At 46.7% G+C, this 113,665-nt stretch overlaps 2 protein-coding genes across 7 annotated transcripts; one reads left to right on the top strand and one right to left on the bottom strand.

Moving 5' to 3' along the window:
- The first annotated feature begins 17,610 nt into the window (after positions 1 to 17,610).
- Positions 17,611 to 38,097, top strand: DAO (D-amino acid oxidase). Of its 6 annotated transcripts, none has more exons than XM_070627038.1 (12): positions 17,611 to 18,034; positions 22,058 to 22,118; positions 22,454 to 22,655; positions 23,744 to 23,858; positions 25,125 to 25,201; positions 25,864 to 25,929; positions 27,624 to 27,678; positions 28,900 to 29,004; positions 29,893 to 29,975; positions 31,237 to 31,354; positions 32,469 to 32,567; positions 33,781 to 38,097. In XM_070627038.1, the coding sequence occupies exons 2-12, from the start codon at positions 22,076 to 22,078 to the stop codon at positions 33,910 to 33,912; spliced, it is 1,095 nt and encodes a 364-aa protein (XP_070483139.1). In that variant the 5' UTR covers positions 17,611 to 18,034; positions 22,058 to 22,075; the 3' UTR covers positions 33,913 to 38,097. The 6 variants fall into 6 exon arrangements, with proteins under 6 accessions (XP_070483139.1, XP_008519160.1, XP_070483140.1 ...); XM_008520937.2 differs by having other exon boundaries at positions 17,897 to 18,034; positions 32,472 to 32,567; XM_008520938.2 differs by lacking the exon at positions 22,058 to 22,118.
- A 1,717-nt stretch (positions 38,098 to 39,814) lies between these two features.
- Positions 39,815 to 105,314, bottom strand: SVOP (SV2 related protein). The gene is made up of 16 exons (XM_008520935.2): positions 104,887 to 105,314; positions 86,108 to 86,268; positions 83,516 to 83,601; positions 82,336 to 82,434; positions 78,614 to 78,685; positions 71,678 to 71,802; positions 63,742 to 63,805; positions 61,775 to 61,900; positions 59,546 to 59,674; positions 57,265 to 57,338; positions 55,152 to 55,228; positions 51,447 to 51,554; positions 48,771 to 48,882; positions 47,779 to 47,860; positions 42,848 to 42,937; positions 39,815 to 41,447 (listed from the first exon to the last, which is right to left on the bottom strand). The coding sequence occupies exons 1-16, from the start codon at positions 104,919 to 104,921 to the stop codon at positions 41,241 to 41,243; spliced, it is 1,647 nt and encodes a 548-aa protein (XP_008519157.1). The 5' UTR covers positions 104,922 to 105,314; the 3' UTR covers positions 39,815 to 41,240.
- Between the last annotated feature and the right edge of the window lie 8,351 nt (positions 105,315 to 113,665).

Here is a 113,665-nt window from a genome sequence, read left to right as displayed (position 1 = left end):
CTTCTCTGAGAAAGGGACATTTGCTCTGAGGCCTGACCTACGAGCAGGATAGCTGGTGAAGGGAGAAGACACAGCTCTGGGGTGGGTTGGAGGTGGGGGCTGCACAAAGGCACAGAAGCTGGAAGGAGGTTGTCCGCTGGCACCCAGGGAGGTGAGGAGGGAGAGAGTGGCCTGAGTCAGGATGCGCTCTAGAGAGCTCTGGATGCTGCGTGGATAATGGACTGTGGGGCAGAGGGGAGAAGGGAGACCAGGGACAGGGTTGCCTGGGGAGAGGGGATCAGTATGGGATGGAGAGACGGATGTGGAGTAAGATACCAAGAAGGTGGTACTGTCTTGCCTCGGTAATAGGAAACTTTTCTTTCATCCAGAATCCTCAGTCTCTCCACGTGCACATTGCACAAGCACCCCCAAATGCGCTGGTCCAGTCCTGCTCCCATCTTAGTGAAGGGCTCCACCATTCATCTAGCTGCCCAACCAGCAACCCTGGCAGCCTCCTGGACCCTTCTGCCTGCTTTCCCCAGATCCAGGAACTGGGGCCCCCTGCATATCCCTGGGGTCTGGCCCTCAGCACCGTTCATCTCAAAGGTGGCTCTTAATGGGGGCCCTATAGCCCCTCTGGAGTATTTCTTGGGAAATTCGTGAGAATATTTTTGATTATCTCACAGATGGGGAACGGACAGCTATTGGCGCTACTGGCGTTTAAAGGGTAGGGGTGCTAAACGTCCTGCAAGGCACTGGACAGTCCCCCCCAAAGAATTGCTCCCTTCCCACCAGCCACCCGTGTGGGTGAAAACCCCATTCATAATTATCTGAAGCCAGATCCTAACACCGTTTTATATAGCAACACAAAGTGTTTTTCACTGACTTTTCCGCAACGCAACTATGTTTCAATAGAGGAAAGAATGTGCTTTGTTTTCTTTGAGCGCTTTGTCAGGAGTTGTTCACCGCTTGGGAAAAGGAGTTTTAGGTGGCATCACCGTTCCTAGTGTTAGAGGGTTCCACCCAACACACCTGCGTTTGCAGCTGCGATTTTGGACAGATGGCGACACTTATTTAGCACTTATTTTCAAATGTCAAATATCAGACAAAATTATGGGCAATATTCAGTTGAATAGTGGATATCTTACTTCTCAAATCCAAACGCATTCATTAAAAGCAGACACACTTCTGAGATTTCCCTGCATCCTCCAGGGGAGTTGTGCCCAAGCATTTCCATGTTGACATGCATGTTGTTTTGTTAGGACTTATTTGTCTTCTATGTTAGGGCCTTTAGATTTGGGGATTTTAGATTACCCGTGTAGGTGCGCTTTATTGTCTATTAATTTTGCTTCCAGTTAGCAGTCATTACAAACTATTTGTAAAAGGGGTGTGGGTTTTTAGGGTTGGGAACCTTGGGCCAATGGTTCTCAAATTGAAGTGTTCGAGAATAATCCTGGAGAAAACACAAGACTTCTAGGTCCCACCCTGCAGAATTTCCGCTTCACTGAGTTTTGGAGGAGGCTGGAAATTTTGCATTTGTGACAAGTTTCCTGGTGATGCTGATGCTGCTGGTCTGGGAACCACTGCCTGCACAATTGCCGAGGCCTCTCGCTGGTCTTCCCTCCATTCTCTTTCTCGCCAATCCGTCAAGAAATCCATACCGAGATCTGATCCTGCCACCCTCATGGCATAAACCTAGTCCCCAGCTTTTCCAAAGGCCATCTCCACCCCTTCTCCCTTCCTCCTAGAGCTGAGAGCTCTGTTTCCTCCCACGACGAACTTGCTGGCCACCACCTCCAAAAAGCCTCAGGGCTGGATTCAGTGTCCCTTCCAGGATTCCATAGTCCCTGTTCTACCCCCAAACACACGGCAAGTGTCTGTCACTCCTCATTGTCACAAATCTCTGTCTTGTCACAGGGTTCCTAAGGAAAACCTGAGGAGCAGGGCTGGGACCAGGGTGAGGGTGAAAAATTTAAGGGGCCACACACACACAAAACAAAACTCAGTAACCAAGAGAAATAATATTTTAACGCAACATTTTAGACCAAAATTAGTGCAAAAAAGTCCACAATGAATGACGTATCAACATTTTCAATAAGGACAGGATCGGTACTGTGTTATTGATTTTTCCTTTTGCCTCAGGCTTCCACAGGGCACATGAGGTACTTTTCTTGATCCTGCCTTGATTTGACTCTGTCCTCATTTAAAATTTTGGTCATTCTAAACCCTTCTGTGACAACAACCTGTGGGCTTGACTCTGGCCTGTAAGGGGCGGTGGGGAGGAGGGTGGTGATGAAAGGAGAAGTGAAAGTTCCCTGGCCTCAGTCTGGAGGCCTCCAGGAACCCTGGGAGTGGAGGTGGGGAATCAGCTGGAAGAGGCAGGTGCAAAGTTCTCTTGCATTCAGAAGAGCTCTTTCCTTTCGATATCAATGTAATTTTTTTCATCATAATTTATTTAATCATCTTTGAACTCTGTAGTCTCAGCTCAGTTTTGCAACTATTAAAAACAGCAAGTTATTGAGTTATTTGCTTTCTGCTAGGCATTATGCAAAATGATTTGCAGGTGTGTTGAGGACACGGTTTATTAACGTGTGAATGTCCCCCACTCATGCTCCAGGGTCACCTCCTCCAGGAAGCCTCCTCTGACCAGAGGCTGAATTAAGTGTCCATTATCTGTGCTCCCACAGCCTCTGTGCCTGTTCCTGGGTCGGGCCTCCTTGTTTATTTCTTGTCACACTGTTGTGATTCTCATTTCACGGATGAGGGAATTGATGCACAGAGTGGTTATGTCATACACTCAAGGTCACACAGTTACAGAGTGGTGAAGCTGGTATTTGAACCCATGTTTTTCTACTTTAGAATTCAGGCAAAAGACTGAGGTTCTTCCAGGACAGCCTAGGAGGGAGCAAGGGAAGAGAATACGGATAGTTCCCTTTCAGAGCAAATAATTTGCAATTCTTCCTTAACTATTTGAAATGAAGTTCAGAGGCACTAACGCTCTGGTAGGCTGAATAACGGCCCGCAAAGATGTCTGGATCCCAATCCCTGGGGCCTGTGAGTATGTTACTTGACAGGGTAAAAGAGATTTTGCAGATGTGATTAAGTTAACGATGTTGTAATTATCCTGGATGATCCAAGTGGACCCGAGATAATCCCAAGGGTCCTTATAAGGGGGAGGCAGAAGGATCAGAGGGAGGAGTAGGAGATGTGACAACAGAAGAGGTTGGAGTGATGTGAGGACGGCCACAAGCCAAGGAATGCAGGCGGCCTCTAGAAGCAGAAAACAACAAGGGAGTGAATTCTCTCTCAGATCCTGCAAAAAGAATGCAGCCCTGCCGTCACCTTGATCTCAGACTCCTGACCTCTAGAACTACAAGACAATTAATCCCTGTTGTTTTAAGCCACTACATTTCTGGTAATTGGTTACAGCAGCCATAGAAAATGGATGTAAAAACCAACATACACATTTACCGTAAAAAAAAATCATTATAATGTCATAAGCCAATATGTTCTAGACACTTCTTGGACATTGTATCATTTTCTCATTCACTCAACAAACATTTATGGAGTGCCTATGCTCTGCTGGGCGCTAATCTAGGAATTTGGGGTCCATCAGTGAGCAAAATAGCGTTACTGTCTTTGGAGGACGTCCAATCAAATGGAGGATATAGCCAAACAACATATAAGCGAACAGATTTAGTATAATACATGCATAGAATATATGCATATTTAAATATCGTATTTAAATGAATTAATATCAGTAAAGCTCTTAGAACACGACAAGCACAGATAAGCATCAAATAGATGAGAGGGCCAGCTTCGTGGCCGAGTGGTGAAGTTCGCACATTCTGCTTCAGCAGCCTGGGGTTTTGCTGGTTCGGATCCTGGATGTGGACCTAGCACCAGTGGTCAGGCCGTGCTGAGGCAGTGTCCACATAGCACAACCAGAAGCACCTACAACTAGAATATACAACTATGTACTGGGGGGCTTTGGGGAGAAGAAGGAAAGCGAAGATTGGCAACAGATGTTAGTTCAGGTGTCAATCTTTAAAGAAACAAACAAATGAAACAGAATGTCAAGCAGTGAAAAGAGCTTGAGAGAAAAACAAAGCAGGCTAAGGGGAGAGGGAAATGGAGGGAGCTGTTTAGGCAGGTGGTCAGGGGACCCTCTGGACAAGGTGACACTGAGCAGAGGAATCACTATGACAACCACACCAGGGAGGTATAGAGACCCTGGGGTGCCCCTGATTCACGTTGGCTTCCTGATTTAGGAGCTATGAGGCGCCGGGTCAGGGACTTCCTTTTTTGGAGGCTCACTTTCTTCCTCTGTGAAATGAGAATACGAACAAGAGCGCTTATCTTGTGGGTTGGTTTTGAGGGTTGGACACAATAATGTGCATGAAAGTCATAGTGCCGTCTTACTCATCAATGTTACTTAATGTGATGGGTCAAATTGTGTCCACCCAAAAAATGTGGAAGTCCTAACTCCCAGGACGTGTGAATGTGACCTTTGGAAATAGGATCTGTCCCAATGATCAGGTTAAGATGAGGTTATTAGGGTGGGCCCTAGTCCAATATGAGTGTGTCCTTACGTAAAGGGGAAATTTGGACACAGAGACAGAGGCCCAGGGAAATCAGCTTGTGAAGATTGGAGTTATGTTGCCACAAGCCAAGAACACCCAAGATTGCCGTCAAACCACCAGCAGCTAGGAGAGAAGCATGGGACAGATGCTCATAGCCCTCAGAAGAAACCAACCTTGCCGACAGCTTGATTTCAGACTTCTGGCCTCCAGAATGGCGAGGCAACAAAGTTCTCCTTTTTAAACCACCCAGTTTGTGGTATTTTGTTACAGCAGCTCTAGGGAATGAATATACCTAATGTTATCATTTCCCTGGATGCAGAAACTGAGGCTCAGAGCAGAGCTAGTATTTGAACCGGACCCCGGGACCCATGTGCAGGTTGTCAGCCTTTCTAGCCTGAGAGGTGACTGTTTGGATGTGCTCCCACATGCAGGGAATGGTGTTCCGAGAATTCAAAGGCTTGGCCACTGGGCATGGTGCCCAGGGATGGATCTGGCAGATGCTGGTACCCAGGGCTCCTGCCAAGGCTTCTCTCTGAGCAGGTTGATGGCCACCAGCAGCCAGGCAGGCTGGAGCTCTGCATTCCTATGTGGAGTTGGCTAGGGTCTCCCTTCTCCTGCTCACCCCCTGATTTAACCTGGTTTTGTTGGTTTTCTCTGCTAGGTAGAGAGGCTCTGTCTCCCTCCAGGCCTCCCCTGACCTCTCCAGTGGGTGTCCTCACAGCACTTGGGCTAACCTGACTCTGCCTCTAACTTGCTGTGTGACCACAGGCAACACACCGACCCTTGCTGGGCCTTGGAATCTCAACTTATAAGATGGAGTGATTAAATGTCCCATGACAGGGGCTTGGTTAGATAAATTTGGATACATGCATATAATGGCCCCCAGTGATCCCAATCTGCTGGCATTCATGCCCTTGTGGAGCCCTCTCCACAAGGATTAGGGCTGACCCGTGTAATCACTAGGATACTGCAGATATGACAGTGTGTGGCTTCTGAGGCTAGGTCATACAAGATACGGAGGCTTCCATCTTGCTCTCTCTTGGATCACTCGCTCTGGGGGAAGCCAGCTGCCAAGTCATGAGGACACTCAACAGCCCTCTGGAGAGAGATCCTCCTGCCAACAGCCAGCACTGACCTACTAGCCATGTGAGCGAACCACCTTGAAAGTGGATCCTCCAGCCCTGATCAAGCCTTCAGATGAGACTGCAGCCACAGCCAACATCTTAACTGCAGTCTTATGAGAGACACTGAGCCAGAACCACCTAGCCAAGCTGCTCCCAGACTCCATACCCACAGAAAATGTAGGAGATAATAAGTGTTTATTGTTTTAAGCTGCTGGATTTTGAGGCAATTTATTGTGCAGTAATAGAAAACTAATACAGCAGCCATATAGAAGTATGTTATAAAACAGTGCACTACTACAAAGAGATTTTCATGAAATGTTAAGTGGGGGGGAAAATAAAGTAAGCCACCAAACAGTATATGATAATAGGATCCAGTTTTGGAAGTCAAATGTGAAGAGTTCTAAAACTCTATCAAGGAACAAAAAAGAAGACATAAATGGAAAGATGGAGAACCTTTGTTTTTGGATGGAAAATTTCAGTATAGAAGATTTATCAATCTCTCTGAATTAAATTAAATGCAATTCTAATGAAAATCTCAACCTGATTTTTTGAGGTGTAAGGGATCATGATTAGAGATAACTGAGCTAGCTGACAATTGTTAAAAACAAGACAACAGGCCCCAAATGGAGCTGTATGCTAAGCCCCATGTCACCGAATGGAGACTTAATTATAGTTTCAACTCTCCCAGAAATGGAATTTTAAACCAGTCAATCAGGAATCACCCTAATCAGCACTAGTTAAGTAATCTGCCTGATAGACCCCTTCCATTGCGCATCTGCTTTACTCATTACCCTAAAGCAAGGAATGTACACTTTGAGGAGAAGAATGAACGCCTCCTTTCTTGTGACTCTAGAAAAGGCTCCCTCCCCATGATGCCAGGGTCATTGTTGACCTGCTGTGTAGGTGCTAATCTGTAACAAACTTCTCCTTGAACCTTTGAAAGAATGTATCCTTGTGGTGCCCGATGTGTATCTCTTTTTTTAGAAATGGTTTATAACCGTGCTGAAAATCACTCTTCCCTAGAGCACTTTCTTCCTTTCTGAGGGCTGTGGCTCTTGGCCTATAGTCCTCAGTTTTGGCTCAAATAAAAGTCTCTTTTCCTTTTGCAATAGAAAGGTTATTGATTATTGGCATCAACATTTCTTGGCATAGTCGGCAGGCTTTCAGAGACACTCACCTGAGACCACAAGGAGCCTACGCTGAACTGGCACTTGGTACCAGCTCGAGTCCATGACATCCTTGCCTCACTGCCCTTTTCAGATGTTTCAGTGAGTTCTCCTGAAATCCCTACCCCCTTATTTAAGTTGACAGTTCCCTCACTTTTTTTTTGAGCTGTTTTAGGTCTTAAGACTTAAATATCTTAAGGATGTCCCAGTACTTTGCCTGAGTAAGGAGAACCCAGGGGGAAATTTGGACTAAACTGGGTTGGCTGACCTTTTAATTTGCCTTCAAAGTTGGAAAAGATTTACATTTATAAAGTGTGAACAAATTGTATGACAGCAAAGTGAGAGACTGAACTCATCCAGCTCCAAAGACAAGGGACGTGTGCTCCTTCTAGCCACGAGGGGTTCTCAGGCCACTGAGAACCTAGTGGAAGTGTCCCGGGTCGATCCTTGTGATGTGCAGTGGGCCCATAGGGAACTCCATCATGATCATTCACGTTAAATAATTAACGGCTCATCCAGGGATCCACACGTAAGGATTGGTCGCCCAGTACTCTGAGCCCTGACGGTAGTTTTAGATTGCTGGGGGGAGAAACCAAGACATATAAGAGAGTGTTCACAGCCTTTTAGGAAGTAACACCACAAGTGGCACACTTTTTTTTTTTTTTTAAGATTTTATTATTTCCTTTTTCTCCCCAAAGCCCCCCGGTACATAGTTGTATATTCTTCGTTGTGGGTTCTTCTAGTTGTGGCATGTGGGATGCTGCCTCAGCGTGGTCTGATGAGCAGTGCCATGTCTGTGCCCAGGATTCAAACCAACGAAACACTGGGCTGCCTGCAGCGGAGCGTGCAAACTTAACCACTCGGCCACGGGGCCAGCCCCACAAGCGGCACACTTTTGACCCACTACACTGCCCTTGGGAATTGCTTGGCCTTCATATTTAACACAAACTAAACGAAAATGGGAAACCACACTTCTAAAGCCGACAAGCTCCTGGAGAGGCAGTCACCCACTGGAACTCCAGCTGGCTTTATGTACAATACTTACAGAGCCTCTGCTTGGAAGTACTTAACAAAACAGGAAAGTTTAATGAAAGATAATTAAAGTCTTAGATGGCCAAAATGGGGAACCCCTACTCTAAGTCCTCTTTGGCAGCAATGCCTCATTCGGTGCTCCAGGTGGATACGGATATAAGAAATAGAGAGAGGACAGCTGTAATGGTTGGATGTTTAGATCAAAAGAACCTGAGATAATTTAAAATTCCAGTGGCCACTTTGGGGCTCCTTTGAGCTTCCAAAACTTGTCTTTTTGTGCACTAGAGGTGATAGCTGTGGAACAGACAGATTAAATGCCACCTTTAATCTCTTAAGAGTCAAGTGCACCACCTTCCAGCACCCTGCTCAAAAACTAATGGTTCTAGAAGTTGTAAATATTTACAAAGAACAGCAAAATCTTACAAAGATTGTTTTGTGTCTGGAGAGTTTGGCTTGGTAACCGTCAGGTTTGGGGCCCCAAAATACAGTCAGACAGAAATGTGGGTTGCACCCCATTTGCAGTCAGATATGGTTGGACAGAAATGTGGGTTGAATGTCATTTGCAGCCAGGGTCCTACCAAACTGCTGCCAGCCTCAGGGGAATTACATTGGCCATTAGAAGGAACTCTTAATTATATAAGATCACTTAAGAAGTGCACTTCAGCAGGCCAGCCTGGTTGCATAGTGGTTAAGTTCGTGTGCTCTGCCTCAGTGGCCCAGAGTTCGCAGGCTCGGGTCCAGGGCACAGACCCTACACACTGCTCATCAAGCCATGCTGTGGTGACATCCCACAGTCAAAGCAGAGGAAGATTGTTAGCTCAGGGCCAATCTTCCTCTCACACACACACACACACACTAATGGAGTTGTTTATACTGCCAGAAATATTGCTGTTTGTCCTGGTGAAAGCTGACAAGATATTTAAAAGCATTTGGCAACTTATGATCAGAAATTTGGCCAGATTGGAAGCTGGTAGGAATTTTTTGTGTAGGCTTTTCCCCCTAAAGCTATGTCCCCAGAGGGAAAGAAGCAAATTAAGGATGATGCAGCTGGACGGGTAGATCAGCCTATGATGTCGTTTAAGTCACAACCCAATTTCTGAGGAATTGAAGGCACCTGTCCTTATCTTACAAATCTTTGCAAAACTGGAAATGCAGCTCGAGCGGCAGTTCAGACTCCACTCATTCCCGTTCTCCAATCCCAAAGACCTCCCATATTTGTCTCCAAAAGCTTGTACCTCTCAGGGAACTGTTATCTAGACCACCACCAATTCTTAAGCAGATATCCTTAATTTAGTCTATCTATCAGAAATAATTTAGATCCAAATATTCTTTTGTAAATTAGTGAGTTTTGTTTTGTACCTGATTCATAGCAAAAATTTAACAAAAACTATTTGAAGTCTCTGCTTGCATCTGTCTATGTATCTATGTTTGTCTATATATATGTTTTATATATATACATTTTTTTCTACCTCTGGATGGTTTAATTTCTAAAAGAGCTCTATTCAAGTGGCTTAAAGTAAGCACTTATATAAATTATTTCTAAATGTTAATAGAAACTAACCCAAATGTTTTTCAAATCAATGGAAAATAAAATAAGCTTTCATAAATGAAAGCTTATTTATGTTTGTTGGTTTGATTGAAATAAGCATGTTTTCAGAGTTATGAACATCAGATATGTTGCAGACGTTATCTCTGTTACAAAATTTGTCAGTAAAAATAATAACTTAGAATGATAGCTGATTTTATCTAATGTCTTATGAAGTTTTTGTAAGCAATCAACGTAATTATTGGGAACAAGTAAACTAAATAGATGTAAAAAAGATAAAAGGTTTTGGGTAAACTTTTTAACAACAATTGCTTTAAAATAACTTCAAAACCTTTTGATAACTTAAAAACTGAGAATTTTTCTAGATTAAGTTAAATGGTAGGAATTTATTGAGTATCGAGGTCATTTTCACATAAGATAAAATATTAGAATTAATTACTAAACATAGATTTATCTACCTTTGGTTTGCTATTTCAGAAAAACTAGAAAAATATTTGGGTTTACTAATAAATATGTTTTGTGCCATGCTGAAAAATTTTCTTTGAAAAGGCACGTTTCTAGAAAGTGTATAAATACTTCCAATTCTTCCAATTCACAGAATGCTAATGTAAAAGAAAATTCATAGTTGCTTACTTGTTAGTTTTCACTAAAAATTAAGGCTTCTAAGGGTAAAGAATTCTAATTAATATATGTGATTAAAGCTACTAAAAATTAATAGGGGGAACATATCGTTATGCAAGGAAAGTAGGATATATGTTTTCAGTAAAGAAGGTATAAGAAATGGAGATATTTTTGTGTGTTTGTTAAGAAAGTAAATTGTCTTAAAGTACTAGGAAGGAGGGAAGGCATGAGACAATTTCTGAATGTAAAAATAAAGCTATAGAAGGTGTGTGGAAGAGGAACCCTGAGGAAAGAGTTTTGAGCATGGTCAAGTTGGCTAAGATTAAAATGAATTTAATTAAATGAATGAGTTTTAATATCAAAAGGAAGCTGGTGTGAAATTAAAATTTTGTTCTTTTCTATCTTGAAAGGATAATTTTCTTTTTTTTAATTGAGTTATTGATAGGTTACAATCTTGTGAAATTTCAATTGTACATTAATGTTTGTCAGTCATGTTGTAGGTGCACCACTTCACCCTTTGTGCCCACCCCCCACCCCACCTTTCCCCTGGTATCCACTAAACTGTTCTTGGTCCATAATTTTAAATTCCTCATATGAGTGGAGTCATACACAGATTATCTTTCTCTCGCTGGCTTATTTCACTTAACATAATTCTCTCAAGGTCCATCCACGTTATTGCAAATGGAATGATTTTGTTCTGTTTTGCAGCTGAGTAGTATTCCATTGTATATATGTACCACATCTTCTTTATCCATTCGTCTGTTGCTGGACACTTAGGTTGCTTCCACGTCTTGGCTATTGTAAACAGTGCTGCAATAAACATTGGGGTGCACAGGACTTTTGGGATTGCTGACTTCAAGCTCTTTGGATAAATACCCAGTAGTGGGATGGCTGGATCATATGGTAGTTCTATTTTTAGTTTTTTGGGGAATCTCCATACTGTTTTCCATAGTGGCTGCACCAGTTTGCATTCCCACCAGCAGTGTATGAGGGTTCCTTTTTCTCCGCAACCTCTCCAACATTTGTTGCTATTAGTTTTATATATTTTTGTCATTCTAACGGGTGTAAGGTGATATCTTAGTGTAGTTTTGATTTGCATTTCCCTGATGATCAGCGATGATGAGCATCTTTTCATGTGCCTATTGGCCATCAGTATATCTTCTTTGGAGAAATGTCTGTTCACATCTCCAGCCCATTTTTTGATTGGGTTGTTTGATGTTTTGTGGTTGAATTGCGAGAGTTCTTTATATATTATGGATATTAAGCCTTTGTCAGATATATGACTTGCAAATATTTTTTCCCAGTTAGTGGGTTGTTTTTTTGTTTCAATCCTATTTTCATTTGCCTTGAAGAAGCTCTTTAATCTGATGAAGTCCCATTTGTTTATTCTTTCTATTGTTTCCCTTCTCTGAGAAGGCATGGTGTCCGAAAAGATCCTTTTAATACTGATGTCAAAGAGTGTACTGCCTAGGTTTTCTTCCAGAAACCTTATGGTTTCAGGTCTCACCTTTAGGTCTTTAATCCATTTTGAGTTTATTTTGGTGAATGGTGAAAAAGAATGTTCAATTTTCATTCTTTTACATGTGGCTTTCCAGTTTTCCCAGCACCATTTGTTGAAAAGACTTTCTTTTCTCCATTGCATGCCCTCAGCTCCTTTGTCAAAGATAAGCTGTCCATAGATGTGTGGTTTTATTTCTGGGCTTTCAATTCTGTTCCATTGATCTGTGCACCTGTTTTTGTACCAGAACCATGCTGTTTTGATTACTGTAGCTTTGTAGTATGTTTTGAAGTCAGGGATTGTGATGTCTCCCGTTTTGTTCTTTTTTCTCAGGATTGCTTTAGAAATTTGGGGTCTTTTGTTGCCCCATATGAATTTTAGAATTCTTTGTTCTAATTCTGTAAAGAATGTCATTGGGATTCTGATTGGGATGGCGTTGAATCTGTAGATTGCTTTAGGTAGAACGGACATTTTAACTATGTTTATTCTTCCAATCCATGTACATGGAATGTCTTTCCATCTCCTTATGTCGTCATCCAATTCTCTCAGAAAGGCCTTGTAATTTTCATTATATAGGTCCTTCACTTCCTTAGTTAAATTTACCCCAAGGTATTTTATTCTTTTTGTTGTGATTGTGAATGGTATTGTATTCTTGAGTTCTTTTTCTGTTGGTTCATTACTGGAGTATAGAAATGCTACGGATTTATGCAAATTGATTTTATACCCTGCAACTTTGCTGTAGTTGTTGATTACTTCTAACAGTTTTCCAATGGATTCTTTGGGGTTTTCTATATATAAGATCATGTCGTCTGCAAACAGCAAGAGTTTCACTTCTTTCCTTCCTATTTGGATTCCTTTTATTCCTTTTTCTTGCCTGATTGCTCTGGCCAGGACCTCTAGTACTATGTTAAATAAGAGTGGTGATAGAGGGCATCCTTGTCTCGTTCCTGTTCTCAGGGGGATGGGGTTCAGTTTTTGCCCATTGAGTATGATGTTGGCTATGGGTTTGTCATATATGGCCTTTATTATGTTGAGGTAGTTTCCTTCCATGCCCATTTTGTTCAGAGTTTTTATCATAAATGGCTGTTAGATCTTGTCAAATGCCTTCTCTGCATCTATTGAGATGATCATGTGGTTTTTATTCCTCAGTTTGTTGATGTGGTGTATCACGTTGATTGATTTGCAGATGTTGAACCATTTGAAAGGATAATTTTCTTGAACTTTTAGTCTGCTCTTGGTAAAGACATTATAAAAGAATTTTCTTACTTTTGAATGTCTACCTCAAAGTCAGGAATTCTATGTTTTTCAAAATAATCTCCTATGTTCAAAGAGCTGACACCTCTCTATTAGGAGAACTAAGGGTTGCTGGGTTTTTTTTAACTCTTTAACTTTCTCTGTTTGCCTTTAATATCTTCTGTCATCACTTTGGCTAAATGGATAACTAAACACTGCCTCAAAGTGACCTTTGATCCTATTTGACCAAGGTTTCTAAACGTTTTGATATTTTTGACAAACTTCCCCAAATTCAAACCACAAATTAACTCTTTCTTTTGACCTAAAAGTAACTTTGGGAATTTCCAGTGGGACATGGGACCTCTCAAAGAATTTATTCTCTCCTCATCTAAAGAGGGAGATATTAAACTAATTAGGCTTATTTGGCATGTTAAATTATATGGGAAGCATTGTCAAATAAGTGATGATACATCTTCTTAGGTTATGTTGTGTGGATAAATGTTATTAATGCAAGTGTTTAAAAAATTATATAACATTCCTAAAATTCTGATCTGTCCTGGTTATCAATCATAATCCTAGTTATTATCTTAAAATGTTGTCACAGAAATAACCAAATTTTCTTGTGAATTGCCTTATAATGTTAAATCTTTTGTCATCTATAGAGAGTGATTGTTTTACTCTGATGTTTTTGCAGATGTGTTTCATCTTCAGAGAAATTCATGGCAAGACCTCTGACACTCTAGAAATCAGGTTTCTGATAAACTTTCAGATCATAAAACTGAACTGGGTAAGAAATTACAGAAGTCTAACGGAGAAATCAATGGCTTCATAAAACAGCTAACACAAGATCAAGATCAAGTATTAATTACATAGGACTCCATAACCAAGGAGGATGCTCTACTGTTTTGTTTTTCCAGATTTTAAGAAATCTTTTAAGTTATCAACAATTTGGTAAGATATACCTTTGTGAACAAAGATGGAACATTTACTTTTTCTCCCTACCTGATCCCTTGGGAATTCAGAAGCTCTCGGTGAGTCTTCTTATTTTCACTTGTATAAATAATCAGGCCAAGTTTTTAATATCAATAAATTCGTTTTACTGTGATTATCTTTGGCAAAAATCAAGGTAATTGTAGAGAGAAAAATTATGTCGCCCCTTTGTAGATGTTGGAGTCTAGGCCTGTTAATTGTCTTTGAGGTTTTTATATACCTGTAGACTGGACTCCCCTGGCCTAAGTTATTGCCTTTGGTCTCACCAACTGCTCGCAGTGCCCTCCTTGGAAAAGATGAACTGACCCCATGTGGGATGGTCACCAACAGATCGTTGTTGGTACACAACCTTCTGCTGATCCCTTGTTGTCTTATGCTAACATGACCAACTACTATAAGTCTCTAATCTCTAATACTCAACCCCATCAACGGGATAAAGAAGCTTTCCCAGATTCCAATTTAAAGGATCCTGTTGGTCACAGTCTAGAGCTTGGTAATTGGGTATTCTGGAAATGACATGAGAAGAAGACAGCCCTTGAGCTCCATTGGACAGGACCCTACCAAGTGCTCTTAACCAGTGACCCTGCCGCAGAACTAGAAGGCCTTGAACCTTGGAGATACGTCTCACAGCTGAAGAGATCTCCACCTGACATCTGGTCCTGTACAAAGGCTGGAGACCTCCCCATCAAATTGACTAAGAAGAGAAGCCGCTGACATCTGGGGCAGAGAGCTCCTCCCGATGCTCAGGACCAGGCCTCTATTCTTACTATTTCTCTATTTTATTGTACCTGCTACTTTGGACAATATTGGACACACTTGTCTATCCCCCTCCTCCTAAATTTAATCTTACTGTAAGACCAGGGAGACTATGGGAAGCTTTATGGCTCAGCCAAAGTTATATTCAGGTGTTACTACTACCCATTTAATACTAGTCTGAGGAACTCAATGCTTTTGGGTAATCTTTATCCTAATTGAAACAAAGCCATTAGCCTGCAATGGCAACAACATATTTGGTGGGTTGATTGGCACTGGCCCAGAGGGAAAGTGAGCCTTAGGAGCTATAGGATCAGGACTAGGTATTCTTGGACGGGATGAGCCTGCCTTTTAATGAAGAAAGACATTCAAGAGAAAAAAAAAATCCAATACGAAAAGGTAAACTAGAAAGACTATTATTCCAAGAAGAAGGTAAAAGATGGAAATCTGCTTGGGCTGATAATTTAGCATTAATAAAATGATTAGAACAAACTGAATGTATTATGACAGAAAAGGCCCATACCTAACAAGGGGAAAAAGCATATATTTTAACTCAACAGGGCTTTTAGATATGCTAATTTAGATGGAATCTAACTGGCCTGAAAAATCATTGCAAGTGGAAACTGAAGATCTTATTAGTCTATTAAATTAGTCCGCCCAAACTTATCATAAAGTACACAACGGTGGATAAAGGAGGCAAATACTTAAATTAGTGGAAAATTACCAAAATACCTGTGACAGATTCTTTGGCTTCTTCTCGTCTCTTTAACTCCACGCCTACTCCACATTGGTTACTTTAAATATTATTGATTGGTTTCTTCTTCTTATTTTTTTGGTGAGGGAGATTGGCCCTGAGCTAACATCTGTTGCCAGTCTTCCTCTTTTTGTTTGAGGAAGATTGTCGCTGAGCTAACATCTGTGCCAATCTTCCTCTGTTTTATGTGGGACGATGCCACAGTGTGGCTTGATGAGCGGGGCTAGGTCCGTGCCCGGGGTTCAAACCCATGAACCCTGGGCTGCCAAAGTGGAGCATGTGAACTTAACTGCTATGCCACCAAGCCGGCCCCAGGTTGGTTTCTTATTATTGTTACTATATCTGTTCTATAAATGTTATAAACAATGTAATCACAAAGGGTTGTACAAAAGCTCACATAATTCGACTTAATTGAAAAAATATATATAACCTGTAAAAATACTTCCCCTCTTAGTGCATATCTCTATGATTGGCAATTATATTTGGCTGTTTCCTCCCAAGGTGGATAACTGGGGAGGTCAATTAAAATAAAGCCCAGCTCCAAGGGACATGATAGACCCAGGGCAGGAAGCAACCTCCCTGCCATCAAGGGACAGCATTTTGATCATCAGTACTTTCTATCGAGAGATTATTGACCGAAAGGGAGAAATGATATAAGAAATTTTTATATTTTCAAGTATATGGGAAAGCCGTTCTGGTTTAAACTCAATTTGGCCTGAATTTTATCTGAATCAAAGAAGCCTGACTTATGGCCTATGGAACAGACATTATACTTCTGCTTTAATCATTACCCTAAAGTAAGGAATGTACTCTTGGAAGATAAGAATTAACGCCTCTCTTCTTGTGACTCTTGATAAGGCTCCCTGCCCTTTATGCCAGGGTCATATTCACTCTCTGTGTACGTGCTAATCTGTAACTAACTTCTTGAACCTTTGAAAGAATGTATCGCTGTCGTGCCTGATGTGTATCTCTTTGTTTAGAAATGGTTTATAATAGTACTGAAAATCACTCTTCTCTGGAGCACTTTCTCCCCTTCCAAAGGCTGCAGCTTCTGGGCTACAGTCCCCAGTTTTGGCTCAAATAAAACTCTCTTTCCTCTTACAATAGAACGATTATTGAGTGTTTGCATCGATGTATGAAAAACAGCCAACACACTTCAAGAGAAAAATGCCCCCCCCCTCCCCGAAGTAGGCACTTTATAAAGAAATAAACGGACAGATCCCTCAACGGATGAAAAGATTTGCAGTCTCTCTAGCAGGGCTGGAACTAGGGTGAGGCAAGTGGGGGGAGGGGTGCCAAATTTAAGGAGGCTCTTACTCTCAGAATGGTGCAAGTACAGGGTGGGCACCTGAGGGGTGGAAGCCTCCTTAAATCTGCAAATCGATAGAGCCCTTCTGGGGGGCCGTTTGGCAAAACAGATCAAGATTTAAAATGTGTAAACTCTTTGGCCCGATGATTCCATTTCTAGGAATTGGCCCTAAGGAGATAATTAGATAAGTGTGCCAAGAAACACATCCAGGATATTTGTAATCTCAAAAAATTACAGGGACAATCATCACTAATCATCAGGGAACTGCAAATCAAAACTACACACTTCAGTATTTAAAACTGGCACATTGAAATTCACAAAACAGAAATCGTTGCTAGGATGGGAGTGGGGGGACCACGAAGACACCCAGCTAGCTTTTAACTTTTAACCGTTCTCTTGATGAACTCGAGGCTCAAGGATTTTACAAAGGTTGTGTGATGTAAAAATAATGCACGACTATTGTAAAAAAAATTCAAATGTAATGGAAGTATATAGCATAAAGGGTGGAGTTCACACCATCGTTTTTTTTATTATTAAAGAAAGATACTGTGTACCAAGTATTTTGCATGCATTTTCTTATTTCTTCTGCTCCTTTTTATTTGATGATGCTGAAGGTAGAGGAGTGGAGGCTGGACCTTCAAAACTGACCCAAAGGATGCCTCAGCCAGGGCTGGTTGGTCCCTCTCTCTGGGCCTCAGTTCCCCATCAGTGAGGCTCCTGATGATCTTTGGGCTCGAAAAATCCCTGCTCCAGGTCTAGCCCTGGCAGAAGAGGGACCTGGAGTCCTGCCGCTTGTGTCTCTGGGATACGGGAGCAAAGACCCACGCATCCTTATGACCTAAACAGGCGTTGCCTTGAGTCTCTCCTTGGCCTCATCCACCCAGCATCCCAGAATGGCATTAGGCAGGTCAGCTGGCCCCACGAGCCCCTGTCCTTTATCTCTGGCCTCCGCTCGGGGGCTGCCAGGCTGACCACTCCCACTGTGCAGGCCCACAGTGGTTCAGGGAATGACCCTCCCCTCTCCCAGGGTGGCAGCAGGAAGAGGAAGAAAGGAACGTCTCCAGCTGGCCCGGGAGACGGACCTCCTTGTGCCCATCAGCCCTCCAAGAACTCCCGCCCTCCCTCCCCGCCTCCCTCCCTCTCCTGAGGCCTGTCCGCAGGGGCTTGAGTTCAGCCAGAAAAGTCAGGCAACTTTTCAGGAGCCTGAGCGAGGGGAAGTGAGGTCTCCCGGCCTGGCCAGGGTTCAGCCCCCGGGAGCAGCACAGCCCTCAGCCCCACCCCTCGCTGTACCCTGTCTGTAACTCCAGACTTTGACCCTGAGCTCCAGTGCGGCTGGTGGGCAGAGGGCTGAGGACAGGACGCGCCAGAATCAGGAGGCTCCCCTCCGGAGATAGGACCCTGCGTCCTTTGTAGCTGCCTCTTTTCTGCAGCAGTTTGGCACGCCAGGTGAGTGTGTGTGGGGTCGGGGGAGAAGTGCGCAGCGGGACTCAGCGTCTTCCCAGTGTCAACAGAGAAGGCTCCACAGGTGGCAGGTGGCAGCCTCGGAGTGGGACAGGGACCACAGGTAAGAACCTTCACCTTCCCAAGCCTCAGTTTCCTCCTCTGGAAGATAGGGGTCATAGCTCACCTCCTACGGGGTTAACCTGAGTATTAAAAGAGGTGATGAATGTAAAGAGCTTGGCACAGAACTGGGCAGGCAGCAAGTGCTCCATAAATGGTACTTATTATTTTGGGGATGGGGAGCTGGGAGCCTTGTTGTCAAGTGTTTATAGAATCTGTTCCATTTTAAAGGCGAACAGTGAAAATATCAACTTCATAACAAGCAGCCATATGGTGCAAGCCAGGAGAGCTGATTCTGTTCATTCAAATACCTCGCCGGTGACTTGATTCTTGTAGCACAGGGCTTTCCTCTTCTTTGAGAGGCTCCCGTGGCAATCAAAGGCATACGCTGCCTCAAATTCCTTTTCTGGGGACAAAGGAGGTTAGATGCAAACCAAAACAAGACTAAAAGGCCAGCAGAATATGTGTCAGGTGCCAGCTCATCGCCGGCTGCCTGAATCATTTTATGGCACAGGGAAGAAAGCTCAGATAGAACTGGATCCAGATCTGAATGCTGCCCCACACCGGCTGGGTGACTTTCAGAGGGTGACATCCTCTCCCTGAACCTCAGCCCCATGTCTGTAGAACCTCCTAGAACAGCTGAGAGGGGTAAGTAAGAAGAGGTCTGTACTGCGTCGACATGTGTAACCTGGCAAGTGGCAGGTAGTGAAGAGCGTTGGTTCCCTTCCTGCTCTGTGTTTATGTAGATGTTTTCATCACACACACACACACACACACACACACACACACACGCAGATCAGTGTCATGGATTGTGTTTGCACCTTCCTGGATGCACACGACTACCTGTTTGCTTAAAGTAATGGCATAAAACTGCAACAGAAATAAAAACATTAGCAACAGGGAGAAAACAGCTGACGATATCTGAGCTGCGTGCGGACGAGTCCAGAAGTTCTTTCCCCCCCAGGCGCGAATGATTTCACCTGAGGCTGCGTCTGCCCGGTCCTGGCTCCCACTGCTGATAAGAGCCGCATGCATTTATATTGCACTTTAATACACATGCGCACAGTGCCTTTAATCAGTATCAAGTTTGATTCCAAGAGTTTATTAAGATAATTGACTTAGGACACACATTTTCTCCTTTTCAGTTCTATTCCGATCACCAACACACTAAAAATTCCTGCAATTGTCTATTTTATGTTTCTTCCAATGCACGGACCCTGAAACATTGGCTGCTTCCCTTCACCTGCTTGACTCTCAGATTTTTCCAGTCGTGTGACTCGCCAGCATGGCGTGGTGTTGAAGCACACGGTCTGGCGAGTCAAGCTGGCCTGGGCTCTGCTTCTCACCAGCTGGGTGTCCAAGCCTCAGCTGCCTCCTCTGTAAAATGGACATAATGATTAGCCCAAGGGTTATTAGGAGATTAAACTAAATAATGCTTGTATAGTTCTCAGCACAACGACTGACACACAGTAGGAGCTGAGAAACTAGCCACTGTTACTGTTACCTCCACATTGCCAGTTGTTTTCGTGACTCAATCTATTTCTATCTTTCACAGAGGCTTTGTAACCCCGAGACCCACAAACCCTTTTATCACAAACGTGTGACTTTGGCTGAGCCGTTCCTCTTCTCTGGGCCTCAGTTTCCCCATCTGCATGATGATACCTAGCTTATCTCTAAAATTGTATACATTGGAGAAACTGAGCCCCACACTGTTACTTGTCCCTCTTTTTCTCGGCCAGCTGGTCCCAGAAGCTGCTCTGGGTCCTCCTTCATGCTGTGCTGTTGGGCAGGTGCCACTGCTCCCAACCAGAGGCTTTGCCACACCTGACCAGCCCTGTTCTCGGAGACCGTGTGCCGGCTCTGCTTCAGTCCAAAGCCTCTTTCTCCCTGCCCAGAGACCTCCTAAGGGTTTTCAAACACTCTCCCTCTCTCACCTCACACATCTCTATCATGCAAGCAGCTCCATTTCTCCTGCACGCTTTGCTGGTTTTCTAGGTGGTGTGAGAATGGAGAAAGCAGGGGCCCTGGAGAAGGCAGAGCTGGAGTCACACCCTCGCCCTCCCTCGCGCTCTTGCTATGACTCAAATAATGGACCTTGCTTTCTTCCAGTGTTAGATCCCTCATCTGTAAAGGGGGGATGATGACAATCACTGCTGTCATTTATGAGCTCCCTAGCACTTTATGAGTGTTTTCTCTTTTGAGCCTCATAAGAGCTCCATTCATTCATTCATTCATTTCATCATGAGTCCCTGCTGTGGGCCAGGCACTATGCTAGGGCCTGGGGATAGAGCAGTAGACAGAAGTCTCTGCCCTGCTGGAGCTGATATTCCGGTGGGGAGATAATAGGCAGGAAGCTTTCTTTACCCTTAAAAGTTTCCAGAAGAGGAAACCGAGGCTCAGTTAGGATGACCAAGTCATCCCGGTTTGCCCAGGACTCTCCTGGTCTTAGCACTCAAAATCCACATGCTGGAACCCCGCCCAGTGCTGGCAAATCAGGGAGGTTGGTCACCCTCGCTCGGTCACACAGCTGGCGTGTGCCAGAGCCAGGCTGTGAGCCTGGGCATATCTGAGCCCCAGCATGGGCTGTCGCTACCATCTCCCCATGCTGGGCCACCTCCCGGATTTGTTACGGGGAATTTGGAAAATATAGGAAAACTCTCTGTTTCTGCTTTCTTATTGTTAATGGATGAAAGTGGTCAACTCCCCAGAGGTTATACAGACAATCCAAAGGCCCAGAGAGGGCAAGTAACTTGGCCAATGTCACACAGCAAGCCGGAAGTGAAGCCAGATCTGACCCTCCCTTTTTCCTTTCTCCTCCTCTAATCCAATGTTCTTTCCGTTGTTATTTCAAGGTGCTGGGGGACAGAAGGAGGCCACTATAGACTGAGGGCTTACTCTGTGCCAGGCACCATATCAAGAACTGTCACCAAGCTGGTCATTTAACCTCCGGGATGACCCTCTGGCATCGGGGTTACTCCTATTTCACAGATGAGGAGATTGTGTCTCCTGAGGCAAATATGGGGGAGGAGGGGTGGGAGGAGCCCAGGGGTCCCTGAGGGGGTCTGCCCATGCAACCAGGCCCGGACTCACGGCCGGAGGCAGAATCATCCAGAAATGCCTTGCCATTTTTCAGTTTCATCTCCAACTTGGCTGCTGAAACCCCAACGGAGTCCAGTTCTTGTGGGCTGGAGCCATTTTCCCCCTTCGCAAAACTAGGCCATATTGAGAATGTCCTGCCATGCAGGGCCACGGGCCCCAGTTGCCAGGAGCCGAGGGCTGCGGCAGGAGAGTCATGAGGAAAGAGGAGGGAAAGTTGAATTTGGCCCTTCCGGGCACAAAAAGTCCCCTTGTTCTGCCTCAGCAGGAGCCGGCAGAATGTTTCCCTGCTGTGCGGGCCCAAGCAGCTTCAAAGTCAAAAGCTGCTGGGCCTTCTAAACTTCTGAGGACCAGCCAGCCCAGCACCCCAAGGCAGGCCCTGAGGGGGTACGCTGGAAGACCAGAGTTCTGAGGCCAGACGTTGCATCTAATGTGCTCACAGCTGCATCTGCTAGCTGCCAGCTTGGCACACAGTAGGTGTGCAATAAGTGAGTGTCGAGTGTACTTGAATTGAAATTAAGTCCAAGCAGTACCACTTACTGGCTGTGTGACCATGGGTAAGTTACTTCAGCTCTCTGAGCCCCATCTGTAAAATGGGGCCAATAACACCAGTCCCTACCTCATAGCAACGGTGGGAGACTTAGATGAAATGATGCATCTTAGCACTGTGGGGCTGGCACGTAGGAGGGGCTCCAGAAATGTCAGTAAATCACTTTTTTTACACTAGACACTGTGTTAAGCTCTTTACATTTGCCATCTTATTCAATCTCCCATCTACTCTCCGAGGCATGAGTTATTTTTCCCATTTTCCAGAAGAAGAAGTTGAGGCTCATGAAGCATCTTGACCAAGGTCAACGGCCAGTAGGAGGCAGAGGTGCGATTTGAGATTTGAAGCCAGAGCCCATTGTCCTAACCGCTAGACTCTCCAGCCCACAGCTGACCAGGGCCTCTGCTAGGCCCTTTTTCTATTCCCAGTCTGGAGACAGGATACTGGGGTGGGGAGCCCTTACCCGCTGTGTGACCGTGAGCGTGTTGCTCTGCCTCTCCATGTGTCAGTCTTTCGCTTTGTGAGGGCCCTCGAGAGGATCAAGGATAAAAGGGCTGGGAGGGGTATGACACTTTCTAAGCCTTCAGTGGGTGGTGGAGACGGTGGAGATAGTGATGGAGACGATGGTGAGGATGGCACGCCTCGACCCGTCCTTCCTGCAGGTGGCACGATGCGCGTAGTGGTGATCGGAGCGGGGGTCATTGGGCTGTCCACAGCCCTCTGCATCCACGACCGCTACCAGCCAGTGCTGCAGTCGCTGGATGTGAGGGTCTACGCAGACCGCTTCACCCCGCTCACCAACACCGACGTGGCTGCCGGCCTCTGGCAGCCCTACCTCTCCAACCCCAGCAACCCGCAGGAGACGTGAGTGCCGGTCCCAGAGGGTGGCTGGGGCGCTGGGGGCGCTGAGTCTGCAGAGAGGACGCCCCCTCTCAGGGTTCCTGTCACCAAGAACAAGCCTTTTGTGGAGGCTCTGGCCTGGCCTGATGTGGAGAAAATACTCATAAATATTAAGCCCCTACTTGTGCCAGACAGATGCTACACTTGATCTTACAAAAAAGCTGAGAGGTGATGTGAGCCCAACAGAGGGAGCCTTCGTCTTCATTCCTCCCCTAGACAGGGGGCTGTCTGTGCCACGTGCATCTGTGAATCAGGAACCCTTCTAAGCGGGTGAACCAATGCTCTGGCTTAGCTAAGGACCTACAAAGGTCGTTATGTTAGTTTAGAAACTGCCAGCTCCTTCAACAAAGACACCTTCAAATGGATAACAGCTCAAGCGAAAGTTTCATTCTCATTCCCGTCATTCTCAAACCAATGTTCCTCATTGGTGGGTAGCGATTCAGAGGCCCAGGCTCCTTCCATCTCACGGCTCTGCCGTCCTCCTCGTGGCTTCTGACATTGCCATTCTCACGGGCCAGCACCTGTGGACTGAGAACAGCATGGGGACCTCGTGTGCCAGGTCTCCAGGGTCTGTGGGCCTGAATGCAGTCACACGGCCGCAACTAGCTGCAAGGGAGTCTAGGAAATGTAGCTGAGCTGTGTGTCCAGGGAGAAGAGGAAAGCATTTGGGCCAGCAAGCTGATGCCTGCCGCTAGCATTTATAGTGGGGGAGGGGAGGTGCCCGGCGTGAGCCTGAACCGTGTGGCTCACAGTTCCAAGAGGAGATCAGAGCCTTCATTTAAACCCAGCAGCCAGGTGATCCCAAGCTGGAGGCGGGCTCCAAATGGTTCTGATGGGACATCCTCCCCCCCCATCCTATTAATGGGGAAACACTGGAAAGTTCAGGGTAGGGGAGGACCTGGAGGCATTAGGAGCTGCAGGAGTGAATGTGGTGGGTTTCTGGATCTGGACACATCACCTCCAGCCTGACCACACCCTGTGCAAGCCAACCCTCGGAGCTCTCTTGTCCAGCTCGGGGTCTCAGGTGACGAGACTGTGGGGGATCCTTCCAGGCATTGGAACCAGCAGACCTTTGACTATCTCCTGAGCCACCTCCATTCTCCCAACGCTGCAGACATGGGCCTGGCCCTGATCTCAGGCTACAACCTCTTCCATGAAGCTGTTCCGGTGAGTGACGAGTCCTTGATGTGGGGCCGAGCCTTGATCACAGACCAGGGCTGGGGCCCCGAGTCTGGGGGAGTACTTGCAGCCTCTTAGGCCACAGACTCCTGTGTTCAAAACAGGTTTACTTTAAACTCTATTTTTGCTTTTAAAATTATTTTTGTTTCCAATTTTGCTGTTAAATTGGTAGAGACCAATGAATCTTCTGAGCCATGGGGACTACTAGCCTTTGACTGGTATGAGAATTAAAACTCGGACACGTCCCGTAGTGGTGGCACATGGCACTGAAGCCAAAAGTTTTCATGAACCCCTGGAGGGCCCAGGGCTTTTCAGCAAGAGGGATTCCTGCGCTCATTGTGGCACCAACTTCTAAAGCACTTACTATGTGCCAGGCGTTGTCCTAACTACTTTATGAACAGTGACTCATTTAATTCTCATAATAACCTGGAAGTAAATGCTATCATTATTTTTCCTTGCAGATGAGAAAATAGAGGCTCAGGGAAATGAGTAGCTTACCTGAGCTCACAAAGCTTTAAGTGGCAGAGCTGGGGTTTGAACCCAGGCAGGCTGTGACCACAAGGCTCCCAATGTGTTGAGAAGGGCACAGGCTTGGGGGATGGTCTCAGGTTGCTTGGAGAGGGTGGTCTGGCTGGGTGCCCAGAACCCCAAGCCAGCTCTCCGAGGTTTATTTAATGTTTCGCACGTGCTAAGGGCATTAACTACATGATCTGTTACCTTCCGTGGGACCCACAGTGGTTATTAAGTCCATTATACAGACGAGAAAACTGAGTCTCAGAGAATCCAACATGGTCAGTGGTGAGGTTCTCCACCCAGGTTATCTGACCCTATACTCTGCTGCCTCCGACTCTCACCCCTTGGTGACTCTCACTATCACCCCTTTTTTCTCCCCTGTCTATGACCCTTATCCTGTCACTCACCTTCAGTCTTGCTGTCCTCCTTGGTATAGCATAATGGTCAAGAACATGGGCTGTGAAGCCCAATTGTGTGAGTTCAAATCTCAGCTCCACCATTTATGACCTGTGTGACCTTAGATAAGTTACTTAACTTCTCTGAGCCTCAACTGGTCCATCTGGAAAATGAGGATAAGAATTTTATATACCTTACTGGATTGTTGTGAAGATTAAATGGACTGGTATACATAAAATGCTTGGAACGGCTCCTTACACACAGTGAACCTTACGTAAGTTTTGTTATTACCATTATTATTGACTTTCACCCATCCCTTTGCCTGCTTCTCTCCTTCCTCTGCAGGACCCTTCCTGGAAGGACATAGTTCTGGGATTTCGGAAGCTGACCCCCAGAGAGCTGGACATGTTCCCTGATTATAGGTAAGGTTACTATCATGCGAAAAGAGGTTGAGGCCCCACAATTCAGACAGACCTGTCCAGAGGCAACAGGAGGTGTAGGCATCAGATTTCCTGTCCCACCCCAGGTCTAGAGCCACTGGTACCCTGGTCTCCTGGTGTCTGTCCAGCTCCTTCAGAAGGGCTGCCCACCCAAACTGGCCCTTGAGCTAGGGAGGTGGGGGATGTTAATCACAGATCTCAAGCCCAGAAGCCCCAGATCACTATCCTCTTTTGTAGATGAGGAAACCGAGCTTCAGAGACGCTAAGTCACTTACTCAGATCACACAGCCTGGTGATGAAAATGAGATTCCAACCCAGTCTGTGTGGTTCCAAACCCCTCTGTTCCTTTCTCTTCAGCCTGATGCCCCTCTGGTCCTCTCCTCACCCAACCCCTGTCTGAATCCCCTCTACAAATGCCCGATCTCCACTTGCACATCCAGGTATCAGGGATGGTTTTGTCTGATAGAAAATTTTTCCTTGCATTGAGCTGAAAACCTCTCCCTCCTTGAACTTCACCCGGTGGTCCTGGCTCTACCTTTGGGGGCCCAAAGAACGAGACAGCTCCCACCTCCATTTGACAGCCTTCAAATACAGCTCTGATTCTGATCCTTTATTCCTACCTTTTGCCTGCCGTGACACTCTAGCTATGGCTGGTTCAACACGAGCCTGATCCTGGAGGGCAAGCGGTATCTGCAGTGGCTGACTGAGAGGTGAGATTTTCGGCTTCAGTTTGAGACAAGCACTGCCCAGGGGCCAGAGCTGTAGCAGGCGATCGTTCCTGGGATTCATCTTTGTGTTGACCAACCCCAAATGCTGACAAAAACCTTTTGGCTCAGTGGGAGCTATCCTTGGGTCTGATCACTTCTCTGCACCAAGACAATGGTTCCCACACCTGGTTGGGCATCAGAACCACCTGGGTAACTTTTTACATGTAATATTTACTATTGACCTCACTGAAATCTGTAATGTTTGTGTAATAGTTTAAAATGGATTCTCTTAAGTTTTCCAGATATATTTACATCATCTACAAAACATAAGTTGCCTTTTATTTTTATACCTCAGTTTTTTTCTTGTCTAACTGCTGTGGCCAGTATCTCCAGAACAATGTTAATTAACACAGGTGATATTGGACGTCCTTGTCTTGTTATTGACATTAATAGGAATCTTATAGTGTTCTAAATTAGCAAAATTAGCTTGAGAGATACAATTGTATTTATATTCAGATACATTCATATTAAGGAAGATTCTATACATTTTCTGTATGCTACTAATTTATTAAGATTTTTTAAAAATCTGGAATGGATGGTGGCTTTTACTGAATGACCTGGGGAGGTTTTTAAAAACATAGATTTCAAGACACCACTTTATATCTACTGAATCAGATCCTCTGGGGTGGGGCTCAGAAATTTGTATTTTAAGAAGTATGCGGGTGATTCTAATTATTAGCCAGGTTTGGAAACCGTTGTACTAAAACGTGATTATTTCTCCTAACTTTGGGACACTTATGACTCCTGTCCAGGCTCTTCCAGAAAAGAATGCTCCCGTTTTTTTCTTTATTGAGGAAACTATGTAGATAAAATACTCCTGAGGCTGTGCTTCAGCCTTCATATGGTTTATTCCTGTTCTTTTGATATTTCTACTATATTTCTTTTTTTTCCCTTAAGGTTGGCGCCTGAGCTAACATCTGTTGCCAATCTTCTTTTCTTCTTCCTCTCCCCAAAGCCCCCCAGTACCTAGTTGTATATTTTAGTTGTGGGCCCCTGTGGCTCTGCTATGTGGGATGCCGCCTCAGCATGGTTGATGAGCGGTGCCATATCTGTGCCCAGGATCCGAACCAGCAAAATCCTGGGCCGCTGAAGCAGAGTGCACGAACTTAACCACTCAGCTACAGGGCTGGCCCCCTTTACTATATTTCTAGTAGTAACAGATATTTTTCCTCCGGAACATTTAGAGGGAGGGGAGGGTACCCCCAGCCCACCTCCATTCTCATGCTCTGCTTCTGACAAAGGGCCACTTATCATTTGTCCAACTCTGCCCCTCTTTTACCCCACATCTCATCCCTTTTGATGATACAAAGCAATGTGGTGGTAGTAGGAAGCGTTTTGAACTAAGAGACCTGGGTTTGAGTCCCAGTCCCATCCTTGACTCACCGTATGACCTTCAGCATCCCCATTTGCCTGACGAGGGGCTTGGACCATCTCAGGTTTACCAAGGGACAATTCACAGACCACTAGTCCAGCAGGGTGCTCATGAACTGATATGACTACACGGCCATTTCTCAAGGAGCATCCTGTGGGACTAAGGTCCACAGAAGTTTCTTTGGGAAACGTCCCTCCTGCCATCCTCTTTGGAGGAGTGGGATAGAGAACTGAATACTGCTCTTTGATGTGTCTGATCATCCTAGGTTAACTGAGCGGGGAGTGAAATTCTCCCAGAGGAAGGTGGAGTCTTTGGAGGAGGTGAGCTTTCAGGGCTGGAAGGGGCTGGATGTGGGAGCAAGAAGTAGGGCTCTGCTTCCTGTTTCTGGGTTGGGGTCCCCTTCTCAACCTTCTGGAATCCCACTGAAGCCTATCCCAGACTTGAGGCTTTTTCTCAGTCCCAGAAGGACTCGTTCTGCCTTCATGTTGGTGGCAGGAGCAAAGGGACAGTGGCATCATAGTGGCTGTTAGGGGCTAATCTATATCTGAGCCTCAGTGAGTTTCAGGGCCAGAGAGTGACTGCCCCTTCCCAGTATCGGCTGCATCCCAACCCAAGTTCCAGACACTTGGCTGCTTCCTACTGACATCTGGGTTGGTGCTTCTACAAAGTCTCGGCCCTCGGCCGACTCACCTCCAGGGTGACACCACCATCAACAACAGTGACAGTAGCAGCTCCCATCACCGCGCACCGGCTATGTACCAGGAGCTTTGCTGTGTGACTTCACTCAGCTGCAGCACCTGGAATGGCGTTTGGCACGTGGAAGGCTCTCGGTACATGCAGCTACTAACATACATAAGGAGCATCTGCTCTGGGTCAAGCCCTGATGGGCACTTGGGTGACATGGTTGACTCAGGCACAGCCCTCATTCCCAAGGAGCTCATGGTCCAGTGTAGCAAACCCTGTCTCGTGAACAATAGTGATGCCTTGTGAGGGGTGTGGCCCATGACTGACCTGTGAGGGGAGTCACTGAAGCTGGGCTGGGAGCTCGGGTGCCCATCCCGCTACATCCTTGAGCTGTCGAGTGTCCTACGTGCACGGAGCTAGGGGCTCCAACGTGCCTTCTGCAGGTGTCTTGGCAGAGCAGAAAGCAAGAGAATGGAATAAAAAGGAGTCAGAAGGTGGAAGAGAACTATCTCTGTGGCCTTTCTGACTTCTTCTGGAAGGTTCCAAGAAGATTCCCCCCTCCCATGGTACTCCTTTCCAAGTACTTTTATATCCGGAGTACTTTGGAGCCTCACGGCAGTCTATGAACAGATGTTACCAGCCTCACCTTACAGCTAAGGCAGCTGAGCCTTGAGGAGGTGACAGGACATTTCTGAGGTCACACAGAGGTTTGGAACCAGGCTCATGGATTCCACATTGAGTCCTCTCCCTGCTGTTCCACTGGGAGCAGAGAGCTGCAGGATGGGCAGAGGGGTAGGGAGGGGCATACCAGGGTCCTCACCCCCTCCCGCCCCACCTGCTCTGCTGGTTGCTGCCAGGTGGCAAGAGGAGGCGCAGACGTGATTATCAACTGCACCGGGGTGCGGGCCGGGGAGCTGCAACCAGACCCCATGCTGCAGCCCGGCCGGGGGCAGATCATTAAGGTGAGTGTGAAGGTGACGGGGGGAGACCTCTTGCTTTTGTTGATAGGAAGAGTGTAGCTGCCTGCTTATTTCATCTCTAAAGACATAGGACATGCTGGGGACATCCCTTAGAAAAACCCCCCAGACTTCAGGGAATTGACATGTTAGAGGAACGAGGACCAGCACGACCCTCCCAAACATTCTCTTTTGGGGTTTTTCTTCATAGCCAAGCAAGTGTGTATCTGTGTGAGCATACGTGGGAGCTGCATACGCCAGGTTGTAATGAAAAGGACAAACCTTCATGGAGTGTTTACCAAATGCCAGGACAGGCCTGAGCACTTTATTATGTTGATTAGTTTAATCCTTACCACAACCCTTTGAGATGAGGTCTGTCATATCACCATTGCCCTTTACAGATGGGGAAACTGAGGCATGGAGGAATTAGGTAAAATGCACAAGTTGACACAGTAGTAAGTGGGGGAATTGGGATTAGAACCCGGGAAACCTGGTTTACGAGCCTAGGTGTGTAAGCCTTGTTCCGTGCCACCTCCCACTGTGCACGTGTGCATGTGAGTGAAGCATGCCTATTCGTGGGCACGTGTGTGTGTGTGTGCATATGTGTGTGTACGTATGTGCATTCATAAGCACGTATGGGTGGTCATGTGTGTTCCTGATGTGGGCTGATGTGTATGAGTGTTTACACGTGTGCTGGACACGTGGGTGAGAATGTGCAATGCTTTAGGGAGCAGGGGTGGCTCCCCATCAGACCAAGCAGTCAGGTGCAGATTGGACCGAGGGGTCATGGGAGGGCTAAGGAATCAGCCTGGCCCCTCTTGTCAGAACATCTGAGGGTAGAGGAGCCCGCTGGTCCAACTCCCCTGACGAGACGTCTCCGTCCTCCATCAACAGGTGGATGCCCCCTGGATGAAGCACTTCATTGTCACCCACGACCCAGAGAGAGGCATCTACAGGTCCCCATACATCATCCCAGGGTAAAAACCCGACATCCCAGGGCAGAAGAGGGGGTCTTTCCTATCCTCTTCATGCCTATGCTGCCTACCCCAGACCTCTGGCTTAGTCCCTGCAGGTTTTTTCTTTGTTTTTCAAGTGAGATTGAGCCATTAAATGGGAAGACAGGACTCAGCCTGGATTGGGCTCTATCTTGAGCATGTTTTTGATGACAGTTGTGGTGATAACTGGAGACAAAGGTAGTGGATGTGATGGCAGTGACAGTACAAGTGATGTGAATGGCAATAATGGGAGTAGTGATTTGGTTGGTGGTGATGATGCTATTAATGGTAGAGGTGATGATATTAGTGAAGATTGTGGCCGTGTTGATGAGATGACAATATTGTTGACAGTAGAATGGTGGTAGTAGAGATAGTATTGTCATTGATGGGGAAGTCACCGTTGATAGGGGTGGTGATTGGGACAAAGATGGTATAGTGGTGACATTAATGGGAGTGGTGTGGTGTTGATGAGGAGATCAATGTTGATGATGGTGGTGATTGGGAGTGAGGCGGTAGTTGATGCTGATGAAGATGACACTATCAATGACAATGTTAATAGTGTGGCAGAGAGGACAGTCTCAAAGGCAATGTTAATAGTGTGCCTGTGCTGACTACCTTGATGGCGATGCTAGTGGCATGGTGGAGATGACAATATCAATGGTGATGTTAATGGTGGTTATGGAAATAGTGAATAAGGTTGATGGTGATGACATATTAATGGTAGCAAGGGAGGCAGTAGTGAAGATGATATTGTTGATGGAGATGACAATGTATTTCCAGCTTTATTGAGATATGATTGATGTATAACATTGTGTACATTTAAGATGTACAACATGAAGATTTGATATATGCATATATTCCGAAACAATTACCAAAATAAGATTAGTTAACATATCCGTTAACTCACATAATTATAACTTTTGTGTGTGTGGTGAGAACGTTTAAGGTCTACTCTCTTAGCAACTTTCAAGTATATAATACAGTATTGTTAACTATGGTCACCATGCTGTACATTACAAGAGATGACAATGTTAGCAGTGATGTTAATGATGGCGGTAGAGATGGTGGTTGATGTTGACAGGGCAATTGTAGTGGTGTTGATGGAATTGTTAGCAGGGATGACAACGTTAATGGTAGTAGTGATTTAGGTAGACATGGTGGTAAGGGTGAGCATGGAGATGACCCGTATTCATCTCAAAGCCTTCGTTTGCCTTCATCCTTGACCCTCCGCACTTTTATCTAGGATCCGGGAAGTGACTCTTGGAGGCATCTTCCAGCTGGGGAACTGGAGTGAAGTAAACAATATCCAGGACCACAAGAGCATTTGGGAAGGCTGCTGCAGACTGGAGCCCACACTGAAGGTAAGATGGGGAGGGGTATCCATGCCTTAGACCGGGGTCCTGGCAGCTTGATCATGAAGGCCTTTGAGGATGGGAAGATACCACTACTGGGACAATTAGGCAAATTCATTCCAGCAAGGGTCTGTAGAATACACCAGAATTTGATACCACACAGGGAAGTCCTGCTGTGGGCTAATGAAACTTACATGGCCATGCCTAAGAGTTGCTCTCTCTTGAGGTGACATCCCCCAAACGACTTAGTCTGTCTTCACAAGGAGCAGATGTATTTGTTGCAGAAATCTCAGTTCTCACCCTTGCCTGCTAGTGGCAACGAGCATAGTGATGGTGATGAAGGTGGGGGTGTTTGTTTACAACCTCCATAGGAACTTCCTGGGTGTGATCTGAAACTGGCCCCCTGCACGTGAGGGGCATGGAGAGAACAAGATAGAGCAGACCACTCCAGATTGGTGGGGAGCAGTTGTAATAAGCAAGGGAACTTAGCAAGGCTTGTCTGGGGTGACTGCAAGATGAGTAGATCTCTGCACCTGCCCACCAGAATCTTAAAAGTTTGTATGGAGCCTTAACTGGGTTCAGTCACATACACGGTCCAGACGGTCTCGTCACCACATTACCATCTCAAGGCTGTATCCTTGGGGCAGCTTCGGCAGGCAGGGAAGGCAAGCAGAATGCACATTCCAAGGACAGGGGAGGGAACGAGGAGCCTCCAATTGCCCCGGTCCAGCTCATGGGTCAAACTGGGGATTGCATCTTCTTGATGACCTCCTCCATCAGAGAGTAGAAGTAATGATTGGTGTAGATGGAGATGAAAACACTGAGGGTGGTGAAAATGATGGTGATGAGGTGGTGACTGTTGATAGTATCATGGTGGTAGCTGATGGTTGATGAAGATGGGGCGGTTGATAGAACTGGTGGTGAGGTGGTGGCGGTGATGGTGATGATGTTGGTGACTGATAAAGGTGGGGATGATGGTCATGGTGATTAATAAGAGTGACAGGGATGGTGTTAGTGGCGGTGGTCATGGAATGAGCTTCCTGAAGCCGACTCTATATCACCTAAAAATGGCAGCAGCAAAAAAAAAAATGCCGAGATGAATTACTAACACTTTTCTTTCCAGAAGGCAGAAATTGTTAGTGAATGCACTGGCTTCCGACCAGTACGCCCCCAGGTTCGGCTAGAGAGAGAACGGCTTCGCTTTGGACCGTCCAACACAGAGGTATGCTCTCCTGGCAAGGAAAGCGATGCCCTCCCCCGTTCCTAAGAGGGCGCCCGCATTTCCTGGGGAGAGTCTTACCTGACCTCCAGCTCCACACAGCCTCCTGGCAGGCGGGAGCAGTGGTGGCTAATAACCCCTCCTCTAAGCGGGGAAACTGAGGCTCAGTGATGGTGAAGGACCTGCTCAAGGTTACACAGAGGGCGGTTACAGAGAGGTTTGCTAAAGCCTGTGGTCGAGTAGAAGGAAATGGGTACTTATTGAACATAGACTTTGTGCCCATGACTCGAACGGCCTTGTTGAATCTCCCCTATGGCTCTCCGGGATAAGAACTCTTCTCCCCATGCTTCGGATGAGCAAACTGGGGCTCCAAGAGGTGACGTCACTTGCCTAAATCAGACCACTGGTGAGGGGCAAGGCAGGGATGCGGTTTGATTTGGACTCCAGAGTCACTTCCAGAGGTTCGTTTTGTGGCTGCCCATCCTCTCTCTGGGGTCCCCTCTCCTGGGGTGGGAACTGAAACAGCAGGGGTTGTCCTGGGCTGAAGGAACTGACCTGAGTAGGTGGTGGCTGGGCTCGCGCCAGGAGAGCCATCTCCCTAACTAGGTCTCCCTTCCTCCCTTATCCCAGGCATGGAGTGTGTGTGGGCGCGCACGCGTGTGCACGCACATCTGTGTGTATGTAGAGGGTTGTGTGTAGAGAGGTCATGTGTGTGTGTGTGTAAGTGTAGAAGGGAGAGTCATATATGGAGTGTAACTCCTGCTGATGACTTTAGCTTTGAAAAGGGCCTGGGGGTCTCGCCTCTGTCCCCGGGATGAATTAACACGTTATCCAGAGTCCACCCAGACCATGCCCTGCTTTTCTTCCATCCCGAGGTGGGTAGAAGACTCTTTTAATGCAGAGGTTCATCAGTCCGGAGCCGGGTGGGAAAGAGGAAGATGATTTAGAGAACTTCCAACAATTTGATGCCGGGGGAGTCTCTGACCTCAAGTTCTAGATGGTTCTACTTTTCCTGTGCTCAGTGCATACAGCAGGGCCCTCTCCTAAGCAGAAGAGGAGTCTAGGATGGCATCCTTTGGCTCCTCAAACAGTCCCCCTTCGTGCTGTTCCCGGGGTCCTGCCGTCCCACCGGGTTGCTGGGAGGAGCTGGGTGCCGCCTGGCTTTGCCCCTCAGTCCTCCAGGGCAGACCTGTACCTTCTCTCCCGCCTCTCCCAGCTCATCCACAACTATGGCCATGGAGGCTATGGGCTCACCATCCACTGGGGCTGTGCCCTGGAGGCAGCCAAGCTCTTTGGGGAAGTCCTGGAAGAAAGGAAGTTGCTCAGGATGCCACCATCCCACCTCTGAAGACATCAGTGGCCACAGCCTCCCGGACAAGGACTCCTCCCGCTGCCCTGGGCCAGCTGATCAGTGTGCTCCTCTCTCAGCCATCACTCACTGCCCCACCTCCCGCAGCCACTCATTTCCATTAAAAGCACGAGATGGGGGGCCAGCCCCGTGGCTGAGTGGTTAAGTTCGCACGCTCTACTTCGGTGGCCCAGGGTTTCACTGGTTTGGATCCTGGGCGCCGACATGGCACCGCTCATCAGGCCATGATGAGGCGGCATCCCACATGTCACAACTAGAGGGACCCACTACTAAAAGTATACAACTGCCTGCGGGAGGGGATTTGGGGAGAAAAACAAAAAAAAAGAAGCACAAGATGGGAGGAAACCACCAGGTCAATTCCTGGAGGTGAATCCAGCATCATTTGGGGCCCCCACTGATGGCTGAGGTCTCTCCACCCTTTCGGGGCCCGATGTTATGAAGAACAGCAGGGGGCTGTTATTCCATGAGTCCTCAGCAGAAAAGGAAGCTTAGGGGGCTGGCCTGGTGGTGCAGCGGTTAAGTTCGCACGTTCCGCTTCTCGGTGGCCCCGGGTTCGTTGGTTCGGATCCCGGGTGCAGACATGGCACCGCTTGGCACGCCATGCTGCGGTAGGCATCCCACATATAAAGTAGAGGAAGATGGGCATGGATGTTAGCTCAGGGCCAGCCTTCCTCAGCAAAAAGAGGAGGACTGGCGAAGCTCAGAAAATCAGAGGCAAGCAGAAAATTGAGGACAGCTGAGGTTAAGTAACTTGATGACAACTTACTCTAACATGTTGAAGGTTCTGCAAAGTCCTGCAGCAAAGACCCGTAACCGATGTTTCATCCAGGCTTCCTAACCCTGTCTGGCTATGGAATCCTTTTGCCCAGAGCACCAATGCCACGGAACACACTTGAGGGAAGGCTGGAATGGATTTTGTTGCAGGAAGTTATGTGTAGAACTGGAGTGTGGAGGAGGAAGAAGAGGCGAGGCATTGAACTAGCAACATATGATGCTCATTCCATGTCCAGGATCCCAAATGGCATCAGCTGCCCACTGAGTGGCCCCATGGCCACTGGAGGGATCATCCCACAGGGAACCCCTTCACAGAGAATTACGCTCACCAAGCATACTCCTTGTTTACAGGACAGATTTAATGTGTCTTATCTTTTGGCCGGCACCCTCTGAGATGGCAAACAGGCTTCCAGATATTTTGGAAAGCCTTGAATGAGCCGAGAAGGCACTTTAGCATCTTCATCCCAAATTGTCTGCCTCAGCCTCTGAGGCTGAATTTTCATCTGTCTGGGTTTATGTGAAAGACCAGAGCCTAGAAGTCTTCATGTATCTGGGACCAGTGGCGCCCTACGTGGTGTCAGGAGGCCTCGACTGGCCCCTGCCATGGCCGCGCCCATGCCTTTACTGTCTGTTCCCTCCCGTGCCGTCTCACCTGATGGCTTCTTCAACGAAGCATCTGCCATGATTGTGGCTGGCCGTAAGCTAAGTGAGAGAGCCAAGCTCTAATAGCTAAAATTTGTTGCATTCTAACCAGGCTCTGTGCTAAAGTCTTGCACGTATTACTCATTTAATCCTCACCCCACCCCACCCCGCAGTGCAATTGCTATTATTCCCATTTCATAGATGAGAAGACCGAGGCGCAGAGAGAGAGTACGAGGTCAACAGCTGGGAAGGAGTAGAATGGAGATTCAGGGCCAGAAATGATGTGATTTCAGGGCCTCATTTTCAACCACTGCACACGACTGAATCCTGGGTGGCAGGGAAAATACACAGTTGTGAGGGACTCGGTTGGGCCTCTTCCCCAACTCACTCTGCAAACACATTGAAAAGAGACTACTTCTCTCCTCCTCCTTGCCGCCTTTGGACTAAGACTGGGGGACTCTCACAAGATTGGGGGGGCCACTTCTTGGTGCTCGGGATGGAACACAGCATTTAGTTTTTGACCAAAGTGGTTACTTTATCTAATCTAAGACTTCCCAGGGAGAGCAGCTCCCACCGGTCAAGGTTAGTTGTCTGCAGGAACCCTATAGGACTCAGAACACAGTGGACTCGCAAAATTCTACGGGGTCGGGAAAGTCCACATTCAGACCCAAAGTGGCCCTCCTGCTCTTTCTGTAAACGGTAGGAAATTTTCCAACGGGGCTTCTTCTTAACTCTGTCCTGAAATTCAGAATAGAAGCAGCATGGGGGAAATTCTGCGACCCACACGGCCCTGTAGACATGGTGAGGCTAGAATTCGTCACTCTCCCTTCGCCTAACCTTCCTGTCGCTTCCCTGAAGATGACCTCCAACCGTATTTTCAATGACTTCTTGGCAGTTTGCTGAATTTAGAAGAGGTTATTTTTCCCCATTGAATTGTCTTGGCACGTTTGTCAAAAATCAATGGACCATAAATGTATGAATTTTTGGACTCTCAATTCTATCCTGTTGACCTGGATGTCTATCCTTACGCTAGTACCACTCTGTCTTGATGGCTGTAGCTTGGTGATAAGTTTAAAATCAGAAAGTGTGGGTCTTCCAACTTTAGTCTTCTGCTTCAAGATTTTTTAAATTTTTTTGGCTATTCTGGGTCCTTCGCATTTACCTACGAATTTTACAATGAACTTGTCAATTTCTGCACAAAAAGCCAGCTGGGGTTTTAATAGGGATTCTGTTGAATTAATACATCAATGTGGGGACTATTGAGTGACACCTTAACAACAGTAAGTTTCCTGATCCATGCTCATGGGCTATTTCTCCATTTATTTCAATCTTCCATTTCTCCAGGCAATGTCTTGTAGTTTGTAAAAGTCTTACGCTCGTTTTGTTCCATTTATTCCTAAGTGTGTTATTCTTTGCGATGCTATTGTGAGTGGAATTGTTTTCTTCTTGATGAAGTTAGAAAGCACTGTGTCCTCGGGCGTGGTGGGGGTAGGGGTATTGAAGTGGTTCATTATCAAATATTCTCGATTAATCGAGAATGATTCTAGTGATCTACCTGGCTGTTCCAATGGCAAAGAATCAGCATACGGTCAGGTACCACCTGTGACTAAATGCTGACGGAAATCACTGGATCTTCAAGGAGCTGAAAGGGCTTCAGGATGTCCTAGAACTTCGGCTCTGGCACCCTGTGTGCCTCCCACAACCCTCTGCGTCCGCTGTTAGTGCCCAGATCACTCTGCATCGCAAGGATCTGTTTACGCCTGTTCCCCAGACAACACCGTGAATGTGTGAACATAGGGGCCGTGTCTTATTCTTTTTTTGCATCCTCCGTGTTGAATATCATGCCTGATACCCAGTAGCTACCCCACGCTTACTGACCACATGGCGTGGCATGATCCATGATAGAGAGTCATGATGAACAGACTTGAGAGTTTACATATATGTTGCTGTGGGTTACAGACAAGGCAGTAATTGTCTGTGCCACCCTGTTGAACAGGGCAGCCCAAACCACCATGTTTGTACCTCTTGACCCCACCCCTCCATGACCTAACTTAATTGGACCAGGACTGGAACCAACTTGGCCAATCAGTTTCTTCTCATCCTGAGAATTTGGAAGTGTGACACTGAACAGCTGAGTCAGATATGTTTGCAGAGCTGAGTTATGAGGCCACGGAGCCGGGTGAGCAGAAGCCGTATGCACGGTTAGGCACATCCAGCAGCCAGGAGGAGGCAGAAGGAATCCAGTCTGCAGAGAGGGGTGGAAACGAGAGCTACAGATACAGAGAGGGGCTGCCTCGGACCCTGGAGGCTCTCCAGTTCCCCATTCCAATGTGTGAGGCCAGGCTGGACTTGACTTACATGAGATCTTTCTAACCTTTCAGAGGCTTCCCACTGGCAGCCCATCAACCCAAACTGGCCTGCACGTGAGTTTTATTTGGCTCACACATCGCTGAAACATTTTTGATCTAACATACCAAAATTTGGAGATTTTGTATAAAAGTCCAGATTCCTGTCTTGAAAATCAGGGGACCCCCCCCACCCCCCCGGTGCAACAAAATCAGCTGGAGCTCAGTAGCAGCCCCCCTTCCACCGGCCAGGGCCGAGGCTTTTTACTCTACCACAGTTCTTCCCTCTTCCTGCGGTTCCTTCGCCTCGTTTCACTCATTTGTGAAATGATTCCTGGCTGTCCCCTCTGGGAAATAACTACCTACCCCGGTCTTATAATAAAGCAGTACTTCCTCATTTGAACTAGTCAGAGTACGATTTCTGTTCCTTGCAGCTAAAAAAGCATTGATGGGAACTCTGTGGCAAGGCTCTTCTCATCCATCCCCCGTCCAACAACCATCACTTCCCTCTTCGTGTGAACAGAACCCCAATTTTGCATTCCAGAGGCTGTGGGTATCCCTTGAACCTGTGGGAGGTAGGCCCTTCTTTCTCCAGCCCTAGGGAGGACTCTGCTGGGATGGGCATGTGACCCAGGTCTGACCAAGGTGAAGCAGGGGTAGATCTGCTGGAAGACTTCCCTTCCCAACCGAAAACAGACCCCTTAGAAAGAAAACTTTCTGTGACTGCTCCTTCTCCATTCTACCTCCTTTGAAAAAAAATGTGATGCCCAGCACTTCAGCAGCCATCTTGCAACCATGAGGTTTCACGCATAGGGTCAAATGGCCAACATAACAGAGGATGGTGGAGAGGAAAGGCAAAAAGAAGCTGGGTTCTGGATGACATTGTCGAGCTTCTGAATCTTCCCTGGAACTGCCTGACTCTGGGCTTGTTGTTAAATGAACAATTAATATTCTAATGGTTTAAGCTACCATTGATTGTTTTTGCTGCTGCTTGCAGCACCAGGTATCCCTGGTTTGTTAGTAGTAACCAAAGGAGACTCTTGATCTCATCCTTCAAGACTCTCTGTTGCTTAACGTCATTTAAAAATAATGAATGTCAATACTCATTTCAAAGCGCATGGCTAAGGTGCACTTTCATCTCATTTCCAACACAGCCGTTTACATCTTCCTGAGAATACTTGAAGTAAGGGAAAGAAAGAAACCAGATAACCCTGGCTACAGTGAACATCCTTGGGCATTTTCTGAAATCTTTCCTAACACTGGCAGAAATGGATGACATTTCCATTAATGGAAACAGGAGATTTTGGGTAGTTCAAAATTAGCTACAAGCGTTTTCAGCTAAAGGCCCCGTGTATTTCAGAGGCTCGGGCAACGTTTGTGGCAGCTCTTGTATCGTTCAATAACATTGATTTTTTAGAAAGGCAGGCAATTGAGAAGGCACAGTTTTAAACTTTCATTATCTTGAGAAGAGAAAGGCTTAACTGCAAACCCCTTTACCCCAGCCCCTGGAGAACATTTCTGCCCGGCAAGCGCTCCTCTCTCACCGCGGCCCCCAGCTCCTCCAGGTTATTTGAGGGTAAAAGGAGTGGATTCGCTCATCCAGCAGTAGCCGGCCAGCTGGAAGGCAAAAAGGACAGCAAAGCTTCTGTGTTCCCCAGGAGAGCTCAGCAGACCAGAAGTAATTAGAGCTCTAGTCACTCAGGCTTCAGGGAGATGTGGGTGTCAGGGACAGGCAGGTCTGCCAAGCCACCTCCCCTGGGACAGCCTGGGCCCAGGGCGCTGCAGCCCATAGTTCAGGGATGTGGAATTGTTTGCAGTCGACCCAGGACCTGAGACCGAAGAAGTTGCCCGCTCCACACCATTAGAAGAAAGTGTTGTCTCCCACAGACTCAAAGTCACAACGTTGGCAGCCAACTGTGCAACTTTTTCCCCTTATTGGAAAGATTATCATATTTGGAAATAATATTTGGATTATCATATTTATCATATTTGGATCATCATTGTGGGAAAGATCATCGTATTAAAGCATTGAGACTACCCTGGCTGGACAGTGGGCAAGACCATTCTGTTGAACTGTCACTAGGACATTATGACAAACGAACAAACTTGGACCCTTGCAATGTCCATCACCAACATGTTTTAATAAGAGATGAACGGAGACATTCGTTTTCCTCATCATGTTTCCCTCAAGCAGAGGGTCAGTCTTCTCCAGCTTTTGCTGGCATCCAGCACCTTCTTCCCTCCTTCTCTAGATTCCCTGCCTTCATGATGGGGAAGAGGCTCATGGAAAGCAGATCCCGGAGGTGGACGTTGTCTGCTGAGACATGGCGCCAGCCCTTCTTCCCAAGGCCAACCCCACACCCAACCGCCCTCCCTGCTCTTCCTTTGAAAATGTACACGTTTCACACATCCAGGCCCTCCTGTGCCTCCCCAGCCCACAGCGTCCCTGCCATGGGTTCCAATGCTGAACCCCAGGAGCTGCCTCTATGTGAGGACCAAGCCAGCTCTTGACAGCAAGAGGCTGCCGAGAAACCAGGGAGGAAGGAGTCCTGGTCCCCTGACGCCCACGGGAGCAGGTGGTTGGTGTAGCATCCTTTCGGTTTCTCTACCCATTGAGCCACCTGCCCACGCTCAGAATCCAAAGCGCTGAAACCTGAGTTAACTGTTTTCTTTCCCAAGAGCCATCAATCAGCCTGGCCGAGGAGGGGGCCAGAGAAGAAGCCCCTACGTGCCCTCCGCTGCTTCTGAAGGGGAGGCCCCTGCTCGGGCTTTGGGCTTGATGCTCACCTCCCTTCGGCCTCCGTCCCCAACACCCCGGGCGAACCACTTTCTGAGGTTGTCATCTGGCGCCAGCCCAGCTGTGCCCACGGACACATTTGGATGCCTTGGAGTCAAGGACAGCAACTCCAGAGGGGGCCAGGTGGGGGGGCATGTGGCTCAAGTTCAAATGTATGTCCGTCTGCCAGAGTCTCCACTGCCCAGGCCCTGGGGAGGGGATCGGAGGGGCCCCTTGTGAGGGAGCGTTTCTCAGACCCAAGAAAAATCTGCTCAGGCCACACCTGGGTCACCCGCAATTTCAAAGAAGAAAGCTTGGGGTCGTGGGTGGAGGAGAAACCTCCTGAACAGGTCCAGATGGTGGGCGGCAGGTGTCGACTCCCCGGGCGGCTGGTCTCCCAGGGGTCTGGGCCTGGACTGTATCTACAGAGATCTTTGGGCTGTTGTTCACTGAGGCTGTGACCAGCTGACTGTGGTAGCCAACCCGTGCCACCTGGCACTCTTAATGTGGCAGTTTTCCCATGCAGATCCACAGGTTATTAACAAACCTCCCCCCACACATACAGAGAACCCTGGAGCAAACACCTCCCCGTCCTGGGGTGGATCTCTATGAATATGAGCAAACGAAGTCAAGACACAAAACCCTGTTGGCCCAGGTCGTCCTCCAGGGTGAGTTCTTGATGTCGGCAGTGACAGTCGGTGCCCCAGCTGGGCTCCGCCAGCTCCCCGCACTCCACAGCCTCCAAGACCAGCACAGTCCCCCATCGGTCGCTACTCCTGAGAGCCAGAGTTCGACCTGGTGACGCCTGTGCCGAGCGTCCCTCGGCCGACCATCTCCTGGCCCCACTCCCGGTGGCTGGACTCCTGTAGTCCGCGGCCTTTGGTCTCGATGGGCAGAAAGCAGGAGGCCAGGGCAGCCAGGAGGCAGCAGCCACTGTACACAGCCAGCGTCAGGTACACGGAGGATTCCAGCATCACCTGGGGGAGGGAGACGCCCGCTGGTGAGAGCATCCTTTCTGAAGCACGGGCTCCACCGACCACCCAGATAAGACTGATACCGCCAGGCCCCCCTGTGAGCACTCTGTGTGAGTGAACCGCTTAGTCCTCACAGCAGCTCTGTGAGGTAGGTACTTGTCCCCATTTTACAGAGGGAACAACTGAGGCTCAAGGACGGTTAAGTAGCATCCCCAAGTTCATAGACACTCAGGATGGGGCTGGGGCTTGAACCTATTTGAACCCACACTCAAAGACCAGCTCAGCGCCCCCATTGGTCGATACTCCTGAGAGCCAGAGGTTGACCTGGTGACTCCTGTGCTGTGTGTCCCTTAGCTGACCATCTCCTGGCCCCATTCCTGGTGGCTGGACGCCTGTAGTCCTGGGCCTTTGGTCTTGATGGGCAAGTCCATCAGGCTCGTGAGTCTGTATCCCTTATAACTACACTCTCCCCTGGGACAGCGCCTCTGCCGACTTGCTAGCTTTACGGCGTGCCGCAAAACTCACTTCCTCATCAGCCGAACGGGCATGAGGTCAGTGTCCACCCCTAATGATGGCCTCACCCTGGAGCACTTTGGACCACGTGGGCACACGGCAAGCTCTCAGCCAATAGGAGTCAGTAGTGCATACAATGGCCAAACACCACAGCCCAGAACAGAAATACTTGGTGAAAACATGTGCTGGGGTTCTGTTTATATGAAATATTCAGGATAGGTAAATTCATGCAGACGGAAGGCAGATTCGTGGTTAAACGATACAGAGTTTTATTTTGGGGGGGATGAAAATGTTTCGGAACCGGATAGAAGTGGCAGTTGTACGACATTGTGAATGTGCTAAGTGCCACTGAATTGTTCACCTTAAAATGGTTAATTTATGTTATGTGACTTTTATCTTGATAAAAAAAGTGATAAAAACAGAAAAAAATGAATTGGATATTTAAAAAAGACTTCAAAATAAGATCCCTCAAAATGGATAGAAGTGCTTCAAGACACAAAAATGGCTGCAAAATCCTGCAACTGCATCTAATTATCCAACTCAGAAACCAGGAACTGGACATTTGTTTCCCACTAAATCATGTTGGCCTCCTTGTTTCCATCCAAATTGTTTTGCGCCAAATCATATGACACTCCCCAGGGTCTTCTGCATGGGAAAGATCTGGGTTTGATTCCAGCTTCCAGCCTTCCCAGCTGTGTGACCTTGGGCAGGTGTCTTTAACCCTTCTGAGCCTCAGTTTTCTCATCTGCAAGCAACACTTCTCCATAGGAAGATAATGCACACAAGATAATGCACACAGAGGGTTCTGCAGAGGCTCGGCGTATAGTGACCACTTGCCACGCACTGGCTCTTGTCATGCCCACCCCTCTGTGTTTGGGGGCGACCCCTACCTGAGCAATGAACGGAGTGATGAGAGCGCCCACTCTCGCCATGCCACTGCAGCTTCCTAGGCCCAGCGCTCGCGTCGCCGTGGGGTAGACCTGAAACACAGCCACCAACATGCGCTTGAGAAGATGCGCGTGGCTCCCTCCTCTCCAGCTCAGGGATGATGGGACTGACCCCCACAGGCGGGCCTGAAGTTAGGGTGATCCCTCAGGTGTTGGGGACCCTATTAAGGAGTGGGAAACCAGGGTGGGGATTCTCACGCCATACGGGATAGGAAGTTCAACTGAGAAAGAGGGCAAGAGGCCAAGCCACGGGTGGGAACCCAGTAAGGAGGTCCTGCCTGCCCGGGGTGGTCCCGAAGACTCCACCAGGAACTGCTGTGCACTCAGGATCCAGACACTGTTCTACCTGCCACTTGTCTTTGGTTTACCTTGAAGCACTGGTCATGGACTTTCATAATGACAGAGATGGAAATATTTACATAGCTTCTCAGTTGGTACCCAGGAGTGGCCCCGTGCTTAGTGCTCCCTTAGGCAAAGTGAGAAGGGGCTGTGCATCTTCCAGGCCAGGGTCCTTAAGAAGGGGGCACGTCTCCTCCACACCCTTGCCCAGTCCGCTGGCTGAAAGGAGGGCATGGAGGCCTGGGGGCAGAGCTTCTCAATCTGGGTACTGTGGGTGTTCTGGAACAGGTCATTGTTTGTAATGAGGGGCCATCCTGTGCACTGTAGGATGTTTAGCAGCATCCCTAGCTTCCACCCACTAGATGCCAGTGGCACTTCTGTACCTGCCATTCCAGTTGTGACAACCCTAAATACCTCCAGACCTTGCCAAATGTCCTCTGGGGTGAACATCATCCTTAGTTAATAATTATCGGGTGAGGAAGTCGCAAGATGCAAGGATCTTGGGTCCTTGAATCACTGTGGGGATGAAAGCTTTGCCAACCCGGAGCACCCGTACTGGATGGTTTCATAAGTGAGAAACCCCTGTTGTGTCAATACATTCCATTTGGGGAGCTATTTGTTACAGCAGCGAGCACGCCCCTAACAAATACAGTGCTCAGTGCAGAAAGCCGGGAAAGAAGGAAAAACGTAAAGGGGAAAAACAGAACTCACCAGGACCCCAACACTCGGACATAACCACTGCCACATTCTCATGTATATTCCTCCAGCTTTTCCTATGATTATATTCAGATATATGTTTGTCTATTTGTTCATTCAATGAATAGTTTTTGAGTGCATACCGTATGGATTTATATATGATATTTAATTCACTCAACGACACAAGCCATATATAAATACATTCTCCTTGTAAAAAATCACAACACCTAAATTCCCTTTTGATCCACTCCCCCTTCCAGGAAAATTCTCCCCACAGGACCCCACTATTATGAAGTTAGGAACATATCCTCCCAGAGGTGTTCAAAAACATGTGTGTAGAAAATATATAGCATTGTTTCTGAAATAGAAATGGTATCATACCATACATATCAGCCTGCAACTCGCTTTTTCCACTCAGCAATATGTCTTAAAATCCTATCCACATCAGTATATAGACACGTACCTCATTCTTTTTAACCGCTGCATTGTGTTCCATAATGGATATTCCACAGTTTACAGTTCAATAGAGATGGATGGACATTGTATTAAGAGTGTGTGTATTATATATAATATAATTATATATTCTATTATATAATAGAACGTAGCTGTATATTTTATATAGTTATATATGCTAATATATCAATAAATAAACATATTGATATTAACATATAATTAATACAGTACATACTAATATATTAATCTTATATTGAAATATAACTATAAATATCATATATAGCTCAGCATTTACACATCTTGAAATTTATTTTAAAGAAAGCACACATGTGCCCGAGAATTTAGAAAGCTGATCACCTCGGCATTGAAAAATTGGAAAACAATCAAAATATCTCTTAGTACGAGTTATATTTAGTGCCAACCACATCTTAGGCAATAACATATATATTAGATACGTATATATTTAATTGCATATACATTATACATGTAACTATATACACTATGTAATATATGCAATTGCATACATGCCATATATACATGCATATACATGTATACTACATGTAGCTGTGTATGTATTATAGATAATATGTATGTAACTATATACACTATGTTACATACCTATATGTAATTGCCTGGCCTATGGTTGGCACTCATTCTAACTTTTTAAATTGGATCAGTGAGTGAGTAGTGGGATCCTATTTTGTTCTTGCTGTCACGGAGCACGGCGAGCAGAGACTGGAGTGGGACGGTATCGTGAATTCTCTGGTGCCAAGCTCAACGCCCTTTGTTTGTCTCGGTCACACCCTCTCACTTCCTTCCCCTCCTGAATTATACTGAAGCAAATCCCAGAGCTGATATAATTTCATCCACTAGATGTTTCCATACATGCTGCTTTGAAGGCTTTTTTCCTCTTAGAAAAAGATTGTGGACCTTTCCCATGTCCATTTGGGTCATCTACAATAGCATGCTTTTTAAGGGCTGCACAGAATTCTGTTATTTGCATCAGCCATCAGTTGTTTAAGCAGTTCTCCATCGTTACACGTAGCTAGTTCACTTAGTTTAAATCAGGAGTCAGCAAACTTTTCTTAAAGGGCCAGGGAGTAAATAATTTGAGCTTTGTGAGCCATAGGGTCTCTGGCAGCTACTCAGCTCTGCCACTGTGACACAAAAGCTGTCGCGGGCAATAGCAGGAAAGGAGTGGTTGTGGTGTGTACCAATAAAGCTTTATTAGTGAACACTGAAACTGGGTATCATATAATCTTTACATGTCAAGAAATCATATTCTTTCAATTTTGCTTTCAGCCTTTTTAGCTCTTGGGCTGTCTAGAAGTGGTGGCAGGTTGGACACGGCTGAGGGCCACTGTTCGCTGAGCTCTGGCAGGTGCCGTTGTAGACCTGGGCCCCCAGTCCTGGCAGGGCAGGCAGTCTTCTAGCGTCTCCTGATGCGCTTCGGAGAGGCTCCAGCAAGTGGCTCACAAGCCTTTGGAGGAGGCCAGATGCCGTAGGCACCAAACAGCAGGAGACCCAGGCCCTGCCCACAGGGAGCCTTAGGAGGAGCCTCCTCGGGAGGAGCTATCTGGGGTGACTAAAATACAGAGGGGAACAGATACCGAGGGCAAAGGAAGCAGGAGAGGGGGATCTGGGAGGGCTTCCCGGAGGAGGCAGGCTTGGAGCTGGGCCTAGAAAGTTTGGTGGAGGAAGCGGGGTTCAGGATGACCACTCAGAGTGAGGGCTCTGGAGTGCCGTGCAGACCCATGGGCATGAGGGGCAATTTAGAACCCCCTCCCCGGGCACAGCCTCTGGGACACAATATTTCTTCCTCCCTGTTCTCCTATCTAAACTAAGATGAAAGAAAATACAATACACACAAAACAAATAACTCACAATCCCCGAGCGTGGGAAATGGACATGCTCAGATGCTCCTGTGTGGACTGGAAGTTGGTGCAACATTTTAGAGGGCGATTTTTCAGTTTCTCTCAATGTTTGTAACGTTTATAGGCTTTAACTCAGCAATTCCACATTTTGACATTTATTCTAAAGGAAGCACATGTGTGCACAAGAATATATATAAAGCTGTTCACCTTGGCGCTGTTTACAATGGTGAAAAGTCAGAAAGAACCCAAATATCCATTAGTAGGAGAATTGTTATAAAATTATGATTTGTCCATACTATATTATATAGAATAGTATAGTATAAAACATATATAGTACATACACTATAGTGTGTATATATATAGTATAATAAAGTATAATATATATTATATAGTCAAGTACAGTATATTATGTATAATATAGTATTACATATGATACATAATATAGTAAAGTATAGTATATAATATATAGTACATATACTATATATAGTGTGTATATATAGTGTAATAAAATATAACATATTATATAGTATAGTATATTATGTATAGTATAGTATACTATGTAAGTACATACACTATATATACTATAACATATATAGTATACTATATTCTATACATGTATAAATATACTATATATAGCATTGTAAAATATAGTATATCATACATACAGCATATAGCACATATAGTGTATATATACGCTATATAGTACAGTATGGTACAGCAGCTGTTGAAAAGAACAAAGTAGGTCCACATGTCCTGTGCGCCTTGTCCTCCATCTTCCCATCCAGAACCTCCCTCCACCTTCCCTCTCCTCGTGCTCTGCCCTGGGGGCTGGCCTATGTGGACCACAAAGGGCTCCTTGGCCCTCTGGCTCCTCGCGGGTTCGGCCAATGGGAAGCCCCAGTGGGAGATGGGCGGGGGGAGAGGGGCGGGGGTATTTATTCCTCAGCTCCTTCCCTTCCAGGTTGCCTCAGGCCACCTGTCCCTCAGCTAAAGGTCACAGCTTATCTCTACACGGCTCTCTCCTGGGACCCCGTAACACCTCCCTCTCCTCACCCCACTGGCCTTGGGTGGCAGCAGGGTCCCCAGCCACTGCCACCCATTGCAAGCTGTGGGGCTGTATCACTTTTTGGTTTCTCTAAGGCCTGCCCCACACTGCTGTCATTAGTCCCTTTATTAAAGTCTTCCCAGCTGCTCATTACCCAATTTGATACCTGCGCCAACATATATTAGTGTATATTTTTAAAAATCTGGAAAAACACACACTTGAACTATCGAAGGTCACCCCTAGGAAGGAGGAATCCAGGGTCCTTAAATTTTGGGTTCTATCCTCTATGACATTTGGAACTTTTACATGAACATAAGCTTTTATAAGCAGAAAAAAATGATTGAAAAAGAAAAGAAGCGCTTCACAGACCCAAAGGCAAGCTTCCTTCTGAGGAGCCCAGCTGGGCATTTCTGGAGGCGGAGCCCCCTCCCTCCCCACCCTGGCTGCTCCCAGACACCCCCTCTTACCTCAGGTGTGTAAACATAGGCTGCCTGGAAGCCTCCAGAAATAAACGCTCTTGCAATGAAGAGTAAGAGAGTGAGCATATTTCTGGGGAGAGAAAGAAAAAGTAGATGAGCAGGGGTATTTTTGTCACCTTGTTTCGGCAAAGTCCTATGTGCCCAGGCAGAGTTTATACCCTAGAAATTGGCCATGCCCGCCCTACCCGGACACGCGTTCATGTGCGCACATCGCAGTGCCTCTCTAAAGGTCTGCTTTTATAAGTCGATCATTCTCCAAAGCTCCTGGCTGAGATGGAGACATCTGCGGTACCCAGGTTGGGGGCAAGGTTGGGGAGAAGTGATAGAAATCATCCACAAGCCAGACAGGACCTTGTGGGGGCAGGAACTGAGCCAGGAACCAGCTGAGTCAGGGGAAGTAAATTTCTACTCAGTATTTTTAAGATAATCCTGATCCCTTGTTCCCATAAACATGTGAGAACACCAACATTTCAAGGTCTAGGCCACGTCTCCAGACCTTCCACAGATTCCTCATCAGGTTTGGTCCGGGCCCTCTCAGAGGTCAAGAGAGGCACAGGCCACGGCCACATTTTGAGGCTCTTGATAGATGGAAAAATGGAGAAATGCCAAAAGGAGATTATAAAACAGGACCTTGAAATATTTCCATTGAACAAATGACGACTTCTAACCAATTCACAAATTAAACAGCTAAACGCACGATCTCCCCGGGAGACGATGTCCAAGTGTCAATGTGACGTGTCGGAGCAGAGCCTGGACTAAGCAGCCCTCCCACCTCCACCCCCACCAGAGGCCCCAACTCTGAGCCCCATCTCTTGGTCAGTTATGAGGCAGCCAAGTGCCTCCGTCCTAGTGAGAGGCTGGGGGGATCCCTCAGATGACCCCCAAGGGGGTATAATCCCTGGCCTGCAGGCCCAAAGAGCCACGGACCACGACCTGAGAAATAAGCCTGCTGGCCAGAGAGAGCCGGCATCATGACCCACCTTCCAACACAGATAAACAGCAGGAGGCTGCAGAGGGAGAAGATGGCAAAGCACAGGGCCATGGTCTTCTTGCGGCCCAGGCGGTCGATAATCCACAGAGTCACAAGGACACCTGGAAGGGATCGGGGGCAGCATGGTTGGCAGCTTCTGACATGGCTCCCAATGCCCCCCACCTCCTGGTCTACACACGCTACATAATCCCCGCCCCTTGAGAGCAGAGGGACCTAGAGACTCCCTTCTCATGAAAAAGCAAAAGTGAGGGGCTGTCACTTCTGAGATGAGCTTAGAGAAGACCGTGACTTCTGTCTTGCTGGCATTCTCCCTCTCCCCGCCTCTTCTCATGCATTTGCCTTCAGGGAGAAGGCCACCTGGCAAGGAACTAGAGGTGGCCTTTGGGCAACAGCCAATGAGGAACTGAGGCCTTTGGTCCAATGACCCTCGTGGAATGGAATCCTGCCAACAACCACGTGAGTGACTGTGGAAGCAGACCCTGCCCCAGTTAAGCTTTTGGATGAGACTGCAGACCCTGGACCAACACCTCCATTGCAGCCTTGCAACATCCGCTGAAGCAGAGGAGCCCGGTCATCCACTCCCAGGCTCCTGAGCCACAGATACTGTGAGTCATAAATACGTGCTGTCTTAAGCCACCAAAATTGGGATAATTAATACAGGCACCAAGGGATTAATACAGTCACTGAATCCAGGCAGTGGGCGCCTGGGATGGAAATCAGAAACACCTGGGTTCTAAGGCTTCATCTTTCCTCTAACTTGCTGTGTGGTCCTGGGTTAGTCTCTTGCCTTCTCTGAGCCTCAGTTACTTCATCTGTAAAACTGGACTAAATAGAAACAATGCTCCCTACCTCAGTAGAGGCAGGAGAGCACAGTGCTTATTATTATTAATAATAATTAAATCTGGGGCCAGCACTTTATCTATTATCTCGTTTAATCATCACAACGACCCTGTAAAAGAAATGCTATTAATAACCCCGTTTTCCACATTTATTCAATCAACACATTAAGTGGCTAGTGTGCGTCAGGAATGGTTCCGGGAGCTTGGGATGTGTCAGTGAACAAAAACAACAAAACGATAAATGTAATTCATCAGGAAGAAGAATCTGGGTTTCAGAAAGGTCACATCATGAAAATGACAAGGGCTTGAAGTCACAGAAATGGCACCGGCAACACTGAGTTTACTTCCAGAGCCTTTCATCTTACCTACCAGGCTATGTGGGGAAAGGGTTTTAGATAAAAGATAGTGTAGTGCAGGAGTGAAGACTCTGGGTCCTTGGGTGGGACCACAGCTCTTAGCTCTGCCAGCTGTAGGACGCTCAGGGTCTTAGTTGGATTTTCCCAGAAACAGACTCTGGTACAAGGATCCAAGGGCAAGGTGTTTACCTGGGCAGACATCCAAGGAAGCATCAGCAGGCAAGTGAGGAAGTGAAATGAGGAAGGGAAGCAGCTAAGAATGGGGCACATCAGGTAGGTTGCCCCTGTGGGCCATGCTGCCGAATTCCACTGGGGGACTCTGGGAGCCAGCGTGGAACGTGCACCTTAGAATCTGCCTGATGGGCAAGGAAGCTGGGGTATTTATACCCCAACTCCCACAGTTACTGTTTGAAGGCTGTTCCCGGTTGTTAGCTCCCTGGCACTTCCAGCCACCATGCTTGCTTTTAGACACTGAGCTTTCCATGCCTCCTGAGACAGCCCCTGGGCACAGAGATGCAGATGCTGGCCGCCACAAGTGCGGGGAACAGTTTCGGCTGCACCTCTCTGAGCCTCAATCTCTTCAGTTAGAAAATGGGACTAATTATATTACTTCACAAGATTAAATGAAGCCGTATCTGTAAAACATTTAGCACAGTGCCCGGGACACAGTAAGCACTCAGTAACTACTAGATATTATTACTGTCATAATAACCATTATTCACGTTAAAGGAAAAAGATAATCAGCTTTGCTTTATGTGCAAGTTTGGATTTTTGACACCCCACTGATCCTTTCCAGTGCGACCGGTGTTGGTGCGCAGTTCTCCGTGGGTGTCTCATATTTCTGCAGATCTTGTGGGTAGAGGCACTAGCTGACATTTTGCTCCAGACTATCACTGCCAGGTTGGTTGTATAGCAAACAGCCTTGGAAGACAGAGATACAGTCTCCGAGAGCAAAGGGCAGGTCTGTCTACTGTTATCCAATATAATAAGGATGATGTCTCCCTCTGGGGCAAAGGCTGGACAGGTTCCTGGCAGCCCAATGTAAAAGATTTGGGTTCCTAAAGCTTGAGATTCCTCAGCTGGGTTGCAAATCCACCGCATGCGTAGCATCCACCTGGGTCCTTTCTCATCACCCCCGTGGAACTTGGGGGTCAGGGGAGCTGATGCTAATATACTGCTCATGCTGCTTCCTGCGCCGTGAGCAGTAATCTTTTGTCTCTGATCCAGGAGTCTCATGTCTTCTGCCAGCATGCACGAAACTGGGCAGCTTAACATGTTAGCCTTCAAGTCGATCAAATATCAGTCCCTTCACAGTTCTTGACAATTTGTAGCTAAGGATTGAAAAGATAACCCCCAGCTCCTCTAGAAATGGGATTTGCTTCCAGGCAGCATCAGGTGGAGCCACCCGCTGAACAGCTGCCACGTTCTCAGGCTTCCACGCTCCAGCCCCGCCTCGCAGTGGCCCCTCACCTGGGAACTCCGACAGGGTGGTCCACAGCAGGTCCATGTAGTCCTCCTCGCTCAGGTACTCACAGGCCAGGCTGCATTTGGCCTCTACCGCCTTCTTCCGGCTGGAGACTGGGAGGCGGGAGTCAGAGAAAGAGAGGCAGAACAGCGCCCAGAGGCTTGAATCACAGCCTCCTGCTCCCCACCCCGCCTCCCCTGGGTACCATTCAGCTGGGGTGCCAGGAAAAGACCCTAGACTCAGGACTCAGGCAGACTCAGCTTTGAATCCCAACCAGCCGTGCTACAGCTTCATCTCTTGGAGCCCCAGTTTCCACATACAACTGGGGCTAATGAAACCACTGGGCAAGCTGGTTGAGAGATACAAATGTGCTCAGTTCAGAACTGGCACATACTAGGTGCTTTTGTGGCAGACAGATTCTAGGGTGGCTCCAATGATCCCCACCTATATTATCTGGCTCCCATTACCTCCTTGATCCCACCTTCTATTTCTCTCTCCCTCACCTGTTCACTCTACTCCAACCACACTGGTCTCCTTGCTGTTCCTTCAACAAGTAAGTTCCTGCCTCAGGACATTTGCACTGGCTTCTCCCTCTTCCTGGATTGCACTTCATTGCACTCCCCTCCTTCAAGTCTTTGTTTAAATCTCACCTTCTCATTGGGGCCACCCGGACCACTCCATTTAAAACTTCGACCCACCCACAGCCCCTTGCTCTGCCCCACACTCCTGACCCTTACCCTGCTCTGCTATCTTTTTTCACTCCCATATCCTTTCTAAGGAAATAGCATGAAAGACTGAAATGGACAAAAATATCTTACCTAGAGCACTCTCATTGGTTATCTTGCCTTGCATGATCTTTGAGCTATTTCACAACTCTGCACATCATAGAATACTGATACTAATGCAAACGATTCTTGTCTGTCAAAAAGCAAATTGCGACTGGTGGCAATGTAGTCGATTATCCCCTATGCATACTGACAAGTTGTGCCTCTAATTGTAAATCCATTTCAGCGTTTCTGATTGTCTATATATGTGCGTGTTTTGAATCCTCCTTTGAACCAGTCGTAACCTCCTACTGGGCTTCATAGACAATTCTCCACAGGGTCTCACGCTGCTGCCTGTTTTACAAGCAGAGGCACCGACTGCCTTTCTTCCCGATTATCCTTTCAAGACTTTTGTTTAGCAAACAGCCTTGAAAAGATAGAAAGTATTTCCCTTTGGAGCGAAGGGCAGGTTTGCTCAAGGCCTTCAAAGATACAATGTCTCCTTGCAATGCAAAGGACAGGTGGGCTTACCAGCCAGTGGAAAGATCTGGGTGCCCTAGCCTCAGGGTCCTCTCTTGTCACAGAAGCCACTGCTTTTGCAGGTATCACCAGCTCTCTTCACATTGCCCAGTGGGAAGTGGGGCTGGAGAAACTGGTGTGAGAAAAAGCTGACACCCTGGCTACTGCTGTCCCTGTGAGAAAGAAAATCCTTTCTCTCTGACCCAGGAATGTCATGGCTTCAGAGACCATCTCTAGAAACTGTGAAAGGCTAACTCATTAGCTTGCCAAAGGGTAAACTTTCAGATTTTTCACAGTTCTTAGCAACTGGTCCATTCCTTAATTGATGAGTTAAGTAAAATATAAATCTTTGACATATGTTCATTTTATATGTGTATGAGAGGCATGATTTTACCTTTTTGTTAAAATTTTTCCTTGAATACACCTATCACCTTTGACAAGAGATTTTCACTTATTGAGGCATATGGGGTAACTAGTCTGGTTTAAAACTCATTCGGCTTAAACTAGAGAAGCCTGATGTATGGCCTTTCAAACATACATTTTACATCTGCTTTAGCCATTAACGTGAAGAGTGCGTCAAACGTTATCTCAAAGTAAAAGAACACACTGCTTGAAGATAAGAACACAGACTTCCCCTCCTACACGCCAGTATCGGTAGCCCAAATCAGTGCTCCTGAAGAATGTTCGCTTTCCTGGATATCAGGGTCATGTTGACCTACTAATTTGCAAGTGAATATCTCTTTGAAACTTTGATGAATATGTCTGCTGGGTGTGTCTAATGTACATTCTTTGTTCTAAAAATGTATAAAACTGTACTGAAAACCATGCTTCTCCAGAATGATTTCCTCCTTTGTGGAGACTGCCTTCCCAGATTATAGTCCTCAGCCTGGCTCAAGGAAAGGTCACCTTATTTCTCTCTCATCTATAGAGTGGGTATTGATTACTTGCGTCCACATCTTTTAACACATCTTATAAGTTCCTTACTTATTATGCTATTTTCTCTCTCTCTTTCTCTCTCTCCCCCAGAATGTAAGCTTACAAGGCAGGGATGTTTGTCTTCTGTATTCTCTGATATATCCTAACACCTGAACCAGTACCTGGCATGTAGGAAATACTGAATGAACGAATGACTCGCCCAAGGTCGCACAGCTAGTCGGTGCTAGAACTCAGGCTCCCTGGTTTCCAGCCATGGGCTTGTCCACAGCATCGCACCGCTTTCCCACCCGGGTATGAGAGAGCTTTTAACAGGGTTTGGTAAACTATCGCCTACAGGCCAAATCTGGTCTCCTGCCTGTTTCTGTCTGGCCTCCAGGCTAAGACTCTTTTTTACATTTTTTAAATCAAAAGGAGAATAAGATTTCATGACATAAAAATGATATGAAATTCAAATTTATGTTCACAGATAAGGTTTTACTGGAACATAAGAAATGCTTGTCCCTTTAGTATTGTCCATAGCTGCTTTTCTGCTACAATGGCAGAGCTGTGTGGCCCCAAAGCCTAAAATATTTACTATCTGGACCTTTATAGAAAAAGTTTGCCGACGCCTGCTTTATAACTTTCCACCGGAGCTCCTGTTTTGCGTAAGCAGGCCCACTGTCCGGGGCATGCAATTCATGCTCAGTCAACGCCAAACCCCGAATTTACAACTGAGCTGCTTGCTCAGAGCGTCAATTCAGACTCTCTCAGACCACCCCCCCCAGTGAGATACGACTCCACTATCTCGTTAAATCCTTATTCCAATAAACAAAACTATTAACTAAGATTATAGAGGATTAATATGAAAAAGATAACTGGGCAAGTCCTGCAGACAAGCAAGAACTTCATCGATTTCTCTCCATCCTGGGTTCAATGCTAGGAATCTAGTGTTCTCTAAAAGACAGAAGGCTTTGAAAGCCCAGACATCTACACACGGACTTTGCTTTTTATTTATTCCTTTTGTCCAGCGGTTCCCACCACCAGCTGCACCACAGGATCACCTGGAGAGCTTTTAAAACCCACTAATGCCTGGACCCCACACCCAGAGATGCTGGCATTGTTTCAAAGCTCCCCCAGGTGATTCTGCTGTGTGGCCGGGGTTGAGATCCGTCCCGGTTCTCAGACTTAATGCACACCTGAGAGCTGCTGCGCGGGGTGATAGCCATCACACGCAGGGCTGCACCTCATGGACCTCTGGGGGGGGACATAAGAGGTGACTCTGCTGGAACGTCAGTTCCATCAGGACAAGATTGCTCAGAATCTTAGAAACCACAGCCCAGACCCTCTATGCTCAGATTTTGCAGAAACTTTCTCTCTGGAGTTTGTGGGGTGGAGTCACTGGAATTGGTGCAAGGCCAGGCCGTGTCCGGGCAGAAACTGGGGCGGGAGTGTGTGTGTGACTGTGGTATTGGGAGAGGGGTGGTTGACTGGTCCAGAGGTCTGGATACTTACTACTGCATACGTCTCCTGCCTGGAAGAGCTCAGTGGTGAGCAGAACTAATCCATAGTAAGAAAACGCATTGGAAAACCTGCCAGGGAGGAAGCAAGAAAGGTTAGGAATGATGAGAGAGGTGCAAGGCCCCTTTCCCCATCCCCTCGGGGACCAGTCTTAGGGCACTGGCCACCTTGGGCCTCTGGGGGCTCTCCTGGGGCCCTCGAGCAGAAGATGGCATAGCGCTGAGATAAAGGAAACTGATTCTGTGTCCTTTGAAAGACAAAGAACTGTACTATGTGACAGAGACATGCCACCCCAAAGCCTCTTTACCCAGCTGGCAATTGAAGGGGAAAAGAGTTTGGGGGACCAAACTTTGGAACAAAACAATCATTGTTGATGTCTGTCAGGGCTTCTGGGTCAAGTTGGTCAACGTAGATAGAGAAGAGGAGAGAAAAGCTTTGATAATATACGGAACCGGGCTCCAGCTCTGCCCCGGCATTCCTGAGAGCTAAATCAACTCACCAAGCATTTATTAAACACCTGCTGTGTGCCCAGTACAAGTGTGGAGTCTGGAGACTTCACTAGAATTTCAGATCAGAATGACACAGTTAATTAATTCCCCACTGTCCCAGGAACCAGAAGACTGGAGTCTGTAGGACCAGAACATTCTTGTGCTGTAGTACAGTTACGTGGGAACTCAGTCATAATCAGACGCTGATGATCAATTTCCTTGGATTACAACACATGCCAGCAAATTTAGTGATTTCTGCAGTGCACTAAAATCAGTCTCTAATTCACACTGTTCAAGTAGTGTCAGCTCAACAAAATCGCACGCTCTCAAAGATACAGACCCTCCACTCTGTCCTCACCCCACCCCCTCCGCTCTCCTTTCAAAAATGCTGCAGTCTCCACGCTTGTGCTGGGCACACAGCCGGTGTTTAATAAGTGCTTGGTGAGTTGATTCAGCTCTCAAGAATGCAGGGGCAGAGCTGGAGGCCAGTTTTGCACGTTATCAAAGCTTTTCCCTCCTCTTCCCTGCCACCGACCACTTTTAGGACGCTCCTCTGCTCATCAGCATCTCTGCTGAAAGGGGGCTAGGAAAGCGAGAATTGGTTAGAACAGAACACAAAGCCTTAGCCACGCCAGCTTTGTGAAATGTCCATGCTGTGTACACGGTTTGGTAGAGAGATCAAAGAATAGCTGAAATTTGACTAGTTGTGGAGTTTAAGGTAACTACTGTCTGCAAATGCCCTCCTCTCGGGGCACCGCCAATGGCTATTATTTAAGAAATGGCGCAGCCGTTAAGTTCGCACGTTCTGCTTCTCGGCAGCCTGGGGTTTGCCGGTTCAGATCCCGGGTGCGGACATGGCACTGCTTGGCAAGCCATGCTGTGGTAGGCTTCCCACATATAAAGTAGAGGAAGATGGGCAGGGATGTTAGCTCAGGGCCAGTCTTCCTCAGCAAAAAGAGGAGGATTGGCAGAGCTAGCTCAGGGCAAATCTTCCTCAAAAAAAAAAAAAAAAGTTGAGGATCAGAACTGAAAGTTATAAGAATGCCGTGTTCACCAAATCAGTGGGTCCCAAAATATGGGCTCTGTGCCACTGGTGGTACCGAAGGCCATATGGGCGGAGAGGAGGACTGAATATAGAAAAATTATTAAATCTCATTGTGAAAAAAAATTCCCTTGTAAGTTTCCTTTCAATGATTTTGCTTACATCCCAGTCTCGCTTGTGTGCTCGTGAATCCTTAACACCTCCGCTCTCTCTCTTACAGACAGTGGCTCAGTGCCTCAAAAACCATCAACCCGGCTACTTTTTACTGAATTTATCTTTAAGAGTGCTTTCTATCGATGGCCTGAAATTAAGACTTTTTTCTTTTAAAGCAGACATATAAAGTTTCCTTTTAAAAGACATTTATCTGAGTAAAATGTGAGTCAAACTAAAGAAAAAAACGAAGGAAATAATAGCACAGGTGATACGTGGAAAAGATGGAAGTTAGGACAAGGATGCCCAAACCTCTGAATTTTGCAAATGCTGCCTGAGATCAAAGAGTTCTCTGTGCTTCGAGTTGAAACAAAACCCTAAACAGGGCAGGTGGAAGGGGATCAAAGCATCAGCAGATAGTTCTTACCATATAAACCACAGCAACAAGGTTGTCCATCTAAAATGGGGCGTGAACAGGTCCCTCATTTTGCCTCGGTCTTCCTGTTTCAAGACAAAGGTGCACTGTTTACTCTCCTCCACTCCAGATGTGTGGGCACTGGCCGTGGCCTGAGACCTGTGGACAGCCACGGCTCGGGGGAGGTTTCTGGTGGGCTCAGGCTACGAGAATCCAGGATTCAAATGCATAGCACTCAGGCCCCAAGCCCAGAAGGCCGATCTGGGCCTCCAGCCAGGACCCAGCAACGTCCAGAGGCTCGATTCCCAAAGGATGGAGAGCTTCTGCAGCCCCAAGCCCCTGCCTGGAATCCTAGAGCAGGAAGCAGACCCCTCAGGCTTGGCCCCTCGGAGGCCTCCCGGGTGGTCCCATGGACGCAGAGACCAGAAAACCAGTCCAAGGGGTGTCCAGCTATTTCACGGCCCCCTCACTCAAAGCCTGCTCTAGGTCAAGGTGACAAAAATCAATGTGCTGAAAATCAATTCGCCAAAAGCCAATTTATCAAAAGATTGATTAGCTAAATGACCCATTTGCCAATTTCATATAATTTACTAATTTATCAAATCTTTGCTTTACAATGTTCTTTTAAAAATAGATATTCTATTACTGTGATTATATTCTTCTGTAGATGTACTTAATGAATGTATTTTTCTTAGCAGTTCGAGAAATTTTTGGTTATTTAAACAGGCTAAAGTTTAAAAAAACAAGATTATGGGTTATAGGTGATTGTCTTCCGACGAGTATCGTCTTCAAGAATAAAAACGTTTTTGTAATACATTCTTGAATAAAAAGACAATATTCATTAATCATATTTATTGAATATATGAGAATGTTTGTATTTATTGAATATATTTTGGAATAAATTCATTAATATATAGAAATATATAAGAATGGGGCCGGCCCTGTGGCCGAGTGGTTAAGTTTGCGCGCTCTGCTTCAGTGGCCCAGGGTTTCACTGGTTCGGATCCTGGGCGCCGACATGGCACAGCTCATCAGGCCACGCTGAGGGGGTGTCCCACATGCCACAACTGGAAGGACCCACAACTGGAATATGCAACTATGTACTGGGGGGATTTGGGGAGAAAAAAAAAAGCAGAAAAAAAAATATAATAGTAGAAAGACTATATTAATGAATAGATTATTAATATATACATAGGAAAAATATATTCCTATTTAATAATTCTTAAAATACATTTTTTTGGTAAATTGATACATTGCCGAACTTAATTCAGGAAAATTGGCTTTTGGGGAATTGGACTTCTGGAAAGTCCTTCTCTCCTCTTTTTGCTTGTCTGAGGATTCCCCGCCTCCTTGGAGCCTTCCTGGACCATCCTAGGGGAAGCGAGCTCTCTCTCCATGGGCCTCCATCTGCTGTGCACCTGCCCCAGCGACGGCCATCCAAAAAACAGACCCTGCTGCCAGGTCAGACAGAGATGTCCCAAGGGCAGCAGCTCCTTTCCAAAGCGGAGCCCCCAACCGGAGCATCCACTCCCCGGCTCTTTCGCTTTGGGACACATTTGAAAACACTGTGTACTTTCTCCATCCAGAGCATCTTCACACGGGAGGAGGGGGCAGGGTGGGCCGGGGAAACAGGGGTCTCCCCACAGGCAACTAACCGAGCCTCCCGCACCCCAGGCTCTTTGGGACGGCTCCTGCCCCGCCTCTGCGGTTCCCAAAGTGGATTCGGGGTACGTCTCCTGGCCTCTAGGTTGTCAGACCCTGCCAACACCCCTTCTCACTCTTGGGAAAGTCCATGCAGTTCTTTTTGCATAATACAGACACAATCAGAAACATAATTTTATTTTAAAAGATAATTGCCTTGTAGGGTCTGTTGTTTGCTTAGGGATAATCTGTCAGGTTTTCTACATGCCGCTTGGTGTCACCAGGGGCGGTGATGCACCGTCCGTTAAGGACGTCTACACAGGCGCGCTTTGGCCCCGGATCTAAGCCTCCCGCGGCACTTTCTAATGCGGTTCTGTCCGGCTGTTGCGGATCCATCACTTTTGCTGATCCGACTTCCTCGCCGCTGAAAGGTGAAACTGGCACAGGAGTAGCTACGGGACCCCTCAGCGACATTACATTTCTCCAATCACTGGCTAAATTCTCCAGGTGGCACTTTTAGGACTCGGCAGTGAAAATACACGGCTTGGAGTCGTCACACCCCCTCGCAGGTCCCGCCCACTGCGCCCCCACCCGCTCCACGTGCACCCGGGAGCGCACAGACGCGCGCGCCGCAGGCCGGCCGGGCACTGACCTGTCTGGAGACGATGAGTTTCCCCAGCGGCATGGGGGCTCCGTTTTCTGTCGCTATCCTCTTTAAGGTGGCGATGGCCTTCTCCTGGTTCCCAGACAGCACATCGTACCTGGCGCTCTCCGGCAGCCACTGTGGGGACAGGAGACCCAGGCGTGGCTGGTTAGGGCGGAAGGGAAGGCCGGGTTCCAGCCACACACTCTCACCTGTGTGTGGAGTCTTTAAGGGTGGGGGCGCTGGAGCCACAGGTCTGGCTTCAGATCCTGGCTCTGCCGTTGATTATATTGGCTGTGTGCCCTTGAGCAATTACATGACCTCTCTGTGCCTCCATTTCCTCATCCATCAAATGGGGACAATAATATGTCCTACCTCTTAGGGTTGTTGAGAGGATTGAAGGGGATAATCCAGAGTGCTTAGCACAGTGCCTAGAATGGGTTAATGTGCTCATTGTTGTTGCCTTGCTATTACTATTATTTTGTGCTGCTGTCAGAGTTCTGGGTGAAGGTCGAATTAAATTAACCCTGCCACTCTCGCCGTCATCGGAAATCTTACCCCCATCTCTCAAGACATTATACCCCACCTGTGCTCAGCATCACCTTGCAGACTCAGTCTGAGCCAGAAAGAAATCAGATGGACCTTTCGGCCCAAAAGAGTCCCATCCCCAAGTGACTCGATAAATCTATTTCTGTAAAACAAAGCAACAACAATCTGTTAAATAGCAGGTATGTTAGAAAGAGCATGAGACTTGGAGTCAGAAGATGTGGTTCAAGTTCTGTTGTTTATTTGCTGTGTGGGCTCTGATAAGTCAATCAACCTCTCTGGGCCTCAGTTTCCTCATCAGTAAAATGAGAATGTAGCAGAGATTGCTAACGTCCATTAACATTCGTGCTTCCCTTTCCGTAGTATAGAGTTGTCCTTGAACATGGCTGCCCAGGCGGGAACTACATTTCCCAGCTCCTCTTGCAGCTAGGTGAGGTCATGTGACATGCTTTCACCAATGGCATAGGAGCAGAATATTCCGGGCCAAGGTATTTAACAAGTGAGTGTGTGTCTCCGTCTGCCCTCCCCCAGTCTGCATGAAGAAGACTTCAAAGTCTTAGAGGATGGCAGAGCTGCAAGCTGGAAGGAACCTGGGTCTCCCACACAGGAGCACTCCCTCTGGCCTGTTATGTGAGTGAGAACTAAATTCCTGTTGTGTTTAGTTACTGAATGTGTGGACTTTATTTGCAGGAGCTGGTGTCATCCTAATTAATACAGGGTTCACCATAGTCCTACCTGATACAGTCATTGGGAGGAATAAATATGATAATGCATAGACAGAGACTAGCACAGAGCCTGCTACTCAGTTATGCTCAGTAGTTATCAATACCTATGGTCACTGCCCAGAACGATTATGTTATTTACCATAGACGAGGCCTACCCACTTACTGGTTTACTTTGGGGCCCGCTGGCTATAAAGGGTTTCAGTTGTGTGGTCTACACATGAAACGATGTGTGTGGTGTGATCTTGCTGGGGGATGTAGTTTACATAGAACTAAGATGGAGAGATTGTTTGAGCTCCTGGATCCAGCCATGCCTGAAGCTGGATATTTAATCCTCTGTCATGTGTCTATCTCTCTTTTACTCAAGCCAGTTTGAACTGGATGTTTGTCACTTGCAACTTAAGGGTCCCAGCTATTCCACATACAATCACCTTCCCTGTAGATTTTGCAGTGGTGGGGCCAAGGTATACCCTTATCCTCTGCTATATCCCTAAAGAACATCCCAGGAGTGTCTGTCTGGAGGAAACCCAACACCCCATTCCTGGGTCTACCCCAGGCCCTGTTCCTTTGTCTCGTTTCCTGATTAAAAAAATAATCTTAGGGGGCCTGCCCAGTGGCGCAGCGGTTAAGTGTGCACGTTCCACTTTGGTGGCCCGGGCTGCGCCGGTTCGGATCCTGGGTGCGGACATGGCACCGCTTGGCATGCCATGCTGTAGTAGGCATCCCACATATAAAGTAGAGGCAGATGGGCACGGATGTTAGCTCAGGGCCAATCTTCCTCAGCAAAAAGAGGAGGACTGGCAGCAGTTAGCTCAGGGCTAATCTTCCGCAAAAAAAATAATTAATTAATTAATTAAAAATAATCTTAAAAAATGTGACTTTGGTGCCCTCCTCCACCCGCTCCCCACCAAAATATAGAGAACAGCAGGAGGCCAAGTGCAAAGCCCGAGCTCTCTTAAAAGATACCTACGAAACACAGGACAGCAAAGAGGAGGAGCGGGACAGCCGAGAGGATGAGCAGCCAGCGCCAGCCCAGGCTGGGCATCACAAACACAGCCAGGACGACCTCAAACACCGTCCCGATGGCCCAGAAGACCTGGCATGGGAGAACGGGCGTCAGTGATGGGGGCAGCGTGGTCAACACAGAGAGCAATTTCAGGGTGATTGGGGACAAGGCTGTCGATGGGGATCAGGGTCCTTGGGGTCAGCAAGGTCGGAATGGGCATGACTTTTCCCGTGGTCCACGTGGTTGGACCAGAGTCTTCACATGGTCCATCTCCCGAGGGTACCATCACACTGTGTAATATTTGTGTGGCGCCCACCAGACTGTGCGGTAAGGGAGCTCTGGTTAAGGAGATGAATAGGATCCATATCATGTGAGGTCAATATGCTAGTGGACACATCGGTTTTTGTCTCCTGACATCCATCTCCCTTGCCGAACCCTGCCCCTGTGTCCTTTGCCAGAATTGCCTCTTCCCTGCGGGGCTGAATCGCATCTGTTTCCTCTCCGAGTCCCTCTCCCTCCTTTCCCACCTTGCTCTTTGTGTGGACTGTGTCCACAGCCTGTCCTCTGGCTTCCCGCTGGGGGCAGCCACTGGGGAGCCCCAGAGGAGAAGAGAGAGAGGGAGGCAGGGAGGAAAAGCGGTTCTGCAGCTTATTCCTCTGGCTCCCTCTCTGCAGGGCGGTCCTGGGCTGGCCGCATCCCCCCCGTTGAAGGTCACAGCTCCCAGCCACCAGCCAGGCCACATCGCTCTCTCTCCCTCCCCTTGCCCCTGCAGGCCTGGGATGGTAACTCTCCTGCAGGAACTTTGTAAATAGCCCCTTTTAATGAAACCCTCTTCAGATCGTCCTGGTTTGAGTATGCAGTTTCCCGCTGCAGCGTGAACCTACAACTATCGTCCATTTCAAAACGTGGTCCTTCAGCTACCCTAGCAGTTCTGGGGTCCTGGGGTCTGGGGTCCCCAAGAACCCTCCTTAAATCCCCTTTTGCGTAAATTAACCACAGTCCATTTCTGTTGCTGACAATCAGGGTGACAGTCAGAATGTCTAACTCATGCCACATTGACCAGTCAGAATGGACGCTGGACCCCGGTCGTACACTCCCTCCAATGTGCCCGGAGTTAACTCTTTACTTGATGGATCATGGGGAGCTCTAGGGGTCCTAAGAGAGGACACGGTGTCAGGTGACCAGTGGAAGTCAGGGTTCAGGATCAGCTGGCACAGACGGATATATCTCAATATTTAGATAGCTGGTTCATCAATACCCGTGGGGACCAGCTGACTCCATCCTGATCGGTCAGAGGTGGACGCTGTCAGGAAGGCTGTGGGGTCAACGTGATCAATATTGTCATGGTGACTAAGGAGTTCAGGGGCATCCACTGTGGACCTCGGTGTCCGGCAGGGACAAATGAACGTTACTGCCGCTGCATGGAGGAGGGGCCACTGGGCAGCTGCGTATCTGCCCTGAGATCTGCCAGACTGTGGTTGGAGATGGGTCTCAGGACCCTGGCAGAAGGAGTCTTGAGAGGGACTGGCTGGACAGAGAGAGTGTTAAGGCAGCGTCACATAAGACACGAGTGGTCCTGGGTACAAATGGGGGAGGGTGATGATAGGGGCAGGGAGCAGGAGTTCGGGCCACTCAAGCTGCACCATGCAGCACCCTCTCTCAGATGAAAGCCAGGTCAAGAAGAACGTACCGCCCACCTGCCACCATTTTTTTTAAAGGGATGGCAGATTGAATTTTCTTTTCAGTTGAAGGACTTGCCCATAATGCGAAACAACTATGTCGGAATCAATGTAACTGATCTGTTGAAGTCTTTGCATACTGAGTCTGTTACATTTTTCTTAAACCTTTCCCTTATTCTGAGGCTCAGGACACCTGAGAGCTGCCTGCCCGGAGAATGAGCGCTCTCCAGAAGCCCCGACCTCCTTCCTTACCTCAATCAGCAAGATGCACTTAGCTCTGGCTTTCATGGGAAGGAACTCGGCGTACAGCGTGACCCTGCGAAAGTGAAAGACAGAAAGGGGGTTACGGTCAGCACTGAGCGGGAACATTGCTAAAGCTTTCTGCAGTTCTGGGCCAACGCTCCTCCAAGGGTGGTCTGTGGACCACTGACATCAGGATTTCCGGGGATAACGGCTCAATATGCAGATGCCCAGGCCCCACTCCAGGCCTTCAGAAAGAGGTCTCAGGGGTGGGTCCGTGGCATCTGCATTTTTAACTGACTCCCCATGTGATTCTCGAATTTAGTAACGGCTGCTGTTACTTCCCCACAACCCAGTGAGTCCAGGGGAAAATAGGGTGGCGGTTTGATGGGCAACTTCAAGCTAGAACAGTTCCTCAGGTTTTCTCTCTTGCTCAAGTCTCCAATAGTCTCAGAGGAAGGGCTTTCCCTTCTGTCGCACGCCCCTCATCCTGGGTCCATCTGATGTCTCCCTGTGACCAGACGCAGGCCATGTTTTCCTGGCCGGAACCCCACAGAAACGATGCTGAACTCTTCCCAGTGCCTCACGTCGGGGACGTGGTGTCAATCCCTCCTGTCACTGGTGATGCCAGCTTCCATCACTGATCCAGCTGTCTGACAGACATCTCCACTCTGGCATGATCGTTTTTCCATTTGTGATTAATGAGTACTTCCGGGGGGAGCATTCAGAGATTATGCCAATATCCTGTTCCCCACAGAACCTCTCGTCACCAGCTTGAGCATCCCATGCGTTGACTATTTCTGCCTGAATCAACCACCACTATGATGGTGACAAACGGTATTTTCTATTTCCATAATTCTTTCTACGTTTATTAGTTGATATTCTAGTGTAAGGAAGAGACTTCCTTTCTTCTCCCCTTTATCTATCTGTCCATTCCTCTAATCAGTACACACTTGTGGATTCCTATTTTATTTCATGGGTTGTAATCCATCACTGCCATTATTCTTTCGATGCTCCGACTGTCCCATGTCTGGACAGTTTGGAAATCTTTCCATATTAATAACATAGATCCACCACATCATTTCTGAACAGCTGCAGCCCTGTTGACGAATAGATTGTTTCTATTTCCTGTTTTTGCAACCTGTGCCACAAGAAACATGTTTTCCTGTAACTGTGGTGCCCCGCATTTGACCGTTATTTGTAGCCAGTGCATTATGAAGACGAGCTGCTTGTCCTTCGCCCAGAGTGTGGTGATCATTACAATCACACTGAAGAATAAAAGAATGAGCGGTGAAGAATTAGCGATGATGAGAAGCAGCTGATACTGGCGTAAATAAACTCCCACGGCAACTAATTGCCTTTACAGCACTTGGCAATTAGAGATTTGCCATGTGCATCACATGCTTGGAAAGAAATGACCTGTGAGCTCCATCTGGCATTTCTGCTTGATCTCCGGGGAAGGAGCAGTGCCAACAACAGGTTTGTGAGCTAGGTCATTGGAGACCGATCTGAAGAACCTTCTGAGGCAGGTTTCAAGGTAGGACAGGCGGGCAGCTGGCTGGGTATTAATCTTCAAGAGCGGCTAAGACACAGCTCGGGTGCCAGTTAAGGCAGCTTTCCATCTCAGCATCTTGGGGAGGTGGCGTTTCTGCTGAAGTCCACAGCGCCCTCTACTGGAACCAATAAGCCATCTACCTGGGTGCCAGCCGGGACATTGTTTATTTTTGTGAGGCGATGCGCACAATTAGAGGTGATTATCATTTTTTTTGGTGCTTATTTGCATTTTCTAAATTTCCTAAAGCAAAAAATGTATTGTTTGTAATGATAAAAATAAAGTTAAATTTAACTGCCTTGCTTGAATTAAAGTCTCTCTCTTCCTTCTTGATGCTCCACCGCAGACAGAAAATGTAATTATTTGGCATCCTAAATGTGATTCCTCTTTCCTGCCTTAATTAAAGGGTCGGGAACCTGCTCACACCCACCAGTCCTGCATTCCCAGAATCATCTCCAAATCAGAACCACGGACCCAGCGGATTAACGATTTACCAGGACCTTCCGACTCGACAAGCTCAGAAGGCTTTCACAATATTTGTTCAAACGTAAGAGCGTCAGCATCAGCCAGACTGGACGTGAACGCAGTTTCTCCATGTGGTAGACGGTTTGCAGAAGCTGCCCCCTTGTTTTCTCTCCCTGTGTCGACGCTCCCTTGCCCGGTGACTTAGGATCTCACTCCACCCAGAGTCTCGTTCCCTGTCCCTTGACTCTGGGCCTTGCAACTTGCTTTGATCAATAGAATGTTGTAGAAGTGATGTTGTGCCCGCTCCAAGCCTGCACCTCAAGAGGCTTTGTGGCTTCTGCTTGCTCTCTTGGAGCCCTGCCCAGGTGCCCTGGGACCAGGTGGCCGGGTCTAGCCCACTGGAGGAAGAGCGGCGTGTGGAGCATGGGTGAGACCGTGTGGCCGTGCTAGACCAGCCAGTTGACTAAAGATGCATGAGTAAGTCCCACTAAGACCAGAACAGCCAAACTGTCCAACCGTAGAATCGTGGGTTAAATAAATCATTGTTTGAAGCCATAAGGGTTGGGGTGGGTTTGTTACAAAGCAAAAGGTCACTCTGCACTCCACTTAATGACCATCTGACCTTAAGCAAGTCATTTATGACCTCTGAGCCCGTTTTCTCATCTGTAAAATGGGGATAGTAAGGTGGTTCAATGGACTAGGTGAGGTAGTGTGAAGACAGCACTCAGCACGGCACCTAGTGCTCAGTAAGCACTAAGTGGACACTATGATCATCATCACTATTAATACTACTTTTGTTGTTGTCACCGGAACCAATGTGAACCCCTACTTTGGGGGAAGGAAGAAAGAAAAGAAGGAAGGGAGGAAGAGAAGGAGGGACACAGAAAGGCAATAGCTGGACCCCTGATTTACATAATTTGTATTTATACTAAAACTTCAGAATACGTTATGAGGACTTCTGATTGTTGAGCTTTTAAAAATTATACAGTAGAAGCTGATTCGTGGTGAGGTCGTTCAATGGGGCAAAGCTATTCTATATGAATGGAAACTCTTAGTTACAGAAAAATACCTTCGACTAAATGTTTCAAATAATGAACTTAAGAGCTATTTTTATAACTAGATAGGAACATTGCATAACCAAGACATGAGTATTTTTATGTAAATGGCTTGCGTGGAAGTGCCGGGGAGCCAGCGGCTCTCTGGGGGGCTAAATGTTTCTTCTGTAATTTTGTTTGTGGTTTGTATCCTCTCTCCTTATGGAAAAAAGAGCTACAGAGCGGAGGGGGTAAGAGAATATGTTTGGAGGGTCAAATGATATTTAAATCTCAACTCTGCCATTTACTAGCTGTGTGACCTTGGGCGTGTTACTCAACTTCTTTAAAGCCTCAGTTTTCTTACCTGTCAAATGGAGATAACAGTATCTATGTCCTCAGGTTTTGTGAGTTTTAAAATGGTCACGTGTATAAAGCGCATGGTCCAGAGGCTGGAATGTAGTAACAGCTCAAGAAACAGACAGAAGGGCTACGGTGGGGTTCAAGAAATGAACAGCTAAGCTAGGGAGGTGTGAGATTTTGTGTGTGGGAGGAGGGGGCAGGCAGGCCAGCTGAAGACCCTCATGACATAAAGGTAGGGAACAAAGGCCCTCCTGGCTGCTCTGCGTCCTTTACTTTCTTCCTCTGGTGTCCTGTCCGCTCTCCGTGAAGATCTCTCCCCTTTGCAGTTTTAAGAGCTGTCTTTTCTCCGCTCTAGTTACTCTGCCATTGCGATGCCATCTGCTTACAATTTTCCAAAGCTTCCTCAAAATGCCTGGTCCTCTGATGGCCCACTTCTTGCTTTCCAGCACTGTCAACGATTTATTCTATTTCTTATACCTTTTATGTCATTGCCAGAAAATCTGGAGGAAGAAGTAGACAATAGCACTTGTCTTGCCACCACCCTGAACAAGGATCACGGTGGCCATTCAGAATGCTTAGCTCCTCTTCCTTCCTTCCTATGGGAACAAACTCCAGGTGGCTGCTGGAAGGGTGGTTCTGCTGTCGTCTGCCTGAGCATCTCTGGGAAAGGAATTTGATGTGTACTTCCAGCCACTAGGGCAAACCTGTCCCCTGTCAATGAACGGCTCATGAATGGGGCAGTGGCTGTGTCTGCACGGATTCCTGGAGTCGGGCCAGAAGTGCAGCGGGTTGGCCACAAGCCCCTGCCAGCCCAGATTTATGGGCTTGGCTTAATGGTCTCTGCTTCAAGCTCCAGTGGTTTTTGAGCCCATCCCAGATCCAGGAGCAGATGTCATGCTTACTCTGCAGAGCCCGAGAGGGATCAGTAATGAGTGAGGGAGGGAAGGACGGAGGAGAATGGAGAGCCACTCGCTGGCCTTCCAGACGCTAAGTGGCAGTAAGAGCCTGGGGATTGGTTCCTGTGTTAAAGCCACGTGGTCACAGCCCCTCCCCTGCCCACCTGTCCTTTCCACGATCACAGACTGAGTCTGTCGTCCATCACACGGATGCCTGAGCTTCTGACCAAAGCCTTCGTGCTGACGTTTGTCAAGCGCTCTGCCAGGCTCCATCCTGGGCACTGCACATATGTTGTCATTTAATATTCTAAGGGACTTCAAGAGGTAGGTATGTTAGCACCCCCATTTTAGAGGTGAAGAAACTGAGGTGTAGAAAGATTTAGTGCCTTGCCTAAGGTCACACAGAGATTAGGTGACAGAGCCAAGATTCGAACCCAGGTAATCCGATGTCAGAGTCTCACCACACTGCTTCTAGATCAGCCCTCCCAGTCTGCCCCGGTCGCGACACTCACAGGCTCAAGGGGTCAGTCACTGGACTGTCAACCCTTGGGGAGCAGGGACTACAGCGGCACAACGCCCAGATCCTCGCCCGCCAAGGCCGCTTTTGCTATTTCTCCTGCCGAAGAGCCAATCTGCCTGTACAGGGACCAACGCAGAGACCCCAGGACGAAACCATCCCCTGGCATCAGTGGCAGGTTGTTTACAATGGACTCCTTCCATTTTGGAAGGAGCAGTGGTTCATCCTGACTGGAATTGGCACATATTCTGGGTGTTGGTTTTCCTCTCCTGCCTTCAGGGTCTCAGGCAGCCATTACCCGAGAGCATTCAGGGTATTTGACCTCTGACACGGGACCCTGCACAACAGTGCATGGGACCAAGGGAGCCGAGCTATATAACAAAGGAGATGCAGCAATGGGCATAGGACCATGGAATCCACTGGTCCCATCGCACGCCATGCTACTCTGAGCTGCTGGCCCGAGAGAGTGTTGAACAGCCTTTTGAAGATGCTGTGGGGGTGTCACCCCTGTGAGGAAGGGGTGCTGTCTTCCAGGACACCATACACACTGAAATCAATGACCATTATATGGTGCTGTGTAGAAAGGACATATCGGTCTGAAAATCAAAGGGTTGAGTAGGAGTGGCGTTCATGTCATCATTCCCAGTGACCCACTTGGGGGAATTTGTGTTTCCTCCATCCTTCAACTTCCAGGCTCTGTGGGTCTAGAGGTCTTGGTTGCCAGAATGGGCATGCTTCCCCCAGGGGACACAGCAAGAGTGCAATTAGACTTTAAGCAACACCTGCCACATGTGACTTTGGGTTCCTCGTGTCAAAAAATGAGCAGGCAAGAAAGAGAGTGAGCATTCTGTCTGAGGAATCGATCCTGAGCATCAGGAGGTGGTCAGGCTACTGCTATCTAATGGGGCACCAAGGTTGCACACTGGACATCTCTTGGCAGTCCTCTGCCCAGTACTGGTGTTAAATGGACAAGCAGCAGCAACGGCCTGAGAAGGGCATGGTGACCAGGCAGCCCCGTGCGTGGAATCTAGGTCACCCTGTCAGGTAAACCATCTCGATCAGCAGAAGTGCTAGCCAAGGGTGAAGGGGTTCTGGAAGGGGAAGCAGAGGAGGGAGATAATCCATATGGGTGAACTTTTATGAAGCAAGTGCATCCAAGAGGTGCAAGGGGCGGGCGGTAGCGGATGCTGCGACACACCACCTGGACTCAGCCTTCAGGACCGAGGCACACCGTCCTTCTGGAATGAGCAGCAGTGTGACCTGCTAAGAGCTCATAGCTGAGTCCCCTGCACGCTCCTTGGCCAAGGTCATGCTCCCACCTGGAGGGCAGCCCACATGCAATGTGGCTGATGCGAGAGTACAAAGGTCCAGCCCCCAGGCCTCATTCTGGAACAGCCCCAAAAGGCCATCCCAGCTTCTGGAACCCCTATGGGACCAGCGGAGGCCTCTGTCACAATTGGTTCACGACTCAGCTTCTCCCTCTGCCCGTTCATGCTTTTCTCGCTCCCTTCCAGGTGTTGATCCCCAAAACCACTTGCACACAAATCCCTATCTCAGAGTCTGTCTCCCAGGACCCCAACCCATAAGAGGGACCGTGTCTGGTTGCTCACTGCTGTATCCCCAGCACCGAGCACAGGCCTGTGCCATAGCAAGTGCTCGAGAATATTGGTTGAGTGAACAAAGAAACTGGAAGGGAACTACCTGGTCCTTGTGCAAAATTTCCATAAACTATTCCAATAGGATTTCTTACCTCCAACTCATCCTACCCACCATTGCTAGATTAATACTTCTAAAATACCTCCCCTGCTCAAGAACTCTCAGTGGCTCCCCACTGCCTATAGACAATCCCTTTGGCGTGGCATTCAAGGCCTTTAACAAGCTTGCCTTGGTCTATCTGTCCAACGTCAGCTTTCAATTCTCATATTGCAGCCTGACAAGGTAGCCAAACTGGACATTAGCCTCCCTCAGACTCAGCCACAGCTTCCTCTTTTCATGTAGATCCTTTCCTACGAAACGCCCCACATCTTCCCCATCCCCCTTCCGGGTCTTTCTAAATCCTTTACGTCCTTAATAGCAAAGGTTTGATCCCAAGCTCTGGAGTTAGAGGATCTGGGTTCAGATTCCAGCCCTGCTTTCTGCTAGTTGTGTCACCTGGGCCAAGTTACTTTACCTCTCTGTGCCTCAGTTTCTTTACCTGTCAAATGGGATTAATAATAAGATTTACCTCATTGGGAAATTTGGGGGATTAAATAAGATGATCTGGGGTACTCGTTTAGAACAGCACCTGCTTCTCAGCAAACGCTACATACTGGGTGTTCATCCTCCTCCTTTAGGGTGGGGTCAACACACCTTTTTCCAGAAAGGGCCACATAGTAAATATTTCAGGCTTTGCAAGTCTGAGTCTCTCCTGAGACCACCCGACTCTGCTGCCGTGGCATGAAACAGGCACAGAGAATAGCAAATGAACGGCGAGGTTGTGTTCCGATAAAACTTTATTTACACAACCAGTCGGCAGGTCAGAATCGGCCCACGTGTCATCACCTGCCAATCTCCGCTTTAGGATTCACCAGGAGAGAGGGGCTTCTTCCTACAACTTCGACTCCTCTCAGCACCTCCACAACAGCAACGACAAAATGACACTCGGCTCGCACGTGGTGAGCCCCAACCCCTGCCTCGTGCTCAGGCTAGAGGAGGGCGAGAGCGCGCAGCGGAGACGAGCACGGATGTTGCAGGCGGACACATTCAGGCTCTTAGTTCCACCCACACACTGCGAGACTTGGGCGAATGACTCTGCCCACCGCGTCTCAGTTTCCTCCACTGTGGAGCAGAGATTACACTAATTCGCTAACACACCTTTCCCGGGGCTGCTATGATGGGTCAAAGAGAAATGTTCCATCCGTGCTACATCTATTATTTTTGTTATTATTTCCCATTTACGATCTTCCAGCTAATGTGTTGCTTTTGCCTTTGTTAGTCATTGCGATACTGATAACGATGCTATTCTCTGGCTACGTCAAGGCTCCTTGACACCAGAAGCCTGGTGGAGCCGTCTTTGCATCTCCCTGAGGCCATGAACACAGCTGACCTGCTCTGGCTGGATGGCCAGAGCCGGCGATTTACTTACGACTGGGGGACCCCTCCGATCCCGAAGCCCACCAGGCCCCGGAGCACCAGGATCCAGCTGTACACGGGCGCGAAGGCACTGAGGACACCGTAGTACAGGGTCCACAGCACGCTGATTTTCAGCCCCTGCAGAGAAGAAAGACATCAAGTCACAAGGCTTCTCAGCACCTCCGGGTCACGTGGCCCCTGCACATGTTTAAAGTCACCAACAGGGTCGTGTTAAAGGGTAGCCCCCACAGCCAAGGGGATGCCAGGGTTCTCTGTGTGGGTGTTGCCAATCCCAGGGGATGTGCAGGAAAATCGCTGGGTAGTCGCGGTTGTCCCAGTGATTGGCATTTCGTAGACAGGGTCCAGAGATGTTAGATGACCCACAGGCATGAGATCCAATAAAAACTTGTCCTGCGTCCTGCTCCATCTCGAATTGAACTTCCCACTCAACTGTCAGGCAGCCGAAAACTCCGTTTATGATTCTCTGCATGTAGGCCTTCAGTCAATTTTACATATAAACAGGATTTTTTTTTTTAAAGACTGGCACCTGTGCTAACAACTGTTGCCAATATTTTTTTTTCCTGCTTTATCTCTCCCAACCCCCCGTGTACACAGTTGTATATCTTAGTTGCAGGTCCTTCTGGTTGTGGGATGTGGGACGCCGCCTCAACATGGCCTGATGAGCAGTGCCATGTCCGCGCCCAGGATCCGAACCCTGGGCCGCCGCCGCGGAGCGCGCGAACTTAACCACTCAGCCACAGAGCCGGCCCCTAAACAGGATTTTTGAGGGGTATAGTTTAAATACACACGATTTTTCAGGAATGCAACTTCCAGGTCAATCAAAAGAAAATCGTACTTTGTTTCATCCAGAACTTTACAAAATTGTTCATCATTTCAGCAAACCATGTTGCCAATGGCAACGCTGCGCGTGGTGTTTGAGTCAGGGAGTGAGAACTTCAACGTCCATCTGCATTCACAGGGCTTCTGTGGGTATCTATGAATAGACTGATCTGAACCTTATTGCAAAATGTCAAATATATAGAAAAAGCATCAAGAATATTCCATTAAATCCAAGCTTATTTATAATCGGGGCAAATATTAACGACTTCCTTTTATGATCTCAGCAGAGTTGTGTGTGAATATTTGCATATTGAAAATAAATCTTGTTTTATGAATTGCCTCCTTTTAAAAATTCTCCATTTCATAGTTAGGACGTTATAACTGAGTTCTTTTTTAAATTATGTGCATGTCTAGGTTATTTTATCTTTGAAATTGTTTCTGGATAATGAGGGGCATTATTAAATATTTTTGTAACTTTTTTTTTAAACAAAGGGGACATTGTATTTGATGGGGTTGAGAACCACTGAGGGACACAGTGCTGGCAAGATAAACATGGTGCATGTTCTTAGTGTTAATTCCCCTTAGAGAGTGGCAAAAAAGTAAGGCGGAACATAATTTAAAGTATCACTTTTATATGGCAACCAACAGGAGACCTATTATGGAGTAGAAAGACAATTTCACGTGAATTTCAGATTGCGACATGAGGTCGCGGCACCTCTCTTTGGAGCCACCCTCCCACATCTCCAGGGTTGAATTCACTCACCAGACCCCCTGGGGCCACTTCGATGCAGGGGAGGGGTGGGCGTGTGAAGGTATGATTTTAGCTTCCAAATCTTAAACTGAGTTAAAAGGACTAGAGAGGAAATTTGCAGGTCTACCAGATGAGGTCAGGTCTTTTGGAAAATGATTTTAGGTGGTAGAGAGAACATTTTAAATAACTTTGCATCATCTCATAAGAAAGTTATTTCTTTTTCATTTCAATCTTCATTCTTCTGCTCCAAGAGAAAATATCTGTGTAGTACCAGTCTGTCTTTAAGGCCTTTTTAAAACAACTAGGAATCTCTCTTTGTACCAGAGAGGGCAGTGGGGCAACCATACCAGCTAGAATTTAACAACATTGTACTGTTTTCGTTGTATTTCTTTTTGCGGACATTTTCTCCTAAGGGCAATTGTTACTGATCTCCCATTTAAGACTCTCTATGAAGTTTCCTTTTCCAAAACGAGGCATTTAAAGTTAAAAAAAAAAGTTGATATAAAGAAAGTCATTAAGCATATAAGAGAACAAGGGACAGGAAGGATTAAAGTCTAGGAAACCCTGGATCTATTGCAATAATAAAGCGGCAACATTTCTGCAGCCCTAAACCCACGGCTATGAAATTGGTACCCACCACACATCTACTTAATTCCTTGCTTTTGGCTGAAACTAACCTAGTAGAGATTTTCTTCCTCGGAGCCCAAGGAGTCTTGAATCAGAAACAGGACATCATTAGCAGCAGAAAAAATAGAAGCAGAGAAGGAGACGAAGCAGGAGGAGGGGAAGTGGGGAGAAGAGGGTGCCCAGGCTGGGGCGTGGCCGCTGAGCTTCCCCCGGGGCTGCCTGAGACCTGTGTTAGCTGGGTGAGGTCACCCGTGACCGCATGCCAGGCAGCAAAGGCAGGCATGCTGACCTGTCCTGTTGGGTCACAGTGCAGCTGGCTCTGCATTTGCCCACTGATGCCAGGGCTTTCCAGCTGCCCAGAAAATGAGGACTCAGCAACCGTTTGTAAGTAAGGTCACGGCTATTGCAAAGGCACGGGCATTGCCAGCAAGCCCCATCTAAGCGCTGCTCGGGGACTCTGCAGAAATGTCCTTTGGGCTCCTCACTAACTACACTTGTCGTTCTGCCCAACATCTGTCCTGCCTTTAAGATTGTTAGCCCCTCCCTTCCTTCTTTCCTTCCATATTTATTTATTGAGCATCCCCTGTATGCCAGGCTTTAGAGATGGATGTATAGCCATTATACGTTCATTAATTTGCTCATTCAACAATAAGCATGTATTGAGTGCCTGCTGTATGCCAGACACTAGAGAACTGATATATATTATTCATTCATTCATTCAACATACATGCATTGAACATCTTGGGTGTGCCCAGCACTACAGGTACTGATATGTATCATTCATTAATTCACTCATTTGTTCACTCTGTATGTATTGAGTACCTGTTGTATACCTGGCAGTTGAGGTACTAATATATATTATTCATTCATTCATCCATTCACTACGCATCTATTGAATGCCTGCTGTTTGCTAGGTACTCAGCTTTGTCCTGGGCTACGGCAGGCAACATGACAGCCAGAGTCTCTGACTTCGTGGAACTTTCATTTGCATTTTTAAATCGCGCTCACATCATTACACCGGATCCCCACAGTGGCATGTGGAATTAAGTTGTTATTTTCATTTCCACTTTACAAATCAGCACAGCTGATCGAAGTAGTTGAGTGATTTGTTTAAGATCAGCTGAGTCAAAACTGGAGCCAGGATTTCCAACCCCAAATGCCATACTTTGAACGAGCCACTCCCCTCTGCCGGGGCCCCTGATGGCTCTCCATTACCTCTGGCAGCCAACATACGTGCATGACGCAGGTGTCACGCAGCAAGGACAGGTGGGCCCGTGTGAACGGAAGTGGACTTGCCCTCGTCAGCCTCTACTCTGCTCTACCCAAAAGTTACCACCACAGAATGTGGATCCCAGGCTGCCAAACAATTCAGCTTAAAAAAAAACAAACCCATAGCTTTTTATTTTTATGCAAAATATGTCACTTTTGAAATGGAGGCAACTGATTCAAAATCCTATAAAGCATTGTATGGGATAAATAAAACACAGCCGTGGGCCAGGTTTGGCTCAGGGCTCACCAGTTTGCAACCTGCAGGCTGGAAGGCTTCCAGCTCCTGCTCCAAGAAGCTGACAGTCTTGCTGCCTCCTGGGTGCCAGACCTGCAACCCCAAGAGGAGCGGGCCCATATCATCATCGCGAGCATCACTCAGGCACCTGCGGGGCCGTCTGACTCAGCCCCCTGGTATTCTCCAGTCAGGCTCAAGTCCAAGGAAAACAGTCCCAGGGCAAGGGGACCCAGGATCTTCAAAATATTGCGATGAGAGGACTTGTGCCTGCCAGCTACCTTCCCTTCCTCCTTACAGATGACACGGACCTATAGCCATTGACCTAGATAGTGACCTGACCATCTTCTGAAGTTTTTTCCCCTGAATTCCAACCAATAACAGTTACCACTGACCGCAGACTAACCATGCATCGGTAAATACTATCCCAAGTGCATGACATCCATTTTCTTATTTAATTCTCCAACAGCCCTATGAGCTCCTACTTTTATCAACCCTACTGTGCAGATGGGGAAACTGAGGCTCAGAGAGACGAAGCAACTTGCCCAAGGTTACCTTGCCCGACGGGGGGCAATGGGCCATGAACCCAATGTCCCAGTGTGTATGTCCATCCCTACAAGGCCGCCTCCCCCCAGCTGCCCTTTCTTTCTGTAGCTGCCACAAGCCCTAGAAGCTGTAGAAACTTCTGCAGGAATCGAAGTGGCCCACCGAGTCCTAACCCCATCTGTGACTGCCCTGCAAAGTCAGGCAGCGGACGCCCTCACAGAAACCTCCCAGCTGGGCAAAGGCAGATCAAGGAGCTGAGAGGAGATGCTCCATGCTTGCCAGAGCTCTCCAGCTGCCCGGCTCGCCCGCTGTTTCTGGAGGAGCTCTGGGCAAGCCTCGTCATTGGCTCCTCATGCCCCTCCCTGTGGCTGGGCCAGAATGCCACGCTGGGCAGGAGGAGGCTCTGGATCCGGGGGCTCTTTCTCTCCTCTCTCTCCGGTCGCGCCAGCCTTATGTTGGCTGCGGAATTTAGCAGCTGGTCTGGAGAGCAGGAAGAGCGCTCTATAGGCAGCCCCCAAGCTCCACCTATTTGGGATTGATGAATGTCCTACTGATCAACTGAATTCTGGGGGATCAATCAGTTACGTCTCCCAGCAGCCAAGGTCAGGGTGAAGGATGTGGACTCGGGAGCCAGACACACCACATTTTAATACCGGCATTGCCATTTATGGGCACCATGAGCTTGGCAAATGATAGAAATAAAAATGGACATTTATGCAAAGCTTCCCCTGTGCCAAGAGCTTTCTGTACAAGGACTCATTTGCTCCTTGTAACAGCCCAATGGGAGAGACTATTATGATCCCGTTTACAGATGAAGACACTGAGGCACAGAGAGGTTGAGTAACTTGCCCAAAGTCACGCAGCCAATTAGTGAAGGAGCTGGGATTTGAACCCAAGTGGTCTGGCCTCGGAGCTGATGCTTTTCGCAATGATCTTATGTTAATGTTGCATTTGTCTAGCTGAACCCCTCAGGTAAATACTGAAATCAGGGCGGGGCAGTCCCAGGCAATGCAGCGAGACGAGGAAGAATGAGCTCCAGTACTGTTCAAACATTGCTTCGTTTATTGAGCCAACACATCCTCATTTATTGAGCATCTCTGATTCGAGCCACTAGCATCACGGTTAAGACGGGCCTAGACTTAGAAGGAGTGAGACCTGGCTCTGTGTCAGACAAGCTGTGTGGCCTCGGGCAAGCTGCCCGCTCTTTGTGCCTCAGTTTCCTCTTCTGTAAAATCAGAGTAATAATAGTACCTACTTCGGTGGTTTTGAAGGGGTGGGTGAGCTAATGCATGGGTCATGCCTGGTACCGTGACTGCCATGCGAGGCGCTGTTGCATTTTCGGTCCACGGCATGCTGGTTGTGGCGGACCTTGCCTGTTACCCACCCAGCGTCCCTATGCTCTTCTTCCTTCCTGACAGAATTCTAAGTTTGTTTAGATATCCACTCCATTCCCAGCTCCAGGAGTAGATTTTTATTAGTCTAAGCCAACAGTTCTCAAAATGTGGTCCCCGGACCAGCAGCATCAGCATCCCCTGGCAACTTGTTAGAAATGCCATCATTGCAATGGCAGCTCACATGCGTCCTGTGCCTGTGATGCAGCCAGCGTCATATAACGTCATTCACACCCATGATCTTGATTCACCCTCCCTTGTAGATTCTCCAATGGAGAACCCTCCCATGTTATTTTCTTCTTTAGACATATGAGGAAATTAATACTCAGAGAGGTCAATTCACTTTCCCAAGGTCACACAGCGAGGAGTGGCAGAGCCAAGAGTGAGCCCAGGTCCACCTGACTTCAGAGCCTCAGAACATAACCACGACACCCCCCCGCCTCTGGAGAAACTGCAGGCTGATGAGGAGAGCCCACGAAAGAGAAGGGTAAAGCTGTCAGGGAGCGCAACAGCTCCGAATGTGCACAAATGGAGTGGCGGTTTTTCCTGAGCCAGGCACAGAACCAAGGGAAGCTCGCCTGGGTCTGTAAAGCCTTTCTCCCGAAAGCCCCAGGCTGGTAGATGGGGGGCTGTAGCTTCACACACCGAAAGAGTCAGAGTCCAAGCGCAGTCTAACGAAACCAGAGCAACACAAAATACAAAGGGGACCCTCCAAGCCGTGAAATAACAAATAAAACAGTAAGAGCACAAGGTGGCTCCAGACCTGTCAGCTCCCTTTTTGTTTGCAAACCCATTTCACATCATATCTTAGGCTGGGCTTCCCCAAAAGCAGACCCTGAGACAAGGATTCTAATCCAAATGGTTCATTTAGCTGGAGATCCCAGGAGGGGCGGGGAAGGCAGACAATTCAGGGCGCCTCAATGAGCGGGCTCCCACGGTGGGCCCCGGGGCACCATCTTGCTGGATGGAGAGATGGTCCACTTTAGAGGAAGACAGACAATGTCTGTCTCTACCACCACTGGGCTGGCCCCAGCCTTGGGTAAGGGGCTGGTGAGGGCCAAAGGGATGGGGTGGGTGCCCCCTCCTCCACACTCTGAAATGCACGTGCTTGGGACCCACTGGGAATGTGTGATTTCAAGGGTCCACAGTGGCCTCAGAGCGACGTCTTCTCCCTGCTGGTCAACCTCCCTCCTAATTAGGCCTCCCACGTGCTCGAGCGGCACAGACTCTGCTACCTGTGAACATGAGCCCAGAGAAACCCAGGGGACACGCGCTTAGGGGAGGTCGCCTTACTGTTTTCCTGCCGTACTGGTCGGAGATGTTTCCCCAGAGGGTGGAGCTGGACATCATGCCGACAAAGACCACCTGTGGGTGGAAAGACAGTTTCTGTTAGACAGTGACGTAGAGCATCTCACAGAAAGGGACCGATGGATTGAACCTGTGACGTCACACCCTAGTAATAAGAACGAGGCAGCATTCACTGAGATCCTGCTAAGGCGCAAACCCATTCTAAGTGCTTTGTGTTACCGTTTAAGCCTCACGACAATCCTATGGGGTGGATGCTATGATTATCCCCATTTTACAGATGAGGACACTGAGGCTCAGAGAGGGTCAGTCACTCGGCCCGAGGGACACAGGTGCAGGTGGTGTAGCCTGGGCTGGAATCAGCCCATCTGACCACGGAGCTAGCATTTTACCAATTTTTCACCACGCCAAAGAAGTCTTGTCCTATTGCTAAGAAAGTATCAAAGGTTGCAAGGTAGAGTTTGAAGGGTAGACAAAACAGGAGACAGGAGGCTGGGATGGGAACTGGACGCTGTTAGTAAGAGAAGGCATTCACGAACCCTCAGCGTCCACACGGACTCTTGCTGAGAACAGGTTAGGGGCCACCTGGTCACTGTCCCTCTCTCCCTTCCTCAACAGACTCTCCCCCACCTCTCTGCCCCCGTCCTCCTGGTGCAGCTCACAGTGGATTGCTTTGAGGTGACGCCCTTCAGGATGACGTCCTTCAAAAGGGACACCAGTGACACGGTTACAAATCCTTTTGCAAGTCACTCATTTCTAATTCCTTTTTATTATTTTATTATGATTTATGATTTATTAATTCCTTTTAATTATTTTAATCAAAGGAGAGCCTAATCAAGCTGTCAGTAAATTAGATCACTAAAAATGATTTTTCATAAGTAACTGCTGTGTGCATGTTGGTTTATAACCTGGAAGTTGTTGAAAAAGTCAAGTGGCATTAGTTTATTGAATTATAATCCAACTCCTTCAGTTCCCCTAAAACTTTCTATTTGTGAACAAAGCTTTTCATAGTCACATCCATTCAGTAAAAGTGAAAAATGGGGATAGAACTGATGCTGAGCCCTGACTCATTTTGGCAACAAGTGATCATTCAAGAATATGTGGCATAAGTGGGACACACTCCATACTGCTTGTTAAGAGTACATTCTGATAAAACTTACTTATGTTTAACAATTATTTATCAAAATTAATTACATCTTATTGTTTTGATCTATTGAGTATTACTAAAAATTATAATGATGGCTCAGTGCAGGAGAAAATTTTTGATACTTAGAGACTTATGAAATGAAAAGCAATAATTGAAAATTTATCTACTTTATCCCAGAAAATGATGATAGGGTGGTAAATGAAATACTGTGAAGCATAGTAAAACACTACATTTAGATAAGAGGATATGGAGAAAGGGAGTGGAAATACCAGTCCAAGATGAGAACAAGACAGGGCATAATTCCCAAATTCTTCAGAAGGGCTCATGCATGTTATTTTAAACAGAGGATGGTAGATATCCAATAAGTATTTCATTTCCAATGGACATATTTTAGAAAGTGATATGAAATTTTATTTAAATTTCTTATATTTCAATACACTGGAAATTATATAATGTGCAACCTACCATTTAAAAACATTTAAAGTCCATTTTAAAACTTGGGGCTTGCACAATTCTTTTCTAGATTACCTAGAACAAAGTGTTGGAGAGTACTGTCTTGGGGTAAAGTGTTGCCTTAGTCACACACTAAGTGACATCCTTGCATCCTGAGAGGGTTAATCATCTCGCAAACACGCGTCTTCCCCATTCTCTCTCCCGCTAAGGGAGAGATGAAGGCACGGTGGAGCACTAGTCCTATATCACAGTAATTACGGTAATTTCACACAGTAATTACGGTAATCTCCCACAGGCTTTCCTGTGACAACAATGACCGTCCTTCTTCCCGTCTTTACCGACATTATGCAGTTAAAGCAACTCCTGCAGTCCTTTGACTTGTCCACAGAAAACTTGGCCGTGGAACTTCACGGCTTTCCCTAGCCCCCCAGTCCAAACTTTCCGCCAGAAGGAAGTAGTCCAGGGCAGTGGCTGGGAACAGGCTCTGAGTCTGCAGAGCTGGATTTCAGCGGGGACTCTGCCTCTTACAGGCTGTGTGAGCTTGGGTGAGTTGTTGCACCTCTCTGAGCCCTGGATGCCTCCTCTGTAGAAATGGAAGTAATAATAGCTCCTCTTTCACAGGCCGAGAGGGTTGAAGAGGTGATGAATGCAAAACCCTTAGCACAGGGCCTGGAGCATCGTGAGCTCAGTCAACCGTGGTCGTTATGAGCCAACGAAGAGACCAGCAAGGCCCTTCATTGTGACCATACAGACCTGCGGTTACCCTTTCGGGGGTGCCAGGGGGAGAGGAACAGAGGAAGAAATGCCGTTGACTCACCTCCCACCGTGTGCCAGGCACTGTGTGTATCCTGTTGCCTATACTCAGAAAAACATGGCTTGTCACCTGCTTTTTGCGGGTGATGAAATAGAGCTGTAAAGTGCCTCACTCAAGGCCACACGTCTATGAGGTGATTAGACCACGTAAATACCCGTGTATGTGCCTACGGAACTCCTCCCACTGAGCTACACGACCTTTTTGCCAATATCAGACCAGGCCTGATTGCTAAAGACACTCAGCCCATTCCAGAACACTTATCCATAGAAAAACAGCATTCTGGGAGGTGTTCCTAGTTAGCAAGGACTCTGCCACTAGCTAGGCTGTGTGACCTTTCATGAGTGACTTCACCTCTCTGTGCCTCCTTTTTCCTCAGCTAATAATAGCATCCACCTCAGCGGGTTGTGAGGCTTAAAGAGCACAATGTAGGGGCTGGCCCCGTGGCCGAGTGGTTAAGTTCGTGAGCTCCGCTGCAGGCGGCCCAGTGTTTCGTTGGTTCGAATCCTGGGTGCGGACATGGCGCTGCTCATCGGACCGTGCTGAGGCGGCGTCCCACATGCCACAGCTGGAAGAACCCACAACGAAGAATACACAACTATGTACCGGGGGGCTTTGGGGAGAAAAAGGAAAAAAATAAAATCTTAAAAAAAAAAAAAAAAAAAGAGCACAATGTATATTATGACTGTATTGTATACATCATATATAGTGAAGCCCTTTGCGCAGTCAGTGCTCCATAAATATTAGCTTTTGCGTGTATCATTATTGTCATCCTCTTACCCAGCCTGGCCATTCCTTTCTCTTTTAGAAGGTTGCTGCTGAACGCCCCGTAACAAAAATTGAGGGTTCTGCCTCACTCTCCTTCAAGCCTTAATTCCAGGGAGCAGTGGCTCCCTACCGTTTATGGACCGTCTACTATAGATCAGGCATTCTGTGGTTTCTCATCCTCAAATCACACTCGTGTGGGGGGAAGTGGCATCTCCTTTCTGCCGTCAAGATAAGCCAGGCTTATAAGGTTTAAGTGCTATGCCCAGGTGGGCTCCAGCCTCTAGCAATGGAGCCCAACGTCTGAGACCCCCAGGTAGCTGGACCCCTGCATGGAGTAAAGTGGGCTGCAAACCTGCCAGGATAGGTGGAGTAGGGAAGGGAGTGAAGAAAGTTCAGGTCCTGGTGTTTTCATCCGGGGCTTAATTATTTTCTGCTGAGCCCTCGGCAGCAGCAGGGGGAGGGGGACACCCCACAGGAGACCCCAAGGGACCAGAAGTGTGCGCAACAGGAGAGAGCTGCTGGGCTGCCTACCGAGGTCAGCAACGCAACCTGCCAGCTGGGGAGCCGCCACTCACAGTGCAGCTGCGGCGCCAGGATGCTGAGGATCATCATTTCCATGGCATCGGCCATCTGCGGGGAGGAAGCAAACGTCAGGAGGCAGGGATGCTGCCTGGGGCCGGGGACCCCTGGGCCCTCGCTGAGTCCACGACCCCAGAGAGAGCGTGTAGAAAGCCCCTCTTCTACTGCCTGCTGAGTGCCCCACCACACCTGAAAACACACTGACTCCAGGGGTCAAAACAGCGTGGGACCAGGCGGGAATCGACAAACAGGCTTTGACATTCTGTGTGTGTGTGTGTGTGTGTGTTGCATGTTTAAAAACATAAGGGCACTCCCCAAACGAAGTAGGAAAGCATCATATTTCTAAAATCCGAGGAAAATATTTTTATGGAAGTCAAGAGACAAGGATCAATGAGAGTCTAGTTGGTCTTTGGTTTACAGGTCATTGTTCACATAGAACTGTCAGTATATTTAAAACAAGTGCGACCTTTTAACATATTAAAACATATTAGGAAGCTCTGGCAATTAAACATCCTGGTACCTTCGTGGGACTAGACAGACAGAACCACGGGACAGAAATGAGAGTCCAGAAGGAGACCCATGTGGCCGTGGGACTGTTGTGGACGATATAGGTGGCCTTTCAAAATGGTGGGGAAATGAGGTGCGGAAATTGACGATCCATTTAGAAAAAGATGTGGTGTGGTCACGGCCTCGCACCCACAAAAATCCGTTTCAGTAGCATTAAAAGTCTACATGCGTTCTTTGCTCTAGGCAGCTTAGAGAATTTTGACAAGAGAGCAAGAGCCTCTCGAAGCAGAAGGCGTGTTTTCATCTGTGCATGTTTGTCTGGGGAGAGCTCCACAGATGACATCCTAATTCCATAGTAACCCTGAGCCCCAGAGGGTTGAGGATCACTTAATCAGCCAGAAGCTTCAACTCCTTGTTGAGGGCAGTCGCCAAACGCACCCGGCTCCCGCAAGCACAGACTTTCCTCATCACCAGGGTCACTCAACATAGACTTTGTTCATTCAAGCACAGGGTCTATGTGGAGGGAACTGCGTCCTTCCCTGTAGCCCATGGAAACCCAGTTGAGCACCATGATGGGGGTTCCTTGGAGACTGAAGGTGAGGTCACTGCCCCCAGGAATACTTGCCCAAGCCAAGCCGGTGAGAACAGACAGCTTCCATTGGAATTTTCCAAAGCCAATGGCTTCCACCGCATCTTCCACCATGAAAGTATCTGGGAAGGAGAAAGGGGGAGGGGAGGAAGGAGTTAGGGCATCTTAGCGTTGTCCTAGTGTGTCCTAGAACTTAGCCTAGAAAAACATTCCAGCAAGTATGAAGAGATAACTTGCTACAAAGCCAACTGCAACATTGTTTACAAAAGGGAAAACTGGAAAACCCAGAATGTCTACCAATAGGGAATTGGTTAAATAAATTATTTTATATATTATACATAAATTTTTATATGTCCACTTTATGAAATACAGCTCAACTGTTAAAAAGAATGTGCAGGGGCTGGCCCAGTGGCGCAGAGGTTAAGTTTGCACGTTCCACTTTGGCGGCCCGGGGTTCACTGGTTCAGATCCTGGGTGCGGACATGGCACTGCTTGGCACGCCATGCTGTGGTAAGCGTCCCACATATAAAGTAGAGGAAGATGGGCAGGGATGTTAGCTCAGGGCCAATCTTCTTCAGCAAAAAGAGGAGGATTGGCAGCAATTAGCTCAAAATTACCAATTACCTCAAAAAAAAACAAAAAAAAGAATGCGCAGATGTAGAAAGATGCATACAACATATTGTTAATTAATTTTTTAAAGCAAAGCAAGATGGACCAAGAGAAATAAGATAAGGGCCAGCCCGGTGGTATAGTAGTTAGGTTTGCATGCTGCGCTTCAGTGGCCCAGGGTTCACAGGTTCGGATCCTGGGCACGGACACCGCTCATCAAGCCATGCTGTAGCAGCATCCCACATACAAAATAGAGGAAGGTTGTCACAGATGTTAGCTCAGGGCCAATCATCCTCACCAAGAAAAAAAAAAAGAAGTAAGATTAAGTGTCCACAAACTGTTAACAGGGTTCTCTTTGGGAACAGCACTCACTTTCCTACTTTTTACATTTCTACATCTGAATGCTTTCCAAATAAACGTGTTATTTGTATGCTCAGAAAAAAACAAGGATCTAAATTATAAGCTCATAAGTGTTTGGAAAAATACTAAAAGACTAAACACATGGTGGTATGGTGGATCGGCTCTTGTCACAGCACTGCTGGAAAAACTGGTAAAATGGGAACAAAGTCTGGGATTTAGCACACAGCATTGCACCAGTATGGTTCATTTCTTAGTTTGACAAATGTACTGGGGTTAGGTAAGAGATTGACATCAGGGAAGCTGCAGGAAGGGTATGTGGGAATTCTCTGTACTATTTTTGCAACTTTTCTGTAAATCTAAAACGATTCCAAAATAAAAAGTTAATTAAAAAATAAAAATACAAAAGGAGTGTGCTGGGCGGCCTTCTGTATGCTGCCCCTGAGGATGTCATCAGCCACTGCCAGGAGTTGTCATCTTTTTGGAATGTCAATCATGGGTCTCTTCTGCCATTCATAATTTTCTCCAGAAGTTTGAGCTGGTGTTTGTCACACCAGACGGTTCTGGTTTCTTCCAGCAAAAATATTGAGGAGAAGGCGGAGTGAGCCTTACAACATCATCGATAACGAGAACCGTAATAATAATAATATGATGGTGCATTTATTGAGAGCCAGGCACTGCGCTAAGAGCTCAGTGTGCACTCTCTCATTTAGTCCCTGTCAAAACTGTTAGTTAAGGCCTAGTCGCAGCCCCAATGCACAGAGGAGGACACGGACTTGCCCAGTGTCACACAGCTGGCACACTGTGGAATAAAGCCACTGCTCTAGCCACTGCCCACCCCTCCAGTCACCGCCTCCCTGGGTCTGTCAGCAACAGACCTTGGGTTCAATTAATCCTCTCCCATGCTGGGAATCTGGGGCCTTCAGGAATGCATGGCATGTTCTAGTCCATAAGCATCGTGTGGTGAGGGGAGACCGAGAGGCGGTCCCCCCAGGGCACTGCCTCAGGTCTCTTGTTGACCAGCTCTACTCAGAGGCAGCACAAGGTCATGAGTAAGTACGTGGGCTCTGAGGTCAGATCGCCCGGGTGTAAATCCAGCTAATTTCTAGCTGTGTGACCCTGGGCAAGATACTTAACCTTTCTGTGCTTCAGTTTCCTCTTCTGCAAAATGGGGGAGATGATTTTAATAGTTCCAGTTGGAACTGTTGTGAAGATTAAATGGGTAATAAGTGTAAAGTGCTTAGGACAATGCCTGGCACGGAGTAAGTCCTCGGCCAATGTCAGCTGCTCCCTTCACTATTGTTGTCATCACTACCGCCGTCATCATCACCACCAACATCATCACACTATCATCATCACCATCATTGTCACCAGCATCACTGTCATCACCACCATCATCATCATCGTCATTATCATCATTGTTGCTCCCATCCCCAGCCAGGTGTTACACAGTGATGCTGACTGGCAGCGATGGTGATATAACCTTGACTACTGAAGTAAGCCATGTGGGTCCAACCCACATTTCCAGTGTCACCCCTGGGCCCTCTTGGCCCTCCTACCCACCCCTTCACGAGATCCCTCTGAGAGCACCACCTGGGGAGGCAACCCTGAGAGCCCCTGACTGTGGCCCAGGCTGATGCTCCAACTGCAGGGCCCCCTCACCGTCGGTGGGATTGGCAAACTCCTTGGGCACAGCAGCCCCATCGTCCAGCTCAACAGCCTCTAGGCCCGTGCGGACCCCTTCAATCTGGACCTCATGCTCTCCGGAAGCCGTGTCGTCCTCTGACCTTGCACTCTCACCCGTGCGACGGAATTTCACCACCCTAGAGGACAGAGAAAATCAGGTCATGATGGTTAGAACTCCCCTTCGACGTCCTTGCTTTACAGCTCTTGTGCCCAAGACAGGTGAAAGGCTTTTTCTCATGGTGTGGACAGTTGCATGGGTAAGGGGTTGGCATTTCTGTTGAGTTGGACTGTGGGGGGTGACAACTTCAAGAGTTATGTATCAGGGCTGCCACATACAGTTGTACAGGTTGGGCACTGCACAACTCCAGGGGGACCCTATTCACATGGTAAGCTATTCAAATGAGGATATTTTTGTTCTAGACCTGAATACTATTTGGAAGAACATGTGTTTCAGAATTTAGACTCATCGCTCTGTAACAGGTAACAATTTGATCGCCTGAGGGTTGCATTATGCCCACAAAAAGTTGCCCACACGGTATTTTTTTAAGTGGATGCCAAAGTTTTAAAATTGGGAGCATTCAGATTAAAAGCCAGATTCCTGACGTCTCTTAAAAAGGGACACATTCCATCTGGGGCCCACATTCCTCTAAGAGAACAGTGTGGCTAGATCTGGGTGGCGTGCCCCTATAGATGGGACACTGACTCCACGGTTAACTACAGTCTCCTCTTCTCCAAATTATGTCCGGCCCTGAGGTCTTTTCCCAGGGCCTTACCCTTGCTCTGTGTTCCTCTCCCTGGGCACTTTGGCCCACGTGTCTGGCCTTGCTGGCATTTGAGTTTGAGACCCCATGGCCTCCATCATTCTCTGTGCGATACCCTCCGTCAAACCACGCCGTTTCTTGTCACTCTGGGAAACACCCTGGTCCCTCTGAGCAGCAGTTTCTTCAGCTGGCACTCAGAGGCAAAGTTACCTGTGTCCTTCCAGCTTCCTCGCTCTATGGTGGGTTCCGGGCTCACTGCAGGGAGGGGACAGAAGTGTTCCTGCCCTCCCAGTCTCACAGGAGAGAGACATATCAAATGATTAATGCTGATTTCTATCAGGGCATCAAGAAAAGAAGTCCGGGCTGTCACGGACATGAAGACATGGGGGACCGGAGGGCAAATTAGGCAACGCTCAAACAGGTAAAAACGGAAAAATTTCTAAGTGAGAAATAGTGCTTTTATTAGCATTATTATTTGAATTAACTATTGCATTCTTTCATCTATTTCACTGAAGAATAGCTGGTGCTCTGGCCTAGAAAGGGGACGTCTTCAGATTTCAGAAGCATGGGCACCATGCCGTGCTTGGGAAGTTGGAGAGAAAAGGCAGATGAAAATGATCTGAGAGGCCACTGGTTGGCCAGGCGGGCTTGCAAAGCCTGAGCTGTCAAGCTTATCATGGGCTGGAAACGTGGGGCGGAGCACAGAGCACGGGGCCGGCAGGCGGACGGGCTGGGGTTGGAGCGTGGAGCTGACGCCCCCTCCGCCCGCTACCACCACCCACGTCCAGTAGCACCAAGGGCTGGTACTCTGTGCCTCATTCTAGGTGTCGTCGTCCATGCACTCGATCCGCACAACAGTCCTAGGAGGTTGGTATTATTATCACCATTTTACAGACAGGAAAACTGAGGCCCCAGAAGTCGCGGGACTTGCCCACGGTCACACAGCCCAAGAGGCACGGAGCCAGGCTGCGACTTCAGTTCTGTCTGATCAAAACCTTGTGTTCCTGGCCGAAGACAGGACACTCTCCCTCCAAACCCTCCACTGCTCCCCATTTACTCTAACTTTTTTCATAAAAACGTCGTACTTTGAGATAGTTAAAGCAGATAAAATTGTATGGATAACAATGAGAGAAATATCTTTGCTTCTACCGTCCTGCTTAAGAACCACACTGTGAGGTCGGCCCACAGAAGCTGCAACATTCAGCCATAATTCAGCTGAAGCCACGGTGTCTCCTTCCCCATCTGCTTGATCAGGGCTCTTTCCAGGCATCATGATTCGATTTCATCCTCACAGCAACCCTGAGAGGTGGTGGCTATCATCATCCCCACTGGAGAAGACAGCTAGTCACTCTGAGCCTCAGTTTACCTATAAATTGGGCGGAATAATTGTGTCATAGGTCAGCTTCCCTAAGATGGGATTCTTTTTTTTTCAATTGTGGTAATATATACGTAACATAAAATTTGGCATTTGAACCATTTTTAAGTGTACAGTTCCATGGCATTAAGTACATCGACAATATTGTAATGTAACCATCACCACCATCTACTTCCAGAAATTTTTCTTCTTCCCAAACTGAAACTCTGTACCAGTTAAAAACTAACTCTCCATCCTCCCCTCCCCCAGCCCCTGGCGACACCATTCTACTTTCTGTCTCTATGAATTTGACTCGTCTAGGGACCCCATAGAAGTGGCCCTGCACAGTACTTGTCCTTTTGTGACTGGCTTATTTCACTTAGCAGAATGTCCTCGAGGGTCATGCATGTTGTAGCAGGGGTCAGAATTCCCTTCCTTTTCAGGACTAAATAATATTCCATTGTATGGATAGACCACATTTGCTTACCTGTCCATCCATCAGGAACACTTTGGCTGCTTCCACGTTCGGCTATTGTGTGCTGCTATGAACGCGGATGTACAGATATCTGTCAGAGTTCCTGCTCTCACATCTTTTGTGTATCCACCCAGAAGTGGAATTGCTGGATCATATGGTACTTCTCTGTTCAATTTTTTGAGCAACCTTCATATTCTTTTCCGCGGCAGCTGCACCATTTTACATTCCCACCACCAATGAACAAGGGTTCCAATTTTTCTACATCCTTGCTAACACTTATTATTTTCCATTTTTTGATAATACCCATCCTAACGCACGTGGAACGGTATCTCATTGCGTTTTTGATTTGCGTTTCCCTAATATTGAGCATCTTCTCATGTGTTTGTTGGCCATTTGCACATCTTCTTTGGGAAACGTCCATTCAAGCCCTTTGTCCGTTTTTTTAATTAGGTTGTTTGGGTTGTTTTTGTTGTTGCAGAGTTGTAGAAATTCTTTATATATTCTGGATATCAATCCCTTATCAGATATATGATTTGCAAATATTTTCTCTTTCTTGCCTTTTCACTCTGTTGACTGCGGCCTTTGATGCACAGAAGTTTTGAATTTTGATACAGTCCAACTTACCTATTTTTCCTTTTTGCCTGGACTTTCGGTGTCATGTCCAAGAACACATCGCCAAATCTAGTCATGAATCCCTTCACCTACATTTTCCTCCAAGAGCTTTACAGGCTTAGGTCTTTGATCCATTTTGAGTTTACTTTTGTTTATGACGTTCTACAGGTGGGGGTGCAACTCCATCCTTTGCGTGTGGATATTCAGCTTTCCCGGCACCATTTGTTGAAAAGACTCTCCTTTCCACATTGAGTCGTCTTGGCTCCCTCATCAAGAATCATTTGATAGGGGCCGGCCTGGTGGCGCAGCGGTTAGGTGCGCACGTTCTGCTTCAGCAGCCCAGGGTTCGCCGGTTCAGATCCCAGGTGTGGGCATGGCACCGCTTGTCAAGCCATGCTGTGGTAGGCATCCCACGTATAAGGTAGAGGAAGATGGGCATGAATGTTAGCTCAGGGCCAGTCTTCCTCAGCAAAAAGAGGAGGATTGGCATCAGATGTTAGCTCAGGGTCAATCTTCCTTAAAAAAAAAAAATTATTAAAAAAACCCACAAAGCCATACCAATGTGTAGCATTTGCCAGTATCCATGGGGTAAATACCCCCACTACAACCAATTTCAAGCTTCTGAGGGTTAAATAACAGGCTCCCCAAATTCCTGAATATTTAACAATCTCCTTTCTAGAGCTGGTATGAGCGGTCTCTGGCATGCCACTGTAAAAAAATCCTCAAACCACTGACCCATACCACAACACAGAGGACCCTTGAAACACTGTGCTGCGTGAGAGAAGCCAGTCACGAAAGGTCACAGAGTGTAGGACTCTACTTCCGCGAAGGATCCAGAACAGACAACTTCATGGAGACAGAAAGCAGATGGGTGGTCATCAGGGGCCGGGGGAGGGAGGAATGAGAAGTGACTCCTAAGGGGTTCCTTTTTTTTAATATATATATATATTTTTTATTGAGTTATTGATAGGTTACAATCTTGTGAAATTTCAATTGTACATTAATGTTTGTCAGTCATGTTGTAGGTGCACCACTTCACCCTTTGTGCCCACCCCCCACCCCACCTTTCCCCTGGTATCCACTAAACTGTTCTTGGTCCATAGTTTTAAATTCCTCATATGAGTGGAGTCATACACAGATTATCTTTCTCTCGCTGGCTTATTTCACTTAACATAATTCTCTCAAGGTCCATCCATGTTATTGCAAATGGAATGATTTTGTTCTGTTTTGCAGCTGAGTAGTATTCCATTGTATATATGTACCACATCTTCTTTATCCATTCGTCTGTTGCTGGACACTTTTAGGTTGCTTCCACGTCTTGGCTATTGTAAACAGTGCTGCAGTAAACATTGGGGTGCATAGGACTTTTGGGATTGCTGACTTCAGGCTCTTTGGATAAATACCCAGTAGTGGGATGGCTGGATCGTATGGTAGTTCTATTTTTAATTTTTTGAGGAATCTCCATACTGTTTTCCATAGTGGCTGCACCAGTTTGCATTCCCACCAGCAGTGTATGAGGGTTCCTTTTTCTCCGCAACCTCTCCAACATTTGTTGCTATTAGTTTTAGATATTTTTAGATATTTAGATATTTTTGTCATTCTAATGGATGTAAGGTGATATCTTAGTGTAGTTTTGATTTGCATTTCCCTAAGGGGTTCCTTTTGGGGTGATGACAAGACTCTGGAACTAGACAGAAGCGTTAGTTGCACAACATTGTGAATGGGCACCCACGTTCGCTGCTGCATTATTCACAATAGCCCAAAGGTGAAAACAACCCAGGTGTCCACACACAGATGAATGGATGGATAAACAAAACGTGGTCTAGCCAGGCAGTGGAACATTATTCAGCCTTAAAAAGGAAGGGAAGGAAACTCTGACACGTGCTAGAATATGGATGAACCTTGAAGACATTATGCTGAGTGAAATAAGCCAGTCACAAAAGGACAAATCCTGTATGATTCCACTTAGATGTGGTCCCTAGAGGAGTCAGATCCACAGAGACAGAAAGTAAAATGGTGGTCACCAGGGGCTGGGGGAAGGCAGATGGGGAGTGAATGTTTAATGGATCCAGAGCTTCCGTCTGAGAAGATGAGAAAAGTTCTGGAGGTGGATGGCAGTGATCGTTACACAACGTGAATGTACTTAATGCCACAGAACCGCACTCTGAAAAATGGTTAAGACGGTAAACTTTATGTTATGCGTATTTTGCCATCCCCGCCCCCCCCAAAAAAACCCTCCATCCTTAGCACTGCCATGGATGTTACAGAAATCCAGTTATTCATTTATTCAACAAATATTTATTGAGCACCTGTCTTGTACCAGGTCCAAGGTGCTTCTGGGATTTCAAAGGTGAGCCGAACGGACTCAGGCTCCTCCCTACAGTGCTCCTGGTCTACTGGGGCGGGGGCAGGCATTAGAAATATATAGATATCTATCTCTACTTAGACGTCTTGCACATTGTGAGAAATGCTGCAAATAAAATAAACTGGGCGCAGTGGAAGCTAGCCGGGGGGGGTGACGTTTCAACTCTGCTGCCCACTGAGTAGGGGGTGGTGTGACATGGGTTCCAGGGAGGGATGGCAAGAGGGTAGGGCTCCCTGTCCCCAAGAAGCAACCTCCAAATCAAAAATATGAACAGTCCCCAAAGTATTTATAGAAGATAGAAATATAGAGAATTATGAGGCGCAGGAAGGAAATGAACATTTATGTGCGTCGTCCATTCATTTCAGGGATGAAGGGAGCGTCATTGGACCGCCCTTGACTCTGAGGGTAACATCGCAGAGGGAATTGACTACGTGGCCGGATAATCTCCTTTGAATTCTGCTTTTATAACATCTTCTCCTCAAGGACCTTCTGGGGCTCCATACTTCTTTCTTCTTTCTGTGACTAATAGCGAGCACTGCAACCTCTTTCGAAGGTAATCTGTGCTATCTTTCAAAATTTTAAATGCTCTGTGTTCTCACCCAGAATTCTCCTGCTGGCATTCACAGTGGGGACAGACACAAGTGGACAAGGATTTTCCAAGCAAGTCACTGATGTGGATGGTCAGCTTGCCTTGTGTGGGTCCAACGTTTGTGCTTTGCATCAATCATCTTATTTAACGTCCACTTTCACTATCCCCACTTTACAGATGAGGACGCTCGAGCACAGAGGGGCTGGGAGCTTGCCAAGGTCACACAGTAGGTGTCTAAGCCAGCCTCTGGCAAAGCCACCTGACTTCAGAGTCCCCACTGGCTGCCACTCTGCTATGTTCTCTTCTGGCGCTGGCCTGCTGTTTGCAGCTTGGCTGGGAGATTACAAAACTAGAAACAATCATCAGAAGAGGCAAAATTGAATAGATTATGGCACACCCGCTTAAGAAAAATGCGGAAAAAAATTTAAGTTGATCTGTATCGCAACATTATAACACAAGTGTCCACCAGTGGACGAATGGATAAACAAAGTGTGGTATATCCACACAATGGAATGTTATTTGGCTTTAAAAAGGAAGGAAATTCTGACACCTGCTACAACATGGATGAACTTTGAAGACGTTATGCTAAGTGCAATAAGCCCAACAGGAAAGGACAAATATTGTTTGAGTCCACCTACATGAGTAGACCTACAGCGGTCACATTCACAGAGAGAGAAAGTAGAATGGGGGTCCCCAGGGGCTGACGGGGGCAGGACATAGGGAGCTAGCGTACAATGGGGACAGAATTTCAGTTGGAGAAGATGAAAAAGTTCTGCAGTTGGATGGTGGCGATGGTTGCACAACACTGTGAATGTCCTTAATGTCACCAACTGTACGCTTTAAATTGTAGAAATGGTAAATTTCATGTTATGTATATTTTACCACAATAAACACACACACAAGTTGATCCAACAGGAAAAGATCATTGGGGCTCATCATTAAATGTGCTAGAATATGGTCCCACGATCTAAGGCCTTGCTACTAAGATTAACGGTGATCCCGAACCAGGGGCCTCAGCATCCCCTAGGAGCTTGCTAGATGTGCAGAGTCTCGGGCCATGACCCAACCCGACTGAATCAGCATCTGCATTTTACTCAGGTCCTCAGGCAATTTGTGCGCGCTTTAAGGTCTGCTCTCATCTTTATGCTTCAACAGTCACAGACGTTCTGGAAAGATACATAAGAAGCCTAAGACTGGCTGCTTCTGGGAAGAGGATTGGGTGGCAATGGGGACTTTTGAGGGAAAGGAATTTTTTTTTACCTTTCATTTTGGACCCTGATGTAACGTTTGCAATTTTTAACCTGCACGTCTATTACTTTAATAATAAATATAAATAACGACAGCGACTGTTTCCAGAGGTATTGTTGAGCATGCAGCATCTGCTGGGCATGTCACAGATGCTTTCATCTGCCAAATGGGGACAACAGGCTTGCAGGACTGTCATGAAGATTAACTGAGGTTGATGAACCGGAAACTTACGGGCATTGAGCAAATATTGGCCTCCCTCCCACCCAGCCTCGTTCGCGTCACCTTGCTGCCTTGAGCATGGAGGGCACTGACCTTTGTGAAATGTGACTTTGAGAAAGCGGCTTAACTCTCTGCAGTTTTAAACTAAGATCCATTCACATTCTTTCTCTAGCAACCCGCGGGAAGCCAGGGCATCCTTATTTATGAAAACTTGTTTTAAGACAGACATAAAGAGAGACCTCTGACATTAAATTATACTCAGAAAGCCAGACTGCATTTTGAATCAGTTGGGTTCCTAAAAGTATTTATCAACTCCATGAGCCAAGATTTCCCAAGGAAAAAAAACGTAATACGAAGGAAGAAAATAGCACTGGCATATGTTAAATATATGAGGGCTTTGAAATGGGCTGGCTCGTTTCAAACGGGTTGGCATTTGTTGTGTATATATAGCGTATCATTTACCAAAATAGCAGGGAACATTTATTTTACATAATTTTTCTGTTGAAAGAAGAGAAGGGCTTGAGGAAATAGTCGTCAACTTAAAGGTCTTGTTTGTACCCCCATGTAAGTCACCTTTGTGCCTTAAATTGGGGTCTGGGACTCGATTAGGGTATTTTAGATAAGGAAGCTTTTTCTCTTTTCATCTGAGCTTCTGGATTTTTATCCCCTGAGTTCACAAATCTATTAGACTGAAACGGAAGCTTAAACCTAACTGTGATTAGTACAAGGTGGCATTTAGTGTCTTGCGTGGAGAGAGGTGGCCTGCCATAGGGAAGAAGAGAGCCCAGCTCTGGCCAACAGACTGGCCTGGGTTTGAATCCCCTGCCCACGCCATGCAGCAGCTGTGTGACCCCAGGTCGGTTATCTTACCTCTCTGAGTCTTGGTTCCCTCCCTGGTAGAATGGAGATGGTAATTCCTACCTCCTCGGGTTGCCATGGAGATGAAAGGAATCCATAAAGAGACAGCATCTCGCAGAGCCTGGCATAATCGTTCAGTATTTCAACAAGCATTTATTGAGTGCTGACTATGTGCTGAGTGCTGGTACACAAAGGGGGACAAAACAGATGTGGTCCCTGCCCTCATGAAGCGGATGCTCCCGTAGGGGAGATGGTTAATATACAAGTCAACAAAGAAATCATTCTACGTTTGCAAATGAGTGCATCTCGAGAAGGAAACAAACAGGGTGCCAAGATATAGAGCAATCAGAGGAAGGCGTGCTCGTGGTAGACCTTCGGGAGGAGGCTGAGGTTAAGAGGACAAGGAGAGTCGCATACCGATGGGAGGAGGAGTAGAGAGAACAGCTAGTGCAAAGGCCCAGTGGCAGGACCAAGGAGTGGAGGTCAGAGAGACAGGCTGGGTCACGCAGAGCTCTGGAGACCATGGTGAGGACTTTTCCTGTGATCCTGAGACCAACGGGATGCCACTGCAAGGTTTCAGGTAGGGGTGAGGGGGTGGAAATGATCAGGGTTGAGTTTTGAAAAGACCGCTCAGGCACATTTTCCCACAAGAGGAGGAATAGATTGTGCAGAGTGTTTTAAAATATAAGCTTTATTATTATTTAGTATGGCAAGGCCGACAGACCAGGAGATGACTGCCATTGAAGAGATACTCTGTTACACTCACAGATCACAAGGGGAGGGGCAGGTGACACCTGGAGGGGCCACACGGGGAAGCACCAGGGCCGGTCAGGAGGCAGAGGGAGAGGGGAAAACGTGGGCTAGAGTGCTTACTGCCACGGGAGGGAACAGGAGCAGTAGGGTAAGCAGGCTGAGGATGGGCTAGTTCAGATAATTTCGCGGGCCTTGGGCACAGGGCTGCCCCCGATTGTCTGGAGCCTGGCCCTGGGGTGATTAGGGCAGGGCACGGGGGCTCTGGGTTGGTTAGTTAGCATAGGAAAGGTGCACTGGCAGGCAGGTCATTTACTACTTAATCCCGGGAGGGGCAGGCCCTCAGGGTCAGCAAGGCCCCAAGATGGCAAGGCATCAGAATACAGAAAATAAGAGGCAGGGTTAACTCAGAAAGATGACAAAGAGGAAGCAGGGAGACCCGAGAGGTGGCTGTGTGGTCTGCTGGTGGAGACGTGATGGTGGCTAGGACGAGGGAAGCTACGGAAGGTGGGCGGGGTTGAAGCTTTTATTATTCATCCCCTCCTCCCCGCACCCCTCTTCCAATCAGTAGAGGAAGACATCTGCACAGGGAGGCCCATCTGCAAGGCTAACCAGCAAAGAGCCGGCTTTTAACAAGAGTCCCCATTTTGGGGGAACTCAGTCATCAACACTGACCACCAGCACCCCTCAGCTTTGTCCCGGGTACACAGCTATGCCCCACTGGGGATTCTTGGGAATCTGAAAGCTATTGGCAAATGGGGTTAAGCACTGTGGACCCAGAGCAGCAGAAACTGCCAGGGTCACTGACAAAATGGTCTTGCTTTGTCTCTTTCGAGACAAGACCTGGGCGCTCCCTGATCGGCGTGATTTGGGAGGAGTCTTCTCAGAGGCTGGACCTCTGTCTTCAAATATTTGATGTTCTAGTATCTGGAAGAAGGTCCTTGTTCAACGTGGACCCTGAGAACACAGCTTGAACTTCTGAGTATAAAGAAGAGGGAAGCAGATTTCAACTCAGTATAAGGAACTTTCTCAGGCAGAGAAGTCCAGAGAGGAAAGAGTCTGCCTTAGGAGGCACTGGGGCCCCCTTCAAGAGAGGTGGTCCAGGAGAGGCAGCCATCCACGTGAGTGGACTCGGGAGTAATGATATTCAACATGCAGCTCTTCAGCACGCCAGGGGCAAACCGAAGTCCTGTACATACTATCTTTTTTTTTTTTTTTTTTGAGGAAGATTAGCCCTGAGCTAACATCTGCCAGTCCTCCTCTTTATGCTGAGGAAGACTGGCCCTGAGCTAACAGCCGTGCCCATCTTCCTCTACTTTATATGTGGGACGCCTGCCACAGCATGGCTTGATAAACGGTGCCATGTCCGCACCCGGGATCCGAACCGGCGAACCCTGGGCCGCCGAAGTGGAACGTGTGCACTTAAGCCCTGCGCCACCAGGCCGGGCCCCTATACTGACTATCTTATATGATCTCTTCAACAACCCTAGGAGGGAGGCGTCATTAATATCCCCAGTTTACAGACAAGTAAACCACGGCTCAGAGAGGTTAAAATCAGGTCCCCTAGATAGTATGCAGTGTACCACGTCCTCGGCCTCAGTGGCTCCAGAACCCATAATCTTACCCAGTCAGCTGATGTTTCTCTAACTGAGGCCAAGAACACCCCCATGGAACTCATTAAAATATCAATTCCTAGGCCATTCTCCAGACCGAATGCTTTTGCATCGCTGCAGAGTAGGACCCAGGAATCTGAATTTTCATAAGATGTTGATGGTGGCCACAGACGTCCAGAAGCGTCTCAGAATTGGGAAGAGGAGGTATGAAGGGTCAGATATGATGGGTTCCAACGCACCTGTGTTCCTGAATGTCTAGAAGTCTATAATCAATGGAAATTTTAGTTCTCTGTGGATTTTATTTATTTGTATTTTCCTGCCACCCCCATCAACCCAAATGGCATTGAGCTTGTTCCCTGGATAGTGGACCACTAGCTTATATTCTGGACAAAAGGTAATGATCACACATAAATAATAGTTAGCATTCATTAAGCCCTTGCCGCGTGCTAGTATCTGCCGAACACTTTATTAACCTTGTGCCCTATGAGATGGATGCCAGTGCTATCCCCACTTTACAGATGATGAAACTAAGGCCTGGAGAAGAAAAGTAACTTGCCCAGGGTTACTTGCAAGCTAGCAGGAAGGGCAAGATTTGAATCAGGTCTGCGTGAGTAGAGAGCCCACGTCCTTAAAGATTCTGTGACAAGGCCTCAGTGGAGAGCGTGGGTAACTTCTGACTGCGGGAACAGATGGCCTGTGCTACGGCTTTCCAGGTAGTTTGTCTTTGTAACTTATTTATTCACTCACTCATTCAGCAAGCATGCAGAGAGCCCGTTCTATGTGTCGGACTGAACTCTGGCCGTCGTGAAGTTCACAGTCTTATTAAAGGTAAACTCAGCCTCAAGGAGGATGTACAAGTTGCTGGCGGAACCCACACGAGGGTCCCTACATGACTAAGGTCAGAGAGTGAGGCTTAAAGAGTGATCTGAAGATGCTTTGGGGAAAAAAAGACTGAATAACTTATTGTCTAAACTAGGACACTTTAGAGCAGTATTCTCAGTGGGGGGGGGGGGGTGATTTAGTCCCCTAGGGGACATTAGCAATGTCTGGAGACAGTTTTGATGGTCACAACTTGGCGGGGAGTGGCTGTGACATCTTGTGGATAGAGGCCAGGGATGCTGCTAAACATCCTATAATGCATAGGCCAGCCCTTCACCACAAAGTACTATCTGGTCTAAAATGTGAATAGTGCCAAGCTTGAGAAACCCTTATTAAAGAGTGAAAGAGATGCTGTCAACCATCACAACAGAACAGTCGCCGGCAGCCAGGATGGTACCAGGCACACCCATCTAGAGAGGTTAGAATCACAGTCTTTTGAAGCTGACAATGCCCTTAAACGTGGCCCAGGCACCCTCTTACATCTCAGGGAAGTTAAATGAACTGGCCAAGATCATACAATGTCTCACATACACATCTGTGTAATTTGTTAAGCCCAGAGAAGAGTTTGGCTGGGCTGTAAAGCCACTGTCTGGGCCAGGAGGCCCTGGAACAATCCTCCCTAAGACCTAAGACCACCCAAACAATGACCTCTTTGCAAGGAGACCTTCTTGCCTTGTCCTCCGGACTGTTCCCCTTAAGCCCCAGAAACACACACCCCTCAGCGTGGAGCTGGCTGGCACATGCTTGAAATGATGGGGTGTGAGTGGCTTGGAGCTTGAGGGTTTAAGAGGCTTTGGTGGGCCAACCTTGAGGCTCCCTAGGCTATGGCAATAACTCCCTACTTCTCACCTGAAATGGGTGACAATGAACCCTCATCTCCCCTCCTTGACCAGGAATCTTCCTCCTTCACCCCCATGAGTCTCAGGAGGATGGGAGCCAGCATGAAGTCCCATGTGGACCCTAGCCACCTACTCTGGTCTGTGCCTTTGCGCAGAGGTCTCCTCACTTAGAGGAACTCGAAAACGAATCCTTTCCCAAGGTAACTATGGACCCAAAGAATTTGCCTGGGACAATTTCGAGAACATGGTCATGTCATCCGCGTGTCAAACTGCATTCTCCCAACCTCTGGTTTAATGGAAGGGGATGGGGGCGCAGAAGGCAAATGTGACGAAACAAGGCTATGGCTGACCTTTCCAGGTGGACTCAGGTGTTTAGCTGCTAAAAGGTAATGACGGTGGCCCCTCCTGTCAAGGAGAACGACTAAGCTGATGGCCAGATTTTCCTGGTTTTTCATTCATAAAGATTTTTTAATCCTTTGGCCTGTGTCTACCAGTCTACACTGGAACGCAGTATTGGATGAAATCTACAGCCATGTGTCCCCATACTTGGGCTACACTGCCGTGTGGAGCTTTCCCTCTAGTGAGGGACGACAGACACTAAACAATAAATAAGTAAATTGTGCGGTATGTCGGCAGGTGCTCAGTGCTATGAAAAAAAAGAAAAAGTAGAACATGATGCTGGAGGGGAGGGGAAGGGGCTGCAATTTTTTTCAATTGTGGTAAAATACACGTAAGATCAAATTGGCCATTTTAACCATTTTTAAGTGTACGGTTCAGTGGCATTAAGGACCTTCACAATGTGGTGCAACTGTCACCACCATCCGTCTCCAGAACTCTTTTCCCCTTGGGAAATTAAAACTCTGCACCCACGAAACAGCAACTCCCTGTTCCCCTCTCCCAGTCCCCAGCCACCATTCTACTTTCTGTTTCTATGGATTTGACTATTCTAGGGACCTCATATAAGTGGAATCATATAGTATTTGTCCTTTTGTGACTGGCTTATTTCACTTAGTGTAATGTCCTCAAGGTTGATCCATGTTGTAGCAAGTGTCAGAATTTCTTTCCTTTTTAAGGCTGAATAATATTCCATTGTATGGATCGACCACATTTGTTTATCCACTCGTCTGTCGTTGGACGCGTGGGTTGCTTCCACCTTTTGGCTATTACCAATGACGTGACTATGAACATGGGTGTACAAATATTTCTCAAGGCCCTGCTTTCAATTCTTTTGGGTCTAACCCAGAAGCGGAATTGCTGGATCATATGGTAGTTCCATTTCATATTTTTTGAGGAGCCACCAGACTGTTTTCCATAGGAGCTGCACCACTTTACATTCTCACCAGCAATGTACAAGAATACAATTTCTCCAAATCTTCGCCAACGCTTGTTATTTTTATTTATTTATTTATTTGATAGTATCCATCCTAATGGCTGGAATTTTAAAGCGGGTGATCAGGGTGGGCTTTGGTGATAGCGGCGTTTGAGACTTGATGAAGGTGAAGCAGATGCCTTGGAGAAGAGCTTTCTGGGCAGAGAGGGTCCCGAGGCAGGAGCCTGCCTGGCATGTGTGAGGAACAGCAAGGAGACCAGAGCGGCTGCAGCAGCGTGGGTGGGTGGGAGAGTGGAAGGGGTGAGGGGAGATGGGGAGCCGCGGGAAGATTTTGAGCAGAGGAGGGATGGATCCGACTTTTAGACAACCCCTCGGGCTGCTCATCATTCTCTGTGTTGAGGACGGGCTGTAGGGAGGCAAGGGCAGGAGCAGGGAGACCAATAGGGTGAACACCACGACCAAACCAGATGACAGATGATGGGGACTTGAACCAGGGTGTAGCAGTAGTGGAGGGGAGAGAAGTGGATGGAGTCTGGATGTAGCTTAAAGGTAGGACCGCTAGGATTTTCTGATGGGTTGAAGCGAAATACGAGAGAAAGAGGAGTCAAAGTTGACTCCAAAGTTTTGGGCCCAATAGGATGGATGGAGGTGCCATTAACTGAGATGGGTGAGGCTGGAAGAGGAGCAGAGTGGGGGAAAGATCAGGACATGTGCTTTCATTATGGACATTTTCTTAGTGTTCTCGAAAGGAGACCATGGCTTCAAAGTGCTTTGCTGTCTGAACAAGTTGGAGGATAAGGGAAACGAACCCAGAGGGGAGGAAGACAAACACCACCAGCACCCTTAACTGAGCCCCTACTTGGAACCCGGCGCTGAGCTGATCATCCCAATGATGATCCCTCTGATCCTCACGACAGCCCTGCCATGCAGGTACTGTCATTATTCCAACTTTCCAGATGAGCACCAGCCTTGGGGAGATGAAGTCACTGGCCTAAGGCCGCCCAGATGTTTGAACTCAGGTCTGCCTCACTCAGAGCCTACACTTTCACCCCTGCCGCTGATCAAGCCTAGGAGAAGTCAGGGGAAGAGTCACTGAGATGATGGACTCAAGCTCAATCTTGAAAGATAGGGTTTTGGGGGCCTGCCCCGTGGCGCAGTGGTTAAGTGCGCACATACTGCTTCGGCAGCCCGGGGTTCCCCGGTTCAGATCCCAGGTTGCAGACATGGCACCGCTTGGCAAGCCATGCTGTAGTAGGCATCACACATATAAAGTAGAAGAAGATGGGCATGGATGTTAGCTCAGGGCCAGTCTTCCTCAGCAAAAAGAGGAGGATTGGCAGCAGCAGGGCTAATCTTCCTCGGGGGAAAAAAAAAGAAAAAAGAAAGACAGGGTTTGTAAGAAAGGAGAGAGAGAGCGGATTGAGCAAACACAGGATGAAGTCCACCTCCTTGTCACATACGACAGGGCTCTGTATGGCCTGGTCCCTGCATCCTCTGCATCCCTCCCTTGAGCCTCTTGTTCATTATGCTCCACTAGCCTGATTTGGAGACACACCAAGCTTTTGTCCACTTTGGGCCTTTTAACCACACAGTCGCCTCTGCCTGGAATGCTCTCATCCCGTCTCTTTTCCTGGGCGACTCTTACGCATCTCCGGGGGCTCAGCTCCAATGTCATTTCCTCAAGGAAGCTTCTCTGGTCCTCTTCCTCCCTCATCTAGAACTAGTCACGTCATACCCTGCACATATCCTTTGTAGCCCTTAAGACAATTCTCCCAATTATTGTGCAAATATCTGCTCAATGTCCACCTCCTCCACCAGACCAGGGCTGTCCAAGAGAACTTTCTGCAGTGATGGCAATGTCTTAGATCTAGGCTGTCCGGTGTGGTAGCCACTAGCCACAGGTAGCTAGTGAGCCCTTGAAATGTGGTTAGTGCAACTGGCTTTTCAAATTTGACATATTTTAATTTATGTTATATTTTTATTCTATCTCATACTATATAAATTATTCCATATACAAATTACATAATTTAAGTTTAAATTTAACTAGCCACAAGTGGCTGGTGGCTACTGATTGGACACTTCAGCTCTAGATTGTGAGATCCTTGAGAACGAGGACCACGGCCATCTTATTCAGTTGAGGATCCCTTGTACCTAGAATGGTGCCCAAGTAAATCAGTGAATGAATGATTCAAAGAATAAATGAACGAATGAGTCAATCAATCAATGTGGCTGCAAAACTTAGTTTCAAGAAATCATCCTAGAAAGGAGAGACCCAGAAAAGTCTGACCTGCGCCAAGTCGCACAATAAGACAGAACTAGATACAAAATCTCAGCCTCCTGCATCATTGCCGTGCCTGAGTGCACAGCAGGTGAAAGGCAGAGCGTGTCTGTGGTCTCAAATGAACCATCCTAGAGCTGTGTGAAGGTGCCCCCAAGTGCAAGGAAAGACTGTTTTCTTAGGCACGCTCATGCCCTTTCCCCCTTCCCTGACCCTGGAAACGACTTAGTGGCTTACAATCTATTAACACTTGACCTCCCACGGGTCTGAGCCTGTTCCAAAGTCCGCTCTTGCCAACCCTCTCCACGGCACTCTGATATTTTTTAAACCATATTGCTCTCAGGAAGTCTGCTGCCTGCAATCTGTGCATATATATGCAGAGTGTGGTTTAAAAAACATCTAAGTCGTGATTTGTAACCCACTCAGATTCACGTGGCTGTTTCTTTTACTTTACTTGCTTTTATAAATCGAGGTCATCACGTTACAGGGCTAATTTTGACTTCATTTAAATGTAATTTTGGGTTTGCAGATTACAATATTGGGGAGCCCAGCATAGGAAGCCTACATATTCTGTTTTTATAAATGATTTTTCAGATGTAATAATAATAGCTTATACGTGTTGAGCACTTTGGATCTGCCAGCCATTTGGCACGCATTATCTCATTTGATCTTCACAATAAGCCTATGAATTAAGTACTATCATAATCCCCATTTTATGGCTAGAGAAATTGAGTCTCAGAAAGGTTAAGTTACTTGCTCAAAGTCACACAGCCAGGAAGTGGCAAAGTCAAGATTTGAACTCAAGTTTGTCTTACTCAATGCTAACCAGTACACAATTTGGACTCTCTAATAGATATTATATGTATTTATGTGTTTAAAACATCAGAGAGAATAATCAAGAAACTTAACACTGAGGTTTGGAAAGAGAGAGACAATTTTCATTCTTGTCCTTCTTTTTGAACTTATTTACCCTATATATATATTACATGAAAACATTATATTATATATTTAGTGAGAAAAATAAATCAATTTTTAAATTTAAGAAAGCAAAAACCTCTTATTATTTTTACTTTTTTTTAATTAAAGAAGGAATTGTCACAATAGTGTCATGTCCATATATAGGTGGATTAAATATACATGAATCTTTGAGTAATTTGCAAAGTTCACATGCTCTGACATTATTTGAAAATTTATCCAAGCAAAACCGCAATTCCAATATGTATTGTATTCTTATTCTAAGTACCAAATTTTATACTTCAGTTTCTGAATTATTTTTTATTTTTAAATAATAGGTTGGTGTTTGAACATATTTGCTTTCAAGGAAAGTGGTATGTCTTCCCTGAGAGATTTACATTCAGATATTTACATTTTTATGTACTCATGCATCGACCTCTGGATATTACAACCGAGCATCCTTTTGCATTTGTGAAATAGTGCTCTCTTACATAAGATATGCTATTTGTTGATCAATTAATAAAAGCTTAAAAGTAAACTTTAAATTAATTAAATTTTTCAATGAAAATTTATTCTACAGTGATCAAGAAGTGAACATTACAATACCCTTCAGTACTCAGAGCCTCAGAGAGCTCTATCAGTCACACTAAAAGTCACTTGGGAGAATTCCTTAGTAGCTTAGAGAAAAAAATTAAGGCAAGAAAATACACACATACTAACAGTAAGGTACCCTTTCCAACAAATCCAAATGGTGTCACCCTTTAACACCCAAATGGCTAGTGCTTCTAAAAATTAAAACAAAAATCCCCATTAATGTTCTTTTTAATGCCCCATCTCATACTCTTGGAATTTGCTTGACAAATCAGCATTGGCTTGTGGTAGGAGAAATTTGTAAACCCCTCCATAGGGCCTCTGTCCTTTCCATTGCTTGGTTGTATTCCCCCAAGATTCTCAAAGCCAATTTAGCATCCCTCAAAAATTCCCATCTTCTAAGCAGTGTATTCCTGCTATTCCCAAGGATGGCTGTTGACAATGAGTCTCACTCTAGCCAGCTGTTACAAAAATCTTTCATTCAGAAGAAGGCAAGAGGCTTCAGTGATGATGCACGGCCCTCTCATTCACACACTTCATAAACAACAGGACTTTGCCCAAGCCTCCCCTCTAGGCAGGAATCCCGACTTTTTAGAAATCAATTTGCAACATCAGTATCATTCCCTTCCAAAAGACCTTGCAGAAAAATTAGGAATTTCACAGCATAGGAGAAGAGCTGGAAAGGACCAATGTCATCGCATGGACTCATGAATTCAGTCCACATTTCAAAACAGCAGCTAATGCTTTCTTAAAACACAGACCACAAAATCCCTTTAGGATTGAGAGCAATTAAAAGGGAAAACATAACACGGGTCGGTCCCCATAAGATTCTGACAGATCTGAAAAATCGAACTGAGTCGGAGATACAGAGGCTGGGCTGCTGGGGTAGGAAAATGGCTTGTCTCCTCCAGGCCCAATTCTCTCCTCCGAAACAGTTCCCGTTAAATTCAAGAAGCCATGCAGAGATGCCTTCCTGCGGGTTTTCATTTTTTTTTTAAAGGAAAGCCTGTCTGCCTTTCACTCGCCCCCATAATACTCACGGCAGCTGCCTTAGCTGGAATAAGTCCTCCTCCATGTCCGCGCTGCGCCAGGACGAGCCCTTTTCATGGCCCTTACATGGTGGTGGTGGAAGACGAGCTCTGGGGGTTTCAGCACCGGGGTGCTGGACAGCTCCCGCGCCGCGTCCTCCCTCCGGCGGCAGCTGCTCGGGGGAGGCAGCCGCCAGGGACCAGCCCACGAGACAAAGCCGCCGCCGCCAAGAGACCGCGGCGAGAGTGGGCGGAGAGGAGGAGGCGGAGGGCAGAGCAAGCTGCGCGGGAGAGGGGGCGGGGAGAGCCCTTCTGGTTAGAGGAACTCACAGGCTCTCTGTGGCTGGTGGTGTTTTACTGGGACGCCTGTAAGGGCACACCAGCCTGTGAAATGGCTGTCGAGGTACCAATGAGCGCTCTTGGCTCGACGATGCCTCTCTAAATGCTTATCTGTAGGGACTCATTAATGTTGTTACGGGTATAATAGTCTTGAAACCCAGGCTGCTCTAACAAATGCAGGGAATGAAAAATTTAAGAATGTATTCATGCACTAAAGTACTGTTTATGGAGTACCTACTGTGTGCCAGGCACTGTCACAGGCATTGGGCATAGGACAGAGAACAAGTCAGACATGTCATTGTCATCACAGAGCTGAAGGTCTAGTGGAATGAATCAAGAAAAAATGTAAGTGTGAGAAAGCCAAAGATCAGTCAGTCATTCATTCAGCAAGCATTACTGACTGATTTCTACAGCCCCCATGCTGGGGAATCAAGGATTAGTAAAACCACATATCCCTGCCTTCAAAATCCTCCTCATCTAGTTCAACAGTTCCCCCATCCACCTCCCACTAGAATGTCTGCCCCCCTTACAACTTAAGCTCCACAAAGGTTTGTGGATGTGCCCTCAGGGCCTAGAACAATAAAACTTTGTTTACAGACACTGCAATTGGAGTCTAACGTCTCTCACTATACTCATCGCCAGGGCTTTGCATTGTGGGCACTCCATAAATGCTTGTTAGACTGAAAACAAACTGATCTTCCATTCACGTGAGGAGAGATTCTGGAGAGCGGAGACAATGGTTTATATCAGAAGCGGCAGGTTGGAGGTCTGTTGGTAGGATGTCCAGCTCATCCTGATTTGCCCAGGACTTTGAGTTTTAGCACTGAAAGTTCCATGCCCTGGGAAGCCATGAGTCCCAAGCAAGACTTGACAGTTGATTACTTTACAACCATAAGCCAGACCCAACACAGAGATGTGTTTTGAGTAGCCTGAAGGGTTAAAAAGAATACTTTAAAGAGTAACATTTAAAACTATAAAACTCTTAGAACAAAGTGTAGGAGTAAATCTTCATGACAGCCTTGAGGCAATGGTTTCTTAGACATGACATCAAAAGCTCAAGTGACAAAAGAAAAAAATACATACATTGGACTGTATCAAAGTTAAAAGCTTCTATGTTGCAAATGATACCATCAAGAAAGCGAAAAGTCAAGGCCCACTGAATGGGAGAAAATATTTGCAAATCATATATCTAATAAGAGACTTACATTCAAAAAATATAAAGAGCTCTTACAACTCAATAATACAAAGACAACCCAATTTTAAAATAGTCAAAGGATATGAATAGACATTTCTTCAAAGAAGACATATAAATAGCCAATAAGTACTTGAAAAGATGCTCAACATCACTAGCTGTTAGGGAAATGCAAAGCAAAACTACAACGAGGTACCATTTCACACCCACCAGAAGGGCTAGAATCAAAAAGATGCAATAACTAGTGTTGGCGAGGATGTGGAGAAATTGGAACCCTCATGCAATGTTGGTGGGAATGTAAAATGGTGCAGCCACTGTGGGAAACTTTTTGGCGGTTCCTTAAAAATTTAAACAGAGTTACCACATGACCCAGCAATACTATTCCGAGATATCCACCCAAGAGAAATGAAAATATACATGCACACAAAAACTTGTGCATCCGTATTCATAGCAACGTTATTCGTAATAGCTCAAAAGTGGAAACAACCTGAAAGTCCATCAACTGATGAGTAAATAAGCAAAATGTGGTCTATCCATACGATGGAATAATATTCAGCAACAAAAAGAAATGAAGTGCTGATTCACATATAATATGAAAGAACTTTGAAAACTTATGCTGACTGAAACAATCCAGACACAAAAGGCCACATACTGTATAACTTCATTTATATGAAATATCCGGAATAGGTAAATCTATAGAGACAGAAACGAGATCAGTGGTTGTCTAGGAGTAAGAGTGGGGAGCAAGGACTGGGGATTGACTACACGTGAGCTTTCTTTTAGGGAGGACAAAAATGTTCTAAAATTAGATGTGATAGTTACACAACCCTGTGAATACACTAAAAAACATTGAATTGTATACTTTAAAAGGGCAAATTGTGTGGTATGTGAATTATATCTCAATAAAGTTCTTTTTTAAAAAATAATTACTTTAAAATTGGTTTCCAATTTTTTCCAAAATTTAAATAGAGAGATTTCACATAATAGGATTATCAGCTTGGGAAGAGGAAGGGGCAGTGTGCCTCCATTAGGTCTAACTTTCTCTCCTGCCACCAGCAAGTGGGGTCACAAAGCAGTCTGCTTGGTGCTGTCCGGGACGCAGCCAGGCCATAGCATGCTTCACACATTTCTATTCCCTGGCTGCTTTCTTGAGACTTTTGAGGTGCACCCCCTAAAAACTAGGAGAACAGTACTTAGTACATAACAGGCATTGAAAAAAAATCTTAGAGAATTAATTAATTGCTCTCATGCTTTCTCTTCTTTCTTAGAAATATGGTTATCTTTTTCTAAAGCAGTGGTTTTCACCTTTGTGTGATGGTCACCATCCCCCAGGAGGCTCTTTAACACACAGATGGCTGGGCCCCACCCCCAGTGTTTCTAATTCAGCAGATCTGGGGTGATGCTTGACCGTTTGCATTTCTAACAGGTTCCCAGGTGATGCCGATCCTGCTGGTATGGGGACCACACTGAGAATCCCTGTTATGAAGTTGTATCTGGATGAGATTATCAGCCAAGACAAATATGGCTCATATGTGTTTCTACCTCTGATCTTTGAGACATCCTTGGGCAGTTAGGAATATTATAAAGGCAGTTGCCTCCAGCTAACCACATTATCCATCTGTCTGGGAAATGGGGGCATGCCAAAAGCCACATGGGTTGTATTTCACATCACAGTAATACATCATGATTTCCTTCCACAGACTATTAAAACAAAAGTGCTTATTTTAAAATAGACGCTGTAATAGGGACTGACAAGCTGCGCGTTAGCCTGAATATAAAAGGAATGTGCTATATATGAGCGGTTCTCTAATCAACTGTGTTCTAAACTCTATTTTTATCAAGACAATATTCTACTAGTTATAAAAATGGCACTTAATTTAAAAAAGGAAGTCCATGGGTTTAAATTCATAAAGATATGTGTCTTTTTTTTTTCTTGGAAACTGAAATTGGATAAAAAACTGAAAGAGGAAAATAAACCTTTGATGGTAGACCCCTGCTCTGCCTACCATGCCTGTGGGATGGCACCTTCACCAGGAGTCACTCCCTGGTCCCTGGCATCATGCTGGGAGGCACTAAGTACCTCCTGCCTTTGTCATAGGAGTCATCAGAAAGGGGAGGGTTGGCTAGGAAGTTAAGCCCTTGTTAAAAAATATAAAGGTTTGCAACTCCAAAGAGTTCCTTGGTCACATGTCCCATTCTGCCATGAAATACAAGGTAGTCTAATCTAGGACTAGAGAGGTCTGAAGAGCGCAGAGAGAACATCTGTGCAGCTGGCTCGAAACGCAAACTCTGAAACTCTCCTAATAAAACCGTCAGTCCTCAGATGATGTGTTTCCAGAGGGATGTAAAATAAACTAGAGGGAGAGGTGAATCAGCAGCCAGAACACCCGTCCAGACCTAGGGCAGAGGTTATCAAGCAGAAAGCAGTTCAAGGCGTCTGAGTAGTCACCGAAGAAATGGTGGTCTTCTCTCCAGAATATTATGACTCATGGCTGCGTTTTCACTTTCATTCGTTCAAAGTATTTCCCAATTTCCCTCCTTAATTTTCCTTTTACCCTTGACTATTTCAGAATGTGTTAATTTCCACATATTTACGAATTTTGCAAAATTGCTTCTGTTATTGGTTTCTAATTTTATTCTATTGTGGTTGGAGAGCATACTTGATATGACTTCAGTCTTTTAACATTTTCTGAGATTTGTTTGATGGCCTAACATGTGGTCTATCTTGGAGAATGTTCCATGTGCACTTGAGAAGAAAGTGTGTTCCGCTGTCGTTGGGTAGAGCGCTCTGCGGATGTCTGTTAGACCTAGTTGGTTTGCAGAGTCGCTCAAGTCTTCTCCATCTTTGCTGATCTTCTGTCTGGTTGTTCCATCCACTAATGAAAGTTGTGTTTTGAAGTCTCCAACACTATTCTCGAATTGTCTATTTCACTCTTCAATTCTGTCCTACTTTTCTTTATGTATTTTGGGGCTCTCTTGTTAAGTGCATGTGTGCTTACAATTGTTATGTCTTCTTGATGGCTCAACTCTTTGTCTTTATAAAATGCCCTTCCTTGTCTCTTGTAACAGTTTTTGTCTTAAAGTCTATTTTGTCTGATATTAGCATAGTTACTCTAGCTTTCTTTCAGTTACTGTTTGTCTGGCAGGGCTTTTTCCATCCTTTTACTTTCAACCTATTTGTGTCTTTGAATCTAAAATGAGACTCTTGTAGACAGCATATAGTTGGATAATGTTGTTTTTTCCATTTTGCCAATCTCTGACATTTAATCAAAGAGTTTAATCCATTTAAATTTAGTATAATCACGGATTATGTAGAAAACAAATTGCTATTTGTTTTCAATATATTTTATGTCTATTTTCTTCCTCAATTCCTCCATTACTGCCTTGTTTGGTGTTAAATATATATTTTCTAGTGTGTCATTTTAATTCCCTTCACATTTCTTTTTTCTTATTTATTTTTTTAAGGAAGATTAGCCCTGAGCTAACATGTGCCACCAATCCTCCTCTTTTTTGCTGAGGAAGTCTGGCCCTGAGCTAACATCCATGCCTATCTTCCTCTATTTTATATGTAGGATGCCTACCAGAGCATGGCTTGGCAAGTGGTGCCATGTCTGCACCCAGGATCCGAACTGGCAAACCCCGGGCCACCAAAGAAGAACATGCAAACTTAACCATTGCACTACTGGGGCTTCCCCCCACCACTGCCTTGTCATTTCTTTTACTACCTATTTTTTAGCTATTTTCCTAGTGGTTTTTACCATTAACATCTCATTTATAACAATCTAATTTGGATTAATACCAACTTAATTTCAGTAGTAGACAAAAACTTTACTTCTGTATCTCTCTATTTTTCCTCTGTTAAGCTGTTATTGTCACAAATTACATCTTTATGCATTGTGTGCCCATCCCAACATAGATTTATAATTATTGCTTTATGCAGTTATCTTTTAAATCAGGCAGGAGGCAAAAAGGAGTTACAAACAAAATATGCATTTTTTTCCATCTTTTGTATTTACCTATATACACACCTTTACTCATACTCTTCATTTCTTCATGTGGGCATGAGTTACTGTCTAGTGTGCTTTCATGATAATCTGAAAGATTCCCTTTCGTATTTATCGTAGGGCAAGGCTGCTAGGGACAAATCTCAGTTTTTGCTTATCTGGGAATGGCTTAATTTCTCTTTCATTCTTGAAGGATAGTTTTGCCAGATATAGAATTCTTGGTTGACAGGTTTTTTTCATTTTAGAACTTTGAATATGTCATCCTATTTCCTCTGACCCCTGTGGTTTCTGCTGATGAATCAGCTGTTAGCCTTATTGAGATTCCTTTCCTGTGAGAGTCACCTCTCTCTCTCTGCTTTCAAAATTGTCTTTGTCTTTCAACTGTTTAATTATGATGTGTTGGAGTGTGGATCTCTGAATTTATCCTCCTTAGAGTTCACCAAGCTTCTTGGATGTATAGATTATTGTTTCCCATCAAATTTTGGTAGTTTTTAGCCATTATTTTTTCAAATATTCTTTCTGCCTTTTCTTTCTCCTGTCTTCGGGGATTCCTATTATGCATATGTTGGTATGTTTGATGGCATCCCACTGATCTCTGAGGCTCTCCATTCATTTTTCTTTTCCTTTTTTTTTTTTTTTTTGAAGATTGGTCTTGAGCTAACATCTGTTGCCAATCTTCTTTTTTCTTCTTCTTGCCCCCAAAGTCCCCCAGTACAAGGTTGTATACCCTAGTTGTGGGTCCTTCTAGTTCTTCTATGTGAGATGCCACCTCAGCATGGCTTAATGAGTGGTGCTAGGTCCTCGCCCAGGATCTGAACCAGCAAACCCTGGGCCACCGAAGCAGAGCATGTGAACTTAACCACTTGGCCATGGGGTCAGCCTCTCCATTCATTTTTCTTCATTCCTTTTTCTTTCTGTTCCTTAGATGGATAATCTCAATTGATCTATTTTCACGTTCATTGACTGTTTCTTCTGCCTGCTCAAATCTGCTGTTGAGTCCCTCTAGTGGATTTTTCATTTCAGTTATTCTTTTTAACTCTTGGATTTCTATTTGGCTTCTTTTTATAATTTTTATCTCCTTATTAGCATCCTCTATTTGATGAGATACTGTTCTCATTCTTTCCTTTAGTTCTTTATACTTGGATTTAGGAAAAACCTACCTAGTTTTCCTTATTAGGGAAAAACCCAGTTCTCCATCTGTGTTTCTCTTTTACTTTTACAATACTACCACACTCACAACACTTCCAACATCAGACTTGGGGGGGTTCCCCCCCAACCAAGCAATTCTCTGCAACACCAGTTGGGTGCTCTACAATTCAACTCAGTTCTGACACTATCTGCCTGGAGACAGTGTCATGTTACACAGGTTAAGGGCTCACTCTCACAAGAGACTCTACCCCACTTCAGACACCAATCACAAATAGTAGGTCTTCAGGTTACCAGCAACTTCTGTCCCATTTGGCTACAAAGTAGAGATCCCCATGACTTCCTCCTCAGGTTTAACTTGCTAGAGTGGCTCACAGAATTCAGGGAAATACTTCTGTACATTTACCAGTTTATTAAAGGATATGATAAAAGATACAGATGAACAGTCAGATGAAGAGATACATAGGGTGAGGTCTGGGAGGGTCCTGAGCACAGGGGCTTCTGTCTCCACAGAGTTGGGGTGTGTCACCCTCCTGCTGTGGATATGTTCACCCACCTGGAAGCAATCTAAACCCCCTACTATTGGGGTTTTATGAGGCTTCTTCACATAGGCATGATCAATTATTAACTCCATTTCCAGCCCTTGTTCCCGCTCTGGAGGATGGGGTTAAAGCTGAAGATTCCAAGCTTCTAATCACGGCTTGGTCTTTCTGGTGACCAGCCCCCACCCAGGAGCCATCCAGGAGCCCACACAGAGTCACCTCATTAGAACAAAAGATGCTCCTAGTGTTCTTATCACTTAAGGGTTTCCAAGGATTTGAGGAGCCCTGTGTCAGGGACAGAGTCAAAGATTAATGTTAAAACAAGAGATGCTCCTAGTGCTCTCACACTCAGGAAATTACAAGGGTGTCAGGAGCTCTGTGCTGGGAACCTGGGGCAGATACATTTTGGAAAACTGTTTGGCAGTTTCCTGAAGCAACGTGCTAAATGCTTACAGTGCTTCTGTTTGAACAGGGGAAAATGGCTTTGAAGCTAATGCCATTTTTACAGGGCAAAACAAAGGAATCCAGTCACTGTTTGACAACCCATAAATTAGCATAAAAAAAAAAAGAGGAAACATGCACAATTAGCCACATCCAAGCTCTTGAAAGCTGGCATGGGCTTGCTGATTTAAGAAAGTGAATATGTGTGAAGTAGGAGCTGATCAATCAGACAAATTAGGTCATGATTACTGCAATGACATTGCAAATTAATTATTTTAATAAAAGATTTATATTGAAGAGCTACCTAGGAAGGCTTAAATATCGGTTTATTGCTGTAAGAATCTGAGGTAAGACAAGCTTAAAAGCTGGGTTTTAGGATCTCTGTGTCAATTGGAGATCAACCAGAAGAGGATTTGAGTTACAAAGGTTACAAGAGTTCAGAACTACTACATAGAGAAAAACATATAATCTTCTCCTAAAATTGTTTTTCTAATTATAAAAGAAATAAATGATCGTTGTAGAAATTCAGATAATACAGAAAAGCATTCAGAAGAAAATAAAAATTACTAATAATCTACCACTAACAGATAATCAGAGTTATCACTTCGGGCGTATATCCTTCCAACCATTTTTCGATGCAGGAACACTTAGATATCTTCTTACAAATTTGAGCTCACATTTGCCCTATTAGGTGGCCTGCTTTTTCACTTTTAATCAGCTACTAATGAGCATTTTTGACCAGAAGGAATGCCAATTTTGAGGCCGTGTTTCCTCTATGTTTTTCAAGTTTTAAATTTTTAATTATTTTTTGAATAAATAATGCATGCACATGCAACAAAATTCACAAAGGACAAAAGGATGTCTTACCCTGTCCTCAGTCACGCAGTTCCTTTGCTGGCACTAAGAAGTGTTCTCAGTTTCTTGATTATTTCTACATTTACAGACACTTTATTTTCTACTCTCTCACACAAGTGACAGCATTCTATTCCACTGTCCTGTACTTTACTGTTTTCTCTTAATAATATACCTTAGAATCTTTCTTATCAGTACACAAGGAGATGGCTCATTATTTTTATAGCACATAGTTCTCTGCTGTGTGGGATTACCATAATTTTGCTGCGTATTTA

This window comes from Equus przewalskii, chromosome 7 (assembly GCF_037783145.1).
Source record: "Equus przewalskii isolate Varuska chromosome 7, EquPr2, whole genome shotgun sequence".
NCBI classification, from domain to species: Eukaryota; Metazoa; Chordata; class Mammalia; order Perissodactyla; family Equidae; genus Equus; species Equus przewalskii.
Note: the sequence above shows the minus strand (reverse complement) of the source record. Positions and strands in the feature narration are given on the sequence as shown.

Excerpts from the sequence above, each read along its gene's own strand:
- SVOP (XM_008520935.2), bottom strand. The coding sequence starts at position 104,921 with ATGGAGGAGGACTTATTCCAGCTAAGGCAGCTGCC. Across the intron at positions 71,803-78,613 it reads ACCAGTACGGCAGGAAAACA|GGGCTGAAAATCAGCGTGCT; the intron begins GTAAGGCGACCT and ends TCTTCTCTGCAG. Across the intron at positions 55,229-57,264 it reads TTGTTGCTGTGGTTTATATG|GTTTTCCAATGCGTTTTCTT; the intron begins GTAAGAACTATC and ends CCTCCCTGGCAG.
- DAO (XM_070627038.1), top strand. The coding sequence starts at position 22,076 with ATGAAGCATCTTGACCAAGGTCAACGGCCAGTAGGAGGCAGAG. Across the intron at positions 22,656-23,743 it reads CCCAGCAACCCGCAGGAGAC|GCATTGGAACCAGCAGACCT; the intron begins GTGAGTGCCGGT and ends GGATCCTTCCAG. Across the intron at positions 29,005-29,892 it reads GCCGGGGGCAGATCATTAAG|GTGGATGCCCCCTGGATGAA; the intron begins GTGAGTGTGAAG and ends CTCCATCAACAG.